General features: G+C 46.3%; 4 protein-coding genes across 6 annotated transcripts; 1 reads left to right on the forward strand and 3 right to left on the reverse strand.

Moving 5' to 3' along the window:
• Window positions 1–504: 504 nt before the first annotated feature.
• TMEM35A (transmembrane protein 35A) lies at window positions 505–9,590 on the reverse strand. The gene is made up of 2 exons (XM_063141680.1): window positions 9,353–9,590; window positions 505–1,895 (listed from the first exon to the last, which is right to left on the reverse strand). The coding sequence occupies exons 1-2, from the start codon at window positions 9,470–9,472 to the stop codon at window positions 1,509–1,511; spliced, it is 507 nt and encodes a 168-aa protein (XP_062997750.1). The 5' UTR covers window positions 9,473–9,590; the 3' UTR covers window positions 505–1,508.
• Window positions 9,591–12,910: 3,320 nt separating this feature from the next.
• On the reverse strand, window positions 12,911–31,094 carry TRMT2B (tRNA methyltransferase 2 homolog B). 3 transcript variants are annotated; one of them, XM_063141579.1, is made up of 13 exons: window positions 30,982–31,094; window positions 29,485–29,773; window positions 27,162–27,216; window positions 25,788–25,919; window positions 24,903–25,002; window positions 24,576–24,646; window positions 24,043–24,189; window positions 21,188–21,282; window positions 20,180–20,394; window positions 19,094–19,195; window positions 16,064–16,183; window positions 14,116–14,215; window positions 12,911–13,202 (listed from the first exon to the last, which is right to left on the reverse strand). In XM_063141579.1, exons 1-13 carry the CDS (start codon window positions 31,088–31,090, stop codon window positions 13,076–13,078), a joined length of 1,662 nt encoding a protein of 553 aa, XP_062997649.1. In that variant the 5' UTR covers window positions 31,091–31,094; the 3' UTR covers window positions 12,911–13,075. The 3 variants fall into 3 exon arrangements, with proteins under 3 accessions (XP_062997649.1, XP_062997650.1, XP_062997651.1); XM_063141580.1 differs by having other exon boundaries at window positions 29,485–29,714; window positions 30,982–31,063; XM_063141581.1 differs by lacking the exons at window positions 27,162–27,216; window positions 29,485–29,773; window positions 30,982–31,094 and adding an exon at window positions 26,518–26,601.
• Window positions 31,095–33,125: 2,031 nt separating this feature from the next.
• On the reverse strand, window positions 33,126–72,907 carry ARL13A (ADP ribosylation factor like GTPase 13A). The gene is made up of 9 exons (XM_063141743.1): window positions 72,849–72,907; window positions 69,593–69,663; window positions 67,721–67,970; window positions 66,741–66,846; window positions 64,708–64,913; window positions 63,063–63,156; window positions 59,386–59,605; window positions 56,932–57,030; window positions 33,126–33,639 (listed from the first exon to the last, which is right to left on the reverse strand). Exons 1-9 carry the CDS (start codon window positions 72,905–72,907, stop codon window positions 33,563–33,565), a joined length of 1,182 nt encoding a protein of 393 aa, XP_062997813.1. The 3' UTR covers window positions 33,126–33,562.
• Window positions 72,908–96,820: 23,913 nt separating this feature from the next.
• XKRX (XK related X-linked) lies at window positions 96,821–121,437 on the forward strand. The gene is made up of 3 exons (XM_063141722.1): window positions 96,821–97,686; window positions 107,014–107,273; window positions 120,054–121,437. Exons 1-3 carry the CDS (start codon window positions 97,313–97,315, stop codon window positions 120,797–120,799), a joined length of 1,380 nt encoding a protein of 459 aa, XP_062997792.1. The 5' UTR covers window positions 96,821–97,312; the 3' UTR covers window positions 120,800–121,437.
• Window positions 121,438–133,054: the final 11,617 nt, after the last annotated feature.

Raw genomic sequence — 133,054 nt, forward strand, 5'->3', positions numbered from 1 at the left:
CCATCCACAATCTTGTGATCATGCAGATACCATGATGTCAACAAATAATTTCCCTCCTCTTTCTCCCTTCCCCCCACCCCTAACCTGATTATTGTATCATCTTGCCTGATGAAGAGAACTGGAGAACTTGAAAGCTTGCACATTTTGGGTGTGTGTGTGTGTGTGTGTGATCTGTTGGTTGACCTAATAAAGTTATTACACTAATATGGATTTTGGAAATTCCATTTAGGAAAATCATCTTTAGGGATGACCCCATCTGTTATTCTGGGATAACATCCCCATAACCCGCTTGTACCTCTTTCCACATCTTCAAGGATGGCATATCTGAGATCAAGGTGAGGTTTTAAAAAATACCTATAGCCCCTTATCATTTCAGGAGACCTGGGCTCATCGCTCTGTCACCAAGGAATTAATACACAGCAATAGGCAGATATAAGGCATTTCAATCATAAGTATGTCTCATGCATAGAAAATCCAACAATTTATCAGGCAATTTTCCTCCAAATTTCAAAAAGTTTATTTTTAATTTTTTTATATAAATTAAGGGGAGAAAAAGAAGTGGGGAAGGAAGAGAATGCAAACTGGACAACACCAAGAAAGGTAACATACCTAAAAAAAAATGTATTTCTCCTGACTGTTGAACCTTTCCTTCTATTCCTTCTCTAAGCTCAGCACACTGACACAACTGAAGCAGCTTCCTAGCAAAGACCTCACTGTGTTTTGGCTCATCAGAACCCCTGTGTGGGATGGAAAACAAATCCCTGTTCTTAGAGTCAAACCCTCAGCCACCCACAGTAACCTGTCACTCCTTCAAGTCAGAGTGAATGGATGGATGGCATAAAAAGCAGGTTTGTGTGTGATCAGTCCCTGATCTTTTCACAGCAGCACAGACAGGCATGGGAGGGGAGGCAATGGCAGGGTTTATTATGGGGTATTCTTTATTCTTGGCTAACTGAGGTGGGTGCAATGCATCACTTGGCTCATCTGAAACATTTGGGGTGGGTGGACCGGGAATGGTTCATCGCTCCACTGCTAGATGCTGGGGAGAAAGGATTGGGTAAGTGAGCAAGCGATTAAGAACTTCCTCCCCATTCCTTTTGCTCCTGAAGAATACAGACTGGTGAAGAGGCAGTTCAAGTGAAGCAGTTCAAGCCATCAATTCTCTCTCTCTCACACACAAGCACATAAATTCACACGCACATGTGTGCACAACATACACTCGACGCAAGGGACATTTATTCCCCTCCAGATCCATTCACTTAAGTCATGTCTACACACATGTTGGGGATATAGCATTGGGCAGCTCTAGCGGTTTTGGAGTGCTCAAGCCCAGGTGTTGGCAAACTTAAGGTTTCCCCCATGCTCCAAAATGTAACCCTTTATGAAAACCCAAAAAGAAAAGAAATGCAAATCGTTTTAGGCGTTTTGGAGAGAGAGAAAGAGAGAGAGAGAGAGAAAGAGAGAGCAAAACTGGTGGGAGGTTCCTTGTGTCCCTCAAAGGTGCCCCACTAGGACACCTTGATTTTGCCCTTTTCTGGGGCTGCTTCTGCAAGAAGCGGCTGCTCTTCTCCATTCACCGACATGGTCCTCTTCTCCAGCAGTTGCTCCTCTGGCTGACGGGCGATGAGAAGTCGGCAGGTTAGCAGGATGCCAAAGACCAGGGCGTGGGCGTAGCGTTTGAGAGGGTCACCCACCAGCTGGTGGAAGAAGAGCACAGCCAGAACGAGCAGCAGCAGCACAAAGTTGGCCACGTCCTTTGGGCGCCCAGGGACCAGCGTCATGACAATGCCGCAGGCCACTTCGAGGGCTCCAATGCTCTTGCGGAGAATGATGGAGCTCACGCCCATCTTCTTGAGCATGGGCAGCGCACGGACGTAGCTCTTGTAGGCCCGCTTCTGTAATCAAGACAGAAAAGGCGTGGCATTCAACACTAGTTGAGATTTGCATATAGCTCATTTCTGGGGGATCCTTTGTCACTCTCACAGACCCTAAACAGAGTGCAGTTTAGAGCTGGAATAAAGCTGTGTGTGGGAATGTCAATCAGGTCCATAAGGACACCTGTCAGATGAGAACTGTCTCTGCAGAGGCCACCAGTGAGGGAGGAAGCAGCAGCCAGGCACCTCTCCACCGTGCCTGGGTCCAGCTCCAGCTGAGAGCCCCCTCCCTCCTGCTACCAACTGTCACTGCAGAGGCCACCAGTGAGGGAGGAAGCAGCAGCCAGGCACCTCTCCACCGTGCCTGGGTCCAGCTCCAGCTGAGAGCCCCCTCCCTCCTGCTACCAACTGTCTCTGGAGAGGCCACCAGTGAGGGAGGAAGCAGCAGCCGGGCACCTCTCCACCGTGCCTGGGTCCAGCTCCAGCTGAGAGCCCCCCTCCCTCCTGCTGTCACCTGTAACTGCTGAACTTCCCAACTAAGATTGTAGTGCCTGAATTTGCTTTCCTTTCCCCCCTCCTCCTCCTCCTCCCTCCCAATCCCCTTTCCTTTTGTGTCATGTCTTTTAGATTGTAAGCCTGTGGGCAGGGACTGTCAAGAAATACTTTCGTAAGCCGCCATGAGAGCCTTTTTTGGCTGAATGGCGGCATAAAAATCCTTAAATAAATAAATAAATAAATAAAAGAAGCTGATAGACAAGAGAGTTATGACATAGGGTTAGAAAGCGCTCCAAAAAAGTCATCTACACCATTCCCAGGGGCAGAGTCTTCCCCCTGACAAAGTGGTGTTATCCCATAGTATTGAACCCTGTCTTCAAAGCACAGAAAACTTCGATCAGACTTAGGAGCTAGTGAGAATTGTTTTGAATATTTAAGGCATGAGTGGATAACTGCTAGAGCTTTGGAGACCATTTTTGCACTCTGGACACCCAATTTTTTTTTTAAAAAAGTGGTAGCAAACTGTTTTATAGTGCCTGGTAGTGCTAAAAGCGTTACATTTAGCTTGTTTGCACTCCTTTGCAGCTAGGGATCTAAATTTGACCCTGTAAGCCAAACAAGCTAAATCTGTTTAGCTAAACAAGCTAAATTGGACCAATTAGCATTCTGTAGTGCTAAAAGTGCCCATTTCCCCCCCTGGAATTTCCCCCCTGCACCCCAATTTAAGGGAAACATATACATACCAGATGGTAGTGATGATGATAATGTATTTAGGATGTCCAATAGCAAAGAATGAGAGACAGTAATCATCATACACAAATACACAATTAACTAAAAACAATTTCAAATAGACAATACATCACCACTGTAAGAATCTCAGTAAAATCAGACAGTACAAAGACCTAAAACTGCACATTAAAACACTGCTGAAATAAAAATGCCTGACAAAAATGCCTCAGAGAGTGACCCAAATTAATCTTGATCAGGGGAATATTCCAGAGCCATGGCATCACCACAGAAAAGCCTCTGTCTCTTGTGGTCATCCAACTGCTGTCATGGGACAACGCTGAGAACAGGAACTTTGGTACTGTTTTTACTATCCAGTCAGGCTTATCCAGGAGTCTCAAGACATGATTGGGCAACTTGTGGTCCACAGATATTTTGGCCCTCAATTCCCATCAGGCCTAGCCAGTATAGGCAATGATGAGGTGTCACGAGAATTGCAGGCGAAACACATGTAGAAGACTACAAGTTGCCCACTCCTACCTTAAGATTACCTGCTCCTAGAACTATTTCTTTATTTAAATGATTTTAACCAGCTTTTCAGGGCACACTGCATACTTATCTAGGGGGCAAGCCCTATGGAACTCACTGAGACTTGCTTCTGAGTAAATATGCAGAAGACTGGCTTCTATTATTAGGTTTACTGAAATGTTTTCCATTTTTTTACAACACCGAACACAACAGAACTCATAGATTGTAAGCAAAGTCTGAGCCATATCATTGATCACAACTAACTTCCACCATTCCTCTGGATCCTGCCTCCATTTTGCCAAGAGCTCACACCAACTCATCTGTTAATGAAACACAACAAACACTACTTCTACCATATTTAGACATGCAGACAAAGGCATTTGCTTTCTGAAGAAATGGGGGAAATGGAACCTGTATAGAACTTCATACCTAAAATTACATTCCAGATTGGAGGGTGCCTGACAAAGGTTGCTTGTAGGGCCAAAACTTCACAGCACAAACTGTAACAACAATATATATATATATATATATATATATATATATATATATATATATATCTTTGAAGCAAGTTCCATTGAAGTTAACGGGGATTATACTCAGGTAAGTGAGTATAGGTTTGTAGCCTTTGTGGATTCAACGGTTAGATGAAACATCAATTAAAATTATTTTGATAGACAAAAAAAAATCATCCCTCCTCAACAGACTGCTTAAAAGATTTTTTTTAAAAAAATAAAATGCAAAGACTTATTAATCAAAAAATGTCAAGCACCATCTTAAGACGCATTCTATTCTGGATGATGTCTCATGTGTTCACTCTCCCCCAAATCTTTGTTTTCTGCTGCTTGCAGCAACAACACAGATCTTCTTGGGAACTACTTCTTGTTGGCTGCCATTTTGTTTCCCCACAAGGCCCTGGGTGTTGTGTCATTCCGAGGCATTCTAGAGTGAAAATAGTGGCCACCCCTCACAAAAATGGCAGCCTACTCCAGGAGCTGCTTCCCCACCCACCTAGAAAGGGAAAATAAGATTGCAGCTGAAACCACAAGCGAGAAAAACCACACTTGTCCTTAATAGAAAACACTTACTGACCGCAACGGAGTTAAGGAAAACAACATAAATGATTACTATGTCGACAAATATGGGTACAAAAATATTTCTTACATTAAAAGGATTAAAAAGCAAATCAAAAGGAGGCCAAACAAGTTTGACGAAGACAGAATTATCAAAACGTGTTTGGCCTCTTGTGATCTGCTTTTTAATTCTTTTAGTGTAATAAATATTTTTGTACACATACTTGTCGACATAGTAATCAAGTTGTAACTGCTGGTGCCATTCACGTTGTTTTCCTTAACTCTGTCACTGCCGGGAAACACCTACTAAGAGGAACATTGCTGTCACCAGAATAGGTGAGATATGGGTAGGCATGCTCTTGGCATTTATTTCGTAATGAAAGAAAATGGAATGAAACGAACCCTGTTCCTTTCAATTTTTCATTTGTTATTAAACCAGTGTGCAACCCTAGTTTAGGTAGCCTCTGATCTTTCACCTGGGAGACAGCTCCCCAAATGCAACACCTCCGAAGAACAGCCAGAAAAGAAGAAGCTCTCTAAGTGCAGAGTTATGCAGCACAGCAGGGCCGGATTAAGGCCAGCTGATGCCCTAAGCACAGCCCAATAATGGTGCCCCCTTAGCTAGTGTGACCAACTGTCAGGATTTCCCCGGATTTGTCCTGGTTTTTGTTCTTTCCATGGTGTCAGGGGGGATTTTCTATAATTTTCAATAATGTCCTGGAATGACACACCTTCCTCTTTAAGGCTGCCATTAGCATGGCAGGAGGGAATGACATGCTTTCTTGAGGCACAGCATTCCCCCACCCCGAGCTCCAATTGATGTCTTAAAGGGGAAAGTGGGCCATTCGTGGACATTATAGAAAAGGCCCCAATTGGAGTGGATGGTGGTGGTGCAGAATGAAATCCTTTCCCCTCCTCCACTCCAATCGGGTTCTTTAAGGTGGCGGGGGAATAACGTACTTTCTGCAGGACTCAGAAAGCTGCTTCCCCACACACACACTAGGTGTCCTCTTTTTTGGTTTCCCAAATATGGTCACCCTACCTTAGCCCTTCCATTGCTTAGCCGGCAAGACATTCAGGCCTTAGCTAGACCTACTGTAAAGTCCAGGGGAGAGGAGGGGAGACCTTGCATTGTGAATAACGCGAGATCTCGCCCCTGTTTACATGTAAGGCGCGACGACCCCTTATACGTGGGGCTGCCTTTGAAAACGGTCTGGAAGCTTCAGCTGGTACAAAACAAGGCAACCCGTTTACTAACAGGGACTGGCTGGTGAGATCGTATTACACCAGTCCTTTTACAACTTCATTGGCTTCCAGTCCAGGTCCGGGCCCGATTCAAAGTGCTGGTATTGACAGTTAAAGCCCTAAACAGTTTGGGGCCAGGTTATTTGAAGGAACGCCTCCTCCCATATGTACCTGCCCGGACCTTAAGATCATCTACAGGGGCCCTTCTCTGTGAGGCCCTGCCAAAGGAAGTGAGGCAGGCGGCTACTAGGAGGAGGGCTTTCTCCGCTGTGGCACCCCGGTTGTGGAATGAGCTCCCTAGAGAGGTCCGCCTGGCGCCTACACTGTACTCCTTTCGTCGCCAGTTGAAGACCTTTTTATTCTCTCAGTGTTTTAACACTTAATTTTAACTTAAATTTAAATTTTACTGTTTTAACTCTGTATTTTAATTTTATATCAGTTTTGCTGCGTGGTTTTTATTCTGGTTGTGCTTTTTATATTGTATTTTGCATTTGTGCTTTTAACCTGTTGGTTGTCTTACTATGGTTTTAATTTTTGTGAACCGCCCAGAGAGCTTCGGCTGTTGGGTGGTATAGAAATGTAATAAATAAATAAATAAATAATAAATAAAGAGAGGCATCGTGCCTGCCATTTTTTTTTAAAGGGGAAGCAATGCAGGAGTGCTCCAGCAATAAACAGTGAGCGTGGTTTTTTTTTTAAAAAAATGTACTTTATTTATTTATTTATTTATTAAACTTATATACCGCTCCCATAGCCAGGGCTCTCTGGGCGGTTTACAGAAATTCTAAAATTGAGGTAAAAACAAGTATACAAAATTTAAAACTCTAAAACACAGAACATACACACATAAAGCATTAAAAACCGATTAAAAACTAAACATGTGGGTAATTTTGATGTGCCGCCATATGCCCGGGCAAAGAGGAAAGTCTTAACCTGGCACCGAAAGGATAGCAGCATTGGCGCCAGGCGAGCCTCATGAGGGAGATCATTCCACAGTCTGGGGGCCACCACCGAAAAGGCCCTATACCTTGTTGCCACACTCCGAGCCTCTCTCAGAGTAGGCACCCGGAGGAGGACCTTAGATGTTGAACGTAGTGACCGGGTATATTCACGTCGGGAGAGGCGTTCCGACGTGAATATTAGGGTGAGGGGAGCGTTCCGCTCCCCTCACCCTAGCCCCGAAAGGGCGCAGTGCTCCTCAGGAGTGCTGGGCCCCATGCACAGAGCCGGGTAAACTCGCGGAAACGGGCCACACGCTCCGCGGTCTTGGGCTCAATCCGGGACCGTGGAAAAAGCGAGGCCAAAGGGTAGGGCTGTATCCCGGAGCCAGGGAGGGATAATTCCTCCCTGATCCCGGGATCCCCTTTGTGTCATCTGGACACACAGGGATGATCCCAGGGTTCGCCCCGGGATAAAGGCTGGTCTAGCTAAGGCCTAAGACTCAATAAGTGCTGAAGGTGAAACAAGGCATTAAAAACTCAGTTTTCTTCAAGGCCATCCCCCACGCCGGAACACACAACTATATTAAATATAAACCGTTTTTGTTATATTTATTTAACACTAAATAGCAGCAAGCAATATAAGCCAATTACTTACTGATAACTAGGGCAACAAAAATTTTCATCACTGTTTTATGCATTTTTTTAAAAAATAAAACTGTTATAAGGGAAAAATGCAAATGAAAACATTTAGATGGCTACAGCTATGGTACCGGTACTCTGTGGTGCTCCCTTCCTTGGTGCCCTAAGCACGTGCTTATATTGCTTAAAGGTTAATCCAGAGCTGCAGCACAGTGATGTTAACAGCCAGCAGACAAAACCTTAACCTATGCTACTGGCCTTACTTGTCCATTCCAAGTTCAAACAGAAAAACAGAGCCATACTGAGGATCCCAAACACCCAATTGTTGGGCATCTCTCCAGTCGGGAAAATAATGAGCACTGTTCCAAGTGTGCATGTGTGTTTTAAAAATCAATGTGGAGGTTGGGGGGGTATATTATGATGAGTAGCCGAGAAAACGAAATATAAAGCAAAACCTGACACAGGTTGCATGCATTTTAAAACAAGCTGTCAACGTCCCTTCCTTTTCATCGAGGCCGCAGCAAGAATAGCTCCTAAAAAGCAAAAGCAACTGTGTTGATGAGGCCCCTGTGCCAGTGAAATAATTAAAATAAATCAAATCGGTTGGGAAAGAGAGGAGGGTCTCAGGAGCGTTGAGATTTACGCTCAGCTTGACACGCTTTAACACTGCTGTGATTGTCCTTTGCTCCTCGCTTCTCCCAAATCCTTCTTGCCAATCCTCCCAGGGGAGACACTTTGACACAATCGGAGCAGCTGAGATTCATTCAGCTGATATCCAGGGCTTTGGCAAGGCAAAGATAGAACGTGCTAGAAAGTTCTGCGCTTGTTTGCGTTTTTCGGGGTGCCGAGAAACTCCAGCCATTTCATTAAAGGAAGAGACCTACCATGGCTGAGCCCAACATGCTAGAGGACTTAAGAACACCTGACATGATGGGCAGCGATGCTTTGGCTTCTTCCATTGCAGGACAGGTGGGGTTTGTCAGCAGATTCCTTATGGGAGACGAAGGAACCAGATTGGCTCCTTGGGAGACAGACACTGAATTACCTCCATTAGCCAGAAATCTCAGGCTGATGAGGGACCCACATTTGCCATTTTCCAGAACCTTCTCTTGGGGAGAAAAGGGGAGGGAACCGCTTTGCCCTTCGCCAGGGGTAACCCAAGACATTTCCGATGCTTGCAGCAGAACACCCCCACGATCCCACTCCCCACACAAGGGTTAATCAACCAGGTAATTGACCAGTTGTGGCCCTTTACTAAGACTGCTCAGAATCTGTGCCCTTGATGCGGGCCGCCTCGTCTTGCCTAGCTGGCACCGTCTTTTGCATGAGACGGGGATCCCTTCTGGATGGTTTTGAGGCAAAGAGAGACATCCAGGGCCCTGCATCAGTTTGCTGCCCACCATCGACACCCTTAGAACACTACCAGCCCTCTATTTGTGGAAATCATGGACGGAAAAGAGATAACAATAATCCTGTAACTGGTCTTTTCTCCTCAGAGCAGAGAAATCTAATTTTCGGTGCAGTGCTCTTCCTACTTTCCTGGTCTTACATCCTATATGGATTTTTCTTTTTTTTCTTATTTACTGTGTAGAGAAACAGCCTTACAAAGAAATGCAAAAAGAACCGAAGGACTAATAGTAGATTTTAGCAGCAATAAGCATGTCATTTGTGTCTGTGTCTGTGTGTGGTACCTATTTCCCTTCTCCTGCCCAGGGCACGTCTACAGCAGAAGCCGGCTTCTTTTTCAGGGCTGACCCTGCTTGCAAAGTGAGAAGCAGCCAGCAGCTGGAATGCCACTAGCTAGCAAGATGTCTCCCACCCTCGTCATACTCACCATCTCATTGTAGGCATCTCTGCTGAGGCGGGGGGTCAGCTTGATGGTCCCCATAAAGACGAAGAAGAGCCCCAAGGCTACGGAGAGGGCCACTATGGTTATAGTCCTGGGAGAGGCCATCGGGGCGGGTGGGGTGCTCACGGCGCTGGTCCTCCCGCGGTCTGGCACCCAGGCTGTGTCAGGAGATGGTCAGTCACCATTGAAGGAGATCAGGGAAGGCTGCAGAGGCAGAGATGACAAAAGCAGAGAGGCATTCTGCCGCTGCTGTTCAGCCACTCCTGGGTCCTAATGTCCCACTGCCACCATGACGGCAAGATGATGTCTGAGGGACAGAAGAGGTTACAGACGAGGGAAAAGAGCCTTGCTCTGGAACTCGCGTGCCAAAGTTATCTGCAAAAGCCTTCACAAAATTCACTCCGGTTCTTGTCGCGCAAATGGAAATCTGCAAAACAGCCTAACTTGTACATGCATGGATGAAATGTCTGAAGAATTACATTTCACAGCAGCAGCTGATCCGCTTTGTCACCATGAGATGGCCAGGGCTAGTGAATTCATCCATGAAGCTATGCCCAAAAGCAGATCTCCACATGACATGAATGCCTTCTGTTCGAAACTCCCCTCATCTTTTATTTTTAAATCTTGGAAGCAGGTGAGCCTTGTGGGCACTTCAGGAGCTATTTGCATCCTGGTACAGTGTAAGAATGAATATGTTATAGGTAGGAGCAGCAGGAGTATTTATTTATTTATTTATTATTTATTTTATTACATTTATATACCGCCCCACAGCCGAAGCTCTCTGGGCGGTTTACAGCAATTAAAAATAGTAAACATTAAAAGTATACAAAATTTTTAAAAAACATAAAAACAGTAGTCAATTGCATTTATTTTGTATTTATTACATTTATGTCCCATCTTTTCCCCTCTTGCAACGAACCCAGTGTGGCTGATGTGCTCCTCCTCCTCTCCATTTTATCCTCACAACAACCCTGTGAGGTAGGTTAGGCAGAGAGTCAGTGATTGACTGAAAATCACCCAATGTGCTTCATGGCAGAGGGAGGGGGGGGGGACTAGAACCCAGATCTCCCAAGTCTCATTCCAACTTTCTCACCACTACACCACACAGGCTCTCTTACTACCTCAAAGCAAACCTGCCAATTCAAAGTTCTGGCTGGTTCTGACTGACACCAAGAATGGATTCACAGCCCACTGGTATCATAGCCACCAGCCTCCACTGACCTAGATGGAACAACTACTAGGTGGATTCATAGTTGGCTACAGAATTGGACTCAAAGAGTACTTATCAATTGTACCTTTTCAAACTGGGGAGATGCAACGAGTGGAGTACCACAGGGCTCAGTCCTGGGCCCAGTGCTCTTCAACATTTTTATTAATGATTGGACGAGGAGGTGCAGGGAACACTGATCAAATTTGCAGATGACACCAAATTGGGTGGGATAGCTAATATCCTGGAAGACAGAAACAAACTTCAAAGGGATCTTGATAGGCTAGAGTGCTGGGCTGAAAACAACAGAATGAAATTTAATAGGGATAAATGTCAAGTTCTACATTTAGGAAATAGAAACCAAATGCACAGTTACAAGATGGGGGATACTTGGCTCAGCAATACTACAAACGAGAAGGATCTTGGAATTGTTGTAGATCGCAAGCTGAATATGAGCCAACAGTGCGATATGGCTGCAAGAAAGGCAAATGCTATTTTGGGCTGCATTAATAGAAGTATAGCTTCCAAATCATGTGAGGTACTGGTTCCTCTCTATTTGGCCCTGGTTAGGCGTCATCTAGAGTATTGCATCCAGTTCTGGGCTCCACAATTCAAGAAGGACGCAGACAAGCTGGAGCGTGTTCAGAGGAGGGCAACCAGGATGATCAGGGGTCTTGAAACAAAGCCCTATGAAGAGAGACTGACACAACTGGCCATGTTTAGCCTGGAGAAGAGAAGATTGAGGGGAGACATGATAGCACTCTTCAAATACTTAAAAGGTTGTCACACAGAGGAGGGCCAGGATCTCTTCTCGATCCTCCTAGAGTGCAGGACACGGAATAACGGGCTCAAGTTAAAGGAAGCCCGATTCCAGCTGGACATCAGGAAAAACTTCCTGACTGTTAGAGCAGTACGACAAGGGAACCAGTTACCATGGGAGGTTGTGGGCTCTCCCACACTAGAGGCCTTCAAGAGGCAGCTGGACAACCATCTGTCAGGGATGCTTTAGGGTGGATTCCTGCATTGAGCAGGGGGTTGGACTCGATGGCCTTGTAGGCCCCTTCCAACTCTGCTATTCTATGATTCTATGACCCCCTTTCCCCCTTGCAAGCAGCAATTCTAGGTTGCATCTGCCCAGGTCCTGCCTCAAATTCTGTGGTTCACAATTCAAGCCAGAGACAAGTTCAACTTGGACATCACTTCACTGTCCAATACACTCTCAGGCATAGGCAGTAATCTCATCCACTCCCCCAATGAAGACTTATTGCTCACATCTTTCATAAATTGGCATGACCCTAATCTGCAACACCAAAATCAGGCAAACAACTGTTCCTGTAGGCCAGGGCTGGATCTACTGGTAGATTTCTGCATGGGTTGTAGTAGACCAGCAAGGATTTCTGACTCTTCTCTAATAATAGCAGCAAGTATAAACCTTTCTCTCACCTAAAAAGAACGCTTGGAGGAATCCAGGAGTTGACTGTTGTGTAAAAGGACTTGCAATCTTGGTTCTGGTAACTGAACAGAAATTCCTGGGCTGAGCATGGGCTCAAAAGCATCCTGTTCTTTAATTCTTAGTGCATGTCCCATCTAGCTGCAGTTGATGGACCTCAGGGTGCTAGCAAAAAAAAATCCAAGTCCATCTTGTAAGCCTGAAGTCTGCCCACTCCTGCTGTCAGCCCTGGATTGTCTCCAAACCATAAACTGAAACTATGGTTTCAATTGGGTTTGCAAACCATGGTTTGGAAAACTCTGGTTAGCCCAAGCCCAAAATAGGGGTGGGTAAGTTAACTGAATGAGGAAGCCCACCCAGCCACAGACCTTCTCCGATACACACACACACACACACATACACTGGTTTGAAGGTTTGGGAAGACAAGACTACACCTGAAGTGACCACCGTAAGAAAGGAGGAGGAGGAGGAAGAAAACTCAATCAGGATAAACGTTTGAAAGCAAGGCATGACAAAAAGTCCATGGCTCAGTGGTAGAACCCCTGCTTCACATGCAGAAGGCTCCAGGTTTGACCCCAGGTAGGGCTAGAATCTTGCTTGAAACCCTGGAGAGCCATTGCTGCCGGTCAGGGTCAACGATACTAGGCAAGATGGGACAATGGTTTGACTCGGTATAAGGCAGCTTCCTACATTCCGAAAAGTGGAAGAAAAGAGCCAGTCCTCTAAATCCCAGCACTGTTTTACATTTTCCCTCTTTCCCAGACCCTAAATGTACAGGACAGGTTATATGGGCAAAGCAGATTTTTTTAAAAAAGGAAAGTGTTTCCTAGCTATCGATCACATGGGAGGTGGTGGTGGGGAAACACACACATAGCTGAGAGAGATATTCCAGTACACATAAAGGCCTTTTATTTTTCGTCTTGTGTTTTCTTTCCTCCCAGAGTTTACATTGCTGTTAAAGGGCCAATTTCGCCAACTCCATCCATTCAGGCTGCATCACCGCCTTGTGCTCTCAAACAGCTCCGAGCGCCATCTTGCAGGAGGAAATGAATCAGCGGGCAAAAAGCAAGACCACTTCGCAGTGGGCTGTGTGAGGAAAGAGATCTACAGGGACAGCCCAAACAGGAGCAAACGGTTCTCCTGTAAGCTTCTTCCTGGTGTCTGGTGGGCAGCAAAACCTATGCAGAAAACAGATGTAAGGGACACTTAGCAAATGCTTTTAGTGTTCTGTTTTTCTTTTGAAAACACACACAACCACCACTCTTGTTCCTCTATACAATGCATGCAATTGATGGATGGCTGTATTCCCTTCACCTACAGCTGTGCTGACAGTATGATCTTAAGTGTAACAAGAGGGGTGTCAAAAAAACCTTTTGAGAGCATTATCTGACGGCTTGAATATGTAAAAATGATATGGTGTTTCACTATTTCTTCTTTAGATAAACCTTGGAGAGTTCCACTCTAAATGTATAGCCATGGCTCCTTTTGTGAACCAGTTGTATCCTACTGACGAAGAATTATCGAAACAGGACTTGTACCGGACTACTGTTTATTAGACGCTTTATTAAATTATTTATTAGACACATATATTATGAGTTTATTGACTCTTGTCATGAATGTTTAATGGATGCCAACTTGTAAGCTTCATTATGAATGTTTGATGAACACCTTGTAAATGTTATCTATATGCCTGTCTTTTGTACATTAGTGATATCTTTTGAACTATTCGTCTATAAATATTTCTTAGTACCTTTGTGGTTGAGTGTTATCACTCTTATTGTACCAAAAAAACCTTTCAGACTGAAGACTGAATTTAAGAAAGAACGTGATTGCAGATTACCACGGCAAGGCGGTTTTTTAAAAAAATATATATATAGAGAAGCCCAAACTCTGGACGTTCCAGGTGGGACTGCAGGTAAAAGGGGCGGGGCAATTAAGGCTTAAGCCAGCAATCTCCCCATCAAAAATCTGTATATAACCTTTTTTTAAAATAATAATATCCAGAGCATATTCTACTTGCGCCAGGGGGGTCTCTGCGGGTGTAAACATTTGTTACTGTAACTGGAGAAAGACAGCATCTGAGAATCTCACTCAAGAAAGTTCCTCATGGCTTCTCCGTCTGGCTTGCAGGAAACATACACCAACCTTCGGATGGCCTCACAGTTACGAATAGCTCTCACCACACGGTAATCTGAAAGATCAGGAAGGGGGGGGGAATAAGTGCCCTAGATGTTGAGAGAGAGGAGTTCCTACAGTAAAACGAAGCATAAGTCGGCCGACATAAATATAAAGCCTGGGAGGTGCAGAAGCATTACCAGTCTGTCCTGATCCTTGAAAGATCAGACAAAGATCACAGTCGTCCAGATCTTCACACTCAGAAATGCTGCCTGAGCAGGTGGCAGGGATGGGAAAAACCTTTTTCTGTCCAATACGAGACACACCATCCAGGGATGATGGGAACTGTAGTCCAACACATCCAGAGGGCACCAGACTGCGGAAGGCTGTTCTAAGTTCTGCACCGTTCTGACTCAGACACGGTGGGCAACTCCTTGTTTGGAAAAGCGGTGGTCCAGTATTTTAGACAAATGAATGTGGACAGATAACAAGTGGGACCCAGCAACAAAATGTTGCCGTATGGAGTCCTCCCTGCTCACGATTCCAGCCACTTCGCTCCAGTGCTGTTTGATGTGCCGTTGGAAGCAAGACTGAGCCGGAGAAGAGAGTCTATAATGAAAGTCATCCCTGTGGACCTCCTTCCCCAGGACAATTGCGCTGCCTTGGCCTAGTGGGGAGCAGCCATGGCTCAGTGGTGAAGCACCTGCCTTGCATGCAGAAGGTCCCAGGTTAAATCCCCAACGTAAGAGCCATGTTGGATCAGACCAAGGGTCCATCTAGTCCAGCACTCTGTTCACACACTGGCCAACCAGCTGTCAATCAGGAATGCACCAGTAGGACACAGAGCAACAGGACCCTCCCACCGATGTTACCCAGCAACTGGTGGATATATAGGCTTACTGCCCTTAATACTGGTGGTAGCACATAGCTATCAGGACGACTACTACTACTACTACTATTATTATTATTATTTACATTTATATACCGTATCATACCTGAAGCTCTCTGGGCGTTTTACAAAATAGCCATTGATAGCCTTCTCTTCCAGGGACAAACCAACCCCCTTTTAACACCGTCCAAATCGGTGGCCATCTTGTGGTAGTGAGTTCCATAACTTAACTCTGCACTATGTGAAGAAGTCCTTCCTTTTATTTGTCCTGGATCTCCCACCAATCAGCTTCATGAGATGACCCCACTGGGTTCAGGTATTTTGAGAGAAGGAGAAAAGTGTCTTTTTATCCACATTCTTCACACCGTGCCTAATTTTGTACACCTCTATCATGTCTCCCTTTATCCTCCTTTTTCCGAAGCTGAATAATCCCAGCTGTTGTAATCTTACCTTATAGGGGAGATGCTCCAGCCCCTGGATCATTTTAGTAGCCCTTTTCTGCAGCTCTTCCAGCTCTTCAATATCTATTTTTTAGGTGCAGTGACCAGAACTATACACCGTATTCTAAGTGTGGTCGCACCATAGATTTGTATAAGGGCAGTATGATACTGGCAGCTTTATTCTCAATTCCTTTTCTAATAATGCCTAACACGGCATCTCCAGGTAGGACTGAAAAAAAATCATGCCTGAAACCCTGAAGATCCATGGCTGCTAGTCAAGTGTCAACAATATTGGGCTAGATGGACCCATGCTCTGACTCGGTGCAAGGCAGCTTCCTATATAATCCTGAGGCTCGCACAGTGGGCCGCATGTGGGCTTCTTCCACTCCCCCAGTATATATGATCCAGGCTGAGATTTTCAGCACCCCCCTAGCTAGAAATCTAGCCTATGCAGATCCGGGGGGATTTCCTCTCTCAAGAATGAATTACAGGAAAATCAAGCGTTATACAAAGCGGCCCAACCGAAGCAATACGTATTTGTGTTTATTTCCTTTGCGGTTTCGCTTCGGTCCGAGGAAAGAAAGCATCGACTTACGAAGTCCAGGTCTAGATGGATTCACCACCGCAGCAAGAGGCTGGCCATCTGGCCACGACGTCAGGAACTGAGGCAGGACAACTTCCGCCTTCCCAGCATGAAATTCACAGTTGGAGATTCCTGTGCAGAGAGATGATCAGCCGGTGAAGGAGTTGCATGGTACGCAAGACACTCAGTTTGGCTAGGTTGGGGGCAAGAACTCTAATGGAGCTATCCAAGGTGCTGAACTCCAGACCTTTGGATACCTCCTTTAGATTTCCGGTCGGCTCTGACTGAATAGATTCACATCCCTACTGAACTCATGGCCACCTGCCTCCCCTGGTTCTGTCTTTGGGGCTGTAGACATCTTGAGATAACATGCATACAGATAGTTTACCTCTATGTGCAGTTTCAGCCTTCCAAATTAAACTTCAAGCTGCTAGGACACAAAAAGGAAACAGAGTTCTTGACACTCTCCACAAGGGAGACAGGGAGGCAGGCTGCAGATTATTATTATTATTATTATTATTATTATTATTATTATTATTATTATTATCATCATACCACCCATAGCCAAAGCTCTCTGGGCGGTTTACAAAAGTTAAGTTAAAAACAAATCTACACAATTTTAAACCATAAAATATAAACAAAAACAGACAATATCCATTTAAAACAACCACTCTGGGGTCAGTTGAAAAACTCAGCATATGCTATTAAATGCCTGGGATAAGAGAAAGGTCTTGACCTGGCACTGCAAAGATAACAATGTTGGTGCCAGGTGAGCCTCGTCAGGGAGATCATTCCAGAATTGAGGGGCCACCACTGAAAAGGCCCTCTCCCTTGTTGCCATCCTCCGAGCTTCCCTCAGAGTAGGCACTCGGAGGAGGACCTTAGATGTTGAGAGTAGTGTATGGGTAGGTTCATTTTGGGAGAGGCGTTGCGTCAGGTATTGTGGTCCCAAGCTGTGTAAGGCTTTATAGGTTAAAACCAGCACCTCGAATTGGGCTCGGAAATGTACAGGCAGCCAATGCAAGCGGGCCAGAATCGGTCTTATATGCTCAAACCTTTTGGTTCTGGTTATCAATCTGAAAACTGTGCTTTGCACAAGTTGCAGCTTCCGAACTGTCTTCAAAAGCAGCCCCACGTATAGCACATTGCAGTAATCTAATTTGGAGGTTACCAGAGCATAGACAATTGTTATCCCTGTCCTGATAGGGGCGTAGCTGGGCCACCAACCAAAGCTGGTAGAAGGCACTCCGTGCCACTGAGGCCACCTGGGCCTCAAGTGACAGAGATGGTTCTAGGAGAACCCCCAAGCTGAGAACCTGCTCCTTCAGGGGGAGTGCAACCCCATCCAGAACCGGTTGTACACACCCCATCTAGTCAGAAGAACCACCCACTAACAGCATCTCATTCCTCGGAAGATCCTTCCTTTGACATTTCCAAGGAATCGTGGGGAGCATTTTTGCTAAAGAATAGTGGGTTGGACTAGATGACCTTGAGAGCTACCCTCCAGCTCGGATGTGCTGCTACAAGGATTTGTATTAAATATACCGATTCAAGATCTGCAATTCAATGCTGTTCGACAGCCAAAGAGTGGGAGGTGAATTCCCAAAAAAGGGACAAGGTGGTCACTTTTTAAGGAAACGACACATGGTCCCAGCCTCTGGAATGCCTGGGGTGAGTAATCACTGAGTATCACACTCCTCTTCACTTTTAGTCTAAGGGGAGAGAGTCCAACCCTATTAAATTTGCAGCTTACATGCAAGTCTTTCGGAGAACATGATGAATCTCCTAATATTTCAGTATGTTTTAAGCTAAAATAAAGATTTCAACTGCCCCCACAAAATGAAACAAAAAACTTCAGTAACCAGATTCAGCAACCAGCAGAACTCAAAAGTTATTACTGGAATAATATATGCAAATAAGATTTGATTTGCACACATTGTTCTAACTGTACAATTTAGCGGCTTGTCTATTTTGGGAGTTTTTTCTCTCCATTCCCCTTTTTGAACTTGGTCTTCTTTTCTTTTTGGTCTTAAATGCAATACAACTGGTACAAAGGGAAGAAAAATAAAAGAGAACGAACTCTGGGGTGGCTGGAATGAACCCTGGTCGGAGACGGATCAGATCAACAAAGCCTAACGTTGGGGATGGGCCAACCTCTTCCAGCTGCATGGCACACAGGTTTCTCCTCCCAACACCTTGCTGCCACCTCTTAAGATCTGCCGCCTGGGTTGACTGCCTCACTCTGCCTAATGGTAGGGCCGGCCCTGGCTTCAACACCCAGAAAACTTTCTGAACTAGACACTTTGAGGTCTACAACAGAGTCCCATGGAAGCCTGACTGAAATGAATGGTGATTGCTAAGTAGGAGTGCTGGGTGGATTATCTTTTTCATTAGTATCTGGTTTGAGAAGACTTACTGGTAGGTACTAAGGACACCTTCTCTAGCATATATTGTATATTTTAGATGGAGGCAACCTTTTTAGGCCAATGGGCACTTTGGCAATTTCAGAAACTGTTGTGGGCACTACCACAAAATGGCTGCTGTACAAGGCTGAACACACTAAAGTCCTTGAAACGACAGGTTCCACCATCTTTCCCCCCTTTTCCTTCTTATTCTTATTCTTATGCGGCAGAGTCTTGCTATTTACTGTTTTACTCTGTACAGCACCATGTACATTGATGGTGCTATATAAATAAATAATAATAATAATAATAATGGTGGCTACCATCTTGGTTTTGTAAGAATGTCTCTGAGCTCCATCATGTAGCCTAGAGGTGTTCATGGGAAATGAAGATGGCAGCTGCTGGAGGTCCTCACTTGGCTTCGAAGTGATCCTAGCTGCCAGTAAGAAAATGTGTTCATTAAAAAAAAACCTGGTTTGGAAGGGTAGGGCACGTTGGGGGGGATGCAAGAAGAGAATCTGGGGGCACATTGGGGCATACAGCCGTCATGTTGCATACCCCTGGTGTGCTTTTTATCCCTCCCATGCCAATGCAATGGCCATCTGAAAGACCTTCTTGTTCAAGCGTATGGAGCTCACACCATTGAACGCGGCATTCCACCTGGCATCTTCTACCGCCTGGTCCACCACCTCAACACCAATGACTTTGGAGACTCGGTCAGCCAGAGAAAGACCAATTGCACCTAGTAGAACAGAGAAAGACAACCTGATAAGTTCGGGAGCCAAGCAAAAAGGTTACAGGAATTCCAAGAGAGATCACATTCTTAATGGGAACATTAGCTAGGCTAATTTGTATTCAATCCAAGTGAAAACCAGCCCATTGACACTGTACTGAATTAGTTATTTTCTTGGGTAACTCAGATGAAGAATTAGGTTCAAAACAAGTAACTGATTTATGCCACCTATTTAATATTAATAATAGTTGTATCCCACCTTTTTTCTGCAAGCAGAGACAAGGTAGGTAACAAAGCAAGATACAAATAAACAAGATACAAATAAATTATTTTTAAAAAACTGAAATGCAATAAAAGTGGTGGTATCAAACAATTTAAAGCAGTCAGATCCAACAAAACAACCAATATAGATGGTTTTAAATCAAAATGCAGTGGGGTGATCTATATGTTCCATAATTTCAATATATTGTTAATAAAACGAACAAAAAAGAATGCACAAGGTATTTCTTAGGAACACAACATGACAAGTTTGAGTGTGGGTTGTGGTTGAACCACGGGTTATGTTGTGTGAACCCAGCCATGCTAACAAACCATGGTTTGTTAATTATGAAAAACCCATGAAGAGAAGTCATGATTCGTTGCTGGGTTGTGATCTGTGGGTTGCTTGTGATTAACGAACCGTGGTCTGTTAGCACGGCTGGGGTCGCACAGCACAACAACCCATGGTTTAATGACAACCCACACTCAACCTTGAGTATGGGTTGTCGTGTTGTGTGAACCCAACTAGAAAGTCAGACTACGGGACAATCTAGCCCAGTGTCATTATTGACACTGACTGGCAACATCTCTCCAGAGTTTTAGGCAGGATTCCTTCCTAGTCCTACCTGGAGATGCCAAGGACTGAACCTGGGACGTTCTGCATGCAAAGCAGGAGCTATACCACACTGAGCGACAGCTCCTCCCCTACATCCCCGCCGCCTTACCACCACGCACCAGTTCCACAGCAGATATCAAGGAGAACAGTGCTCCTGTCCGCACCACTCAGTTCCCCAATGGTCTGGTACAAAACCTCCGCCCCAGCTGTATTGACTTGGAAGAAGGCATCTGGGGAGATTCGGAATTTCAGGCCTCGGATCTCTTCAAAAATATGTGGTTCTCCATGGAGGAGCTGGTAGGGGGACTGCTCATGGGGAGAGCGAGTCATGGTGCTATGGGGAAACAGAGGCAGGAGACCCATTAAGCTAGGGTTGCATTTTACTAATCAAGTGTGGAATTGGCAACAGGTGCAAAATTCAATAGTACAAGGTTCTCAGCTTGCTTTGTTCCTAGTTTGCTATTGCACATTTCCAATCTTTCCTCTGAAACCATAAGGGCTAGAAACTTGCCATGAGAGAGAATGTAAGCAAGGAAAAAAACCAATCAAGGTAGTCAGGGCTGCATCTGAGTGCTGTGTCCAGTCCTGGGTGTCACATTTTAAGAAGGACATTGGTAAACTGAAGGGCGTCCAGAGGAAGGTGACTGCAAAGTGGGTCTGGAAACCAGATTGTCTACGGAACGGATGAAACAACTACGCATATTTCGGTTGGCGAAGTGACGATTTAGGTTGGCCGAAGCATGGTAGCCGAAGGGCAGACATGTTTTCTCTTGTTCCAAAGGGGAAGCCCAGTAAAAATATCACATGGGACGGAGGTGGCCCAGGGATCTTCAGTTGCCAACCTCTAGACATGCTGAGACATTCTCCTAATGTCCTAGTAAGAGAAGGTTCCACCCAGGAGGACCCATTCGGAGCTATCCAGGGTCCTACTTCTACCTGCCTTGATCTGTGTTCTTTCTCTGATCCACATTCCTCCCTTGAACTTATCACCAGCTTACCCTGCGGGTCTGAAGGGACCCTGGAACAGGACATTAGCATGTTTAGGTCCAGGATGTCAAATCCCTTGATTGGCTTAAATCTAAGTAACTGGACGTACTGCACTTCCTCCCAGCATGGAAGCAATTTACCTTTCCTGGAAATACAGGGAGGTCAGAGCACAGACTGCTCCAGGCCCATGAATGAAGAAGTCCTTGACCAATTCTTTCTGAGTGCAAAGTTCCTCCTGTGCAGAGCAAAGACAATGGAGAGAACAAAGGCTCCATCAGCAGATGGTGTTTATTCCAATCCTCATGCCATCACAGCTGCTGTGATACTTTTTGCAAGCTCTTAACCATACAGGTTTATTTTAGTTTATTCCTCACACATCAACTGAAAAGGCTCCCAGAACGGCTTACAGATCAATAAAAACCAGCCAGACAGCTCATCACATTCAGAGTTCATGACATCTATACTATACTACAATAGACTATGAGATGATGTTGAAGCCTCCAACACCGATTGGACGAGCTGCCCTAATGTCACAGAGGGGGTCTGGCTGCCATTGGCTTGAGCAGCTCAGATCCTGGAGAGGGATTGGGCAGACAGAACGGCCTGAGGAGGAGGATGTGGGGGAGGAGTCAAAGCGAAAGATGCCCATGGGCAAAGAGGAAAGATGTCTTTGGCCAAGTACCACAGAGACCAGGAAGATGAGGGTTTACGTACAGATTCAAAATAACCAGCCAATCCTGCAGCCAATGTATATAGTGGAGTAAAAAATAAGTCAAAGGCAAGGACGGAACCAAGGAATCTTCTACAATAATATTATTAGTAAAAGGTTTATTAAAGTGCCAGGCGCCTACGTGTTTCAAACGTGGTTGCGTTCTTCCTCAGGGCTTTATAACGTTAGCGCAGATGTCTGCAGAAGCTGCTAGGGCCCTGAGGAAGAACGCAACCGCATTCGAAACGTGTAGGCACCTGGCACTTTAATAAACCTTTTACTAATAATATTATTGTAGAAGATTCCTTGGTTTCGCCCTTGCCTTTGGCTTAGTTTTTACTCCCCTACGGGTTTTTCCTTCTTTTCGCCAATGTATATAGTCAGAAAAAAAGTTATTTGCCTAATAACAATATTACTAGGCACTTAGTAAGCATTCTCTAAGAGAGAGAGGGAGAATTTCTTTTTAAAAAATCAATCCCCTTATGGAATGATACGGGAACAGCTTCTTTTTTTCCTTAGAAATTTTTATTATTTCAAAACACAACCAACTTACAAACACACAATACAAAAGGGGAAAAAAACATATAGAAAGATAAAAAACACACAACACATAAAAAACATACAAAGTGAAGATGGACTTCCGATTTTCTCCACAGTAAAAATAAGTGACCATATCTTCTCTTACTCCATAATTACAAAAATCAAAATTCCCCTGTTTCTTTTATTTTAAGGTTTTCTTCTTAATCCTGAATCCACAGAGGAACAAATCATTTCCGCCCTAGTCCCTGCAAAAAGTCTATAAGAGGTTTCTATTCAGTTACAAACATAGATGTTGATTTTTCTCTAATTATTGGAACAGCTTCGAATAAATTAAAAGGTCTTGATAGAGCTCTAGGTTTGTGCTACAGCCACCTTCGTTACAGATTTGGTGTAGGCTTATACTTACCAAAACACACGAGGGCTGCAGCTGATAATAATCAAAGATCAGGAATGCCAACAGGCACACAACTGCATAACAATTTTAACAATACAGTCAAACAGTGGTAATACACAGAGTCAAAGTAATGACTTCTATTTTACATAGTGCTCTGAAATAGAACAATTCAAGTATACAAAATTATAAAGATGACAAGACAAGGCAAAACAAAGCAGGACAAGGCAATAGTTGCTTCTTGTAAAACCTTGGCAATAAGGTATAACGATAGACTAATATACCGTATTATTCATTATGACAGGATTCCGGTTTCTATCTTTCCCCGTTTCGTCGGTTCATTTCAGACTTCCTCAGACATGATTCTCCTAGAACCATCTCTGTCACTTGAGGCTCAGGTGGCCTCGGTGGGACGGAGTGCCTTCTACCAGCTCTGGTTGGTGGCCCAGCTACACTCCTATCTGGACAGGGATAACCTAGCTTCAGTGGTCCACACTTGGTAACCTCCAAATTAGATTACTGCAATGCCTTCTATGTGGGGCAGCCTTTGAAGATGGTTCGGAAGCTGCAGCTTGTGCAAAATGCGGAGGCCAGATTTTCCCCCTAGTCCCTGCAAAAGGTTCGAACATATAACATCGACTCTGGCCCGCTTGCATTGGCTACCTATATGCTTCTGAGCCCAATTCAAGGTGCTGGTTTTAACCTATAAAGCCCTACACGGCTTGGGACCACAATACGTGATGGAACGCCTCTCCTGACATGAACCTACCCGTACACTGCGCTCAACATCTAAGGTCCTCCTCCGAGTGCCTACTCCAAGGGAAGCTCGGAGGATGGCAACAAGGCAGAGGGCCTTTTCAGTGGTGTCCCCCCAAATATGGAATGATCTCCCCGATGAGGCTCGCCTGGCGCCAACATTGTTATCTTTCAGGCACCAGGTCAAGACTTTTCTCTTTTCCTAGGCATTTAACAGCATTTAACAATGCTAAGTTTGTTTTTTTTAATGGACCCCAGAACTGATGTTTTTAAATGGATACCGTTGTTTTTATACTGTTTATGTTTTTGATGGTTTTAAAATTTGTATACTTTTTAATGTTCACTGTTTTTAACTTTTGTGAACCGCCCAGAGAGCTTCAGCTATGGGGCGGTATATAAATGTAATAAATCAAGTCAAATCAAATTTGGGCAAGGATCTTTGGGAGTACAGGCAGTAGGCAAATCAGTGTGTGCGTGGGGTGTATGTGGGGTGTTCTCGGGTTACCCATGGGGAGGCTGTGAGTTATACACTCCTGCTGTAGGCAGACTCACTCATATGCCAGACCTTCTGAACTATTCTCAGGCTCAAAGCTACTCACGTGGCTTAGATGCTGTGGGTGGAAAGTAATGATAGCCATGGTGTCTCCTTTCCTGTTGGTTCGCACAATGACCTCTCGCCAGTGGCCACCCGTGTGAAACAGAAGGCAGGGATCCAGGGAGGATTGGCGGAGAAACTCCTCATAGCACTGCATTGAAAAATAAGGTTGGTTCAGTGATGTAATAGCAACATAGGAAGCTGCTTTATAAAGAGTCAGAGCTTTGGTCCATCCAGCCCAGTATTGTCAACACTGACTGGCGGCAACTGCTTTCCAGGGTTTTGGGACAGAATTCCTTCCCAGCCCTATCTGGAGCTGCCTGGGATCGAACCTGGGACCTTCTGCAAGTAAGGCTGGAGTGCTACCACTGTGCTACGGCCCCTCCTGTGTCATCAGAACCCTCTAGTCATGGCTGTCTTCGCTGAATCCAGAAAGGGACCCTTCCCGGTTTCAGAAGGAGGGTGAAAAAAGTGTGTTCTGCCGTAAATGTGAAACCATCATTGGCCTTTCTCCTGACTCGTGCCATCCCTCCTTACCTGGGCTACCTGGAGGTGCGTTGGTGGCATGTTCAACAAGTGGTTGGCCCGCACGCAAACAATATCCCTGCCTGCAGAAATGGGAAAGAAGGATATGAAGAATATTAGAAGAGGCACGCTGAATCGGATGAAAGGCTTACCTAATCCAGCATTCTGCTGCGTTCAGACAACACGATAACCCATGGTTCAACAACAACCCACATTCAACCACCGAGTGTGGGTTAGCCTGTTGTTTGAACCCAGCCAGTAGCTGGGCTAGATGGACAAAACATACTTGGCAGATTTCTATGAAGCAACTTTCAGTCTTGCTGCACACTGTGTACTGACCTTTGCCAGTTCCTACATAAAGCCCCACAGTTTTGGGGTTTCCGTCGGGTCCCCGGTTTACAGAAAATGTAGATTTGTTTCTGTAGCCGTTGACAATGGGCTGGAAAAGAGAAGGGGCAGAGGTGAAGCCAGGAAGAAAGACAGTGACAGGCATCATATGAGTGTGTGTGTGAGAAAACTTCCCGCTTGATCAGGGGTGTTGAACCTCAGGACTACGGGCCAATCTGGCCTGCGTAGGGTCTCAATCTAGGCCTTCGCATTTCCCAGGGATGGAGAGTGGAGGCAAAGAAGCAGTAACCTTTCCAAGAACACCCAACGAAGGCAAGATGTACCTTGCAGCCGTTTCAGATCCAAATCCAGTTGTCTAACTCAGGCCTGGTGCCCGTCGAGGTTGGCTTTTAAGACTCTGGAGGCTTCTCTGGGTAAAATAAGTCACCAACAACTACTGTAAGAGACACCAGGAGCTTAGACCAAGCTGGCTCAAGGTCTGAGGAGGCCCTCAGCAAAGTATCCTCTGGTAGGTCAGTCAGGCCCATGCAATCTCCTCAAGTTTACTTGGCACTGGCAACAGCAGCAACACTCCAGTCAGAATTAGGCTACTGGGGGTGAAAGCCACCAATGTAATGTTTCACCACATCTCTGATGGAAGTGGCATTGCCCCAGGGTATTTTCGTGAACCGCCCAGAGAGCTTCAGCTATTCGGCGGTATAAAAATGCAATAAATAAATAAATAATAAATATTGTGGGAAATGTAAATTTCCCACAATATTTACATTAAAATTTCCCTCAGAGAGGCCTCCAGACCAACCTCGACTGGGTCAGAGCACATCTGTTGGTTGTTTAACCAAAAGGTCTAAAGCAGTAGATTCTTTTCTAAATACTTACTGAGGGAATGACCGGCCGCAGTGGGCAGCACATCACATCCTCGGTCTGGATGACCTTTGTGGGATCTGCGCCAAGCTCCTTAAGGCGAGACTCCAGAGCTTGCAAAACCGCCTTCAGTTTCTCGTATTTCACCTGGCGTACACACACACACACGGGCACCATAAAAAGAACGGCTTTGTCAGGGGAGTCATGTTAAACAGGGTCATGTGACATGTTGTGAAGAAGGGCAAGCACACCAACCCTGAGAGGTGGGCCTGTGAATAGGGGACGAGAGCGATGTTTATTTGACCTTGTTGGGTTGACCTTGTTGGGTTGGCCAGATCTGGGCAGGTATGTGGAAATCAGCGATTTGCACATTTTCAACTGAGATTAATGTTTTAACTTTTTAAAATTATTATTGCGTTTATATGCCGACTTTTTCTCCTCTCACAAGGAACCCAAGGTGGCTCACATGGCCCTCCTCCTCTCCATTTTATCCTCACAACAACCCTGTGAGGTAGGCTAGGCTGAGAGCCAGTGACTGGCCCAAAGTGATGAGGATCATGGCTGAGTGGGGACTAGAACCCGGATCTCCTGAGCCCAGTCCAAAACACTAACTGCTACACCACACTGGGTCTTTAATGAAGTTAAATATAGAATGAAAGCATCCTGTGGGAATGTCCTCTTCCCTTCCTGCTATTCCAACCTTCTCCAACGTTCTGCTTTCCAGATACGTTGGGACTGCAATTACTTGCATTCTTGATCATTGGCTGTACGGCTGGGGCTAATTTTGGAATTGCTGATTTGCTTGTGGGAGTCTGACCTGTGCAGAGGTCCAATGGGGAGGGGGAGTAAACTGCCCCGCCCCCACTGCTCAAACTCCTCCCCCTGCTTTAAAAGGCATGACCACTGTTCCCCCTTCCCCACCTAACCCCAAATATATTCAAGAGCAGGGTTACGGCTGCTCATGGACATCTTTTAGCAACAAATCCAAGAAGAACTCTCAATAAGACATGACTTAAGTTTACTCTGGGGGTTCTATCCAACATCAGCATAACTGGAGTCCCATTCATTTCAAGGAGTCTACTCTAAGCAGGACTAACAGTGGGTATAACCCCAAATCTGTAACCATGAGGCTTCTAAAGCTTTTTCTATTTTTGACTCATACCAGTCTTCTTCTGGGGACATCAGGGCAGAGTAAACCTCAGACACTGCCCTTTTATTCTCACCACAACCCTGCGAGGTAGAACAGGGTGTGTGTGAGAGAGAGTGTCACTGGCCTAAAGTTAATTGAAGGTTCTCAGATGGATTTTTAGGCTTTGAATCCAGGGTCCCCTGGCCTGGGTCTCGTCCCTCTACTCCCCACTGGCTCTGTGCATAGCAAGCACATCTTACCTTCAATTGCTCTTTATACGGGAGTCCGGACAGTGGAGTAGCTGCAATGGACAACCTGGCGAATACAATGCAGCAGTGTGATTTATTTATTTATTACATTTTTATACCGCCCAATAGCCGGAGCTGTCTGGGTGGTTCACAAAAATTAAAAAGCATAAAAAACATAATAAAACAACCAACAGTCAAACACAAATACAAAATACAATATAGAAAAGCACAACCAGGATAAAACCACACAGCAGAAATGAATATAGGTTAAAATTTGGAATTAAAACAGCAGAAATTAAATTTAAGTTAAATTAGGTGTTAAAATACTGAGAAAATAAAAAAGTCTTCAGCTGGCGATGAAAGGAGTACAGTGTAGGCACCAGGCGAACCTCTCTGGGGAGCTTGTTCCACAGCTGGGGTGCCACAGCAGAAAAGGCCCTCCTTCTAGTAGCCACCTGCCTCACTTCCTTTGGTGTTAGAAAAACAGAGACATCTCCTGGCTTCCCAGGTGTGGCAAATCTCTGCCTAGGCCGGGGGTGTCAAACCCCTCCAGCTTGAGAGCCAAATTCCATTTCCCAGAAGCTGGCAGGAGAGCTCGATTGGGACCCAAAGAAGGCCAGATCTGGTTGTCGGGCTTCAAGTTTCAGATCCCTGGCCCAGTCGCTGCATATCTACTGCCACTTCATATGAAGACACCGGCCAACTTGCTGGGTGCACCCTCGAAAAGGTGGCGGGTCTCTTTTTAGTTTCCTATGCAAGAGTGACTCCCGCACAGCCTCTATCGGCAAGGAGCTATATCGAAGGGTTGAGGAATGAGAGCCAGAGTGGTGTAGTGGCTAGAGCATCAGACTGGGAGTCAGGAGAACCGGGTTCTAGCCCCCACTCAGCCATAGAAGCTCTCTGAGTGACTTTGGGCCAGTCACAGACTCTCAGCCCAGCATACCTCGCAGGGTTGTTGTTGTGCAGATAAAATGGAGAGGAGGAGGATTATGTAGGCCACCTTGGGTTCCTTGGAGGAAAAAAGGTGGGATGTAAATTAAATAAATAAATAAAGCGGCAGGCCACAGAGCATCAGCGCCGCCCTCAAAATGGACCGCTGACGCAATCCACAGCCGATGCCACCTTTCCCTCCATGGACTCCGTTTGACTCTGGGGTGGCGACTGGAACCAGCGGTAGGGATTTGCGGGTAGGGAGAAGAGGAGCAAGATAGCGGGCTGAGTTTAACGTGCATCGTCAATCGCTGATGCTTTCCATATAGGAAACATCATCAGATGTTAAGTCATACAAGTGGGGCTTGCAACAAAATGTTGCAGCATGTGGTACCACTGTTTAGGGGCTTTTATACATGAGGCTTTCAACCTGCACTTTTACCGAGGCTTCTGCTTCCAGATTCATTGCAGGATTAAGATGGGCACCTTACATGTGTATTTCCCCCCAGGGTTTTTCTGCCTCTGCCTGTCCATATGTTTCATTACACTACCACTATAGTATAGGGTGACCATATGAAAAGGAGGACAGGGCTCCTGTATCTTTAACAGTTGCATAGAAAAGGGCATTTTAGCAGGTGTCATTTGTTTATATGGAGAACCTGGTGAAATTCCCTCTACATCACCACAGTTAAAGGTGCAGGAGCTATACTAGAGTGACCAGATGCAAAAGAGGGCAGGGCACCTGCAGCTTTAACTGTTGTGATGAAGAGGAAATTTCACCAGGTTCTCCATATAAACAAATGACACCTGCTGAAATGCCCTTTTCTATGCAACTGTTAAAAGATACAGGAGCCCTGTCCTCCTTTTCATATGGTCACCCTACTATAGTATAGCAGAATTGGACAATGCAAGGAAATCTCATTCTGCCGTTTCTAAATAATACCAGACTTTCCTCGATCTAAAAAAAAGCCGGGGAATTGGTTGCAAAGTGCGGGAGAGGCCCTGGAGGATGACGGCAAGGTCATGTCAAGGACCCACGTAAGCAATCCTGAGTGCACAATAAAAGTGATTTGAGCCATCTCGCCCCTCCCAGTTAGTCAGCATTCAGTCCTCACGGGACCTTTTGGGGGATCCCCCCTCTTATGTTTCCTCCCTAAAGATTTGTAGTTACTTCTGGGGTTCCCCTCCCAAGCCTGCCAGTACTTATGTAGCCAAAATGGCAGCATCCACACACAAAAGGGACGGGCACCTCTAGGGTGTGTGTGTGCCATGTTGAATACGTAGGCAGCAGCACTCACAGCTTGCACATTGGAAATAGAGGGAACACCCCTCCACTGAGCACAGAAAACTCCCGTTTCAATTGGCCCACTGAAACTGCATTACCAGCAAATCACGGTCCTCTCACCTCTCCTCCCAGGAAGAATCCTGGCCCCAGGAGCTGTGCCACTGCCTCGGTTTCTTTTGCTTCCATCTCTTTTTTCCGGGTTCCTTCCTTCCATCTACTAGTGGTTTCCAGTCTTCGGGGGCCGTTGACAAAAGCGCCGGTCTCAGATCCGTCGGCTGGCAAAGTCGCACGTGTAACAGCAGTCTCCGTCCACAGTGGATGGCCATTCTTTGGAGGAAGGCGCTGAAATCCTGCAGGTTGTGAAAAGCAGCTTTTAACTCCCTGCCATTACATCCCCTTGTTCGAACTGCTACAAGGTTTCCTTTGGCAACAAAAGCATAACATGGAAACATACAATCAAACAAAAACCAACAGCATTTTGTTTTTAAAGCAGTCTTTCACCAAAGTTACTAGTCCATAATGTTGGTGTTTGGTATTCGTTTGTTTTTTTAAACTAACAATCCAACTTACGTATACAGTTTTTTAGTCATTTGAGGTCTTGAAGAAAAATAAATCCAGTTCAGGGCACAATCCTATGCATGTTTAGATATAAAAAAAGTCCTACAGTTCCTAGCGTTCTCCAGCCAGCCAGGACTGCTTTTCTGCCTAAACAAGCATTGCATTATGCCCTAAACACACTTACACTATTCTGAGCTTTATTCCAGGCGCACCACACCCCTATGCAGTCCAAAGGCCAGGCAGACTGGCAAAGTCGGGCTCTCCGTGGAGTGTTCCTAACCCCCATTGAGCATGCCACCCATCCTTCTGCGCTGAATGCATCCCAGTGACTGTTCTAAAATGAAACAGATTTCTCTGCCTGCTCAAAAGGAAGCTGCACATCTCCAATAGCTGCTTTGCCTCCTTGGTTTTAGCCCTCTCCACTTGCGCCATGTGTGATTTGCAGCGTGATCTCGACCCGCTTCTAACTCCAGAGTACCGGATCTACACTACTGCTTTAAAGCGCTTTATAACAGTTATAAAGCGCTTTAAAGAGCTATAAAACTGTTATAAAGCGCTTTAAAGCAGTTGTGTAGATCCGGCCGGGAGTGCACTCCCAGCTCAGACGCCGTAGCCTAGCCTCCCCTTAACCTGGCGCCCCCTAGGTGAGTCAGACTAGGTGGGAGGGGCTGGCTGGCTGGGGATGATGGACCCTGTGGCCAACCTACCTAGAGGATGCAAGGTTGGAGGAAGGCTGGAGATGATGGACGCTGTGGGCCGATGCACCTAGAAGGTGCCCGGTTGGGGGAAAGCTGGGGATGATGGACCCTGTGGGCCGACGCACCTAGAAGGTTCCCGGTTGGAAGAAGGCTGGGGATGATGGACCCTGTAGTCCGACGCGTTTAGAGGGCGCCAGATCGAGGGAAGGCTGCGCTCCAGGATTGCAGCCCAAGCCTCTTGGAAGGGGACACCGATGAGCGCAGAGGGAGAGGCGCATTGACCCCTGCGCGTTTACGCACGCCGCTGCTTGGCCCAAAACAGGGTTCACTTTCAACCCAGGAAGGGGTTAAAAACCCATACCTGGCTTCTCTCGAGGCTTGCCCTTGGCCGAATCAGCTTTCCAGCAGCGCACGACGCCCGCGCTTCCTACTTCGCAGCCAGGATCAAACCTGAGACAGCCCTTTCCCATGACCATCTCCGGCTCCCTCCTTTTCTTAAAGAGACAGAACCCCCTTTTTAAAAAAGGGCTTTGGAGCAGTATAACTAGGGTGACCCTATGAAAAGGAGGACAGGGCTCCTGTATCTTTAACAGTTGCATAGAAAAGGGCATTTCAGCAGGTGTCATTTGTATATACTGTATGGAGAACCTGGTGAAATTCCCTCTTCATCACAACAGTTAAAGGTGCAGGAGCTATACTAGAGTGACCAGATTTAAAAGAGGGCAGGGCTCCTGCAGCTTTAACTGTTGTGATGAAGAGGGAATTTCAGGAGGTTCTCCATATACACAAATGACACCTGCTGAAATTCCCTTTTCTATGCAACTGTTAAAGATACAGGAGCCCTGTTCTCCTTTTCATATGGTCACCTTAGTCTAACCACTGTTAGCCAGCTAGGTTCCCCGCCCTCCGCCACCCTCCTCTCGTCTTTCTGGTGAGAGGGATCATTTGGTTAATGACCGGCAAATCTGGAGCTCTACCAGAAGGGCTGTCTAGGCCACGTGTCATATAAAAATAATAATGATCCACCAGAAGGGAGTGTAACTAACAGAACCCTTGAAGTTGCCCATCCACAATTAGAAGTTACCTGGGCAGCAGGGGCACAGATCACGTAGGGTAACCATATGAAAAGGAGGACAGGGCTCCTGTATCTTTAACAGTTGCATAGAAAAGGGAATTTCAGCAGGTGTCATTTGTATGCATATCACACCTGGTGAAATTCCCTCTTCATCACCACAGTTAAAGCTGCAGGGGCTATACATTTAAAAGAGGGCACCTGCAGCTTTAACTGTTGTGATGAAGAGGAAATTTCACCAGGTTCTCCATATATACAAATGACACCTGCTGAAATTCCCTTTTCAATACAACTGTTAAAGATACAGGAGCCCTGTCTTCCTTTTCATATGGTCACCCTACCTTCCCCATCTACCCCACTGCGGGGAGATGTACTACGTTTCTATTTAAATTGTAGCCATTGTTTCTAAATGAGTGTTTGTGGGCTGATCTGCATTTCAACAACACAAAGAAAGTTCTTATATGATTTTAATGCTAACAGCCCATAGATACTAAAATACAACCAACCTGGGCTTGGAGTGAGGGTTCCAGAAGTTTCTATTAGTTTCGGAATAAATTGTCAATTTCCCCCACTCATTTCTGGGAAACCTCCTCTCGGATGTATGGCAGCCCCACTGGGAGTGGCCAGGTGCATAAGCGGACAGGACTCAGGCACCTTTAACAGTTGTGTAGAAAAGGAGCTGGTAGAAAGGAGATATCCAGATGTTTCGGACATCAGCTTCCAGCGTTTATGACTGCTAGCCATACTGGCAGGGCTTCCTGGGTGTTGAAGTCCAATACATCTGGAAATCTACCTTGCGTGGAATTTTGGCAGGGATCATCTGTCCTGCTCCGGGTGGTTCCACATAGATCCATCATCCGATTGGAGTCCACCAGGGGAAGAGCCTTCAGTGTGGTGGCCCCCATCCTCTGGAATTCCCTGCCTCTGGAGGTCAGGCAAGTGCCAACTTTGTATTCCTTCAAGCACCGCCTGAAAACGTCATAGTTCCAGGAAGCCTTTCCTTAATGACCACCTGCGGTTTTATTTAAAATGCACCTTTAATGTGTTTTTATTCTTTTATTTAATTTGTCCGTTGCTCCAACATTCTTGAATGGGGAGCGGTATATGAATATTGTAAATAAATAAAATAAAATAAATACACCTGTCCACTTTTGCTTCTGGCCACCCTTACGAATGCAGCAAGAACACAGGATGACAGTGGAGGAACCAATAAGGTGGAGCCAGGGTTATTTGTTTGTAATTTTGTGTTGTTTTAAATTGGTTTTAATGTTTTTATTAATATTTCATATAGTGTTTTCAGTAATTGTGTATTTTAATGCATGTGATTTCCAAGGATCTGAGCCATTAGTCCTTTCTTTCCTTTGCCATCAACATCCCTGCAAACCGCTCTTCTCCATAAGTTGAGGCTGCAAATCTTTGCAGTGGCTCCTAGTTTCACCAAAGTGGAAGTCTCAGAGTCGCCCCATCTTCTTTCTGAGACAAGGCCTTTCACCTCCATTTTGAACATCACCAGGGCTGGCCCTACCATGAGGCGGAGCAAGGCAATTGCTTCAAGCAGCTGATGTGGGGAGGCATCAAGAAAGTGTCTGGGGAGAAAACTGTCAGGGGAGATGCCTTCAGATGCAGCGGAGAAAAGTACTCCATCCACAGTATTGAAGTAAGATTCATCTGCTAGTCCAGTTGGCATTTGTCTTTGGCATGGGAGAGGCCGCCATCTTGTTCTTTGCCTCGGACAGCAAAATGTCTTGGGCCAGCCCTGAATGTCACAGTGCAACACTTTCCAGCATTTCGGAGCAGCAGAGAACTAGGTCCTTGGTCACATTGTTTTCGCCTCTTAGAGTCCTGCTTCGAATCTCCTGCCTCAGCCGGTTCAGGGAGTGTCTGTGGATTGTGGCTTCCGTCCCTCTTGCTGCCTTTTCAAAGCCAACATGGCCCTCCGATACAAATCTGAAGAAAAAGAGACATGGCTGAAACCAGTGGTGTAGTGGAGCCAGGACACACAGGGTCAAAGCGCCTGGATTTTTTGATGAGCAGGGTTGCTGACATCATCTGCCAACCCTCTCAGCCTTCTTCGTTCTCTCTGAGATTAACTGCAGTCATAAGAACAAAACAAAACAAAACAAAAAACCATGCTAGAACTGGCCAAGGGTCCATCTAGTCCAGCCATCTGTTCACACAGTGGACAGCCAGCCACGGGAAACTCACAAACAGGACGTGAGTGCAACAGCACCCTCCCGCCCATGTTCCCCAGCAAGTGGTACACATAGGCATAGTGCCTCTGACACTGGAGGTAACATATAACCATCAGGGCTAGTAGCCATGGACAGCCTTCTCCTCCAAGAACATATAGGCATAGTGCCTCTGACACTGGAGGTAACATATAACCATCAGGGCTAGTAGCCATGGACAGCCTTCTCCTCCAAGAACATATAGGCATAGTGCCTCTGACACTGGAGGTAACATATAACCATCAGGGCTAGTAGCCATGGACAGCCTTCTCCTCCAAGAACATATAGGCATAGTGCCTCTGACACTGGAGGTAACATATAACCATCAGGGCTAGTAGCCATGGACAGCCTTCTCCTCCAAGAACATATAGGCATAGTGCCTCTGACACTGGAGGTAACATATAACCATCAGGGCTAGTAGCCATGGACAGCCTTCTCCTCCAAGAACATATAGGCATAGTGCCTCTGACACTGGAGGTAACATATAACCATCAGGGCTAGTAGCCATGGACAGCTTTCTCCTCCAAGAACATATAGGCATAGTGCCTCTGACACTGGAGGTAACATATAACCATCAGGGCTAGTAGCCATGGACAGCCTTCTCCTCCAAGAACATATAGGCATAGTGCCTCTGACACTGGAGGTAACATATAACCATCAGGGCTAGTAGCCATGGACAGCCTTCTCCTCCAAGAACATATAGGCATAGTGCCTCTGACACTGGAGGTAACATATAACCATCAGGGCTAGTAGCCATGGACAGCCTTCTCCTCCAAGAACATATAGGCATAGTGCCTCTGACACTGGAGGTAACATATAACCATCAGGGCTAGTAGCCATGGACAGCCTTCTCCTCCAAGAACATATAGGCATAGTGCCTCTGACACTGGAGGTAACATATAACCATCAGGGCTAGTAGCCATGGACAGCCTTCTCCTCCAAGAACATATAGGCATAGTGCCTCTGACACTGGAGGTAACGTATAACCATCAGGGCTAGTAGCCATGGACAGCTTTCTCCTCCAAGAACATATAGGCATAGTGCCTCTGACACTGGAGGTAACATATAACCATCAGGGCTAGTAGCCATGGACAGCCTTCTCCTCCAAGAACATATAGGCATAGTGCCTCTGACACTGGAGGTAACATATAACCATCAGGGCTAGTAGCCATGGACAGCCTTCTCCTCCAAGAACATATAGGCATAGTGCCTCTGACACTGGAGGTAACATATAACCATCAGGGCTAGTAGCCATGGACAGCCTTCTCCTCCAAGAACATATAGGCATAGTGCCTCTGACACTGGAGGTAACATATAACCATCAGGGCTAGTAGCCATGGACAGCCTTCTCCTCCAAGAACATATAGGCATAGTGCCTCTGACACTGGAGGTAACATATAACCATCAGGGCTAGTAGCCATGGACAGCCTTCTCCTCCAAGAACATATAGGCATAGTGCCTCTGACACTGGAGGTAACATATAACCATCAGGGCTAGTAGCCATGGACAGCCTTCTCCTCCAAGAACATATAGGCATAGTGCCTCTGACACTGGAGGTAACATATAACCATCAGGGCTAGTAGCCATGGACAGCTTTCTCCTCCAAGAACATATAGGCATAGTGCCTCTGACACTGGAGGTAACATATAACCATCAGGGCTAGTAGCCATGGACAGCTTTCTCCTCCAAGAACATATAGGCATAGTGCCTCTGACACTGGAGGTAACATATAACCATCAGGGCTAGTAGCCATGGACAGCCTTCTCCTCCAAGAACATATAGGCATAGTGCCTCTGACACTGGAGGTAACATATAACCATCAGGGCTAGTAGCCATGGACAGCCTTCTCCTCCAAGAACATATAGGCATAGTGCCTCTGACACTGGAGGTAACATATAACCATCAGGGCTAGTAGCCATGGACAGCTTTCTCCTCCAAGAACATATAGGCATAGTGCCTCTGACACTGGAGGTAACATATAACCATCAGGGCTAGTAGCCATGGACAGCCTTCTCCTCCAAGAACATATAGGCATAGTGCCTCTGACACTGGAGGTAACATATAACCATCAGGGCTAGTAGCCATGGACAGCCTTCTCCTCCAAGAACATATAGGCATAGTGCCTCTGACACTGGAGGTAACATATAACCATCAGGGCTAGTAGCCATGGACAGCCTTCTCCTCCAAGAACATATAGGCATAGTGCCTCTGACACTGGAGGTAACATAACCATCAGGGCTAGTAGCCATGGACAGCCTTCTCCTCCAAGAACATATAGGCATAGTGCCTCTGACACTGGAGGTAACATATAACCATCAGGGCTAGTAGCCATGGACAGCCTTCTCCTCCAAGAACATATAGGCATAGTGCCTCTGACACTGGAGGTAACATATAACCATCAGGGCTAGTAGCCATGGACAGCCTTCTCCTCCAAGAACATATAGGCATAGTGCCTCTGACACTGGAGGTAACATATAACCATCAGGGCTAGTAGCCATGGACAGCTTTCTCCTCCAAGAACATATAGGCATAGTGCCTCTGACACTGGAGGTAACATATAACCATCAGGGCTAGTAGCCATGGACAGCCTTCTCCTCCAAGAACATATAGGCATAGTGCCTCTGACACTGGAGGTAACGTATAACCATCAGGGCTAGTAGCCATGGACAGCCTTCTCCTCCAAGAACATATAGGCATAGTGCCTCTGACACTGGAGGTAACATATAACCATCAGGGCTAGTAGCCATGGACAGCCTTCTCCTCCAAGAACATATAGGCATAGTGCCTCTGACACTGGAGGTAACGTATAACCATCAGGGCTAGTAGCCATGGACAGCTTTCTCCTCCAAGAACATATAGGCATAGTGCCTCTGACACTGGAGGTAACATATAACCATCAGGGCTAGTAGCCATGGACAGCCTTCTCCTCCAAGAACATATAGGCATAGTGCCTCTGACACTGGAGGTAACATATAACCATCAGGGCTAGTAGCCATGGACAGCCTTCTCCTCCAAGAACATATAGGCATAGTGCCTCTGACACTGGAGGTAACATATAACCATCAGGGCTAGTAGCCATGGACAGCCTTCTCCTCCAAGAACATATAGGCATAGTGCCTCTGACACTGGAGGTAACATATAACCATCAGGGCTAGTAGCCATGGACAGCCTTCTCCTCCAAGAACATATAGGCATAGTGCCTCTGACACTGGAGGTAACATATAACCATCAGGGCTAGTAGCCATGGACAGCCTTCTCCTCCAAGAACATATAGGCATAGTGCCTCTGACACTGGAGGTAACATATAACCATCAGGGCTAGTAGCCATGGACAGCTTTCTCCTCCAAGAACATATAGGCATAGTGCCTCTGACACTGGAGGTAACATATAACCATCAGGGCTAGTAGCCATGGACAGCTTTCTCCTCCAAGAACATATAGGCATAGTGCCTCTGACACTGGAGGTAACATATAACCATCAGGGCTAGTAGCCATGGACAGCCTTCTCCTCCAAGAACATATAGGCATAGTGCCTCTGACACTGGAGGTAACATATAACCATCAGGGCTAGTAGCCATGGACAGCCTTCTCCTCCAAGAACATATAGGCATAGTGCCTCTGACACTGGAGGTAACATATAACCATCAGGGCTAGTAGCCATGGACAGCTTTCTCCTCCAAGAACATATAGGCATAGTGCCTCTGACACTGGAGGTAACATATAACCATCAGGGCTAGTAGCCATGGACAGCCTTCTCCTCCAAGAACATATAGGCATAGTGCCTCTGACACTGGAGGTAACATATAACCATCAGGGCTAGTAGCCATGGACAGCCTTCTCCTCCAAGAACATATAGGCATAGTGCCTCTGACACTGGAGGTAACATATAACCATCAGGGCTAGTAGCCATGGACAGCCTTCTCCTCCAAGAACATATAGGCATAGTGCCTCTGACACTGGAGGTAACATAACCATCAGGGCTAGTAGCCATGGACAGCCTTCTCCTCCAAGAACATATAGGCATAGTGCCTCTGACACTGGAGGTAACATATAACCATCAGGGCTAGTAGCCATGGACAGCCTTCTCCTCCAAGAACATATAGGCATAGTGCCTCTGACACTGGAGGTAACATATAACCATCAGGGCTAGTAGCCATGGACAGCCTTCTCCTCCAAGAACATATAGGCATAGTGCCTCTGACACTGGAGGTAACATATAACCATCAGGGCTAGTAGCCATGGACAGCTTTCTCCTCCAAGAACATATAGGCATAGTGCCTCTGACACTGGAGGTAACATATAACCATCAGGGCTAGTAGCCATGGACAGCCTTCTCCTCCAAGAACATATAGGCATAGTGCCTCTGACACTGGAGGTAACGTATAACCATCAGGGCTAGTAGCCATGGACAGCCTTCTCCTCCAAGAACATATAGGCATAGTGCCTCTGACACTGGAGGTAACATATAACCATCAGGGCTAGTAGCCATGGACAGCCTTCTCCTCCAAGAACATATAGGCATAGTGCCTCTGACACTGGAGGTAACATATAACCATCAGGGCTAGTAGCCATGGACAGCCTTCTCCTCCAAGAACATATAGGCATAGTGCCTCTGACACTGGAGGTAACATATAACCATCAGGGCTAGTAGCCATGGACAGCCTTCTCCTCCAAGAACATATAGGCATAGTGCCTCTGACACTGGAGGTAACATAACCATCAGGGCTAGTAGCCATGGACAGCCTTCTCCTCCAAGAACATATAGGCATAGTGCCTCTGACACTGGAGGTAACGTATAACCATCAGGGCTAGTAGCCATGGACAGCCTTCTCCTCCAAGAACATATAGGCATAGTGCCTCTGACACTGGAGGTAACATATAACCATCAGGGCTAGTAGCCATGGACAGCCTTCTCCTCCAAGAACATATAGGCATAGTGCCTCTGACACTGGAGGTAACGTATAACCATCAGGGCTAGTAGCCATGGACAGCCTTCTCCTCCAAGAACATATAGGCATAGTGCCTCTGACACTGGAGGTAACATAACCATCAGGGCTAGTAGCCATGGACAGCCTTCTCCTCCAAGAACATATAGGCATAGTGCCTCTGACACTGGAGGTAACATAACCATCAGGGCTAGTAGCCATGGACAGCCTTCTCCTCCAAGAACATATAGGCATAGTGCCTCTGACACTGGAGGTAACATATAACCATCAGGGCTAGTAGCCATGGACAGCCTTCTCCTCCAAGAACATATAGGCATAGTGCCTCTGACACTGGAGGTAACATATAACCATCAGGGCTAGTAGCCATGGACAGCTTTCTCCTCCAAGAACATATAGGCATAGTGCCTCTGACACTGGAGGTAACGTATAACCATCAGGGCTAGTAGCCATGGACAGCCTTCTCCTCCAAGAACATATAGGCATAGTGCCTCTGACACTGGAGGTAACATAACCATCAGGGCTAGTAGCCATGGACAGCCTTCTCCTCCAAGAACATATAGGCATAGTGCCTCTGACACTGGAGGTAACATAACCATCAGGGCTAGTAGCCATGGACAGCCTTCTCCTCCAAGAACATATAGGCATAGTGCCTCTGACACTGGAGGTAACATATAACCATCAGGGCTAGTAGCCATGGACAGCCTTCTCCTCCAAGAACATATAGGCATAGTGCCTCTGACACTGGAGGTAACATATAACCATCAGGGCTAGTAGCCATGGACAGCCTTCTCCTCCAAGAACATATAGGCATAGTGCCTCTGACACTGGAGGTAACGTATAACCATCAGGGCTAGTAGCCATGGACAGCCTTCTCCTCCAAGAACATATAGGCATAGTGCCTCTGACACTGGAGGTAACATATAACCATCAGGGCTAGTAGCCATGGACAGCCTTCTCCTCCAAGAACATATAGGCATAGTGCCTCTGACACTGGAGGTAACATAACCATCAGGGCTAGTAGCCATGGACAGCCTTCTCCTCCAAGAACATATAGGCATAGTGCCTCTGACACTGGAGGTAACATATAACCATCAGGGCTAGTAGCCATGGACAGCCTTCTCCTCCAAGAACATATAGGCATAGTGCCTCTGACACTGGAGGTAACATATAACCATCAGGGCTAGTAGCCATGGACAGCCTTCTCCTCCAAGAACATATAGGCATAGTGCCTCTGACACTGGAGGTAACATATAACCATCAGGGCTAGTAGCCATGGACAGCCTTCTCCTCCAAGAACATATAGGCATAGTGCCTCTGACACTGGAGGTAACATATAACCATCAGGGCTAGTAGCCATGGACAGCCTTCTCCTCCAAGAACATATAGGCATAGTGCCTCTGACACTGGAGGTAACGTATAACCATCAGGGCTAGTAGCCATGGACAGCCTTCTCCTCCAAGAACATATAGGCATAGTGCCTCTGACACTGGAGGTAACATAACCATCAGGGCTAGTAGCCATGGACAGCCTTCTCCTCCAAGAACATATAGGCATAGTGCCTCTGACACTGGAGGTAACATATAACCATCAGGGCTAGTAGCCATGGACAGCCTTCTCCTCCAAGAACATATAGGCATAGTGCCTCTGACACTGGAGGTAACATATAACCATCAGGGCTAGTAGCCATGGACAGCCTTCTCCTCCAAGAACATATAGGCATAGTGCCTCTGACACTGGAGGTAACGTATAACCATCAGGGCTAGTAGCCATGGACAGCCTTCTCCTCCAAGAACATATAGGCATAGTGCCTCTGACACTGGAGGTAACATAACCATCAGGGCTAGTAGCCATGGACAGCCTTCTCCTCCAAGAACATATAGGCATAGTGCCTCTGACACTGGAGGTAACATAACCATCAGGGCTAGTAGCCATGGACAGCCTTCTCCTCCAAGAACATATAGGCATAGTGCCTCTGACACTGGAGGTAACATAACCATCAGGGCTAGTAGCCATGGACAGCCTTCTCCTCCAAGAACATATAGGCATAGTGCCTCTGACACTGGAGGTAACATATAACCATCAGGGCTAGTAGCCATGGACAGCCTTCTCCTCCAAGAACATATAGGCATAGTGCCTCTGACACTGGAGGTAACATATAACCATCAGGGCTAGTAGCCATGGACAGCTTTCTCCTCCAAGAACATATAGGCATAGTGCCTCTGACACTGGAGGTAACGTATAACCATCAGGGCTAGTAGCCATGGACAGCCTTCTCCTCCAAGAACATATAGGCATAGTGCCTCTGACACTGGAGGTAACATATAACCATCAGGGCTAGTAGCCATGGACAGCCTTCTCCTCCAAGAACATATAGGCATAGTGCCTCTGACACTGGAGGTAACATAACCATCAGGGCTAGTAGCCATGGACAGCCTTCTCCTCCAAGAACATATAGGCATAGTGCCTCTGACACTGGAGGTAACGTATAACCATCAGGGCTAGTAGCCATGGACAGCCTTCTCCTCCAAGAACATATAGGCATAGTGCCTCTGACACTGGAGGTAACATATAACCATCAGGGCTAGTAGCCATGGACAGCCTTCTCCTCCAAGAACATATAGGCATAGTGCCTCTGACACTGGAGGTAACATAACCATCAGGGCTAGTAGCCATGGACAGCCTTCTCCTCCAAGAACATATAGGCATAGTGCCTCTGACACTGGAGGTAACGTATAACCATCAGGGCTAGTAGCCATGGACAGCCTTCTCCTCCAAGAACATATAGGCATAGTGCCTCTGACACTGGAGGTAACATATAACCATCAGGGCTAGTAGCCATGGACAGCCTTCTCCTCCAAGAACATATAGGCATAGTGCCTCTGACACTGGAGGTAACATATAACCATCAGGGCTAGTAGCCATGGACAGCCTTCTCCTCCAAGAACATATAGGCATAGTGCCTCTGACACTGGAGGTAACATATAACCATCAGGGCTAGTAGCCATGGACAGCCTTCTCCTCCAAGAACATATAGGCATAGTGCCTCTGACACTGGAGGTAACGTATAACCATCAGGGCTAGTAGCCATGGACAGCCTTCTCCTCCAAGAACATATAGGCATAGTGCCTCTGACACTGGAGGTAACATATAACCATCAGGGCTAGTAGCCATGGACAGCTTTCTCCTCCAAGAACATATAGGCATAGTGCCTCTGACACTGGAGGTAACGTATAACCATCAGGGCTAGTAGCCATGGACAGCCTTCTCCTCCAAGAACATATAGGCATAGTGCCTCTGACACTGGAGGTAACATATAACCATCAGGGCTAGTAGCCATGGACAGCCTTCTCCTCCAAGAACATATAGGCATAGTGCCTCTGACACTGGAGGTAACATATAACCATCAGGGCTAGTAGCCATGGACAGCCTTCTCCTCCAAGAACATATAGGCATAGTGCCTCTGACACTGGAGGTAACGTATAACCATCAGGGCTAGTAGCCATGGACAGCCTTCTCCTCCAAGAACATATAGGCATAGTGCCTCTGACACTGGAGGTAACATAACCATCAGGGCTAGTAGCCATGGACAGCCTTCTCCTCCAAGAACATATAGGCATAGTGCCTCTGACACTGGAGGTAACATAACCATCAGGGCTAGTAGCCATGGACAGCCTTCTCCTCCAAGAACATATAGGCATAGTGCCTCTGACACTGGAGGTAACATAACCATCAGGGCTAGTAGCCATGGACAGCCTTCTCCTCCAAGAACATATAGGCATAGTGCCTCTGACACTGGAGGTAACATATAACCATCAGGGCTAGTAGCCATGGACAGCCTTCTCCTCCAAGAACATATAGGCATAGTGCCTCTGACACTGGAGGTAACATATAACCATCAGGGCTAGTAGCCATGGACAGCTTTCTCCTCCAAGAACATATAGGCATAGTGCCTCTGACACTGGAGGTAACGTATAACCATCAGGGCTAGTAGCCATGGACAGCCTTCTCCTCCAAGAACATATAGGCATAGTGCCTCTGACACTGGAGGTAACATAACCATCAGGGCTAGTAGCCATGGACAGCCTTCTCCTCCAAGAACATATAGGCATAGTGCCTCTGACACTGGAGGTAACATAACCATCAGGGCTAGTAGCCATGGACAGCCTTCTCCTCCAAGAACATATAGGCATAGTGCCTCTGACACTGGAGGTAACGTATAACCATCAGGGCTAGTAGCCATGGACAGCCTTCTCCTCCAAGAACATATAGGCATAGTGCCTCTGACACTGGAGGTAACATATAACCATCAGGGCTAGTAGCCATGGACAGCCTTCTCCTCCAAGAACATATAGGCATAGTGCCTCTGACACTGGAGGTAACATATAACCATCAGGGCTAGTAGCCATGGACAGCCTTCTCCTCCAAGAACATATAGGCATAGTGCCTCTGACACTGGAGGTAACATATAACCATCAGGGCTAGTAGCCATGGACAGCCTTCTCCTCCAAGAACATATAGGCATAGTGCCTCTGACACTGGAGGTAACGTATAACCATCAGGGCTAGTAGCCATGGACAGCCTTCTCCTCCAAGAACATATAGGCATAGTGCCTCTGACACTGGAGGTAACATATAACCATCAGGGCTAGTAGCCATGGACAGCCTTCTCCTCCAAGAACATATAGGCATAGTGCCTCTGACACTGGAGGTAACATATAACCATCAGGGCTAGTAGCCATGGACAGCCTTCTCCTCCAAGAACATATAGGCATAGTGCCTCTGACACTGGAGGTAACGTATAACCATCAGGGCTAGTAGCCATGGACAGCCTTCTCCTCCAAGAACATATAGGCATAGTGCCTCTGACACTGGAGGTAACATATAACCATCAGGGCTAGTAGCCATGGACAGCCTTCTCCTCCAAGAACATATAGGCATAGTGCCTCTGACACTGGAGGTAACATAACCATCAGGGCTAGTAGCCATGGACAGCCTTCTCCTCCAAGAACATATAGGCATAGTGCCTCTGACACTGGAGGTAACATATAACCATCAGGGCTAGTAGCCATGGACAGCCTTCTCCTCCAAGAACATATAGGCATAGTGCCTCTGACACTGGAGGTAACATATAACCATCAGGGCTAGTAGCCATGGACAGCCTTCTCCTCCAAGAACATATAGGCATAGTGCCTCTGACACTGGAGGTAACATATAACCATCAGGGCTAGTAGCCATGGACAGCCTTCTCCTCCAAGAACATATAGGCATAGTGCCTCTGACACTGGAGGTAACGTATAACCATCAGGGCTAGTAGCCATGGACAGCCTTCTCCTCCAAGAACATATAGGCATAGTGCCTCTGACACTGGAGGTAACATAACCATCAGGGCTAGTAGCCATGGACAGCCTTCTCCTCCAAGAACATATAGGCATAGTGCCTCTGACACTGGAGGTAACATAACCATCAGGGCTAGTAGCCATGGACAGCCTTCTCCTCCAAGAACATATAGGCATAGTGCCTCTGACACTGGAGGTAACATAACCATCAGGGCTAGTAGCCATGGACAGCCTTCTCCTCCAAGAACATATAGGCATAGTGCCTCTGACACTGGAGGTAACATATAACCATCAGGGCTAGTAGCCATGGACAGCCTTCTCCTCCAAGAACATATAGGCATAGTGCCTCTGACACTGGAGGTAACATATAACCATCAGGGCTAGTAGCCATGGACAGCCTTCTCCTCCAAGAACATATAGGCATAGTGCCTCTGACACTGGAGGTAACATATAACCATCAGGGCTAGTAGCCATGGACAGCTTTCTCCTCCAAGAACATATAGGCATAGTGCCTCTGACACTGGAGGTAACGTATAACCATCAGGGCTAGTAGCCATGGACAGCCTTCTCCTCCAAGAACATATAGGCATAGTGCCTCTGACACTGGAGGTAACATAACCATCAGGGCTAGTAGCCATGGACAGCCTTCTCCTCCAAGAACATATAGGCATAGTGCCTCTGACACTGGAGGTAACATAACCATCAGGGCTAGTAGCCATGGACAGCCTTCTCCTCCAAGAACATATAGGCATAGTGCCTCTGACACTGGAGGTAACATATAACCATCAGGGCTAGTAGCCATGGACAGCCTTCTCCTCCAAGAACATATAGGCATAGTGCCTCTGACACTGGAGGTAACATATAACCATCAGGGCTAGTAGCCATGGACAGCCTTCTCCTCCAAGAACATATAGGCATAGTGCCTCTGACACTGGAGGTAACGTATAACCATCAGGGCTAGTAGCCATGGACAGCCTTCTCCTCCAAGAACATATAGGCATAGTGCCTCTGACACTGGAGGTAACATATAACCATCAGGGCTAGTAGCCATGGACAGCCTTCTCCTCCAAGAACATATAGGCATAGTGCCTCTGACACTGGAGGTAACATAACCATCAGGGCTAGTAGCCATGGACAGCCTTCTCCTCCAAGAACATATAGGCATAGTGCCTCTGACACTGGAGGTAACATATAACCATCAGGGCTAGTAGCCATGGACAGCCTTCTCCTCCAAGAACATATAGGCATAGTGCCTCTGACACTGGAGGTAACGTATAACCATCAGGGCTAGTAGCCATGGACAGCCTTCTCCTCCAAGAACATATAGGCATAGTGCCTCTGACACTGGAGGTAACATAACCATCAGGGCTAGTAGCCATGGACACATGGACAGCCTTCTCCTCCAAGAACATATAGGCATAGTGCCTCTGACACTGGAGGTAACATAACCATCAGGGCTAGTAGCCATGGACAGCCTTCTCCTCCAAGAACATATAGGCATAGTGCCTCTGACACTGGAGGTAACATATAACCATCAGGGCTAGTAGCCATGGACAGCCTTCTCCTCCAAGAACATATAGGCATAGTGCCTCTGACACTGGAGGTAACATATAACCATCAGGGCTAGTAGCCATGGACAGCCTTCTCCTCCAAGAACATATAGGCATAGTGCCTCTGACACTGGAGGTAACATATAACCATCAGGGCTAGTAGCCATGGACAGCCTTCTCCTCCAAGAACATATAGGCATAGTGCCTCTGACACTGGAGGTAACGTATAACCATCAGGGCTAGTAGCCATGGACAGCCTTCTCCTCCAAGAACATATAGGCATAGTGCCTCTGACACTGGAGGTAACATATAACCATCAGGGCTAGTAGCCATGGACAGCCTTCTCCTCCAAGAACATATAGGCATAGTGCCTCTGACACTGGAGGTAACATAACCATCAGGGCTAGTAGCCATGGACAGCCTTCTCCTCCAAGAACATATAGGCATAGTGCCTCTGACACTGGAGGTAACATATAACCATCAGGGCTAGTAGCCATGGACAGCCTTCTCCTCCAAGAACATATAGGCATAGTGCCTCTGACACTGGAGGTAACATATAACCATCAGGGCTAGTAGCCATGGACAGCCTTCTCCTCCAAGAACATATAGGCATAGTGCCTCTGACACTGGAGGTAACATATAACCATCAGGGCTAGTAGCCATGGACAGCTTTCTCCTCCAAGAACATATAGGCATAGTGCCTCTGACACTGGAGGTAACGTATAACCATCAGGGCTAGTAGCCATGGACGGCCTTCTCCTCCAAGAACATATAGGCATAGTGCCTCTGACACTGGAGGTAACATAACCATCAGGGCTAGTAGCCATGGACAGCCTTCTCCTCCAAGAACATATAGGCATAGTGCCTCTGACACTGGAGGTAACATATAACCATCAGGGCTAGTAGCCATGGACAGCCTTCTCCTCCAAGAACATATAGGCATAGTGCCTCTGACACTGGAGGTAACATATAACCATCAGGGCTAGTAGCCATGGACAGCCTTCTCCTCCAAGAACATATAGGCATAGTGCCTCTGACACTGGAGGTAACATATAACCATCAGGGCTAGTAGCCATGGACAGCCTTCTCCTCCAAGAACATATAGGCATAGTGCCTCTGACACTGGAGGTAACGTATAACCATCAGGGCTAGTAGCCATGGACAGCCTTCTCCTCCAAGAACATATAGGCATAGTGCCTCTGACACTGGAGGTAACATATAACCATCAGGGCTAGTAGCCATGGACAGCCTTCTCCTCCAAGAACATATAGGCATAGTGCCTCTGACACTGGAGGTAACATAACCATCAGGGCTAGTAGCCATGGACAGCCTTCTCCTCCAAGAACATATAGGCATAGTGCCTCTGACACTGGAGGTAACATATAACCATCAGGGCTAGTAGCCATGGACAGCCTTCTCCTCCAAGAACATATAGGCATAGTGCCTCTGACACTGGAGGTAACATATAACCATCAGGGCTAGTAGCCATGGACAGCCTTCTCCTCCAAGAACATATAGGCATAGTGCCTCTGACACTGGAGGTAACATATAACCATCAGGGCTAGTAGCCATGGACAGCCTTCTCCTCCAAGAACATATAGGCATAGTGCCTCTGACACTGGAGGTAACATATAACCATCAGGGCTAGTAGCCATGGACAGCCTTCTCCTCCAAGAACATATAGGCATAGTGCCTCTGACACTGGAGGTAACATATAACCATCAGGGCTAGTAGCCATGGACAGCCTTCTCCTCCAAGAACATATAGGCATAGTGCCTCTGACACTGGAGGTAACGTATAACCATCAGGGCTAGTAGCCATGGACAGCCTTCTCCTCCAAGAACATATAGGCATAGTGCCTCTGACACTGGAGGTAACGTATAACCATCAGGGCTAGTAGCCATGGACAGCCTTCTCCTCCAAGAACATATAGGCATAGTGCCTCTGACACTGGAGGTAACGTATAACCATCAGGGCTAGTAGCCATGGACAGCTTTCTCCTCCAAGAACATATAGGCATAGTGCCTCTGACACTGGAGGTAACATATAACCATCAGGGCTAGTAGCCATGGACAGCCTTCTCCTCCAAGAACATATAGGCATAGTGCCTCTGACACTGGAGGTAACATATAACCATCAGGGCTAGTAGCCATGGACAGCCTTCTCCTCCAAGAACATATAGGCATAGTGCCTCTGACACTGGAGGTAACATATAACCATCAGGGCTAGTAGCCATGGACAGCCTTCTCCTCCAAGAACATATAGGCATAGTGCCTCTGACACTGGAGGTAACGTATAACCATCAGGGCTAGTAGCCATGGACAGCCTTCTCCTCCAAGAACATATAGGCATAGTGCCTCTGACACTGGAGGTAACATATAACCATCAGGGCTAGTAGCCATGGACAGCCTTCTCCTCCAAGAACATATAGGCATAGTGCCTCTGACACTGGAGGTAACATATAACCATCAGGGCTAGTAGCCATGGACAGCCTTCTCCTCCAAGAACATATAGGCATAGTGCCTCTGACACTGGAGGTAACTTATAACCATCAGGGCTAGTAGCCATGGACAGCCTTCTCCTCCAAGAACATATAGGCATAGTGCCTCTGACACTGGAGGTAACGTATAACCATCAGGGCTAGTAGCCATGGACAGCCTTCTCCTCCAAGAACATATAGGCATAGTGCCTCTGACACTGGAGGTAACATATAACCATCAGGGCTAGTAGCCATGGACAGCCTTCTCCTCCAAGAACATATAGGCATAGTGCCTCTGACACTGGAGGTAACATATAACCATCAGGGCTAGTAGCCATGGACAGCCTTCTCCTCCAAGAACATATAGGCATAGTGCCTCTGACACTGGAGGTAACGTATAACCATCAGGGCTAGTAGCCATGGACAGCCTTCTCCTCCAAGAACATATAGGCATAGTGCCTCTGACACTGGAGGTAACATATAACCATCAGGGCTAGTAGCCATGGACAGCCTTCTCCTCCAAGAACATATAGGCATAGTGCCTCTGACACTGGAGGTAACATATAACCATCAGGGCTAGTAGCCATGGACAGCCTTCTCCTCCAAGAACATATAGGCATAGTGCCTCTGACACTGGAGGTAACGTATAACCATCAGGGCTAGTAGCCATGGACAGCCTTCTCCTCCAAGAACATATAGGCATAGTGCCTCTGACACTGGAGGTAACATATAACCATCAGGGCTAGTAGCCATGGACAGCCTTCTCCTCCAAGAACATATAGGCATAGTGCCTCTGACACTGGAGGTAACATATAACCATCAGGGCTAGTAGCCATGGACAGCCTTCTCCTCCAAGAACATATAGGCATAGTGCCTCTGACACTGGAGGTAACGTATAACCATCAGGGCTAGTAGCCATGGACAGCCTTCTCCTCCAAGAACATATAGGCATAGTGCCTCTGACACTGGAGGTAACATATAACCATCAGGGCTAGTAGCCATGGACAGCCTTCTCCTCCAAGAACATATAGGCATAGTGCCTCTGACACTGGAGGTAACATATAACCATCAGGGCTAGTAGCCATGGACAGCCTTCTCCTCCAAGAACATATAGGCATAGTGCCTCTGACACTGGAGGTAACTTATAACCATCAGGGCTAGTAGCCATGGACAGCCTTCTCCTCCAAGAACATATAGGCATAGTGCCTCTGACACTGGAGGTAACGTATAACCATCAGGGCTAGTAGCCATGGACAGCCTTCTCCTCCAAGAACATATAGGCATAGTGCCTCTGACACTGGAGGTAACGTATAACCATCAGGGCTAGTAGCCATGGACAGCCTTCTCCTCCAAGAACATATAGGCATAGTGCCTCTGACACTGGAGGTAACATATAACCATCAGGGCTAGTAGCCATGGACAGCCTTCTCCTCCAAGAACATATAGGCATAGTGCCTCTGACACTGGAGGTAACATATAACCATCAGGGCTAGTAGCCATGGACAGCCTTCTCCTCCAAGAACATATAGGCATAGTGCCTCTGACACTGGAGGTAACATATAACCATCAGGGCTAGTAGCCATGGACAGCCTTCTCCTCCAAGAACATATAGGCATAGTGCCTCTGACACTGGAGGTAACGTATAACCATCAGGGCTAGTAGCCATGGACAGCCTTCTCCTCCAAGAACATATAGGCATAGTGCCTCTGACACTGGAGGTAACGTATAACCATCAGGGCTAGTAGCCATGGACAGCCTTCTCCTCCAAGAACATATAGGCATAGTGCCTCTGACACTGGAGGTAACATAACCATCAGGGCTAGTAGCCATGGACAGCCTTCTCCTCCAAGAACATATAGGCATAGTGCCTCTGACACTGGAGGTAACATATAACCATCAGGGCTAGTAGCCATGGACAGCCTTCTCCTCCAAGAACATATAGGCATAGTGCCTCTGACACTGGAGGTAACGTATAACCATCAGGGCTAGTAGCCATGGACAGCCTTCTCCTCCAAGAACATATAGGCATAGTGCCTCTGACACTGGAGGTAACATAACCATCAGGGCTAGTAGCCATGGACAGCCTTCTCCTCCAAGAACATATAGGCATAGTGCCTCTGACACTGGTGGTAACATAACCATCAGGGCTAGTAGCCATGGACAGCCTTCTCCTCCAAGAACATATAGGCATAGTGCCTCTGACACTGGAGGTAACATATAACCATCAGGGCTAGTAGCCATGGACAGCCTTCTCCTCCAAGAACATATAGGCATAGTGCCTCTGACACTGGAGGTAACATATAACCATCAGGGCTAGTAGCCATGGACAGCCTTCTCCTCCAAGAACATATAGGCATAGTGCCTCTGACACTGGAGGTAACATATAACCATCAGGGCTAGTAGCCATGGACAGCCTTCTCCTCCAAGAACATATAGGCATAGTGCCTCTGACACTGGAGGTAACATAACCATCAGGGCTAGTAGCCATGGACAGCCTTCTCCTCCAAGAACATATAGGCATAGTGCCTCTGACACTGGAGGTAACATATAACCATCAGGGCTAGTAGCCATGGACAGCCTTCTCCTCCAAGAACATATAGGCATAGTGCCTCTGACACTGGAGGTAACGTATAACCATCAGGGCTAGTAGCCATGGACAGCCTTCTCCTCCAAGAACATATAGGCATAGTGCCTCTGACACTGGAGGTAACATATAACCATCAGGGCTAGTAGCCATGGACAGCCTTCTCCTCCAAGAACATATAGGCATAGTGCCTCTGACACTGGAGGTAACATATAACCATCAGGGCTAGTAGCCATGGACAGCCTTCTCCTCCAAGAACATATAGGCATAGTGCCTCTGACACTGGAGGTAACATATAACCATCAGGGCTAGTAGCCATGGACAGCCTTCTCCTCCAAGAACATATAGGCATAGTGCCTCTGACACTGGAGGTAACATATAACCATCAGGGCTAGTAGCCATGGACAGCCTTCTCCTCCAAGAACATATAGGCATAGTGCCTCTGACACTGGAGGTAACATATAACCATCAGGGCTAGTAGCCATGGACAGCCTTCTCCTCCAAGAACATATAGGCATAGTGCCTCTGACACTGGAGGTAACGTATAACCATCAGGGCTAGTAGCCATGGACAGCCTTCTCCTCCAAGAACATATAGGCATAGTGCCTCTGACACTGGAGGTAACATATAACCATCAGGGCTAGTAGCCATGGACAGCCTTCTCCTCCAAGAACATATAGGCATAGTGCCTCTGACACTGGAGGTAACATAACCATCAGGGCTAGTAGCCATGGACAGCCTTCTCCTCCAAGAACATATAGGCATAGTGCCTCTGACACTGGAGGTAACGTATAACCATCAGGGCTAGTAGCCATGGACAGCCTTCTCCTCCAAGAACATATAGGCATAGTGCCTCTGACACTGGAGGTAACATATAACCATCAGGGCTAGTAGCCATGGACAGCCTTCTCCTCCAAGAACATATAGGCATAGTGCCTCTGACACTGGAGGTAACATATAACCATCAGGGCTAGTAGCCATGGACAGCTTTCTCCTCCAAGAACATATAGGCATAGTGCCTCTGACACTGGAGGTAACATATAACCATCAGGGCTAGTAGCCATGGACAGCCTTCTCCTCCAAGAACATATAGGCATAGTGCCTCTGACACTGGAGGTAACATATAACCATCAGGGCTAGTAGCCATGGACAGCCTTCTCCTCCAAGAACATATAGGCATAGTGCCTCTGACACTGGAGGTAACATATAACCATCAGGGCTAGTAGCCATGGACAGCTTTCTCCTCCAAGAACATATAGGCATAGTGCCTCTGACACTGGAGGTAACATATAACCATCAGGGCTAGTAGCCATGGACAGCCTTCTCCTCCAAGAACATATAGGCATAGTGCCTCTGACACTGGAGGTAACATAACCATCAGGGCTAGTAGCCATGGACAGCCTTCTCCTCCAAGAACATATAGGCATAGTGCCTCTGACACTGGAGGTAACATAACCATCAGGGCTAGTAGCCATGGACAGCCTTCTCCTCCAAGAACATATAGGCATAGTGCCTCTGACACTGGAGGTAACATATAACCATCAGGGCTAGTAGCCATGGACAGCCTTCTCCTCCAAGAACATATAGGCATAGTGCCTCTGACACTGGAGGTAACGTATAACCATCAGGGCTAGTAGCCATGGACAGCTTTCTCCTCCAAGAACATATAGGCATAGTGCCTCTGACACTGGAGGTAACATATAACCATCAGGGCTAGTAGCCATGGACAGCTTTCTCCTCCAAGAACATATAGGCATAGTGCCTCTGACACTGGAGGTAACATATAACCATCAGGGCTAGTAGCCATGGACAGCCTTCTCCTCCAAGAACATATAGGCATAGTGCCTCTGACACTGGAGGTAACATATAACCATCAGGGCTAGTAGCCATGGACAGCCTTCTCCTCCAAGAACATATAGGCATAGTGCCTCTGACACTGGAGGTAACATATAACCATCAGGGCTAGTAGCCATGGACAGCCTTCTCCTCCAAGAACATATAGGCATAGTGCCTCTGACACTGGAGGTAACATATAACCATCAGGGCTAGTAGCCATGGACAGCCTTCTCCTCCAAGAACATATAGGCATAGTGCCTCTGACACTGGAGGTAACATATAACCATCAGGGCTAGTAGCCATGGACAGCTTTCTCCTCCAAGAACATATAGGCATAGTGCCTCTGACACTGGAGGTAACATATAACCATCAGGGCTAGTAGCCATGGACAGCCTTCTCCTCCAAGAACATATAGGCATAGTGCCTCTGACACTGGAGGTAACATAACCATCAGGGCTAGTAGCCATGGACAGCCTTCTCCTCCAAGAACATATAGGCATAGTGCCTCTGACACTGGAGGTAACATAACCATCAGGGCTAGTAGCCATGGACAGCCTTCTCCTCCAAGAACATATAGGCATAGTGCCTCTGACACTGGAGGTAACATATAACCATCAGGGCTAGTAGCCATGGACAGCTTTCTCCTCCAAGAACATATAGGCATAGTGCCTCTGACACTGGAGGTAACGTATAACCATCAGGGCTAGTAGCCATGGACAGCCTTCTCCTCCAAGAACATATAGGCATAGTGCCTCTGACACTGGAGGTAACATAACCATCAGGGCTAGTAGCCATGGACAGCCTTCTCCTCCAAGAACATATAGGCATAGTGCCTCTGACACTGGAGGTAACATAACCATCAGGGCTAGTAGCCATGGACAGCCTTCTCCTCCAAGAACATATAGGCATAGTGCCTCTGACACTGGAGGTAACATATAACCATCAGGGCTAGTAGCCATGGACAGCCTTCTCCTCCAAGAACATATAGGCATAGTGCCTCTGACACTGGAGGTAACGTATAACCATCAGGGCTAGTAGCCATGGACAGCCTTCTCCTCCAAGAACATATAGGCATAGTGCCTCTGACACTGGAGGTAACATATAACCATCAGGGCTAGTAGCCATGGACAGCCTTCTCCTCCAAGAACATATAGGCATAGTGCCTCTGACACTGGAGGTAACATAACCATCAGGGCTAGTAGCCATGGACAGCCTTCTCCTCCAAGAACATATAGGCATAGTGCCTCTGACACTGGAGGTAACATAACCATCAGGGCTAGTAGCCATGGACAGCCTTCTCCTCCAAGAACATATAGGCATAGTGCCTCTGACACTGGAGGTAACATATAACCATCAGGGCTAGTAGCCATGGACAGCCTTCTCCTCCAAGAACATATAGGCATAGTGCCTCTGACACTGGAGGTAACGTATAACCATCAGGGCTAGTAGCCATGGACAGCCTTCTCCTCCAAGAACATATAGGCATAGTGCCTCTGACACTGGAGGTAACATATAACCATCAGGGCTAGTAGCCATGGACAGCCTTCTCCTCCAAGAACATATAGGCATAGTGCCTCTGACACTGGAGGTAACATAACCATCAGGGCTAGTAGCCATGGACAGCCTTCTCCTCCAAGAACATATAGGCATAGTGCCTCTGACACTGGAGGTAACATAACCATCAGGGCTAGTAGCCATGGACAGCCTTCTCCTCCAAGAACATATAGGCATAGTGCCTCTGACACTGGAGGTAACGTATAACCATCAGGGCTAGTAGCCATGGACAGCCTTCTCCTCCAAGAACATATAGGCATAGTGCCTCTGACACTGGAGGTAACATATAACCATCAGGGCTAGTAGCCATGGACAGCCTTCTCCTCCAAGAACATATAGGCATAGTGCCTCTGACACTGGAGGTAACATATAACCATCAGGGCTAGTAGCCATGGACAGCCTTCTCCTCCAAGAACATATAGGCATAGTGCCTCTGACACTGGAGGTAACATATAACCATCAGGGCTAGTAGCCATGGACAGCCTTCTCCTCCAAGAACATATAGGCATAGTGCCTCTGACACTGGAGGTAACATATAACCATCAGGGCTAGTAGCCATGGACAGCCTTCTCCTCCAAGAACATATAGGCATAGTGCCTCTGACACTGGAGGTAACATAACCATCAGGGCTAGTAGCCATGGACAGCCTTCTCCTCCAAGAACATATAGGCATAGTGCCTCTGACACTGGAGGTAACATAACCATCAGGGCTAGTAGCCATGGACAGCCTTCTCCTCCAAGAACATATAGGCATAGTGCCTCTGACACTGGAGGTAACATATAACCATCAGGGCTAGTAGCCATGGACAGCCTTCTCCTCCAAGAACATATAGGCATAGTGCCTCTGACACTGGAGGTAACATATAACCATCAGGGCTAGTAGCCATGGACAGCCTTCTCCTCCAAGAACATATAGGCATAGTGCCTCTGACACTGGAGGTAACATATAACCATCAGGGCTAGTAGCCATGGACAGCTTTCTCCTCCAAGAACATATAGGCATAGTGCCTCTGACACTGGAGGTAACATAACCATCAGGGCTAGTAGCCATGGACAGCCTTCTCCTCCAAGAACATATAGGCATAGTGCCTCTGACACTGGAGGTAACATAACCATCAGGGCTAGTAGCCATGGACAGCCTTCTCCTCCAAGAACATATAGGCATAGTGCCTCTGACACTGGAGGTAACATAACCATCAGGGCTAGTAGCCATGGACAGCCTTCTCCTCCAAGAACATATAGGCATAGTGCCTCTGACACTGGAGGTAACATATAACCATCAGGGCTAGTAGCCATGGACAGCCTTCTCCTCCAAGAACATATAGGCATAGTGCCTCTGACACTGGAGGTAACGTATAACCATCAGGGCTAGTAGCCATGGACAGCCTTCTCCTCCAAGAACATATAGGCATAGTGCCTCTGACACTGGAGGTAACATATAACCATCAGGGCTAGTAGCCATGGACAGCCTTCTCCTCCAAGAACATATAGGCATAGTGCCTCTGACACTGGAGGTAACATAACCATCAGGGCTAGTAGCCATGGACAGCCTTCTCCTCCAAGAACATATAGGCATAGTGCCTCTGACACGGGAGGTAACATATAACCATCAGGGCTAGTAGCCATGGACAGCCTTCTCCTCCAAGAACATATAGGCATAGTGCCTCTGACACGGGAGGTAACATATAACCATCAGGGCTAGTAGCCATGGACAGCCTTCTCCTCCAAGAACATATAGGCATAGTGCCTCTGACACTGGAGGTAACATATAACCATCAGGGCTAGTAGCCATGGACAGCCTTCTCCTCCAAGAACATATAGGCATAGTGCCTCTGACACTGGAGGTAACATATAACCATCAGGGCTAGTAGCCATGGACAGCCTTCTCCTCCAAGAACATATAGGCATAGTGCCTCTGACACTGGAGGTAACATATAACCATCAGGGCTAGTAGCCATGGACAGCCTTCTCCTCCAAGAACATATAGGCATAGTGCCTCTGACACTGGAGGTAACATATAACCATCAGGGCTAGTAGCCATGGACAGCCTTCTCCTCCAAGAACATATAGGCATAGTGCCTCTGACACTGGAGGTAACATATAACCATCAGGGCTAGTAGCCATGGACAGCCTTCTCCTCCAAGAACATATAGGCATAGTGCCTCTGACACTGGAGGTAACATATAACCATCAGGGCTAGTAGCCATGGACAGCCTTCTCCTCCAAGAACATATAGGCATAGTGCCTCTGACACTGGAGGTAACATAACCATCAGGGCTAGTAGCCATGGACAGCCTTCTCCTCCAAGAACATATAGGCATAGTGCCTCTGACACGGGAGGTAACATATAACCATCAGGGCTAGTAGCCATGGACAGCCTTCTCCTCCAAGAACATATAGGCATAGTGCCTCTGACACGGGAGGTAACATATAACCATCAGGGCTAGTAGCCATGGACAGCCTTCTCCTCCAAGAACATATAGGCATAGTGCCTCTGACACTGGAGGTAACATATAACCATCAGGGCTAGTAGCCATGGACAGCCTTCTCCTCCAAGAACATATCCAACCCCCTTTTAAAGCCATCCAAATTGGTGATCATCACTATGTCTTGTGGAAGTGACTTCCTTTTTATTTATTATTGGTGTCATAACTCTCATCAACATATTCCAGCCCTTCCCCCCCCCCCCCCCAAAAAAAACCCTGTTTCTGCATTGAGAAATACATACCAAAAGTACTTGATAGGTTCTCATTTGGCTGGCTCTGTGATGATTCCTGAGTTTTTATTTTATTCTTTAATATCTTATTTTTCTTCTTTGGTCGCTGTCCTGGAAAAAGAGGAAGTGCACAAGTCAGAATGAACATCTTGGCAAAGACATGATGCAACAGTATCAGCCAATTAAAGAACTTTTTAAAAATCAATTTACTATTTTTTAAATAAATTGATCTGCAGCGCAACCTTATACATTCATTATTCTTAATATTAGCTGAAGCTCCCTGAGAGGTTCACAACAATTTATGTATTATTTGTACCCCATCTTTCCACAAAACATGCACAAGGCTGCTAACTAGTGTAAAATCTACAATAAAAAAGTAACATAACAAACAATATAACAACATCTTAAAGAAGGAAAGCAGGGCCAAATTAGTCCTCCTGAGAAGCAAGTTTCTTCTTGATTTCCCTCTCCTGCAACCATCAGCCATCAGGCTGCAGCAGAGGGAGAGGCAGGTAACAGGTTTTTATTGTAATATTGGGCTCCTCCAAACTTTGAATCGCTTCCATTCCAGCTATTCATAATAAGAAGTCCAACAATCTTAATGTAATACAACTGGCCATTATAAGAACTTTTTAACTTTATGTTTTGTTGCCTGAATTTTCTTCCCCCCCCCCCTTTGCCCTCCCCATTCTTTTTCCTTTTGTGTCATGTCTTTTTAAATTGTAAACCTGAGAGCTCTCTTGGTCTTTTATTTTTAATTTCTGGGAGCTTTTCCTTCTGAAGAACAGGGTATAATTGCTTTAAACAAATAAACACATCGAAGAATGTTAGCCATTCAAAAAGATATTTAATAAACATACTAAACACAGAACAGTAGAGAAAACAAATCGACTCTAAAGGACAAATGCCTGTTTAAATAAAAAGGGTTTTGCCTGTTAGCCCAAGGCCAGCAATGATGGGGCTAGGGGATCTACTCTCGGTAGGAAGCTCCAAAATCTGCTTGCACATGTCTACTCAGAAGTCATCTCCAATGGATTTATTTATTTATTTGTTTATTTAGAATATTTATATACCGCTCCCCATTGAAAAATTTCAGAGCAGTGTACAAGGTAAAATGAAAATAAAAACAGAATAAAACAGTTAAAACAAAATTTAAAAAGAAGCAAAAACAGAAATCCAAGGCTGCATGTTAAAGAAAGGCTTCTTGGAATAAAGACGTTTTCAGGAGGTGCCGAAAGGAGTACAAGGTTGATGCCTGCCTGACCTCCAGAGGCAGGGAATTCCACAGGAGGGGGCCACCACGCTGAAGGCTCTTCCCCTGGTGGATTCCAATCGGAGGATGGATCTACGTGGAACCACCAGGAGCAGGCCCTCGGATGACCTCAGTGACCGGGCAGGTTGGTAAGGGAGAAGGCGCTCTCTCAGGTATCCTGGTCTCAAGTTGTTTAGGGTTTTGTACACAAGTAGAAGAACCTTAAACCTGGACCAGATTCAGATAAACATGCACAGGATTGCAGCCTTACTAGACGAATGTGATGCAAATTGCCTACTGGGTCCTGTTACGGATATATTGAGTTTATAGTATTGATTATTTACATTTTTTTTAATTGATTGATCAAACACTGCCGAATGCCTGCGAAAGTGATGTTTCGGAAGATTCCAATGGAAACAAACCATTTTTCTGACGCGTGCGATAACTGGCAGGCAGTCGTGCAAGGAGACAAAACAGATGGCAGAGATGAATGTTCACATCCTTGCAAAATACAGATAGGAGAGGAAGACGAGGAAAGAGCTGCTGAAATATGATGGTCCTTGCAACAGGGGGCGCTACGGGGACAGGTAAGTCCACAAGGAGGAGAAGTCATCGTTGCTAGGAGAAGGTCTGATAAGACCTGCTGGCATGTTGATAACTGTGGTCACATCAGCAATCACTAGTGTAGTTTCTTTTCTTGCCAGTATAATTGCAGGTGATTGATTTGGTTAGCAGTTTATGGGAACTTTACTTGGGAAGATGAGAGCTTTGCATGATGACAGCATTTGGGATGCGCTGCAAAATTCTCATAGCTGCAGCAAACCAGTGCTCAGTCTCTTGGCAAATATTTGATTACTACCGGTACAGTGGATTTAATTAGCAAAGCATGTTTTTCCATCCCTATCATGCTGTTGTCACAACAGTCTTCTAAAGTAAACGATTGCTTTCTGTTTTTTAGATATAGCCTGGAAGCTGAGAAACTGGGAATTTGCCCAAGCCCAGGTGAATGGATGGCAGAGGTGGGATTTGAACGCAGAGCCCTGACGTTTCGACACTCTGTGGCACATCCCGCTGCTTCGACTTTCCCTAAAATTGCTGTGTGTTGCAAAACTGCTTGTTGCAAAGCTGCGACACAATTAGAAAAGTAGTGCAAAAGTACGACGTACGTCAGCATTGCCACTGCTGAGTTTATTTTGCTAGAAATCCACGCTTACCTGGTGGGGGTGGGGAGGTTTCCGAGCCCCTGGGATTCTCTTGAGCTACCTTGTTGCTGTGGAGGAGACCGGCGATCGCTCCCACTTTGCTCCCACTCATTGCCAATTTTCCACTATCGTCTTCAGCTAAGGTATCCTCAGACTGCACCAAACTTTTCTTTTTCACCTTCAGCTTGACTTTCCCCTTCCTTTTCTTGGATGCAAGTGCTTTTTCCTCTTTCTGTGCAAAACACACACACACAAAAACCAACCCGCAAATAAAAAAACAAACTAACAAAACCAACCACATGATGGAAAGCTCTGGGACTGTTCACACAACACGCTAACCTACGCTCAGTGGTTGAATGTGGGTTGTTTTGAATTGTGGGTTGTTTATTGCACCCTGGGTTAGCTTGTTGTCGGAACCCAGGATGTTGTTAACTATGCAGGGTGGCTTATTTTCTTGAAAAATCCACCTTGAGAACCCGTGGTTTGTTGTTGAGTTGTTCAGGGTGGTTGTCGAGGAAATCAAGCCGGGTGGTTCTTTTACCCATGCCCACAGTTATAAGAAAATGGCTCTATAAATCATTAGCTCTATAAATTTTAAAGTTCATGGCTTCCTGCTTAATGAAAACATGTTTTTAATGCTGGAATTGCTTTCACGATTAAGCTGATGCTGAAACTATATCACAAGACAGGCGGTGTCCACTCCGGCAGTTGGAGAGTGGAGTAAGATGTCTGCAAGGCAAGATAACTGATAAAAGAAACAGATGGAGATGTATTTCCTGTAGCTGTTGCAGTACCCATATATGTAGTGTATTCTAGTCAGAGTAGTACTTAAACTTTGTACATGCCTAAATGCTTTGCTTCTCATTAGTTATCGTATTGCAGAGCTGTATTATGATTGGTGGGAAGGTTCTGCCATTGTATCTAAGGGGAACGGACCCTATAAATATGTTAGCCTTTCCTGAAATTATTGGGCAGTTCCTCAGGTCTTCTGAGACTGTCACCCTGCAGCGCTGCTTGTAATAAATCTTCTAAAGAGAGGGAAATTGTGTCTTGAGAGTCTGTGACCGCCACTCAGCGAACCACGGGGACCCGCCCTTTAGGGTCCCACCACAGTGCTTAACAAGACACAATGCATGGTTAATAAGCCACCCAGGCACGAGAACTCACCCCGTGGAAAACATGCCGCATTCAGACAACATGCTAACCTATTGTTCAACAAATAATTCACAGTTTGAAACAACCCACACTCAACCACTGAATGTGGGTTAGCGTGTTGTGTAAACAGCCTCTCTATCTTTAGGGGCAGTTTTAGAAATTTGTCATTCAAAATGTCCTTGCCCGCAAATGGATTGCCTGTATTAAAAACAACAACATTGGCTACCAGTCTGATTCTGGCTCAGTTCAAGCTGTTGGCATGGACATTTAAATCCCTCTGTGGCATGGGTCCTGAGGATCCCAGGAAGCACGTCCTATATCAGCAACTGGAATATTAAGATTCAGCACCAGCTCTGTGTTCCATGTATTAGGGCTTGGCTAGGGAACCTTCCGACTGTAGGTGTAATCTGAACAATAGAGCTTTCCCATCTGGCCTGTGAATGCTTAGGCTTTATCTGTGGGGGCCCTTTCCTTCTCAAGCCCACACCAATAGCCTGGAAGCTACTGGGGGGCTTGGGGAAAGGGTAGGAAGAGGAATCCCTTTGTTATCTCCAATCTATAATTGGAAATAACAAGGAGATTCCCCTGTGTGTGCTCCTCCTCCCCCACCCCAAACAGGAGGGCAAGCAGTGTGAAGGAGAATCCCCTTGTTTTTCTGCCTAAACATTGCTCTCTGAGTCACTTTGAAAACGTCAAAATAAAAATTTCGAGCTGAGAAAAGCTGTCTCCTGCAACCTGCACAAAATGTGCAAATACATCTGCTAATTTTGCAAAATCTGTTCTGCTTCTGCGAGTAATATGGAAGTGCAATGAGCTAAGCAAAGCCTTGAAATTCAGACCATCTGCTCCCTGGAAACCTTGCTCAGAGATCCTCCTGTTTCTGGGTAGATTTCATTAGGCAATGCCTCCATATTTGCCATCCTACCTTCACACGCTTGAGTGTTAGAAACTTACATGTTTCTTTTTAGAAAGTTGATTATTCTCAGGATGCTGAGTTTTGCATCCAGTCTGAGTCCCTGCGTGTACAGTGTGATCATGGAAGACACACAGATTGGTCTGTAGGATGTGCCCTAAATAAAATGTGCTATTTTCAGATGCTTTATGTATAGAAACTGGTCATATTCCAGAGACATTTTTGCTCCACTGTTTTTGTGCATTGCATAAAAGCACCTGTTTTACTCTCCCTGGTTCAGGTTCGGATGGAGTTTCTATCAGGATCTGCCCAAAAGATATTTCCTATCCTTCCACAACTTCCACCGCCTGCTGTAAGGGCAGTTTGATCTAACAAAGAGCTCAGTATCTAGGTTTTAGGTCCTGGTTATAGGGGCGAAATGCCAAAAGACAGGACTTCAGCAAAAGGGGCACGTTATCTGCAGCGCAGTCATGTGAGTTTCCCAAAATAATCTGAACTGGAAAATTTCCCCGAAATAGTCATTATCCTAAATCAATTGTTGACTGATTTAGCATGTTTATTTAAAGTTTATTTTCAAGTAAACCACATTAATTTTACATACAGTATAAATATCTCAAATGTCCCCCCCCCCCCCCGTGGCCAAAAGTTGTTGAATTGAAATATTTGATTAGGAAAGGAGACAAAAATCAATATAGTGCATTTAAGCTGCAAGTCTATACTCACCTGTAAATAAGTCCCACTGAACTCAATGGGGCTTACTTCTGAGTAGACATGTATAGGATTACATTATTAGTGTAGCTGAAATGTTATATTTCAAAACTTGCCTTATAAATTATTTTTATTGGAATACTTATAAATATTTTAAGACATGGTAACTCAATCACATACGTTTCTCTTGCACTGCTTAGATTACTGGGAAAACGGTAATCTATTTGTTTTAGCATGCCTAATGAGCTGTGCACATAAATATAGTGTGTGTGGGGGTTACAGCACAGATCCGTTGTTTGACACTGGACATGGGAAGCTGCCTTATACTGGCTGGTTCACACAACACAACAAGCTGGAGTACGGGTGAGTGTGGCTTGTCATTGAGGCCTTAGCTAGACCTAAGGTTTATCCCGGGATCATCCTGGGGTCATTCCTGCCTGCTCCTGGGATCCCCTGTGTGTCATTTACATGAACAGGAACGACCCTGGGACGATCCCAGGATAAACCTTAGGTCTAGCTAAGGCCTGAGTCATGGGTTTTTGTTGAATTGTAGGTTGTTGCTGAACTGTTGGCTGTTGTGTCTTATGAACCCAGCCACACTAACAAACCATGATTTGTTAATCACAAACAACTCACAGTTCATGGCCCAACAACAAACCATGGTTTGTCTTCATGGGTTGATCATGGTTGAAACATGGTTTGTTAGCATGGTTGGGTTCAGACAACACAATAACCTATGTTTCAACAACAACCCACGGTTCAACGACAATTCACACTTGTCCCATTCTCAACTCTTGAGTGTGGGTTATTGTGTTGTCTGAACCCAGTCATTATGTCTCTAATTAACTAAACAAAACTGAGTTTCTGAAGAGGAGCTTTTTCTGCCAAGGAATATAGCGACATCACTGGTTACCTGTGAGAGGATGTTCTCGGACAGCTTTGTGGTTTTGCTTTCATCCGTCTTGGCATTTTCTTCTGGGCAGCCCTTTCTTCTTGCCCGTGACTCTCTAAAAGTAGACATAAACAGATTACCCCCCAAATACAAAACAACCAATACACCTGTTCTTCTCTTCCTTCATCACTAACCAAAGGTGCCAATAAAAGCTCTGCCACCTTATAAGATTCCTGGGCAGCGGTGAAGGTATGATGAAGGTTTGAGACCAAGTTCTACATCCAACGGGTAGAGCGTTGGATATAGAACTCGGTCTCAAACCCTACTCAGCTATGGACACGCTGATGGCCCCTTGAGCAAATCACTCTTTTCCAGGCTCAGTTCACAGTTGGTTAAATGGGAATAATTTGTCTCACAGGAGTGTGAGTGACTCAGATCTGAACTGTGAGACCCAATGCCGGCTCCAGGTTTTTGAGGGCCCTTCGACCCCCTCCTTTAGTAAATCCACCTTCTCACTGCCATTATAACCAGTTGCTGTTGCTCTTCCCCTCTTTTCTTGCCTCCACTTGATGGGTAGAAAACTAGTGAGCAATTAATAACACCAGGAGATCCCTGCTGGATCAGACCGACGGTCCCTCTATTCCAGCATTCTGTTCACACAGTCAGCAACCAGCTCTTGACCAGGAACCCACAAGTAGGACACGGGTGTAACAGCCCCCCCCTCCCAATGTCCCTCAGCAACTGGTGTACCTGGGCTTACTGCCTCTGCTACTTGATGGAGCACATAGCTATCAGGACTAGTAGCCATTGATAACTTTCTCCTCCAGGAATTGATCTAACCTCTTCTACTGCTCCTCCTTCTCACTACCACCACTGTCTGGGCCAGAGTGAGAGGCACACAAACAAGCAGATTGTAATGGGGAAGAGAAAGAGAGAGTGCAATTTCATGGAGTTCTTGTCAGTGGGCCCCTCCTGGGGTGTGGACCCATGACAGGTGCCCCACCATGTCTACCCTTGGCCCCAGCACTGATTGTGATACAAAGCCCTAAACAACTTGGGACCAGGATACCTGAGAGAGCGCCTTCTCCCTTACCAACCTGCCCGGTCACTGAGGTCATCTGAGGGCCTGCTCCTGGTGGTTCCACCTAGATCCATCTTCCGATTGGAATCCACCAGGGGAAGAGCCTTCAGCGTGGTGGCCCCCCTCCTGTGGAATTCCCTGCCTCTGGAGGTCAGGCAGGTGCCAACCTTGTACTCCTTTCGGCGCCTCCTGAAAACATCTTTATTCCAAGAAGCCTTTCTTTAACATGCTTCTTTTAAATTTTTATAATTTTAAATTATTGCTTCTTTTAAATTTTGTTTTAGCTGTTTTTATTCTGGTTCCCCCCCCCCCATTTTACCTTGTACTCCGCTCCAAAATTTTTCAATGGGGAGCGGTATATAAATATTCTAAATAAATAAATAAATAAATAAATAAATAAATAATACAATAAGAAAGCATGGCTAGGATTTTAGCTTTCATCTCTGCTCAGTTCCACCTCAAACTCAAGCTGATGCTGTTTTTCGGCCATGCTAGTGATGCCATTCCAAAGACCTGGCGTGGCCCACTCCTTCAACTGTCCACATAGTTGGGTGGAGTGGAGGTGGGTGGGTGGGTGAGCCATACCTGTTTTCCCGCATCCTGATCCCGGATCTCTGTGCTTTCTTCGAAATCTCCCGCTCTGGTGACGCTTGTCGTTCAGGGCCGTCTTCGTAGATGCGGGCGCAGAGAACACCGTAGTTGATGGCAATGGTGTGTAAGAGCCAATGAAGTCCTTGAACAATGGTCCAGCACTGGATTCTGGGAAGTTTTTTGGTAGCTGAGCAGGGTTCCTGTGAGATGAAGACAGAAGACAGCGTCTGGTCAAAGAATAGTGAAGAACTGGAAAGAAACTACAGATCTATCAATAATTGTGTGGTATAACTATCTTTGGAATATTGTGTTGAACATCTTTAGAACATTGTGTTGGCTGAAAAACTAACTAAACAGATATGGGCACAAAGGCAACAAAAGGAATCTGACACCTTCCATACAATTTGGTATAAATTAATAGACTTTACTAACAAACAAGGTTCCGAGAGAAAACCACCAGCATGTCATGGACAGATTTTCCTCCATTGAACAGGGGGTTGGACTTGATGGCCTTATAGGCCCTTCCAACTCGACTATTCTATGATTCTATGGAAATATACATTTAGATAATTACAACTAAATCTTAAATTCATGATGAACTTCTGTGGAAAAAAATATAAGGCTATTCATATATTGAAACTCCTGTGATTCCTGTTTACTGTAATTGGAATTCCTATGTAATGTACGTGTTTTGTTAGTTGAAAAAGTTGTAATATTTTATATACTCATTCATTACATTGAAAATATGTGATTAAAAGTCAATGAAAATAATTATATAAGGCAGAAGACAGCTTGAACACCCAGGTCCATTGAAGGCAAAATAAAATAAAGAAATCCACAAGTTGAGTTAGCAGGTGGAAAGGAAATTCGATAAGTGTGCAGCCAATGGGATTACACCGTCAAGCAAGGTTTTCCTCCCTCCCATTCCCCCCTCCATTTTTTTAACCTCTTGCCTGATGAAGAGGTCTGGAGATCTCACAGAATCGTAAAATCATAGAATAGTAGAGTTGAAAGGGGCCTACAAGGCCATCGAGTCCATCCCCCTGCTCAATGCAGGAATCCACCCTAAAGCATACCCGACAGATGGTTGTCCAGCTGCCTCTTGAATACGTCCAGTGTGGGAGATCCCACAACCTCCCTAGGTAACTGGTTCCATTGTTGTACTGCTCTAACAGTGAGCAAGTTTTTCCTGATGTCCAGCTGGAATCTGGCTTTCTGTAACTTGAGCCCGTTATTCCGTGACCTGCACTCTGGGAGGATCGAGAAGAGATCCTGGCCCTCCTCTGTGTGACAACCTTTCAAGTATTTGAAGAGTGCTATCATGTCTCCCCTCAATCTTCTCTTCTCCAGGCTAAACATGCCCAGTTCTTTCAGTCTCTCTTCATAGGGCTTTGTTTCCAGACCCATTGTTTGGTTCCATTGTTGTACTGCTCTAACAGTGAGGAAGTTTTTCCTGATGTCCAGCCAGAATCAGGCTTCCTGTAACTTGAGCCCATTAAAAATCTTGCAGATTTTTTGTGATCTTTTGTTTGGCCTCCCCTCCCCCAATAGCTATAGAAGTTTAAAGTGTATGTACCCATGTGTGTGTGTGTGTGTGTGTGTGTGTGCTAAGAATGGCAGGTTCCCTCTAGTGACATGTTGTGACCTGATGCCATGCTCCCGCTGGAAGAACCCTCCTCAGAGGAGGAATTGGAGCTCCCACCGACAGACAACATTGAGGAGCAGTCTATGTTAGGATATGTGAAGGACCCTGGTTCCTTGGAGGAGATGGCCATGCATCCATCCTCACAAGAGGAGGGGAACTCGGTCTCTGAGATAGAGGCTGAGCAACCACCTAGCTTCCCTCAAAGCATCATCATCTCCAGAGTAGACCAGTGTGGGACCCTTAAGAGGAGGAATGCTTGCTTGCAAAGGAGGACTGCTCGTGAGTCAAGGACTTCTTGTGAGGTTTCCTTCATTCTTTCTGGAGAAGAACGCTGCAGGCTGTTGCCAATGTGAGCGAAGAGGGTTGCCTGCCTCGTACTTACGATTCGACACAGGGACTTGCTTTCATTCGCCAGCTTCTCCAGAGACAGGCGCTCAATGATTTCACAGGGCAAAAGGGCGTCCATCTTGTCCTGTTTGTTTGCCAGCCTTGAACCGTCCGTGCAGAAATCCAAAGATAGCACAGACAGGTGGGGGGGGGAAAGACGAGATCCCGTTAAAACAAACAAATGCTCATTTTGTAGTTCAAATTTTGTTCTAAGGGGGCTGGTCAAAGTATGAGGAAAAGCAACAGATGTTCAAGGAACAGCTTAAATTTTATAATAATAATAATAATAATAATAATATCAGTCACTGGCATCACATCAAAAAACTATACAGAAAATCCTCAGAAACTGGCCCTACCAAAATACATCCGCACCAACATCCAGAAAGCAGCCATACTTAAAACAGGTTCAATAGTCAGGAAATTTCTGAATCTCTAAAAGACAGCAGGACTTGGCAAAGCCCGTCCTGTCCATCTAGAAAAACTGACACGAGTGAGAAAAGAGAGATTAATAATAATAATAATAATAATAATAATAATAATAATAATAATATCATCAATATCAGTCACAGGCATCACATAAAAAAACTATACAGAAAACCTTCAGAAACTGGGCCTACCAAAATACATCCACACCAACATCCAGAAAACAGTCATGTTGAAAACACGTTCAATAGTCGGAGAATTTCTCAATCAGTAAAAGACAGCATGAGCTTGTCATGTCTGTCTAGAAAAACTGCCATAAGCAAGAAAAGAGAAATAATAATAACTATTACTATTTATTAACTGTACTTTTATCCCACCAAGAAGCCTCCAGCCACTTTCCTTCCTAAGGAAAGTGTGATATTGACAATATATTGTTTTTCGGTGGGTCTGACCAGAACTGAAAGGTGGGTACAAATTCCAACTTTTATCCCCACCCATTCATCACAGAGGACAAAGGAATGAAAGAAAGTGTAAGCAGGAGGAGTGTCTCACAGTAACAGAGGCTTTCCGGAAACCGTGGGGTGTCCCAGGACACGGGAGAGGGTCTTTTTGGCCTCATCCACCCGTGCTACATCGCTGGAGTCGAGCACGAAGATAATCCCATGAGCCGTGCTGAAATGGTCCTTCCAGGTTCCCCACGACCGCTGCCCCCCGGCCAGGTCCACGAGGGACACCTCAAACCTGTCCACTCGGAGCTCCATCTGGTTTGGCTTTGTGGTGGGCAGCAACTCACAGGACAGGACTACAACGCCGGCGAGGCAAGAGCAGGAAACACACAAGCAAACACCAAGGATCAGTTAATAGCCTCAATAAATTACACAGAGAAGTTTGCATATTGCAGTCAACTCCCTCTGTTTTGCAGTAGAATCATAGAAGAATAGTAGAGTTGGAAGGGGCCTCTAAGGCCATGGAGTCCAACCCCCTGCTCAATGCAGGAATCCACCCTAAAGCATCCCTGACAGATGGTCGTCCAGCTGCCTCTTGAAGGCCTCCAGTGTGGGAGAGCCCACAACCTCCCAAGGTAATTGGTTCCATTGTCGTACTGCTCTAACAGGGCATGTCTACACCTATGGGTGAAGACGGCCGGAGAGGGGGCGATCCCGGACTTACCTACTTCTGGGATCGTCACCCTGTGTCTACACGCAGCACGCAATGTCCCGGGAAGAAGAGGGCATCACGCCTGCCATTTTTTTTTTTAAATAGAAAAAGAGCACAGGAGCACTCAAACATAAAAGATATGGTTTTAAAAAAAACCCCACCTCGCTCCCACTGCCCCCACCTTACCCCTGTTGATGCCCTGTGTCTGGTTCCTGGCTCCTCGCATTTCCTTGTGAGGAGCCGGGACAAACCAGGATGGCAGTTCACACCTCCCACGGTCTCGGGATCATCCCGAGACCGCTGGAATAACCAGGATTAAAGTGTAGGGCCATATCCTAGGGAATGGGAGAGATCATCCCTCCCTGCTCCTGGGATCCCCTGTGCGTCATGTGGATACACAGTGGCAATCCCGGGATGACCCATGGAATATCGCCCTGTCTAGACATGCCCACAGTCAGGAAGTTTTTCCTGATGTCCAGCTGGAATCTGGCTTCATGTAACTTGAGCCCCTTATTCCATGTCCTGCACTCTGGGAGGATCGAGAAGTACATTTTATAGAGAGTAATCATGCTTAAAGAATCGAGAGTTCATTGTAGTGAATCCTATGTCAGAACAGGTGGCGCGATTTGGGCTCAGTAGCAATTGAAATCCACTACAAGGGTTGTAAACGAATGCGGGCCCTCCGTTTTACTTAGGGTGGCCACTTACGCATCGCTGCAAAGGAGGAAATGCATCCCCAAAAAGAGGGCAGAAGAGGACACAGATTTGGATAGCATTTGCAATTTAGAAATGATGTCTATAATTTGAATAGCAATACAGCACTTTTCACCATAGTCGGAAACACTCTGGACAGGTGAACAATATACCTGCTAAGTCTGCTGTTTACCCTTAAAGGTGATCTGATTTTTATTTTTTTTGGTGGGGGGAAATAAAATTAATATCAATCATTAACTCTTGGCAGGCAGTTTCAAGCCCCTTGCTGTCCATGCTTAGGTTTCTTGATCTTTAAACCAGACTTAGATTGTCCCCTGAAAAGTAGGACAGTTGGCCAGTCCTAGCGCTACCTGTCAGCCAGTTTGTGTCCTTGTCCCATCTGTGTAAGGCTGGCTGGGATAATTAGCATAAAAGAAAGGCACTCTGCACAGGCTCAGAGGCACTCTCATCCCTTACTACTTTACAGTAAACCCTTCTGTGCATTGAAATGGGATTGTGGGGTGGAACTTCTGGCAAACCTTAGCTCAAAATGAGTTCTGCTCAGCAACTCACCTCTCTGGATTTCTCTTACTAGGGAACTTTTCCCCGCTCCGTCTAGGCCGAGGACAAGGAGAGTCATTTTCCTGGTGGCAAAGAAAGGGGGACAGGGTTATTCTGCAACCTAATAGCACAGGTGTGGGCAGACTTCAGGCTTGTGGGATCTACAGACTGTAGAGAGGGAGATGAGAGGGGAAATGGGGCCATTCCACCAGCCCTGCTGAAAGACTACTTTTTAATTTCCTTTCCCCTCCTCAGCGCTTTATCCTTGTGTGTCGTGTCTCTCTAGATTGTAAACCTCTGGGAAGGAACTGTTTTATATGCAAGCCATTCCAGGAGCAGGATAAAAATGACTATGAATGAATGAATGTTCTGTTTTCTATAGCACTCTAAATTCTCCCAACTGGAGCCCGGTGGGGCAAAATTGTAGCTCACCGGTGCCAGTTTCTTACCATACCGCATGATTTACTACAGATCAAGGATACTAAAAGCCAAATTTGAAGGGTGGGGATTAGAGAAGATTTTTTGTTTGCTACGGCTGTGATGACACATTGGAAATGATTGCTGATCTGCAAATGAGCCAGAGTTCTACCCAATAGATGTTGACCTACCATCTGGCCACCACTGTAGTAGCACTTTGGGGACAAAATAAATCCCCCCTTTTGAGAGGGGGGATTTTCAACAGAAAATGACACAGGGAAAAGAGTTTATTCAAACCTCTCCCTGTGCTGCGATCCCAAACCAAATCTCAGGACACCCCCCCACCCCATCCCACACCCCCACCAGTGGCTGCATCTTGTAAAGAAAAAGGCATGAAATGTCATGAGCACACCACTTTAAAAAAAAAGCCGACGTAATTAATGTAATTTGTCATTGGCCTCAAAGTTCTCTTCTAGGGAAGCAAGGGGCCTCTTGTAAAACGGTTTAGCAGCCACTGTTTGGGGGAGAAGGATGACTAGAAGTGAGACAAGTGATGTCTTTTTCCTAACGGGCAGAAGGTTTCGTCCTTTGAATGGCAGTGCGGGCAGCCCAGAATTCATCAGACGCATCTTTTCCACATCGCTGCGCGCATTCCCATTCCGCTGGAGAACGTGACACAGAACAACCTCGCTTCATCCCAAAGTGGCAAGAACAGAGTTGGCCTTCTGTGTTGCTATGGTGATTTTTGTGGGGTTCAGGCCTGGCTGAAAGGACAAAATATACTTGAAACTGAATTGGATAGAGGGAGGGGGGACATTTTGGAGAGCCGTAGATTGCTTGGCAACCAGCAGGCTTTCAGTTTATTGCCTTAGTAACCTTTCTTCTGCACTACACAAATAAACTCCAAGCTCCGTGGTCATATAAAATTGGGAAAGATTCATGGCGAGCCTCTTATTACCCAAAATGCTCTGGTTTGTTATGCTGTAAAAGCAGCTAATAATAATAATAATAATAATAATAATAATAATAATGGTCTAGGGGACCTTTTCTTCTGTCGCCCCCAGATTGTGGAATGGCCTGCCGGAGGAGATTCGTAAAATTAATTCTCTCTGTGATTTTAAGGCAGCTTTAAAGAGTAGCCTTTTCTGGCAGGCCTATCCAGATCAATGTTAAATTAAGAATTTTTAAGATGTATTGATTCCTGTTCTAATGTAGTTCCCTGCCTCGATCCAAATGGAGAGGCGGGTAAGAAATAAATATTATTATTATTATTATTATTATTATTATTATTATTATTATTATTATTATTGATGATGATAATGTACTGAGGTTAAACCTGACAATCCCTCATTTTATTTATTTATTATTTTTCTAATCTGCCCAATATCTAATGTTCTCTGGGCAGATTGCAAACAGTTAAAAAAATTTAAATGCCACAGAACAGTTAAAAATATGAAATAAAATACAAATATTTAAAAAGAATAGAATAACATTCAGTAAGTTAAATCTCATTCTTGACTTGGAAACTCTAATATGTGATATCTCATATTGCTGGAGGTTGCCTGTTGAGAGGAGAGAGAGAGAATAAAAAATGCTCTGCACATGGCCAGAGTCCATATCATTTTTCGTATGATTTGTCACGCTCCAGTGTTGATGTTTGTGCTAATAAATATTTCAGAGAAATGCCCCTTTAAGAGCCTATGCGGCAGGGTCTTGCTATTTACTGTGTAATCTGTACAGCACCATGTACATTGATGGTGCTATATAAATAAATAAATAATAATAATAATAATAATAATAATAACAGTTTTATAAATTACACAGAAAGTTTAAAAATGGTTTGAGGGGGTGAGTTTTCTCCCAAAAAGAGCCCAGAAAACAGACATTAATGACCATTACTCTTGTGTATAGTGCCATCAATGTGTGTAGTACTTTAAAGAATAATAAAAATACAGGTCCCTTCTCAAAGCTCACAGTTTAAAATTTGACACAGGGGAGGCAATGGTATTTATTTATTTTATTGCATTTTTTTACCCCCCAATAGCTGAATAATAGGAAGGGAAGAAGATGGGGCCAAGGAAAAGCAGGAGATTGAACGAACACTGGGTTAAATAAGAAATGATAATAAAATAATTATTTTATTTATTATTTATTATTTATTTATTTACAATATTTATATACCGCTCCCCATTGAAAATTTTGGAGCGGTGTACAAAATAGAATGAAAATAAAAACAGAATAAAACACTTAAAACAGATTTTAAAAGAAGCAAAAACAGTGACTCATGGCTGGACATTAAGGAAAGGCTTCTTGGAATAATGATGTTTTCAGGAGGCGCCGAAAGGAGTACAAAGTTGGCGCCTGCTTGACCTCCAGAGGCAGGGAATTCCACAGGAGGGGGGCCACCACGCTGAAGGCTCTGCCCCTGGTGGACTCCAATCGGAGGATGGATCTATGTGGGACCACCAGGAGCAGACCCTCAGATGACCTCAGTGACCAGGCAGGTTGGTAGGGGAGAAGGCGCTCTCTCAGGTATCCTGGTCCCAAGTTGTTTAGGGCTTTGTACACAAGTACAAGAACCGTAAACCTGGCCCGGTAGCGAATAGGTAGCCAGTGCAGTTCCCTCAGCAGAGGAGTTACATACTGGAAAGGGGCAGCTCCAGACAACAGCCGTGCTGCAGTATTCTGCACTAGCTCCAGCTTCCGGAGCAGCTTCAAGGGCAGCCCCACATAGAGCACATTGCAGTAATCCAATCTTGAGGTTACCAATGCCTGTACCACCGTGGCCAAACTATCCCTGTCCAGGAGAGGCCATAGTTGGCGAAACAGCTGAAGCATTCCTGGAATTTACCTCATAGGCTCTTGGATTGCCTGCAGCCAAGACCAGCAGTAAGAGAAGAGGTGAAACATGCTCTGGGAAACCAGCAGAGTTTAGCGGAGGTGGAGTTTCTGGTGTGTGTGTTTTCCCCCTGTCCATGAGAAAAAAAATAACACAGCAATAAGAATTCCATCAGATTTCCATTTTTTAAAAAATGCTTAAAAGGTTGGCCATTATTGCTCCAACTGATTTTAATTCATACAGCCACAATAACTATGCATCCCCCCTCCCCAACTGCACAGGTTATTAGTATTGCCAGGTGTCAACCCAAAGATATCATCTGTTGTTCTAATGGCCCTGGAAGCATTAAGAATTAACCCAAGAACAAGTGGGAGGTGCAACTAAATGTTGCAGTATGGTGTGCTTCTATTCAGGGTTCCGCCATATTCTTTGGCTTTGATCTCCCCCTCAGGCTCAGAGGAAGACACATGGGGGGGGGGAGTTGGAGAGGAAGGGTGCTTCATCCAGGAATCCACCATCTGCTACTTTGGGGCCTTCCAGGCCAGAGGAAGGGATTTCACCAGATTCAGTGGGCACCCCTCACTGTTTCCATGCTGAAAAAGCCAGTGGCTGCAGAAGCAAGCAATGGCCCTTTAAGAAGAAACCACTCCTCGGAGGGGATGGGGTTAACACCAGATCCAGACCTGCCAGCGACCATAAGGCCTCTGCATGTTGTTGAGACAACTGCTAGTCTTGATTGAGTTGCAGCCAATACTTGCCACAATGATCTGCCCAGGGTCCTGACAGGCTTTGCCTTTCAGATGAGGCCTTGCTTCATTGTACTTGATCTTTCTTTATCAGAGGTGATTCAGCACTTCCAGTACCACAGCTGCAACCCAGTCTCCCCTCAGAGCCCTAAGCCGAGTCAGGACAGGTGCCAGCCAGCTAGCAAACAATGTCCTTCTCTGGGAATACTCCATTCCATTTCCCCTGGTTTTCTATTTTCCTTCTCCCTACAGCCTGCCAGCATTTCATGGCCATGAGTTCTCATTGGGCTGTTTTAGGGATTCCCTCCCCTAGGTTTTATTTTTTATTCTAATTTTTTTGGGTGGGAAGGACTTCTGCAAACTTTGGGGTTCCCCCCCAAATACAGATACCTCCCTCTTGTGCAAGGATGAAGCTATTTTGGCTACACTATGGATCCACTCACAGATAACAAATTCACTACTAGGGCAGGATCTTTAAAACGGTTTATAACAGTAGTGACAAGTGTAGGGGCCCAGGACACGCTACATCTACAGTTTTAAAAACGTTTTCAAAGTGCCATATCCTGATTGGTGTAGATCTGGCCTAGTTCTCTATGGGATGATGACTTAAGAGGTAGCTGATTTGCTAGAAAGAAATGTGAAAAGGTGCTATCTTAAACCAAAACCAAACCTGAAAACAAAGTAAGTTTAAGAAAACTGATACAAACAATATATCAAATTTAGGTATAACTATACTTATTACAATAAAATCATATTAGTAGAAAATATTTTAATTTTAAAGCAAATACATACATTTAAAATTTAAACAGAATAATCCACATACATCAAACTTCAAACGAAAATCCCCAAACGTGTTTCAACCATACAGGTCTTCATCAGTGGGAAAAGGATATGTGGATTTAAATTTTTTTTAATACAAATATTAAAAACAACTTTTTATGCCCCAGATATAGGGAGTTTCTATCGGACCCAAAGTTGGCTCTTGTAAATCTCCAAACTTGTAACAAGGAAGACAGGGGACTAGATACTCCCTCCTGTCTTCAAGAGCTTGGCTCCCAAGTAATATCTAGTTGCATAAGTGATGTCTCAAATGAACAGGTATATGCAATATACCTGTCTCAAATGAATATGTCTCAAATGAACAGGTATGGGCAGCTGGTTGTCCACTGCATAAACAGAATGCTGGACTAGATGAGGTGGATATTATTATTATTATTATTATTATTATTATTATTATTATTATTATTATTTGTGTCCCGCCTTTTGCCCAATGCTGGGCCTCAAGGCAGTCTTACAAAGTTTAAAATATACATGGGGTGGGGGAGGGAAACAAAACTATAAACAATTAAAAATACACAACAAAATTATAAGACATTAACATAGATGGAGGGCTGGATTATTCTCCAAAGGCCTGCTTGAACAAATTTTTTTAGCCTGCTTCCGAAAGCCCATCAAGGAGGGAGCCAGCCTAGCTTCCCCGGGAAGAGAGTTCCAGAGCACCGGAGCAGCCACCGAGAAGGCCCTCTCCCATGTTCCCACCAAGCGTGCCTGTGAAGAAGGTGGGACTGAAAGAAGGGCTTCTCCAGAAGATCTCAAAGCACGGGCAGGCTCATAAGGGAGAATACGGTCTTTCAAATAACCTGGACCCGAACCATATAGAGCTTTATAGGTCATAACCAGCACTTTGAATTGTGCCCGGAAACAGACTGGAAGCCAGTGGAGCTGTTTTAATAGGGGAGTTGTCTGCTCCCTGTAACCAGCCCCGGTCAACAATCTGGCTGCAGCTCTTTGAACCAGCTGGAGTTTCCGAACACTCTTCGAAGGCAGCCCCACGTAGAGTGCGTTACAGAAATCCAATCGGGATGTGACTAAGGCATGTGTCACCGTGGCCAGGCCCGACATCTCTAGGAACGGGCGCAGCTGGCGCACTAGCTTTAACTGTGCAAATGAACTCCTGGCCACCGCCGAAACCTGGGCATCCAGGCTCAGGGCTGAATCCAGAAGTACACCCAAGCTGCGGACCTGCGTCTTCAGGGGAAGTGAAACCCCAATCCAGCACAAGCTGAATCCCTATTCCCTGATCTGCCTTTCGACTGACCAGGAGCAGCATGGCTCTTCTTGTTCTCTTAGGTCCACCTCTGTTGCCTGCTATGAAGCAGTTTATCTTCTGGCCCATTCAATGGTGGTTGTGAGAAGGAGGAGCAGTAGATGCCCCTGCCTACTTACACTCTGGATTTCTGTCTGTCAAGAAGCAAGTGGTAGCAGCAATGATACAGGAGAGGAGCAAGAGTTACTGCTGACAATGGTGGTGAGAAAGCAGACTCACTGAGGAAGGGGGCCCATGGAAGATGAGTTGCCCAAGAACCCCCCAAAACCTGGAGCCAACAATGGTTGGAGCATACACAAATGCTGTCTCCAGGTCATAGAATCCTAGAATCATAGATTAGTAGAGTTGGAAGGAGCCTATAAGGCCATCGAGTCCAACCCCCTGCTCAATGAAGGAATCCACCCTAAAGCATCCCTGACAGATGGTTGTCCAGCTGCCTCTTGAAGGCCTTTAGTGTGGGAGAGCCCACGACCTCCCTAGGTAAATGGTTCCATTGTCATACTGCTCTAACAGTCAGGAGGTTTTTCCTGATGTCCAGCCAGAATCTGGCTTCCTGTAACTTGAGCCCGTTATTCCATGTCCTTCACCCTGGGATGATCGAGAAGAGATCCTGGCCCTGCTCTGTGTGACAACCTTTTAAGTATTTGAAGAGTGCTCTCATGTCTCCCCTCCATCTTCTCTTCTCCAGGCTAAACATGCCCAGTTCTTTCAATCTCTCTTCACAGGGCTTTGTTTCCAGACCCCTGATCATCCTGGTTGCCCTTCTCTGAACACGCTCCAGCTTGTCTGCATCCTTCTTGAAGTGTGGAGCCCAGAACTGGACGCAATATTCAAGATGAGGCCTAACCAGGGCCAAACAGAGAGGAATCAGTACCTCACGTGATTTGGAAGCCATACTTCTATTAATGCAGCCCAAAATAGCATTTGCTTTTTTTGCAGCCACATCACACTGTTGGCTCATATTCAGCTTGTGATCTACAACAATTCCAAGGTCCTTCTTGTTTGTAATATTGCTGAGCCAAGTATCCCAGTTACATCTTGTAACTGTGCATTTGGTTTCTATCTCCTAGATGTAGAACTTGGCATTTATCCCTGTTAAATTTCATTCTGTTGTTTTCAGCCCAGCACTCCAGCCTATCACAATCACTTTGATGGGACTACTCTATTCTTATACCATTCCTGCTGGACCTTTGGAAGTGTCCAAGATTCAGCTCTAGAAAGAACAGATGGTTCCTTGGCTCAGATCCCCGTACGGTCTCTTTCCCCAGGATTGGCCTTTTCCTCTTGAGGCAATGAAGGCCATCTCCCAATAGACTATTAGGCCTAATAGGAAGCTGTGGACTCTGACATCCCACATAACAGTTCTGAAACTAGTCAGCATGCAACGGAACTTGTCTGTCTATCAGGGCACTGAAGCAAACACAAGTCTTGCTTTTTGAGTGAGAAGGGTATAATTAAAATAGAAACTCTCACCTGTTTCTTGCTTTCATACTCTCCTCTTCCCCATCTGTGTTTCTCCTGTGATCAGCTAAACCTAATCTGGATTTAATGTATTCACCATGAAGAGTTTTCCTTAATCCCAAAGTAGGTCCAAGCCAGGAGTGCAGCGAATTCTAAGAACGGTCATTTTGAAGAACCTGCGTCTAAGTGACCATGAGAGAAAGAGAGAGAAGGAGACCCACTTTTCGAAAGTGCCATGCCCTGGGCGTCTGAGGAAAGTAGCAATCAGATCTGTCACGGGTTTAAAACGGCTTGAGAAAATGGAACTCGCCAATTGGCTGGTTTCGCAAATCTCTTGTAATGGATCACCTCACAGTTCAGTCATGTGTTGGCTAAATCCTAGGATTGACTGACGTGCAGCTGCTGAAATGCACAGAGATTCCCCAGTCATTCTGAAACTGTTTTTGTTGAAAATGGAGACTGAGGCCTTAGCTAGACCTAAGGTTTATCCCGGGATCATCCCAGGGTTATCCCTGTTCATGTAAATGACACACAGTATATCCCGGGAGCAGGGACGACCCTGGGACGATCCCGGGATAAACCTTAGGTCTAGCTAAGGCCTGGGTGTCCTGGAAAGAGTGCTGGAGTTAAGAGTCCTGGGTTCAAATCCCCCTATAGCCTTGGTCCATTCAGATCTTTCAACCCAATGTTCCACATAGAATTGTTGTTAGAATAAAATGAGACAACATCTATCATTCTTCTCCTACTCCTTCCCAGATCAAGTCTTTAAAGGATGCTTGATATGAAGCACAGTGGATTACAGTTTATTGTGGACTGTTGCAAGATTTATTATAGTACATGTGACAATAGCATGAGAGCTATCAGTTATTATAAAAACTTAACTGCAGTGGAATAAAAAATACACAAGACATTATCTCAGTTTAGCCCAGATGGGATTGTACTGAACTTCTTGATAAATTCTAATGCAGCAATTTCACACTAGATTCTCCCTTTGAAGTTCCACTTGAAGTTCCATGTGGTTGCCCCTCTCTGTCTGTATTTTCTATATGTCAATTTTTCCTCACCTCACTGCTTACATATAATTCCCCTCTACAATCACATTTGGCCCAAATGGAGAAAATAGGTTATCTTCCCACTATGACAGATTTTAAGTAACTTACCAACGCCAGGATGTTCGTATTATCAACACTGCTTTGTGAATGGTCTCTTTAACAAATTTACAAACATTTAAGCTTTAAGGTAATTGTCACAGTCGCTTTTTTTGCCTCTCATTTTTCTCTGACCTCACTGCTTACAATACCGCCCTGCACGTACCATCTGTCTGTGTATATACCTGCTAACTACAGATAATGGTTCATGAACTTCAAGTGGACTCTAATTCATGACAGCTGGTGCCATAATAAATGTCTGTCTTTAAGGAGCCGCAAGACTCTTTCTAGAATATGAAACAGTGATTCCTTATTCAGCAACCAATTATCTGCCCTCATTTCCCCTGTTATCATCCAAACCACAGGCTTCCTGTTCCTAATCCTATTATTGTTATCCCTAAATACAAATCGCCCTAGGCGACTCTCCAGGGCCTGCCCTCAAATTAAGGCAATCAGAGCCTCTCAGTTTACTTCTAAAGTTGCATCTGGTTGTGCCATTTCAAACTACAGGTGAAAGAAAGCTGACCTGACCCATGAAAAAATAATTCCGACTCATAGAAAGCTAACATGTCATTGGGCTCCTCTAAACAAGTGATTTATTGCACTCTCGGGAATGGCCACTCACAGAAGTTTGCAGGTCCATTAGATGATGTTGTCAAAGTGCAGGATGTCTTCTGTAGTATCCCCTGGAAATCCCGCTGTGAAAAGAAGCACTTTTAATGCGGTAATGTCCTGAAAAAGCAGGATCTTCCACCACTATATGGTGTGGTCTCAACTGAAGTGAACGGAGTGGAAGTATTCAATTCAAATCACGTGGTTGCCCCTCTCTGCCTGTGTAATGCAACCCATAACAATTGCACCAAAGAAACAGGTAAGCAATGTGATTTCCTCTTGATGTAGAGGCACTCGTTGAAAAGGCTAGAGTAACACCCCTTCTTCCTGCCATGTAGTTTTCCATTTGCAGCACTTTGGGTCCACTTTATTTCAGTAGTTATGTCCATCCTTTCATTTAAGTGTGCTGAAAATGCAAAGCTGCACTTGCGTCTTTAGAACATGAATAACCAGGGTTAGCAAAAGGGTTTTTCGCTCTAACATATCAGGAATGTAGGACCAGTTGCGAAGCATGGGATGGGAGAGAGAGGAGAAGATAAATGTTAGATATATGCTTCACATTGGAAGTAATACGCAAAGCCATCTAAACTGGGAGGCATAAGACCATTAAGTCTAGAATTATCTGGATGCACCACTGACTCTATGTCTCTAAGAATGAGAGTCTGGGCTGCGTGATTTCCCACTTTGAAGGCAGGTGTTGGGAAAAGATGGCCAAATCAAAGACACAGACACTGAGGATGCTACAGAACAAGCTGTGAGGGATTTGCACAGATTAAGGCTACTGTCCTAGATAAGAGCTCCTGTGGTGAAGGATGAGAGCAGCAAGAATCAAAGGAAAACAAAACAACAAGAATGTGTAAGACTCATTGGCAAGGCAACAGGAACAAAGGTGGTATACAGCAGGAGTGGACAGGCTGCAAGCTGGTTAGATCTACTTGGCTTTTTAAAACTAGACTCCAAAGATCCACCAACCAGAGACAGGTACAAAACTCTGGGCTCAATCATAGGCATGACAGATAGTCTCTCTAAACATGCATAGAATTGCATGGCTGGCTGGGGGATGTTGTGAGTAGTAGGACTTTTTTTCTGTCTAACATGCATGGAATTTCACTCTCAGGTCCAGTTCACTACGGCCCAGCATGGCTTAAATTAGCCACGATGGGTCATGGCACCTGTTGATCAGCATTGTGAATATTTAAGCCAGCACAGGTGATCACCATGGCTTATTGTGAGGTGTAAACCCAGGTCACTTGTTGGCATAGTTAACACACCACCCATGGCGTTCTACGTAGATTGTTACCCATGGCAACAAGCCACCCTGCCGAGGTTCACATGTTACAATATGCCATGGCACCCGCTTGCCACATCTTGTATATTCACAATGGCGACTACCACACGCTGGAACAAATCGTGGCTTATTTAAGCCACAGTGGATGCTGCTGAACATGCAAACCGGGTCTTAGACCTTAGGATACAAGGCCTCTGAGCTCATGGAATGAAAGAGGTTCAACGCCCTTGGGTTAGAGTGTTGGACTATAACTTAGGGACAAATGCCTGCTTACTGTCATGACCAGGCCTGTTCCCGTTAGGGTGGGGGAAGGAGTTTCAGGCAATCAATTGGAATTAGATTCTGAAGCAGAAGAGACACCGCTAGAAATGTACCAGCCTACACGGGAAGTCGGGGAGGTGATTCTCATGAGCTTTTCACCAGCTGGGGATGAACCTTCGCCAGACCTTATCACTGAAAACGTTAACAACACAGTCTGTGAGAAATCGGTATTCTTTAGACCGGGGGGGGGGCACTTCAAGGCTAGTTGATCTTAGAGTCTGCTGCAGACAGAAATGGGCGGAGCTAAAGGAAGGCGAGAGAAGGTCAGGCGGGCTAGCTTCTCGCCAAAGGCTTCTTCAGAAACAGCCTCCTTGAAGTCAAAGCATTCTGTGAAAAGGCTTTCTCTTTTTCTTGAAAGGACAACAGTCTTGCTTAGTTTTGCCTAGAGGAAAGTTCCTAGAGGTTAGACTCTCTTCAGGTGGGAAGAGATGTTTATTGCCTGAATAAAGCTTTGTGGATTAGTGGCAGACCTGTTTATTGTCTCCCAATAAGGTTTTGGGAAACACAACAGTTACCCACAGAGCTCAGTGGATGACCTTGGTGGGAGAATCGCCTTCTCTTAGCCTTATTTTAAAAAAATCTCGCAGTGTTGTTGTATGGTGACGTTATGGGATGGGGTGGGGGGAAGCTGCACACCCCGCCCTTGCTGGGAAACAACCAAGATGCGTAAATAAAACCATTCTGCTGGGGAATCGGTCCTGCATTAGGTAGCAAGAAGAGACTTTGCCACCACTCACACTTTGGCTACACTCCAGACCAAAATTGGGTGCTGATAAGGTTATCCGTACACACTGTGATACACTCTGCTAAGCAAGAAGTAGTAGTCAGCACTTAAAACAAGAGAGTGATAACATATCTATTAATGCTGGCTACTGCAGAGACTCAGGCCTTAGCTAGACTTAAAATTTATCCCGGGATCGTCCCGGGGTCGTCCCTGCCTGCTCCTGGGATATCCTGTGTGTCATTTACATGAACAGGGATGATCCCGGGATAAACCTTAGGTCTAGCTAAGGCCTCAGTGTGTAATGAATTCCTTTTAAAACTATGGAGTTTTCTTCAATTTTTTTTTAACATTTGTATTGCAAGTTGTCTTGTGAGGGCTTGCCCTAAAAGGCTGGATAGAAATCTAATCAAGACATTGATTAACTAACTCTTAAATCAGTACTTCTCCTGAGTGTTCTGGGACTTCCTAAAACTCCCATGCATTAGAATACATGCATGCATCAGGTGGACTTCAGAGAACTGCTATTTGCTTTTTGTTTAAATGAAAACTTTCCAGTCCTCATGGACACAGTGACAATCAGGAAGGAAATACGTTCTAAAGGCGCAAGGGCTAAAGCTAAATTTTAAGCACACATTTAACTGTTTTTTTTAAAAAATAAAAATAAAAATTAAGGGTTTAATTCTATGCAAGTTTAGGTAGGGTGTCCATATTTGGGAAACCAAAAAAGAGGACACCTGGTGTGTGTGTGGGGAAGCAGCTTTCTGAGTCCTGCAGAAAGTATGTTATTCCCCCGCCACCTTAAAGAACCCGATTGGAGTGGAGGAGGGGAAAGGATTTCATTTTGCACCACCACCATCCACTCCAATTGGGGCCTTTTCTATAATGTTCACGAATGACCCACTTTCCCCTTTAAGACCTCAATTAGAGCTTGGGGTGGGGGAATGATGTGCCTCAAGAACGCATGTCATTCCCTCCTGCCATGCTAATGGCAGCCTTAAAGAGGAAGGTGTGCCATTCCAGGACATTATTGAAAATTATAGAAAATCCCCCCTGACACCATGGAAAGAACAAAAACCAGGACAAATCCGGGGAAATCCTGACAGTTGGTCACCCTAGTTTAGGCAGGAAAAGGGTCCTGAGGCCATGCTGGGAATTGTAGGACTTTTTTCCCCTTCCTAAACATGCAAAGACTTGCACCCTAAGGGAACATACATCCAAGTATTTGCATGCAATTTAAAGAATATTTTATGTATTATTTAGTTGAGAATCCCTCTTCTTAATCCCAGTTCTTCAGTTTAGTGCTAGTTAGTTCATCCAACATGAATCTTTAGCAGTGGTTTAGTGGTAAATTTTGAAATTGCATACACTCATCATGACCGTCCCCACAGCCACACCCTCAAGGAGAGTCCAAAAATGTAGGCAGCTGTGTTGATCCACATCACCCAACCAGTTCTAGCCATTTTCATGACCACCACAAGTGGGTCATGGGTCCTCATTGTCCATTCCAGTCCAAGCCACAGCAAAATCCTTTGTATTACAATGAAGAACAATATATTGCTGCTGGGAAAATTCGTTTCCCCCCCCTGTGATGTCACATGTATATATAATCTGTGGTTATATCTGTATATTAATATTACAAGTCTATATTTTACGGTGAGTAGATCTAGAGTGAGAGTGGTATGAGGGCCAGGAGGTATGAGGTATTTGCATATGTGAGATGATTGGCTGAGCGAGTGGGGGGATGAAATGGCGTTTGATATATAAAACAGGGATCTGTGCTTGTAGGGAACAGAGAGGTTTAGATAGGGAACAGATAGGGGAAGAGTTTAGATAGGGATTGTGAAGAGACAGAGAGTGAGGAGATAGATTGTGACTAGGATTGTGAGTAGAGGAGTATAGTGGTAATCTAGGGTGACCATATGAAAAGGAGGACAGGGCTCCTGTATCTTTAACAGTTGTATTGAAAAGGGAATTTCAGCAGGTGTCGTTTGTATATATGGAGAACCTGGTGAAATTTCCTCTTCATCACAACAGTTAAAGCTGCAGGTGCCCTGCCCTCTTTTAAATCTGGTCACTCTAGTATAGCTCCTGCAGCTTTAACTGTTGTGATGAAGAGGAAATTTCACCAAGTTCTTTATATATACAAATGACACCTGCTGAAATTCCCTTTTCTATGCAAGTGTTAAAGATACAGGAGCCCTGTCCTCCTTTTCATATGGTCACTGTAGGTAATCGAGTGTGTATGTATGAGAGGAGACACACACACACACACACACACACAGAGAGAGAGAGAGAGAGAGAGAGAGAAGCTTTTAAAGTGACTTATTTATTGTTTAACATCTTAATGCTGTAAATAATAAATATTTCTATGTTTTATAAAATCATACACCTATGGCTCGTGGCTACCAAAAGGGTCAAGTGATAAGAGAGAACGTGGGCTGGAATAAAAGCAATGTGTCCTCACCTCTCAGGACGTAAAGGTGTTGGACCTGAGGTAAAGGGCCTGGTGGCAGTGTTACTGTGTGTGTGTGTGTGTGTGGTGGGAGGCATTGCCTTATTGAAAAAGTATTCTCAGTGGTAAATAGGCAGGAATGCCACACGAACAACCCTCCCCACCAGATTCTGTGAGGATTGCAGCTAAGCTCAGAGGAAACAGGGATGTCTGAGGGGGGTAGCAGATGACCTCGGCATCCCTGGGAATCCAAAAGTGCTGGTGCTGCACCCCTGTCAGCAACCTCTCCGCTACACCACTGATCTTTAGGCCTGATTCTGGGAGGAACAGCCAGCTCAGAATATATATTTTTCTGTGCTGAGTTGAATGATGTCATGGATAATTTGGTAGCTCTTCTCACAGGAACCTGAAACATGGCAAGAAATGATTGACATGTGGGGTGGTTCGGGTTTTGTGGAGCGCACTGCAAAGACGGGCACGCCGTCCCTAGCCCACTAAGCTGATCAATTGATAGGAATTCGAATATTCAAGGCATCCCACATTGATGGTAGGTGCAAGACGTACAGCTGAATCAGAGATGCAGGTGGGTCAGGAAGGGACCCTCCCGTCGCAAAGAGTACATTTTTCTTTTATACAGAACACTGGGGTGGGGGTGGGGAGTTTGGATAGGACTTATCAAGCCTCCATACGCCCAATTTAATAAAAACAATCTTTCCAAGGGAGACATTCTTGAATAAACTTATCTAGAGAGCCTAGAGTGGGGTGGGGGATTCCCTCCAGGGTTTCCCAGAAGGTTACGCCCCACTCTTTGGGATGACAACACCCATCATCCCTGATTATTGGGCAGGCTGGCTGGGGCTGATAGGTGCTGTAGTCCAAAACATCAGGAAGGATCCAGGTTGGGGTAGGCTGCCGTAGAAGTCAACTCACAGCAATGAGCCAATGCGACTACACCTACCCTCCACTTAAATGGAAATACTTTTAATTTTTTTTTTTAGAAACCTCCCATTTCATTTATCGGTAGCAGCTTCTGAAGACTGTTTTGTTCGTTTGAGAAAACGGGACCAAGCCCCTGTGCTACAATATATTGATTGGTGTTTAAGACGCGACCCAATGATGACTCTTGGTTGGTTTGGTTGCAATCAAGACTATCCAGTACTTAGCAAATTAAATATGCTCTCTGTATGACTGGTAAATGTGGCACCAGCTTTGCTCGTGGCCCTAATTTGGACGGCAAGCTGAGCGCGCATCAGTTTACACAGCTGACGCTTTTTAGCCGGGATCGAGGAGATAAGTATCTCGGTTCAGCTCTAGTTTCCGCAAATGCACAGCTATAATAATCCGCTCTTGGCTTTAGGCAAAGCGAATGTCTGGAGTAGCCCTGTGAAAGTCCGCGCCGTTGTTTTCTGTTTTCGCTCTTACTAAGTCCATCGCGGATCTGGTCCATGGCACCTCCTGGGAAATGTCATCTGGCCCTTCCGACTTGCCTGGTGATGCAGGACCAGTTCCAGGTTTCCATAGGAACTGTTGCCCAGGGAGACCCTCTGTGGTAGAATTTATTCCCTTCCTTGAGAACAGAAGCTCCCTGTTAACAAGCCTGGATGAGAAAAAGAGTGTTTATCTATGTCCTCTTGGGTGTTTCTTGGAGGCTGAGATGGATCAGTAGAACAGAGAAGTCACATTTGGGGGCTCTGGAGTGTAACGAGGCCGCCTGCAGCAACGATCATTTTGAGACGTTGCACATTGTTTTTAAATAATTTCAACGCACCCTTGAGCATCTGCTGGAGCTTTGTCTTCCAGTCTCAGTTAGTGGGGACAGAAGGTTGAAATGGACTGTCGTTGATTGTCAAGGCCTGACAATTCCTTCTGCCCAGCAAAAATGAAATAGAAGAGCTGCACGAGTGTCTTTGGTGTGAAGCAGAACATGATCACTTAAAAGGTAGCCCCATCCCGATCTTGGATTTGTAGCAATGATCTGGGCACAACCCACCTTACCCCCGCCCCAGTTAGGATTAATTTGGATGGGTAGCTGTCTAGCATTGCCAAAGATTTTACAGGCCCTGCTGCTGTGCTGCTAACAGTAGCCCAACAAGCAGCAATTCAACAGGGGAAGCTTCTCCTATCACGTCATCTGCATCATGCAGGGGGGAAAAACGTAATCTGCTTAGGGTGCAATCCTATGCGTGTTTAGACAGAAAAAAGTGTTAGAATTCTCAGCATGCCCCAGCCAGCCATGCAAAACAATCCCAGCCGATGTAACCTTCCCTCATAAGAGAGATGCTCCAACCCCTTGATCATTTTAGTTGCCCTTTTTCTAAAGAACTTTTGGACTTCAACTCCCAGAAGCCCTTGCCAACATAGCCAATAGTCTGGAAAGCAGGGGGTTGGAGTCCAATACATCTGGAAATCTATTTTCTGCCCACCCCTGATATAGGCCTTTGTCTTCTGACAGTTCTTCAAATAGAGGACTATCCTCTATAAAATAGGCCATGTGTCTACTCTCAAACTAGGATTGTATTTTTTTAAAAAATGTGTGGATTCTGGTGCATTTTTAAACAGCTAGATAAGAAGGAGACACCCAACAGGTGAAGTTCCCCCCCTCCTAAAGTGGCACCTGTTGGATTTCAGCTAGTTGCACAGTGTGAAGGACCACAAGGGTTTAGTAGTGCTGTCCCTTTAAATGCTCTTTCCCTCCGTTGCTGCCTCTCTGTCTCTCCACTTCCAGCTCTGGTCATTCATGATAACTTGGATAATGCAGCATTTACAGTCAGAGAATTAATTGCACGCAAACAGGATTGGACTGGCATCAAAAGATAAGTGCTGCCTCTCTCTGGAAGAGGAAACCCAGCTGGTTGGGAAAAGACGTTTCTGATAAGAGCTCCGTTTTTGAAAGGAGGGATCTGCCACCAGCCTTCTCTAGGCAGGAGGGAACAGCATCAGTTAAAGGGACTTGGTTAAAGTTTAGCTTGGGCTTTCCCATATGTAAGCAAGCAAACACCAGATCCTGGTTCCTGTTGGCACCAGATCCAGTGGGAAGATATAATGGTGTTTTCAGCGGTAGAGGCTGGTGGCTGTGATGCATCTGCTCTGGGTTTCAGTTGGAACCAGTCAGAACTCTAAAGGAGCTCCTCAAGGTGCAGCGTTCAACTGGTGAAGCTTTTCATGGTATTGAACTCAACGTGGCCATCTCCAGATCAAAGGCGGTTATGAAAGGAAAAACGACAAAGAGTCCTGTGTGCCTTAATGATTAACCTATTTATTCTGGCACAGGCTGTTTTGGACACTGTCTGCTGTCGCTTTGTTGTTTTTTTCTGCAACAGACGCCAAGCGGGTGCCTTTCTGGATATTGTTAAAGCGATGGTGTGAAAGGGCAGTTCAAGAGTTGGCAATCCTATACCCTAGCAAAGGTGTGGCAAAGTCATTGTAGACTCTGGATTTAATGGTTTTCATCTATCCCGCTCCCGCTTTAGATGGTAATGTATACTACCCCACTTCAACATGTGGGAAGCCAGTTGTGTGGTGCTCGGGGCCCTCCTGCTCATCCTGATGTGTGGGACCCTAGACTTTTGCCCCCCTAGTCCTACCCTGTTGGCACCATTGTACAGAAGGCCTCATAGATGCTTCTCCTTTAGCCAGTGGAGCCAGTGGAAGCTGGTGGCTCCGGTGGCTATCCAGATGTTGTTGGACTCCAGCTCCTATCAGCCCCAGCCAGCATAGCCAATAATCAGAGATGATGGGAGTTGCAGCCCAAGACCACACATGGCTCACCACTGCTTTGCAAATACATAAGCAGAGCATCAGTGGAGGCAAAACAGAAAAACACTCCTGTAGGGAAGGGCCATAACTCAGTAGCAGAGGACCAGCTTTGCATGCAGAGAGTCTCAGGTTCAATCCCCGTCATCTCCAGGTAGGGGTAGATGTTGCCAGTCATTGTTGATAATAATGGGATAGATAAACCCATGGTCTGACTCAGTGACTGGTTCAAACAACACGGTAAGCCAGAGTATGGGATGAATGTGGATTTACTTATTTATTTATTACATTTATGTACCGCCCCACAGCCAAAGGTCTCTTGGATTGTCTTTGAATTGTGGGTTGTTGCATGAACCCAGCTGTGCTAACAAACCGTGGTTTGTTAACCACAAGCAACCCACAGTTCACAGCCCAACAACAAACCGTGGCTTCTCTTCGTGGTTTGTTCGGGGTTAACAAACCATGGTTTGTTAGTGTAGTTGGGTTCATAGAACCCAACAACCCAGGGTTCAACGACAGCCCACACTCAACCTATACTTTGGCTTGTTGCATTGTGTGAACCAGCCAGTGTAAGGCAGATTCCTACATCCAGTGTCAAGCAGTGGAGCTGTGCTGCAACCCCCACTTTGGGTCCCCAGCTAAGAGGCACTCTGCTCCTGACCATCAACTAACTCTCGGATCTCTGAGCTCCCATCTCCCTTTCTGTTTCTATCTCACTCCCCCAAAATCTTGTTTGATTTCTGTGTATGCCGGCACACACAAATACACACATGGATCAGCCCCCTCCCTTTGGCTGGGAAGGCGTGGGGAATGCCACCCTTCCAACCTCTGAAACACACATTCCAGAGAGATCCCCTATCACAAAAAAGAAAAGTCTTCTAGCTAGCAATTAGCTTCTGTACAGACTCATTCCCTGGCAATCCTGGGCCATCCACATAACATTCACATTCTTTTGTCAGATCCCAGACTGAGTATTGGGGAGGGCCAAAGACAGCAGTAGGCGGGGCCACCCTTTCACCAGTTGAGGCTGGTGGCTCTGAAGTCAGTGGGGCAGTGAATCTGCTCTGGGTGTCAGAACCAGAGCTATCCAAGGAGCTATCCAAGGTTCTGACCAAATCCTGGAACAGATCCAGTGCCCCACTCACATCAAAGTTACCAGCCTCCACTGTCGTTCATCCTTGCTTCCTCCCTTCCTCCACTCATGGGGCTGCTGTGAGAGGGACAAATCCACTCTCTCCAGATGTCTGACACACACACACACACACACACACACACACACACACACACACACACACATATATATATATATATATATATATATATATATATATATATATATCATACATGCAGAGGGCCACATGAAATTTGACCATGGGCGACATGCAGCCCATGGGCAGCCAGTTGCATACCCTGCTTTAAGGCACAACCCTAGACTTATTCACAGTAATCTCAGTGAGCTCACAACGGCAGCTCTTGGGTCTATAAGAACTTAAGAAAATCAGAAGAGCCCTGCTGGATCAGACCAAGGGTCCATCTAGTCCAGCACTCTGTTCACACAGTGGCCAACCAGCCATCGGCCAGGGATGAACAAGCAGGACATGGTGCAACAGCACCCTCCCACACATGTACCCCAGCAACTGGTACACAGGCTTATTGCCTCTGACACTTGAGATAGCACACAACCATCAGGGCTAGTAGCCATTGATAGCCTTTGCCTCCAGGAATTTATCCAACCTGCTTTTGAAGCCATCCAGATTGGTGGCCGTCACTACATCTTGTGGTAGTGAGTTCCATAAATTAACTATGCGCTGTGTGAAGAAGTCCTTCCTTTTATTTGCCCTGGATCTCCCACCAATCAGTTTCATGGGATGACCCCGGGTTCTAGTATTTTGAGAGAGGGAGAAAAATGTCTCCCTGTCCACATTCTCTATACCATGCATCATTTTGTACATCCTTCTCACGTCTTCCCTTAGTCTCCTTTTTTCCAAGCTAAACAATCCCAATTGATGTAACCTTCCCTTGTAGGGGAGATGCTCCGGCTCCTTAATCCTTTTAGTAGCCCTTTTCTGCACTTTCTCCAGCTCTATAATATCCTTTTTTCAGGTGTGGTGACCAGAACTGTACACAGTCTTCTAAGTGTGGCTGCACCATTGATTTGTATAAGGGCAGTACGATACTGGCCATTTTATTCTCAATTCCTTTTCTTATAATGCCTAACATGGAGTTTACCTTCTTTACAGCGGCCACACACTGGGTGGACATTTCCACCGAGGTGTCCACCATAACCCCAAGATCTCTTTCTTGTTCAGTCACCATCTATGGTAGCAGCAACTTGTGAGCCTAGGTTGGAGGTGAGGGACCTGGGGACCTCCAGGTGCTGCTGGACTACAACTCCCATAATCCCTGGCCATGAGCCATGCTGGCTGGGGCTATTGGGAGACAGAGTGTGACAACATCTGGAGGGCTGGGAGGACCCTCCATGCCTTGTTGTGCTTCCGACATGGCTGGCATCCATCACTAAATGTGTAGGCATAGACGAAAGTCATCCCAGGTTCAGCCATTGATAGAGGAGGATGCTGGAATACATTCTGGGCCCGATCACAGGTTGCAAAGGATGCTATGCTGAGCTGGCCAGGCCAGAAGCAGTACACGTTGCGCACTAGCATGAATAGAGAACTGGAGGAAGCCGCCAAAGATGCCTGCCAAGGCTGCTTGCTCTCTGCCTGGCAGGTAAGCCAGTTACAGCAGTGACGCTTCAGATCCGTTCTCTTGCCCGGAACCCATGCGTTCCACGGCACAAGGAGCCTGACTCACTGTACCCATTCGTTGGCAGGCGCTGGTTGCTGTTCAGAATGCGGGTGAGCAAGAGGCAGCGGTGGACTTAAGGTCGCCAACTTTTAGAGCCTTTTGCTCCTTGGGACACCTGCTTGACGTGCAGGCGGTCCTGCTGCCCTTCGTGCCACAAAAAGGTGCTTATTAACTACCCTGAACAACCCAGCAACAACCCACAGGTTCTCAGGGTAGCTTGTTCAAAAACAATTATGGTACAGTGCATGCTTAACAAGCCACCCTGCAGAAAATGTCCCGGGTTCAGACAGCACACTCCCCCACAAACAACCCATGGTTCAGCAACAACCCACTCTTAACCACTGAGGCTGGGTTAGCGTGTTGTGTGAACCCAGTCTTCATTTTATCGATCTCTACCATGTCCCCTAGTTGCATTTTTCTTTTTCCTAATTAATAGCACCAATCTTTTTTTGGGATGTGTGTGTGTGGCACTTCCTGCTGCCCTTGAGAAATCTCCTTTCCCAGGATCTAGACCTTGTCAGGTCAAGAATGACCAAGCTGGCTTAGCACAAAAGCTGTCTGCAAACCGGTTTGAGAGGGGTGGCTTGCATTGCTTTCCCTCGGGCATTCGGCTGCCTCCAGACCTGGTTCATGACTATATTTGGGAAGGGGATCATTACATCGCTTGGCATGTTGTACTTGACGGATTTCCTTCCAGAGCAATGCTTTCCCCGGGGTCCTAGAGCATCCATATTCTGGCCGCAAGGGAGGGAGAACTGCCCTGGACCATATTCAGGGGTGCTTGGGCCTTTAAGAGGGTTTTTGGTAACCTTCACTTCCCTTGCAGAGAAAGTATCTCTGACAAAAAGAAAAGAAAAACCAAACTCAAAACAGTGATTTGCATGCAAAGGAATATTTAAACAAATGGTTGCTTTCTTCTTTGGGAATTGCAAAGTGCTTATGTCCCACACCCAGCTCAAACTGCCCTGTGCAGATGGAAACCTGCTCTTTACTTCAGAGAGATATAGCAACACCGAAAATGAGAGGCTATTTATATCTGGGGCAAACAACATGAGTAAACCTGTTGGGTTAGATCCAGACTTCGTCATGCTTCAGTCAATGAGAATTTATTATAGATTCACAGAGCCGTTCGAGTCAGACTTAGAGGAGAGCCACGAAATCCACAGGGCGTACGTTAGTTGTGACTATCTTAAGTCCCACTGATTTCAATAGGTCTGTTCTAAGTAGGACTAAACCTAGACCTGATCCATTGTAAATGGCCCTGTTTTTTTTTTTAAATGGACGTTCCCTGTGTGCATTTTTTTTAATGTTTAAAAACATAGAATAGCAGAGTTGGAAGGGGCCTACAAGGCCATCGAGTCCAACCCCCTGCTCAATGCAGGAATCCACCCTAAAGCATACCCGACAGATGGTTGTCCAGCTGCCTCTTGAATACCTACAGTGTGGGAGATCCCACAACCTCCCTAGGTAACTGGTTCCATTGTTGTACTGCTCTAACAGTGAGCAAGTTTTTCCTAATGTTCAGCTGGAATCTGGTTTTCTGTAACTTGAGCCCGTTATTCCATGTCCTGCACTGTGGGAGGATTGAGAAGAGATCCTGGCCCTGCTCTGTGTGACAACCTTTCAAGTATTTGAAGAGTGCTATCATGTCTCCCCTCAATCTTCTCTTCTCCAGGCTAAACATGCCCAGTTCTTTCAGTCTCTCTTCATAGGACTTTGTTTCCAGACCCCTGATCATCCTGGTTGCCCTCCTCAGAACATGCTTCAGCTTGTCTGGGTCCTTCTTGAATTGTGGAGCCCAGAACTGGACACAATACTCTAGATGAGGCCTGACCAGGACTGAATAGAGAGGAACTAGTACCTCACGTAATTTGGAAGCTATACTTCTATTAATGCAGCCCAAAATAGCATTTGCCGTTCTTGCAGCCATATCGCACTGTTGGCTCATATTCAGCTTGTGATCAACAACAATTCCAAGTCCTAAAGACATCAAAATCAGAGAACCATCACCTTCCTTCATCCTGTAATTTTCACGGCATCTAGCACCCAGGGCAGATGCTCTTTCCATCAGCACCCTTCTCTCTTATTTATTTTTTCTTATGGTCAGAGGGTGGGCTCTCCAGGCATGTACATGGTTGCAGATTACTTTAAATATATATTATCCTTTTCTACAAGAAAATGGTGTTCATTCCCAAATAGGTGTGCTTAGCAACAGAGCAGCAGAAGTGAACTCCATTTTATTCCTGTGGTCATGAGGGTAGTATGATTTAAGAAAGATTAAACTGTGAACTGAGTAAGGAATCCTGGGAATTGTAGGATTGCATCTTGTGTGTTCCACGCTAAAAGGTTTAAAAGCACACGGCCTTTTAAAAGCGGTTTCTATACTGTAAGACCGCTCCACAGGGGTCAGTCTTGTCCCCCCATGCTGTTCAACATGTACATGAAACCGCTTGGTGTGGTTATCCAGATATTTGGAGTGTGTTGTCATCAGTATGCTGATGACACACAGCTCTACTTCTCCTTCTCATCTTCATCAGGTGAGGCTGTGGATGTGCTGAACCTGTACTTGGCTGCGACAATGGACTGGATGAGGGCTAATAAAATGAAACTCAATCCAGACAAGCCTGAGATGCTGTTAGTGGGTGGTTCTTCTGACTGAATAGAGGGTGTTCAATGTGTTCTAGATGGAGTTGCACTCCTCCGGAAGGAGCAAGTTCTTAGCTTGGGGGTTCTCTAAAAACCATCTCTGTCACTTGAGGCTCAGGTAGCCTCAGTAGCACAGAGTGCCTTCTACCAATTTTGGTTGGTGGCCCAGCTACGCCCAGGGATAACCTAGCTTCAGTTGTCTATACTCTGGTAACCTCCAAGTTAGATTACTACAATGCGCTCTATGTGGGGGCTGCCTTTGAAGATGGTTCAGAAGCTGCAGCTTGTGCAAAATGCAGGGGCTAGATTGATAACAGGAACCAGAAGGTTTGAACATATAAGACCGACTCTGGACCACTTCCATTGGCTTCTCGTACATTTCTGAGCCCGAGTCAAGGTGCTGGTTTTAACCTATAAAGCCTTACACGGCTTGGAACCACAATACTTTACAGAACGCGTCTCTCAACGTGAACCTACCCATACACTATGCTCAACTTCTAAGGTCCTTCTCTGGGTGCCTACTCTGAGGGAAGCTCGGAGGATGGCAACAAGGGAGAGGGCCCTTTCAGTGGTGGCCCCCCAATTATGGAATTATCTTCCTGAAGAGGCTCACCTGGTGCCAAAATTGTTGTCTTTTTTCGGTGCCAGGTTAAGACTTTTCTCTTCTCCCAGGCGTTTAACAACATATGTTGAATTGGTATATAACCTGTTTTTATGCTTTTTATGGTTTTAATTTTTGTATTTGTTTTTAATGTTCAATGGTTTAAATCTTTGTAAACTGTCCAGAGAGCTTCAGCTATGGGGCAGTATATAAATAATAATAATAATAATAATAATAATAATAATAATAATAATAATAATAAATAATCCCAAGTCTAAGAGCTTCTCTACATGAGAGATTTGTTGCATTCTTGTGACTGGCCACTCATGGAAGTTTGTGGGTCCTTTACATGATGCCATCAACCTCCAGGACGTCTTCCACGCTTTCCCTGGTAAGCTCGCTTTTTTTTTAAAAAAAATAGAGATAATGCAGTAATTAATGCAGCATTTAAATCGTAGCGCTATCATGACTATTGGAATAAAATGAGTTTGCTTCTGCAGTCCTTATTCTACATGGATTTACTTGAGAATAAGCCCAATTTGTTTGTAGAAAAAGAAAATAATTTAAAAAGTGACTTTTTTTTTTTTAAAAAAAAGAACATCTTTTGTGAACCGCTCAGGGAGCTTCGGCTGTGGGGCGGTATATAAATGTAATCAATCAATCAATCAATAAACCAAGTACATGCCACAATTGGCTACTTCCTTTGCTTTAAAAATGTTTAAACTAAGAGGAAAGAAAGGATACTGTAGCAAGTAGAGTTGGTTCGGTGGGCCCTGGCATAAGTGCTTACCACTAACTTAAGTCCCATTCATTTCAATGGGTCTACTCTACATAGGACTAACATTGGATACTACCCTTTGTGTGATATGTCCCGTCATACAAGATGATACATGTGGACAAATGGCTCTGATCACAACCTCTCACAGTCATTCACACGAATGTTGATGGTGTAAATTTTCCAAAATAATAATGAAACTAAATTAATGCAATGCTGGCTATGCAGGGCAGCATTCATTCCCAGCTTTACAAAAACATATAAACTGTCTGTATGATTTGTTTTAGCTGTTGAATGAGCAGATAACTGTGTCAATCTATGCCCCCCCCCCCAAAGTTCCTAATGCCGGCCCTGCACTAACTGACATGTATTTTTCTGTGTTATCAAATAAATGTATTTTATTAATATTGAATCCCTTTAAAAATATTCAGATGGATTTAGGTCTCAGTAGCTGTGCATTAAACACCCTCTCCCCCTGCTCCACTTGCACGCAGTAAACCCCGCCCAACAGAACATTTCTGCAAGCCAGATAACTTGACAACAACTGTGTGCAAGGGTTATACGGTTAGGTCATGAGAGCAGAGTGCGAGAGAGAGGGATTTCGTTCTCAGGCTCAGTTTGGTAATGGAAAAACCAACAACCCCTGGGATGAATACTTTCCTGTTTCACAAGGCAATTGTAAAAAAACAAAAACACAACCACTTTGATGTCTTCTTCTTCTTCTTCTTCTTCTTCTTCTTCTTCTTCTTCTTCTTCTTCTTCTTCTACTTCTTCTTCTCTCCCCTCCCTTCTACTTGTGCAAACACTTCTCCTTCTTCTTCTTCTGTTTCCAAACCTTGTTTACTTCTAAGTAAGTCCCACTGACTTATTCAATGAAGATTTACTCCCTTGTCCAAGCATGTTTACGCTTGCCTGGGGCTAGCCCACGTGAGGAACCAGCCATTGAACTCACAAACCCACTGGCTTCTGCAGCATGAACTGTGTGGGTCTCATCACATGGTTGTGGTGGTCTGAAAAAGTAGTTGTGGAAATTTAGGTTGCAAAGGATGCTATATTGGCAAAACTGCTCTAATTTAAATACTTGGGAATTCCCATTCATTTCAATAGGACAATTAAGCAAGTTTTACCAGCTTCTCCCACTGAAAGCAGTAGGTTAACTGTGCAATCCTAGGCATGTGTATGCAGAACAAACGCCCCCTGTTGAATTCAATGGGACTTACTCCCAGGTAAGTGCATATAGAAGGGTGCTGGCTTGTGCATTTTAATAATAAATAACCATACAGACATTCCATTTTACCAGATGCAGGAAAAAAGGGGGGATATTCATAAGTGAGGCTGAAATTGCATTTCTTAGGTCTATCATGGGAATGTGAAATTATTTAATGTTTATTTTAAACCGGGTCTTCTTCTTTCTGACCAGCATTAACAATATTCACTGATGATTTTTGATGGATTAGATGGATTAGATTTGATTTATACCCTGCCTTTCTAACCCCCCCAAAATGGCACTCAGGGTGGCCAAGTGTCAGGTTATGTTTGAAAGGGCTAGGAGCGCTGCGGTTGCCAGCTTACCCACCCAGCCCCCTGTGCTTTGAACCTAGGACAGTGAAGTTCAACAGGTGAAACTCTCCATCAAACATGCTGCCTGAGGGAGTTCGTTGCGCCCGTCGAATTTCTGCCTGTGCCCTGTTGCTCTTAAAGGCACAGGAGATGGCTGTCAAGGTGATGGTGACTGGGTCAAGCCGTGTGTGTGTGTGTCCATCAGTCTTGCACAGTGGAGGCTGGTGGCTCCAACGTCAGTGGGGCTTTGAACCCGCTCTGGATGTCAGTCACAACTCTCAAGGAAGCTCTCCAAGGTGTCGAACCGAATCCCCCAAGCTGCTCCCTCAGAGTCCTGACTGAAACCAGAGCCCCGCTGATCTCGGAGCCGTCGGCTTGCACCGCTCGTGGAAAAGCCGTGCTCTAGGACCCAGGGCCGCCGCCACCGCCGCCGCCGAGAGCCAGGGCAGACACACCTGTTTTCCCAGCTCAACCGCGAAGAGACGAGGCAGGCAGGCGAGCGAGCCGGCGGGGAGGCAGGGCAGGGCAGGGCAGGGCAGGGCAGGGCAGGGCAGGGAAGGGATCGCACGTCCGGGCCCCGATCCGGCTTTTGGGGCGGCGCACACGAGGCTCGCTCGGCGGCGGAGCAAGCGGACCCCTCCCGCCGCCCGTCTTCGTGGCATCTGGGCGGCTGCTGCTGCTGCTGACTCCGCTCCGTTCCTTTCCTTCTCCTCTTTCAGCGTCGTCGATCCCCCGCGCCTCCCTTGCTTGCCCGGAGACCAGGAGGGGGCGGCGGCCTTCCCGGCGCCGAGGGCTCGCTCTGGCGGAGTGACCGCGGACCCCGCTGTCCTGTTCTCCGCGCCGATCGCCGGCGGACACGCCTCCCCCAGCACCGCGCCGCGGCCGGCGGGCTTCGTAGCCGGATAGAGGCGACCGCCCGACCGCCCGGCGGGCTGCTGGGACTCCCCACGTGGACCTGGGAGGAGTCGCCAGGCGAGGCCGGCGAGGGGGCGCTGCTTTCCCAAACGCCCCCAGCCGCCGGACGTCAGTCACGCCCCGACGCCGCCGGCCCTTCTCCCCGGAGCTCCAAGCCGGATCGGTGCCGGACAAGCCACGTCGCTCCTGCCCTTCTCTGTCTGGACACGCTCGACCCCCCCCCCTCCGGCCGAGGCCTGAGCCCACCCTCTCCGTGTTCTCCGGCTGGATCGACAGGGCTCCTCGGAAGTTTTCTGCAGTTGCCCTCGAAACGTGAGGCTGCGGCCTCGACTTTGCTCTCCTGGCTTCTGTGAAATGGGCGCGCTTGGAAAAACACCGCGCTCCTGGCTCCAGAGGCACTGCTGCCCCTGGCGGCTTCGTTGATGTTCCCGGGTCCTTTTGCAGGGAGAGCGAAAGTGGATCTGGCGCCTGTCTCCCTAAAAGGGAGGGCTGAGGCGACTTGCCATCATCGGCTGCTGCCGGAGGAGGAGCTGGTCGGTTTGGGACTGCGGGGCCGAGGATGGACGCCATGGGGGAAGCTTCCATCGGGGAATGCGAGGAGCACCCGGGCCACTTCCCTCCCAGGGGGACCAGGAGCCGGCCTCGCCACTTTGTGCGCGAAGTGGCCTCCTCCGAAAGCATCACCAGGACGAAGCCCCCCGTGGGCATTGTCTTCATCACCCTCCTGTACTGTGGGGAGTTTGCGTCCGCCTGCGTCGTGAGCTTCACCTACAGCCGCTCCAACGACGTCTTCTGGCTCTCCCTGACCCTTCTCCTGATGCTGATCCCCTCCGTCATGGACCAGCTCACCCTCATCTTCGTCCACCGGGACTTGACCAGCGACAAGCCGTTCATCCTCTTCATGCATCTTCTGCTGATGGGGCCGATCATCAGGTGAGCAGCGCTTAGGGTCAGTGTGAACCTCCTCGACGCCCACCCAGCGGTGGTGTAGCGGAGCTGAGGCTCGCAGGGACGTGGGCCTGGCACTTTTTTGTTAGCAGGGATCGATGTCATCGGCCACCCGCAGTGGAGGCTGGTGGCTTCGATGTCTGTGGGGTGTTGAATCTGCTCTGGGTTTCAGTCAGAACCAGCCAGAAGTCTAGAGGAGTACTGACTGGTTCTGACTGAAACCTGAAATGGATTTGCTGCCCCACCGACATTGGAGCCACCAGCCTCCACTGAAGGACACCATAGTTTATTTTTCAGGCAGGCTTCCTGTTCTTGCAAGAGCTGTAAAAACTGGCAGGACTGAAAGGGGGCAAAAGTCAACCTAAGTCAACACAACCCTCCTTCCCAAAACAATCACCTCTTTGAAAGCCTGCCTGTCCCGCACCTGTTGATTGGGGGTTGACGTCAGCACCTTGGAGAGCTCCTTTAGACTTCTGACTGAAACCCGGAGCGGATTTATCGCCCCACTGGCATCAGAGCCACCAGCCTCTACTGGCTCTCAAGGATGCAGCACCAGCACTTTTAGATTATTATTATCAGGGACACTGATCTCATCCTTTCGTTCCCAGCAACTGTATGTTGTTCTTTGTTCAAATGCAAAGTATTTGGGTGTGTATGGCTTCTTTTTGAATGGGCAATTAAGTTCCATTAGCTTTGCAAACCACCAGATCGGGATAGAGATGAAAAGTGCTAGAACTGGTTTGTTGATATGGATCGACCCAGCATTTTGGAGCATTCCTGGTGGGCGTGGTCCTTGATTGGCAGGTGGTTGGCCATTGTGTGAACAGAGTGTTGGACTAGATGGACCCTTGGTCTGATCCAGCATCAGGGCTCTTCTGATGTTCTTCTTTTCTTTTCTTAAAAAGGAAAGTTAAATTGTTTGCCAAGGTATCCCGTATATTTTATACCACGAAAGCAGGGCCACACCCACCTCTACAGATGATACAAAGTCAAATAATTTGCATTATCTTATTATGCTTCATAAAATGGGATTATTGAAGTATTCATCTGCTGCATCTAATTTTGGTTCCGTTGCAGAATTGAGTTCTGAGTGCCACACTGATGAGCATTTCCCTTCCTGCTTTTTGGCTACATAACCTCTAGGTGGCACTGTGGTATAGCAGAATAGCGCAAATACACGCATGAAATGAGTGTCGTCCCCCCCGCCCAGTTTTACAATTCAATACCGCATTTTCCTTGCTCTAAAAAACTGGCTGAAAGTGCTCTTTCGACGCAGAACTGAAACTGGAGGGTCACAAGAACCCATAAACAATCATGAGTAGGGAATGCCAAGCACACGATAAATGTCTTGTGTAGAAACGCCCTTTCTGGGGTGGGTGGGGGTGGGTCCAGATGTCACCACTCGCAACCCTCCCATGTTTTCCCATCACTTCTGCCACCTTTTTTCTTACTACGGAAAATCAGTTAAGGAGAAAAAGATGGAGTAACTGTAGTAGTAGGAGCCTATCCCAGAGAGTCACAAAAGATGCTGCACTTCTGTGTTGTGATCTCAGAAACATGCACACTCACAGCCCTGGTTGTCCCACATCTCACTGCTGCATGACAAGTGATGCGGGAGATCTGTGAATGGATCCCCCAATTAAAACATTTTTAAAAAGCCCCGAGCTTAAGCATCCAAGGGGAGGGATCTGGAAATCTAATAAGAGATCTCCTGTTTCATATGTCCTTTGGCCTTCAATTCATTCCATCTCTGTAGGACTTCAGAGACAGGTGTGTGGGAGAGGCTAGAGAGTGAGAGATGAATAGGGCAGGTGGGTGAATCAAGTGGCACTACGGAACGGGTAAAGTAAGACAGTTTGCCAGTATTCATCCATGCTGGGGGACTCACCCAGGGATTTTCAGTCTGGACCCTAGCTGTGGTGCGGTGGAAGATTTTGAAGTGCAGGCACTCAGCATGACAGTCCCCATAGCCACGCCCCCCAAGGAGGATCCAAAAATGCAGGCAGCTGTCTTGATCCATGTCTGTACATGTATTATCGGCAGAGGTAGGTGGCACTGGTATCAGTGGGATGTTGAATCTGCTCTGAGGACCTTGGAGAGCTCCTTTCGACTTGTGACTGGTGCTGACCGAAACCTGGAATGGATCTATCGCCCTGCTGACATCGGAGTCATCAGCCTCCACTGCATCCGAGCTGCTTTCTGGGATGCATTTAGTCTCTGTGACGTTGGGAACGCACCGTTTCTCCTGTTTGCCTTTCCTGCAAGGCAGAAGGTTGTTTGCTGCCAAGCAATTGCAAAGGTCCAAGGAGATTGGATTGATACTATGAGTCAACCCTTGGGTCGCAGCAGGGAGGAAGCAGGGGCTATAATTTTCTAACCTTGCCTCTGCCTGTCCAAACACTTCCCCCTCTCTCATCCATTCTGTGGCTTCTTGAAAACCCTTGTTTATAGCAGAAGGTATCTCTAAGTGGCTGTTCAGGCCCCTTTAAGAGTGTGTGTTGATACTAAAAGTCATACTGAAGCCTCTCTGTCTTGCCAGTGGTGTCAAGTTGTGAATGTTTTCATTGTGGAGCAGAAGACCAATAGAATGAATCTTGCAGCAGGCGTAGATTTTCCATTCGCATTATGGACTGGTTGAACCTTGCATCTAAAAATGTCCCCAAATTAAGAACATAGGAAGCTACCTCATATTGATTCAGACCCTCAGTCCATCTAAAGAACATTAGAACAGCCATGCTGGATCAGACCAAGGGTCCATCTAGTCCAGCACTCTGTTCACACAGTAGCCAACCAGCCGTTGGCCAGGGACCCACAAGCAGGACACAGTGCAACAGCACCCTCCCACCCATGTTCCCCAGCAACTAGTGGATACAGGCTCACTGTCTCTGATGGCTAAGGTTGCACTTAGCCATCAGGACTAGTAGCCACTGATAGCCTTCTCCAGGAATTTAACCAACCTCCTTTTAAAGCCATCCAAATTGGTGGCCAACACCACATCTTGGGGTAGTGAATTCCATAGCTTAACTATGCTCTGTGTGAAGAACTCCTTCCTTTTAACTGTCCTGAATCTCCCACCAATGGCCATGCATGTTTGAACCGCTTTCGTTTCTCTGTCCTGAATCATGTTGCAAATTGCAAATGCTATTTTGGGCATTAATAGAAGGATAGCTTCCAAATCACGTGAGGTACTGGTTCCTCTCTATTCGGCCCTGGTTAGGCCTCATCTAGAGTATTGCGTCCAGTTCTGGGCTCCACAATTCAAGGAGGACGCAGACAAGCTGGAGCGTGTTCAGAGGAGGGCAACCAGGATGATCAGGGGTCTAGAAACAAAGCCCTATGAAGAGAGACTGAAAGAACTGGGCATGTTTAGCCTGGAGAAGAAAAGATTGAGGGGAGACATGATAGCACTCTTCAAATACTTAAAAGGTTGTCACACAGAGAAGGGCCAGGATCTCTTCTCTATCCTCCCAGAGTGCAGGACACAGAATAACGGGCTCAAGTTACAGGAAGCCAGATTCCGGCTGGACATCAGGAAAAACTTCCTGACTGTTAGAGCAGTGCGACGGTGGAATCAGCTACCTAGGGAGGTTGTGGGCTCTCCCACACTAGAGGCCTTCAAGAGGCAGCTGGACAACCATCTGTCAGGGATGCTTTAGGGTGGATTCCTGCATTGAGCTGGGGGTTGGACTCGATGGCCTTGTAGGCCCCTTCCAACTCTGCTATTCTATGATTCTATGATTCTATGTTGGGTTGTTCTTTTTTAAAGTTCTCCTGTGCAAGCCTCACTGTCATGACCTGCAGCTGCTCCTTAAATGAACTTCCTTCTCATGCTCTTGGACAGGTCCTGTTGGTTTCAGCAGGGCGTGTGTGCAAGAGAGTTTCCATTAGTGTCCATTTGTGTCCCACTCCGCTGATCTTAGTGGCATCTTAAGAGTCCTGCTTGTGGGTCCCTGACCGACAGCTGGTTGGCCACTGTGTGAACAGAGTGCTGGACTAGATGGACCCTTGGTCTGATCCAGCACGGCTCTTCTGATGTTCTTATTCATTTATGAAATTTTTCGCTAGAGGATGTGGTCGTAGCTGCTAGTTCAGATGTCTTTGTACAGATAAATTCGTGGCAATCTAAGCAGCTGGCTTGTTGCCACGATAACTCAACAGAACCTCCCAGGTTGCTGGGATGGACCGTTGCCTTCATGTCCTGCTTGTAGGTTGTTGTGGTGGTGGTAATTACTATTATTTTATTTATTAAATGTATGTATTGCTTCCCACTGCAAAAAAGCATTCTCAAAGTAATACACCCCCCCCCCAATGCAGAAATTCGTAATTAATATAACAGGAAAAACACCCCCAAATCACGCTAGTTATCCAGAAGTTTCTACCGGAAACAGTGTTCCAAACTAGGTGGACCTTTGGTCTGAACCAGCAGGCAATTCTTATGTTAACTTCCCGGCACATAGTCAGTTGAGGAGTGGTACTTTTATTTCCCAACTTGGACACGAAAACGTTGGTCTGCTTGCAAGCAGGAACAAAGAAGTCAAGTCAGAGCCTCCTACTCATTCACCCCCCAGCTGTCCACATGTTGACCAGCCCATGATCATCCTTCTGATTGGACCAAGAAGGGGTGTTCCTGTTTTGTCCACTCCCTCATTCTGTCCTTTTTAAAGCTCTTTTCTGCTTCCCCTTTCTCTTTCTCCTTGCAATTGGTGAGAGGACGGAATGACGGTTTCTTCCGTTCCATTCTCAGCATCTGGAACTCCACAAAGACCCTTCTCTGTGTGTGCCATTTGCGGACTGCACCTCCCTTTCCTTCCAAAGCTGCATGAAACCTTTATATATAAACAGAAGGCAGTTCATTGATCACAGTCCTGTAAGGCCTTGATTTGAGCCAAAACCTCGTCCTGGAAACTGGTTTCAGTGCCAAAACTCAGGTTTGGAATAGGTGAAGTGTAAGCCAGAGGAAAGGCTCCTGAGCATCAACAGAGTTTCCCCCCACTCTATCACTGTTCCTTCCACATCTAGAATTAGGGTTTCTGGGCAGGCTTGTGGCCCGTCCTGCTCTGCTTAGAAAGTAAAACCATTGCCTCTTCTTGATGGGAGATTTAGGCCTTAGCTAGACCTAAGGATTATCCCAAGTAAATGGAGGGGTTGTACCTGCCTGCTCCCGGGATCCCCTGAGTGTCATTTGGATGCACAGGGATGATCCCGGGACAATCCTGGGATATAGGCCGAGTCTAGTCATGGCCTTAGAGTGGGGTTTCACTATTTCCACCATGGGGCTGTCTGTACGCAGGGAAAGCCCCATGGTGGCTGCACATCTGTGTGGCATCAGTTATACGACATAGGCATAGCTTCGCAGCCATCACAGGGCTTTCCCGTGAAGCTGCGGATTGAAAAAGTCAGGGACTTACCCTGACTTTTTCAATCAGAGCAACATCAGTATGGCTCTTCCACCGTCTGACATTGCTCCAGAGCCAATCCAGGGGTGGTCCTGGTGGGAGGCGACTGGTAATTGGTCACCTTCCACCAGGAAGAAGGCGGGTGTGTGCATGGTGGCTCTGGTACCTGGAAGGCTGCAGGAAGCACTGTGCTCCCTTCTCGGCATCGGGATTACCCAATGGTTGCTCAGAGACACATCTCTAAAAAGAGTCTTGGGGCACCTTCAATAGGGTGACCCTATGAAAAGGAGGACAGGGCTCCTGTATCTTTAACAGTTGCATAGAAAAGGGGATTTCAGCAGGTGTCACTTGTATATATGGAGAACCTGGTGAAGTTCCCTCTTCATCACAACAGTTAAAGCTGCAGGAGCGATACTAGAGCGACCAGATTTAAAAGAGGGCAGGGCTCCTGCAGCTTTTAACTGTTGTGATGAAGAGGGAATTTCACCAGGTTCTCCATATATACAAATGACACCTGCTGAAATTTCCTTTTCAATACAACTGTTAAAGAGACAGGAGCCCTGTCCTCCTTTTCATAGGGTCACCTTACCTTCAAGACTAATATTTTTTGTGGCATAAACTTTCATGGACTAGAGCCCACTCCCTGAGATGCGTGATGTGCAGACTTTATTCATATAGGAGAACAATGGCAAACAGTGGGGTCAGGCCCTGAAAGGCATGTCTTGGACTTCTCTGCACAAAACTCAACTGTGTCCAAAAGAAGCGTTGTGATCTCTCACACCTCCGATGAAGCAGGCCTTCGTCCCCTAAAGCTTGTGTCATATAGACGCTACAATCCTATGCATGTTTACTTGGGAATAAGCCCCACTGAACGCAAAGGGATTTACTTCTGAGAAAAGGTGCCTAGAGTCACGGTGTAAACCCATTTTTCTTTAAGGCCCCGTGAGAGTCTTTGTTTTTCCGTCATGGTCTAGCATGCGCAGCCCTCTAGAATTTCTCACTCACACCCCAAGCCTCCGTAACTTTTGAGTCTGGGTGGGAAGAGGAGGAGGGCGCTGTGATGGCTAAGAGAGGTGGTCTGGTTCTTAGGGAATAGCATCATGGGTCTAGGGTGTCCATATGAAAAGGAGGACAGGGCTCCTGTATCTTTAACAGTTACATAGATTTCAGCAGGTATCATTTGTAGGCATGTAGCACCTGGTGAAGTTCCTTTGTCATCACAACAGTTAAAGATGCAGGAGCTGTACTAGAGTGACCAGATACAAGAGGGCAGAGTTCCTGCAGCTTTAACTGGTGCGATGAAAAGGCAACATCACCAGCTGCTGCATGCAAACAAATGATCCCTGCTGAAATTCCCTTTTCTATGCAGCTGTTAAAGATACAGGAGCCTGCTCCTCCTTTCCATATGGTCACCCTACACGGGTCCCTTGGGACAGCACAGCCCTCCTGGCCTCCCTCCTCCCATCTCAACTGGCTCTGCCAATCCGGCAGTGCACGTGAATTTACGTGCTCGTGTTGCACAACTATGAGAATGACAATCAGAAAACGCTGCCAGGTTGAGGAACCGAAAACAATCTCACCCTACTTTCAGTCTGAGTCAAGCAGGGGAGAAGCCCAATTGTGTCTCAGGGGGGTTTGGGGGGTGGGTGGGTGGGGAGAGGGCGTGTGCTCTGCTCGCTCCTGTTTTGCCTTGGGAGAGGGTTGTGGGTGTGTCTCCTTGTTTACGACTGTGGGAAAATCTTGGGCAGAGGCTGCATTAGGAAGCTGGATGTTTGTAACAAGTAGCCTGCTTGCAGCGAAAGGTCTGTTATGGTTACCACTCCTGCAGCAAGAGATAATAGATAGGAAGGAAGTCTAGAGAAAACCACAAAGCCCGTACCACTCCCCCAAATTCTGCTGCAATAAAAAAAGAAAAAAGAGAGGGTTTTTAAAATGAACACAAAAAGGCACCTTTAGTACTACGGAGTGCCCAAAGGGTCAAATTTAGCTGGTTTGCCAGTGATGTTTGACTGTTTTAGTGCTCTGCAATGCTTTGGATGCATTTTTCAATTGAATTTATTTTCAGGTTGGCCCAGGACTCTGTGGTGCCCCATGGCCTACGGAGGAGGGCCCTGTGGGTCCCTCAGTTGCACACGCCTGCACTAGACAGCTCAAAGAAAGTGGCCTTCCAGTGCCCTAATTAGTCATGACCATGTTCTGGAGGGGCTCCCATTTCTGGGTCTGGGTTCACATGTCATGCTAACCCATGGTGGGTTGCAAGCTATGCTGGGTAGGTGGATATGCAAACAACCTACTCTGCTCTTATCAGACGATCAAGCAAACAAGCTACACAAAGTAGTTTTTATTTCACTCGCCCCTCTCTTCCTGTAGTTCTTCTGCTCAGCCGGGCCGGTATCTGAGCTTCCTTTGTGGTGGGAATAGAGATTGCGGGAGAGGAGCACAGTGGCAGCAGTGTTTCTGGACACTCTCGCTGAGCAGGTCTGCTAGCAATCTCTGTAACCCAACACTGCGCAACAGACAAAATGCTAACCCACCATAGGGAAAATAACCCTTACTCAGGGCCGGTGCTACCATAGAGGCCACTCAGGCGGCCGCCTAGAGCGCCAAGGTAAGGGGGGCGCCGCACACCGCACCTGGAAGCCACTCTCCCACAGTGGCTCTGAGAGGGCAGCTTCTGGGCGCGCCGTTCCGAAGCTGCCCGCCCGCCCCAGCGTCCTGGCTTTGCTTCGGCTGGGCACCCACTCAGCCGAAGCGAAGCCACGCCCCCCCCACCCCGCCCAGCATCCTGGCTTTGCTTCGGCTGGGCGCCCACTCAGCCGAAGCGAAGCCACGCCCCCCCCAGCGTCCTGGCTTCGTTTCGGCTGGGCGCCCACTCAGCCGAAGCGAAGCCACGCCCCCCCCACCCCAGTGTCCTGGCTTCGCTTCGGCTGGGCGCCCAGCCAAAGCGAAGCCAGGACGCTGGGATGGGTGGCTTCGGAATGGCGCGCCCGGAAGTCACTCTCCCAGAGCGGCTTCTGGCCAGGCGCGCCGTTCAAAAGCTGCCACCCCCACCCCAGCATCCTGGCTTTGCTTCGGCTGGGCGCCCGCTCAGCCGAAGCGAAGCCACGCCCCCCCAGCGTCCTGGCTTCGTTTCGGCTGGGCGCCCACTCAGCCGAAGCGAAGCCACGCCCCCCCCACCCCACCCCAGCGTCCTGGCTTCGCTTCGGCTGGGCGCCCAGCCAAAGCGAAGCCAGGACGCTGGGGCGGGTGGCTTCAGAATGGCGCGCCCGGAAGTCACTCTCCCAGAGCGGCTTCTGGCCAGGCGCGCCGTTCAAAAGCCGCCACCCCCCACCCCAGCATCCTGGCTTTGCTTCAGCTGGGCGAGCGCGATGGCACCCAGGTACGCTGGGGTGGGGTTAGGGTGGGTGGGGGAAAGCAGCTCACCTGCCTAGGGCGCAAAATAGTCTAGCACCAGCCCTGCCCTTACTGCATTCTGTGGGTTCTCAGGGTGGCTTATTTGGGGGAAATAACCCACCGTGAGCAGGGAGGGAAACATCCCCAGACAACACAGTAACTCATCACGGGTTGTTCCAGAAAATAAATCATCATGGTTTAGTGTGTTGTGTGAACCCAGTGTTCACACAACACTCTAACCTACCCAGTGTGGGTTGTTCTTGAACTGTGGGTTATTGTCTATTCTCTGTGCAGTGTGTTTTCTGCAGGGTGGGTTATCGTGTTGCCTGAACACAGTGCTTTCTCTGTGGTCTGGACCCCTGTAAAATTCCATGAATGAGGCAGTCATTTAATTTTTCTTTATGCTTCATGAACATTCACGTGTCCGTCTGGTTTTTTTCCTCCCATTTGCAAGAGTCATACGAGAAAGGTTAGAGGTTTCTGTGCTGATTCAGAGTTCTCTCTCTCTCTCTCTCACATACAGATGTTTAGAGGCCATCGTGATATTCTACAGGATAGGGCACGAGGAAGAGCCCTACGTCACCATTACTCGCAAGAAGCACATCCACAAACACTCTGAGGTTGAGCTGGAGCAGGAAGTGGGGCATTCGGTACGCAGGCTGGCCACCCACCGCAACGCCTTCAAGCGCATGGCTGTCATCCAGGCCTTCCTGGGCTCCACTCCGCAGCTCACTCTGCAGCTCTATGTCAGCATCGTGGAGCAGTACATCCCCACCAGCAGAGGTAAAGGCCGAGCAGAGCGAGTCCGAATCAGAAGGAGCTGGGTGAGCTCATGCTGGAGGGGGTTCAGAGGAGGGCAACGAGGATGATCAGGGGTCTGGAAACAAAGCCCTAGGAGGGGAGACTCAAAAAACTGGGCATGTTTAGCCTGGACGAGAGGTGGTGGAGGGGAGACATGATAGCACTCTTCAAATACTTGAAAGGTTGTCACACAGAGGAGGGCCAGGATCTCTTCTCCATCCTCCCAGAATGCAGGACGTGGAATAATGGGCTCAAGTTACAGGGAGCCAGGTTCTGGATAGACATCAGGAAAAACTTCCTGACTGTTAGAGCAGTACGACAATGGAACCAGTTACCTAGGGAGGTTGTGGGCTCTCCTACACTAGAGGCATTCCAGAGGCAGCTGGACAACCATCTGTCAGGGATGCTTTAGGGTGGATTCCTGCATTGAGCAGGGGGTTATTATTATTATTAATATTTATTTATATAGTGCTATTTATAAGACTCGATGGCCTTATAGGTCCCTTCCAACTCTGCTATTCTATGATTTCTCAAACAGAAAACCAGTTTGTTTGCCTGGGGCAAACCGTCACAGGCTGGGGTGCTAGTCCGACGGAGCAATTCCCTCTTTCGCAATCCTTCTCTGTCATCCCCCTAGGCTCAGGCAGAGTCTAGACATGCGGCAGAATGAATCGGCTGCGTGGTCGTCAGCAGCATTTCAGAACATGGGGTGGAGACGCTGCTTTGAATATTTCCTTGAAGATAAACCTCCCTCCCCCTCCATCCTGCTAATAGTAAATTGGGGCATAATAAGTTAGGAGTTCAGATTGAGAATGCAGTGAGCATGGCCACAGCCATTGAGATCACTGCCTTTCTCCACGCCGGCTGAGTCCCTGGCTTTGCACAACACCTGCAGTCCCTCGAAACGCTGCAGCTTGGTGGGTGCAGGAAGAATGGGTGCCCCCCCTCTCTTTTTGTAACTTTCTACAAAAACGAAACTAAAAGCAACTACAAAATAAATAAATAAGAACAACCACAACCCTCCAATCGAAAAAAGAAAGAAAGAAAAATCTAAAGTATACATACATGCCTTTAAAGTCTCAGCTCCAATTATTACAGCATTTTTTTTAAAGTTGATTCTGGATAAAATTCAGTAAAAGCAGCTGCTCTTTGCACTGCCAAGGGAGTCTCATGGCCTGGGGTCCCCATGTGGGCGCAGCTGTGTGGACAGTGCCAGGAAGAGAGGTGGGTCTTCCCAGCACTGGCAGAGTCCCCTGCGGTTTGCATCTGTTCTATGTTGTTTCTGATGACACGGGAGGGAGAGCAGCATGTAGAGGATCCCTGCAGTTATCTTCAAACTGACATTGGAAAATACAGTGGGGATTCCTTCAGGGGATCCCTTTGGGCGAATCCCCTGGAGGAAGCCTAGGAGGCCCTGGTTAGGCCTCATCTTGTGTATTGCGTCCAGTTCTGGGCACCACATTTCCAGAAGGATGCAGACAAGCTGGAGCGTGTTCAGAGGAGGGCAACGAGGATGGTCAGGGGCCTGGAAACAAAGCCCTATGAGGAGAGACTGAAAGAACTGGGCATGTTCAGCCTGGACAAGAGAAGATTGAGGGGAGACATGATGGCACTCTTCAAATACTTAAAAGGTTGTCACACAGAGGAGGGGCCAGGATCTCTTCTCGATCCTACCAGAGTGCAGGACACGGAATAACGGGCTCAAGTTTCAGGAAGCCAGATTCCAGCTGGACATCAGGAAAAACGACCTGACTATTAGATCAGTATGACAATGGAACTAGTTACCTCGGGAGGTTGTGGGCTCTCCCACACTAGAGGCCTTCAAGAGGCAGCTGGACAACTATGTGTCAGGTATGCTTTAAGGTGGATTCCTGCATTGAGCAGGGGGTTGGACTCGATGGCCTTATAGGCCCTACTCTATTATTGTATGATTATATGATTCTAAGCTCCATGGACAAATTTAGGGACCTGGCAAGCCAGATTAGGTTTATGGTTGGGGGTTCTGGACTCCTGTAATAAGGTATCAAGGTACTAGTTCAGCTCTTTGCCTGCCTGGTTGGTTTTTCTGTTTGTTGTGAGGTCATGGGCCATTTTTGCAATGTGGTCACTGGTACGCATCTGGGCATTCCCAGTTCAATGCGATCTCCCTGTTGCAGCCTGCAAGCAGCACGGTCCATTAGATCATTGTTCTGGCATCACCAGTTATATTACTCAGTGGAGGCCGGTGGCTCCGATTTCGGTGGAGCTGTGAATCTATTCTGGGTCTCATTCAGAACCATCCGTCCAAGGTGCTCAATCTATTTTGGAGATACAGCTCAGCACCTTGGACTACTGTAGCTGAGGTGACTCTCAGGCTGTCCACCAGCTAGGGATGAACCTTCGCCAGACCTTATCACTGAAAACATTAACAACACACAGTCTGTGGGAAATCAGTATTCTTCAGGGGGTGGGGGGCACTTCAGTGCTGGCTGATCCTAGAGTCTGTCGCAGACTCAAACAGGCAGAACTAAAGGAAGGTGAGAGAAGGTCAGGCCGGCTAGCTTCTCGCCAAAGGCTTCTTCAGAAACAGCCTCTTTGAAGTTAAAGCGTTCTGGGAAAAGGTGGCCCATTTTTCTTGAAAAGACAATTGTCTTGCTTAGTTCGCCTAGTTTCGCCTAGAGGAAAGTTCCTAGAGGTCAGACATCCTTCAGGTGGGAAGAGATGTTTATTGCCGGAATAATGCTTTGTGGATTATGTGGTAGACCTCTTTATTGTCTCCCAATAAGGCGGGATGTTTTGGGAAACAGGACAGCCAGGCTCTTCTTTCTGTTTGCAGCCCAGCTTGAAGTTATGCAGAAATCTGAGTAACAAATATGATTATACACATTTTTAGGGATCCGTAGAGGAGAAACCCCCACCCCCATTGACTTTCATCCACAGAGACCAATTTGGGCCATTGATATATCGTGTGTAAATTAAAGCCATTTGTCCATCTAACTGATTAATATAATAATAACACCAATAATCAATAATAATAATAATTGCATGCTGGTAATAATAACAATAACAGTAACAATGATGTGCAATTGCTGTTGTTGTTGTTGTTGTTGTTGTTGTTGTTGTTGTTATTATTATTATTATTATTATTATTATTATTATTATTATTATCCAGCATTCCTATAGGCCTTTCCCAGACGCCTTCTTTGGTTGCCTTATTTTGCCAAATCACGATATAACCCTGATGATGTCAGTTTATCTTGGAGGTAAAACGAAAATGGGTCTTTGACTGCCAACTTTCTTTCTTTCTTTCTTTTTCAAAACAAGAGTTGAAGGCATGTCCTCGCAGAGAGGCTGCTGTAGCAACTGCAGCATTACGGCGGCTTGCAGTTGCATCAGAAACCCAGTGAAATCCAGGGCTTATCTTCTGATTGTGGCTTGTGGAATTAGGTAGCTATGCAGGAATCTAACCGTCTTTTGTAATTCCAGAAAAACCTGTCCTGGCAACCTAAGATCACAGAGTCCCAAAACTAGAGGGGGAAAAAAAAATTGAAAACAAACCGTTAACTCCTATTATTTTCCCTCACAATTTGACGACACGACCATCGTGGCTGAGACGGAATTGTTGCTTTGGTCTTTCTGAGTCCAAATCGCTCTCTGCCCTGCCACCCTGGGTCTAGCACAGCCTTCTCCAAACTGGTGTCCTCACACCCATCATCCCCAACCAGCATGCCCATTGGCCTTTGGGCACTTAAAAGTGCAAGGAAGTTGGGTTAGCAACAAATGCTCAGCAGAGATGCAACGCTGGTTGTTTGGTGTCAGATGCTGTCCCCAAGTGCAAATGGCTGTTTAGCTTTCCCCTTGGTTTCGTAGCAATTTATGCAGTCCCAAGGTTGTTACAGCTGATGGACCAGAATGCTTGTGGCTTGACGTTATTCCTCCATAAGCACTTTCAGTAGGTTTTCTGTCACGGAAGCCTCTAAATCATAAAATAAAAATAATCACTGCCTTTCCTGGGCCGAGGTGTTAAATTACCTGTCGTTGGAAATAAGGGCAGACCTACGTGTTTGTTCTCTCTTCCCCCAAAGAGCAGGTGAAATAGTGACGCTGTTTCTGAGTTGCACCACCGTGAAAGATGTTCCCTGCATCTAGAAAGCTGGCGTATCAGGGAGGACTAGATTAAAACTCTTCCCCTGGATATCTAGTTTTGTTTTTTGATTATTACTTTTAATGTGCAGAGTCAAAAATAGATATGGAGGAAAATTCAGTCATCTGACCTTCAGTGGAACAATCCACAACCATTTATTTCCACAACTGCTCTTTGTGCGAACTATGTTGTGGTGGATGTGAAATGCTCATGCAAAGAGTCTTACTGCTAGATTGTTGCATTCCCATCATCCCCAGTCAGCATGGCTGATAGAAAGGGATAATGGGAGTTGTAGTCCAATATGTGCAAGGCCACAGTTTTCCCATTTCTGATCTAATCCAACCTTTTCCCCTGATGCGTGATGCTTTACATCAGTTATTTACATCAGCTTGGACTACAACTCCCAACATGTGGCTGGGGAAGATGGGAGAGGAAGTCCAAAACACCCGGACAGCACCAGGTTGGGGAAGTGTGCTTTATGTATTGAATTGTACCCATGCTCCGTATCGTTTCTCCGACCAACACGTGTATTTCAATTCCAATTGAAAAGTACCATGCGAGCTTTTAAATAGGGTGACCATATGAAAAGGAGGACAGGGCTCCTGTATCTTTAACAGTTGCATAGAAAAGGAAATTTCAGCAGGTGTCATTTGTATGCATGCAGCACCTGGTGAAATTCCCTCTTCATCACAACAGTTAAAGCTGCAGGAGCGATACTAGAGTGACCAGATTTAAAAGAGGGCAGGGCTCCTGCAGCTTTAACTGTTGTGAGGAAGAGGGAATTTCACCAGGTTCCCCATATATACAAATGACACCTGCTGAAATTCCCTTTTCAATACAACTGTTAAAGGTACAGGAGCCCTGTCCTCCTTTTCATGTGGTTACCCTATTTTAAAGCAAGAGTGTGGAACCCAGCCCTGCGAGCCAAATCCACCCGGACTCCCAGATGGCCACACTGTCTTCTAGTGGTGCGACCCTTTCCCCCTGACCACCAAATGCTTTGTGGTTTCTTGGGTTTTTTGTACATTCCCTCCTCCCATTTGAAAAGGTGCCTCCCCCAAGGTTTAGAGACTGGCAGGAAGAGTGTTACGCTAAAACATGCAAGTATTTTTGGGCCCTCCCCTTCTGTTCTTGGTTCCACCCACCACTGGAAGACGCCCCCCCCCCAAGAGCTCCTCCAAGATTGAATTCGCCCCTGTGGTAAAGGCGATCATGGAGTTCTAGTTGACACCAAAGGAACATCTCAATTAGAGGTTTGGATTAGTGGGAGTGAACCAGAGCGTGCCGGTGGCGTGGGTGGTGAGTCTCTGGATTGTGAGTCAGCAGCTTCTGCTGCCTCGTAACCCAGAACAAGCTCTCTGGGTGCGACTCAGTTTGGGCACCTGTGAAATATGGGCTTCTGCCCAACTCCCAGAGAGGCGTGGGTGCAGCAATGAATACCTATAAAGCAGCAGGAGGTAAGTTTGCTAATTGCGAAGTTTGAGGCACTCTTTCCACGCTGGAAGTCAGGTTCTCGGAACAGGCAAACATGAACACACCCACAACACTGAGGCAGTGTGGCGTAATGGTTAGAGAATCAGCCCCCACTCTGCTACAAAGCTCACTGGGGGACCTTGGGTCAATCATTATCTCATCACCTCGCTTTACACCTCTAAGACCTGGCTTTACACGCACCTCTTCCCCCCTCTCTGAAATAATAATAATAATAATAATAATAATAATAATAATAATAATAATAATAATTTATATACCACCCCATAGCTGAAGGTCTCTGGGCAGTTTAAAAAGGTTAAAAACATTGGACGCTTAAAAACTAATATACAAAATTAAAAAGCACAAAAGCAGACTACCTACCAACTATCCAGGGGTCAGTTAAAAAACTCAACATATGCTGTTAAATGCCTGGGAGAAAAGAAAAGTCTTGACCTGGTGCCAAAAGGATAACAACGTTGGTGCCAGGCGAGCTTCGTCGGGGAGATCGTTCCACAGTTGGGGGGCCACCACCGAAAAGGACCTCTCCCTTGTTGCCATCCTCTGAGTTTTCCCGGCCCCCGGTGGGGGGACACCCGTGGTGAAGTTCTTTCTGGGAGGAGGTAGGGGAGGGGGCGAGGGGGCGGGTCTTTGACTCCCCCTTCTGAGGTTGGAGCACTGTCTCCAATATCAGAGGGGGAATCCCCACATTCCTATGCCCCCCCAGACAATGTCTATGAGGCAAAGGATTTCTCCCTAATGGATGTTAGCGTATTTCTTCGATTCTAAGACACACTTTTTTCCCCTTATAAACATCTCTAAAAACAGAGTGCATCTTAGAATCGTGGGTTGTTTATTATTTCTTAGAATCAAAGCTTTGTTTCTGTTTGTGGTACTGAAATTAGTGTGCGTCTTACAGTCGATGGCGTTTTAGAATCAAAGAAATACGGTAATGGTTTAACCGGTGTATTTCCTCCTTCCTTGCCTGAAAGGAGGTCTGACTGGCTCCCATCCACCTCCGTCTCTCTGCTGCTGATCTTCCTGTAGATCAACCACCAAAGTTCCAACGCTTGTGGTCACGCCTGCACCTGGGGTTTCCACCACATCTTTTGAGGCTCGGATATTTGCATGCTCTGGATTTGCGTGATCTATTTTGAGAAGGGAGTGATATTCCCTTCGGGCGTTGTTTATAGCTGGGAGGCAGCGGCTGGTTGGCTACATCCCTATGCAAAGTCTCTGCCTTTGACGTTTGAAGAGATTCCAGGACACTTAAAAGGAAACGTTTCTTTGCACAGCACATAGTTAAATGATGGAACCCATGACGTCATGAGGGCTACCGATTTGGATGGCTTTAAAAGGGGGTTGCACAAATTCCTGGAGGAGAAGGCTATCAATGGCCACTAGTCCAGATGTAAGCTTCCTCCCGTGTCAAAGTTAGTATGCTTGTGTCCTCCATGGGCGGGACTCCTGTTGCACTCCTGTCCTGCTTGTGGGTTTTCTGTGGGCAGCCGGTTGGCCGCTGTGTGAACAGAATGCCAGACAAGATGGATCCTCAGTCTGATCCAACATGGCTGTTCTTATGTTCTTAATTTTGCTGACTGGCTAGGTTTGGGTGATTGATTTATGCCAGGGTAGGCAATCTTTTGGGGCCCATGGGTATGTTTGTCAGTTTGAGAGACTGTCCTGAGCACCCTCACAAAATGGTGGTGAAAGCATCGGCCCAATGTGTGGCCCGGAGGGGTTTATGGGGAAGGAAGATGGGAGCAGCTAAAGTATGAGCAGGTACCAGTGTGTTCCCAGATGCCTTTCTTGACACCCACTGAGATGCCCTGCTCCTAATTGTGTTTAAAAACAAAACAACAAACCTTATAAATTCCTTCTTGGCAGCTGGGATGGCTTCAAAGCAAAATGGGAGCCTCTAACTGCTGCCATCTTAATTTCACATGAATGACTCTGGGCAGGTTACTTGCCCATTGTGATTAGCCGTACGTACCCATGGCAGCCATTTTGTGGTTGCACCCAGGGTAGTCTCAAATTTTCAGGTGTGTCCATGGGCCCAAAATGTTGCCTACAACTGAGCTAGAACCCCTCACTTTGTTTTGAAACAATCCCACCTGCCGGTAAGAAAATGTGCTAATTAAAAATAAATAAAAGTAGAGACAGATCCCTTCACAAGGTGTCCAGGGGTGTGCCAGCTCCTGTGGGTGCCACATTGTCTACTCCTGATTCAGACCTTCCCCCCTTTTGTTACTGTCCAGATCTACCTTTAAAAAGACCCAGTTCGTTGTTAATGCTTGACAAGTTTAATTCTTTGCCTGCATGTTTTCATCTACGTGTGCAGGAAAGCCTCCTGCTTCTCCATCAGGAAACAGCTTGACCACCTTTTAAACAAAGGCCGGCTGTGTGTGAAGAACAAAGATCACTTTGGGCACACCTGTAGAGCAACCTCTGGCTTTGTCTCAGTGGTTGTGGCATAGGGTGACCAACTCTCAGGATTTCCCCGGATTTGTCCTGGTTTTTGTTCTTTCCATGGTGTCAGGGGGGATTTTCTATAATTTTCAATAACGTCCTGGAATGACACACCTTCCCCTTTAAGGCTGCCATTAGCATGGCAGGAGGGAATGACATGCTTTCTTGAGGCACATCATTCCCCCACCCCGAGCTCCAATTGAGGTCTTAAAGGGGAAAGTGGGTCATTCGTGGACATTATAGAAAAGGCCCCAATTGGAGGGGATGGTGGTGGTGCAGAATGAAATCCTTTCCCCTCCTCCACTCCAATCGGGTTCTTTAAGGTGGCGGGGGAATAACGTACTTTCTCCTTCCTATCTCTCCTCTCTCATCTCACACTATTGCCCCGCTCGTGCTCTTCGCTCCTCTGATGCCATGTTTCTCGCCTGCCCAAGGGCCTCTACTTCCCTTGCTCGGCTCCGTCCATTTTCTTCTGCTGCCCCTTACGCCTGGAACGCTCTTCCAGAACATTTGAGAAGTACAAGTTCAATCGCAGCTTTTAAAGCTCAACTAAAAACTTTTCTTTTTCCTAAAGCTTTTAAAACTTGATGTTGCGCAGACTTTATACTGTTAGTTTTACCCTACCCTGTGCATGCTTACCCTACCCTGTGCCTGTTTGCATTCTCTTCCCCTCCTTATTGTTTTACTAGGATTTTATTAGATTGTAAGCCTATGCGGCAGAGTCTTGCTATTTACTGTTTTACTCTGTACAGCACCATGTACATTGATGGTGCTATATAAATAAATAAATAAATAAATAAATAATAATAATAATAATAATAATAATAATAATAATAATAATGCAGGACTCAGAAAGCTGCTTCCCCCCCCACACACACTAGGTGTCCTCTTTTTTGGTTTCCCAAATATGGTCACCCTATTGTGGCATAACTAGGGATGTGCGAATCAGCAAAATGTGAGCCCGTCCAGGTTCTCTGATTTCCACTTGAAGTTCCTTTCGACTCGTGTCCTTTATACCAGATTGCTGGCTTTGCTTTTTTTTGCGCGCGCGTTTCAACCCCAAACGCGTGCACTGGTTCCTCACGTCTTTAAAATGACCCCCTTTTCCTCCTGTTGATGAAAACGGGTTTGTGCGCAGTTTTGGAAACGGGTGGATTTTTTTCGTGGGCGTTTCCCAAATGGACGCGTTCTTTCAACGCTATTTATCGGGGCTGTATGGGAAAGTCATTTCAATTTGTTTGTGGCCAGAACGGTTGTTTTTGGCAGTGTGAATCGTGCCGCAAGTGTGCACAGAAGGTGACTGCAGATTGCGTTTAGACGGCAGTTTGCGTTTGGATCCACGAATTGGGTCAATGCTAGCCCCAAACAAATTGAAATGAATTTCTCATACATCCCCAATAAATACTCAGCGCAGCTACACCCATCAGAGACGTTGGAGTGAACTGGTGATGAAAAGTAGTTCTTTAGCCCCAGCTATGACACCTGATGAAAATGTCCACCCAGTGTGTGGCCGCTGTAAAGAAGGCAAACTCCAGGTTAGGCATGATCAGAAAAGAAATTGAGAATAAAACTGCCAGTATCGTACTGCCTTTATACAAATCTACGGTGCGACCACACCTAGACTACTGTGTACAGTTCTGGTCACCAAACCTAAAAAAAAAGAGATATTATAGAGCTTGGAAAAGGGCAGCTAAAATGATTAAGGGGCTGGAGTATCTCCCCTATGAGGGAAGGTTACAACAGCTGGGATTGTTTAGCTTGGAAAAAAGGAGGCTAAGGGGAGACATGATAGAGGTATACAAAATGATGCATATATGGAGAATGTGGATAGGGAGACATTTTACTCCCTCTCTCAAAAGACTAGAACCCAAGGGGATCATCCCATGAAGCTGAATGGTGGGAGATTCAGGACAGATAAAAGGAAGAACTTCTTCCCGTACAATCCGCCCCGCACACTCAGGTCCTCTGGGAAGAATTTATTCCAGCCAACAAAAACAAGGCTGACAACTATTACCCAGAAGACCTTTTCTTCTGCCGCTTCCAGTTTGTGGAATGGCTTGCTGGGAGAGATTCATCAACTTAATAGTCTTCTGGAATTTAAGAAAGCCATAAAGACTGATCTCTTCCGGCAGGCCTACCCACTTGAATTTTAAATTTGCCTTTTAATAATGTGCTGCTTTTAATAGTGTATTAGTTGTAAATGTTTTAATTAGTTATATGATGTTAGCATTTGTGTTGTACCCCGCCTCGATCCAGAGGGAGAGGCAGGTAACAAATAATTTATTATTATTATTATTATTATTATTATTATTATTATTATTCACACAGCACATAGTTACATTGTGGAACTCACTACCACAAGATATAGTGATGGGCACCAATTTGGATGGCTTTAAAAGGGGGTTAGATAAATTCCTGGAGGTGAAGGCTATCAGTGGCTACTAGCCCTGATGGTTGTGTGCTACTTCCAGTATTTGAGGCAGTAAGCCTGTGTGCACCAGCTGCTGGGGAACATGGGTGGGAGGGTGCTGTTGCACCTTGTCCTGCTTGTTCATCCCTGGCCGATGGCTGGTTGGCCACTGTGAGAACAGAGTGCTGGACTAGATGGACCCTTGGTCTGATCCAGCATCAGGGTACTTCTTACGTTCTTACTCATTAGAACAGTACAGTTTCCTGGGCCAGCTAGTGAATGTCTAGATGCAGGCCTGCTTTGGCCTTGGGGGGGGTGGCCACTGGCCAACCACAGCTACGTGTGTCATCTGGCAAGAGGCTGAATATGCATTTTCCAGCTGTATTCAGCAGGTGTAGGAATCAGATGACAGGAGAGACATGACTGCTGTCGTAGGACAAGCTGAAACCTCTGCATCAGGACATTCTTTTCCCGTTGGAACACTGCTCCTACCTAGGCTATTTCAGGCCTGACTATCAAGCGTTCTTTGGCAGTAGCGATGGTGACACCTGCCCTGAGCGATCTCTGGCTAGCATCTCTTCTGCACCATCCATCATCGCATGCTTTTTGCCCCCGTCAGCACCGTGAACTCTTTGTTGAGCGGCATCCATTTCAGCAGAGGGCAGAGAAATTATTATTATTATTTATTTATTTATATAGCACCATCAGTGTACATGGTGCTGTACAGAGTAAAACAATAAATAGCAAGACCCTGCCGCATAGGCTTACATTCTAATAAAATCATAATTATTATTATTTATTATTATTATTATTTATATAGCACCATCAATGTACATTAATAAATAATAAAACAAATAAATAATAAATAATAAACAAATAAATAATAAAACAATAAGAAGGGGAAGAGAATGCATCAAACAGGCACAGGGGTAGAGTAAAACTAACAGTATACAAGTCAGATCAAAATCAAGTTTTAAAAGCTTTAGAAAAAAGAAAAGTTTTTAGCTGAGTTTTAAAAACTGCGATTGAACTTGTAGTTCGCAAATGTTCTGGAAGGCTGAGAAACCAGTTAGCCCCCCGTTATTGTTCATATGACTGTGAATTAGACCCGTGTTATTGTTGTTGCTGTGACATGCGGGGCCACTACTTTCTCAGCCCCCCGTGGTTGTAGCCTTGATGTCATTTGAAATGGGATGTTCAACAATATCTTAGGAATGCCCCCTAGACACCAGGGGGCGGAAACACGTCTTGGAGTGTTGTTGGAGTACAAGTCCCATCAGCCCTAGCCAGCAGTGGTCAGAGATTATGGGACTTGAAGTCCAACGTTCTTCATCCTTGCTATACACATTTACCTTTATAGGAAGTCTCATTAAACCTAATAGGATGTACTTAGAATTATAGAATCATAGAATAGCAGAGTTGGAAGGGCCTACAAGGCCATCGAGTCCAACCCCCTGCTCAATGCAGGAATCCACCTTAAAGCATCCGTGACAGATGGTTGTCCAGCTGCCTCTTGAAGGCCTCTAGTGTGGGAGAGCCCACAACCTCCCTAGGTCATGGGTTCCATTGTCGTACTGTTCTAACAGTCAGGGAGATTTTCCTGATGTCTAGCCGGAACCTGGCTTCCTGTAACTTGAGCCCGTTATTCCGTGTCCTGCACTCCTGGAGGATCGAGAAGAGAACCTGGCCCTCCTCTGTGTGACAACCTTTTAAGTATTTGAAGAGTGCTCTCATGTCTCCCCTCAATCTTCTCTTCTCCTATACTTCTGAATAGGACATAAGGGGCGCCTAGTACAGGACTGCAGAATCCAAATGTGGTGTTCTAGAGCTGGAAAAAGTGTAGAAAAGGGCAACTAAAATGATCCAGGTTACAACAGCTGGGATTATTTAGTTTGGGAAGAGAAGGAGTCTCTTTCCAAACTTCCCCTTCCCCTTCTTTTTTCCAAGTGAGACATTCCCTGCTGTTGTAATCTTCCCTCCTAGGGGAGATGCCCCTGGATCATTTTAGTGTCCCCTTTCTGCCCTTTTTCCAGCTCTACAATGTCTTTCTTTAGGTGCGATGACCAGAACTGTACGCGGTATTCTAAGTGTGGTCGCACCAAATATTTGAGTAAAGGTGGCATGATGCTGGCAGTTCTATTCTCAATTCCTTTTCTAATAATGCCTAATCATGGCATGTGCTGCTAAGCCACAGCGGTGTCCCTGGCACCATGTTGATTCCACATCACACGAATCCCCCCATCTTGTGCCCTGTGCAGTCCACGCTCACCCTCTGCTTCTCCCCTTTTAGCCGTCTTGATGTGTATCTGCTTGCTGTCCATCACCTACGGAGCCTTGGTCTGCAACGTCCTGGCCATCCAGATCAAGTACGACGACTACAAGATCCGCCTGCACCCGCTGGCCTTCCTCTGCATCATCCTGTGGCGCAGCTTGGAGATCTCCACCCGTATCACCATCCTGGTCCTTTTCGGGAGTGTCTTCAAGCACTACGCCATGGCCGTCGGCGCGGCCAACCTCCTGGCGTTCTTCTTCTTTCCGTGGATACAGTTCTGGAGGACGGGCATCCAGCTGCCGGACCACGTGGAGAAGAACTTCAGCCGGGTGGGCACGGTTTGCGTCCTGTGCTCCATCACTTTGCTCTACGCCGGCATCAACATCTTCTGCTGGTCAGCTGTGCAGCTCCGATTGGCTGACCGGGATTTGATCAGCAAGTCCCACAACTGGGGGTCCTTAGCTTTCTTCTATGTGTTCCGAGGGATGGAGAACAGCGTGCTGGTCCTTGCCTGGTACTTCTTCAAGACGGATGTCTACGAGTACTTCTGCAGCCCCATGCTGGTCCTGCAGCTGATCGTGGCCTACTGCATGGGCATCGCTTTCATGCTCTTCTTCATGCAGTACCTTCACCCGTGCCGCAGCCTCTTCACGCACAACATCTCCGACTTCTTGCAGTGCGTTTGCTGCCAGCAGGCAGGGGAAGCCAAAACTTTGCAGCTGGAGCCCCCCTGGGAACCTGGCGTGAGGCATAGCATAGTCTGATGGGATAGAACCAAACACATCATAAGTTAAGCCGCTGACGGGGGCAGTATGGACCTCAGCACCCATTTACCCTTGATGAGATAGGCCTTAATTGTATGGTGCTATAACTTATAAACAGGGCTGGTACTGGCTAGACCGGGCTTTCCGGAGCATCCTGTGGACCGATGGGTCAACTCCTGATGGGCAATTAGGGTTCAGTTTTCCTTTTCCAATCTTCCTGCAGAGCCAGAGTTGACCACGTCATACGCCTAGGCACCGTGTGATCAGAAATGAGCCACTTCGGTTCAGAGGACTGAGTTGCAATTTCCAGATGATGGCCACTCACTGACAAGGGTGTGTTCTTGGGCGTGTCCCTTTGCAAAACACCAAGCTGAACGAAACTCAGCCTGGTAGAAGGGCAGGGTCAGCTTACCAAATAAGGAAAAAAGAGGAGGCCCTTTTGAAGAGCGGCCAATGGGTCTCCCTGGTGTACGTTCAACTGTGAATGCAGCATCTTTGCGACAACACAACCTTGCTAAGGTTGGATAGGATTGTGGCCTAGCATTTTCAAGGTGCCCGGACATGCCTGGCCAGCTGCAATTTGGGGTGTGACCCCTTTGTTCATCCCTATCATATTTATTTCTTTGTTGACCTGAGAATGGACCTTTTTTGGGGGGGGTGTACTATCAAAGTTAACTGCATTTTAAAAGAATTTGGCCTTGTTTTGCACTCTTGTTTCTAGTGTGCTGTTCGGGGCAACGTGACACATGTTCAGGTTGGGAGCTCAGCAAGTCTTGGGGAAGGGGCAGAGTCTGGGGCAGGGAGAAAATGTGCCTTCCACTGCTTGCCTCCAGGTAATTCTGGAACACCCGGGCAGTTCACTACCTGTATCTGGGCACGTATTCCTTTCTTTCACAGGAACAGGTAATCTTTCTTAGCACCCTTCTATATGTATGATGGCACCTTTGGTGTGGTGGCATCTGGGCTGAGGTCAGCCCCAGTTGCTTCTGAGCATGGCATACTAGGGAGAAGTAGTTCACCCAGTGTGCAAATTGTGAGGAAGAAACTAGGACATCTCATTACAGTCTGGGCGGTGTTCTAGACAGACGGAGAGCCACCCAGGTAATTGGTCCCTACATGCAAATACAAAGGTGTTGATTAAAACAAACACCTCGTCATGTTCAAATGGTTGTATATCTTGGGCCCCAATAATCCTCACTGCATAATACCAGCGACAAGGCACCCTGTTCTTAGAATTGGAAAGTCTTTGTGCATAGCCAGAGGCCTGCAAGACCAGGTCTTGCCCACTGCATTCAAGTATCCAGTCCCTAAAGTTCTTATGTCCAAGGGACTTAGTTTTTGTGTGGGCCCTCTATCAGGCTAATAGACAGGGGCTGACTCCAGGTTTGAGGGGACCCTCAGCATAGGGCTGGTATGTCCCCCTACCCACGTGCCAGTGGGGGGGGGGAATACTGGTGGATGGACAGCTGGTCCAGCTCTTCTCATATTTATTTCTGCAAGGGGCAGGCATGGCCTGTTGGTGGCAGTGACTGACGAAGAAGAGGAAGAGGAAGAGGAGGAGGAAGCAGTGACAGTAGCCAACAAGAGGGTAGCAGTAACTCGTTGAAGAGCCTTGGTAGTGGCCTTTCGAATAGCCCACGTGACTTGCAGGGCATTGTGAGTTTACAAATATGGCCACCCAACACTCCTTGGAGTTCTGGAAAAGCAGGGCCATGCTGACGCCACGGCTGTAAATAAAGACCCATCCGGCACCGGCTTGGGCCCTGCATTCAGGCTGGCCTCCTGCGTGCACAAGAGTGTTACGTCAAAATGGGCTCCCCTGGGACACTTTCCTTGTTTACTGAAGAGCCTCCAGATGCAGCCTTCCTCAATCCGCCACCTTCCAGACGGGTTGGACTACAATTCCCACCAACCCCAAGAGATCTGAAAGGCACCGAGTTTGAGAAGGCTGCCCATGACTATCAGAGACCATAAACATGATTGGGTCTCCCTCAGATCTTCTGGATTCTTGCTGCAGCTTGCCTGATCTTAGCAGCTCCTTTCCATTGGAGACTGGGGGTGGGGGGATTTTTCATTTTTAAACCTTTCTGTCTTGCTCAGTATCTCGTTGGGTTTTCAGGGAATCCTCTTAAGGCACAATCCTTTGCATGTTTAGACAGAAAAAACTCCAAAACTCTCAGCAAGCTGAGAATCGTAGGACCTTTTTTTCCGTCTGGAGCTGCATTGGATTGAGCCTTTAATGACCTCGATATCGTCTCTTCCACATCCCAAGTAATGTATAAGTAATTTTATTAACTACACACTCTACGAACAAATGCTGTTTGGAGAAAAGAGTTCCTGGCAGCTTGCCAGCCTTGAACGGCAGTTTCCCTCTCTCGCGCAAGATGCATCACCGTTGAGAGGTTTATTTTATTAAATACAGTAAGTGGTACGTAAGTCCATTCAACGAGTGAGAGACATCACAAAGTAGCACACCGCAAGCAAGCCGAGTCAGTCAAAATGGCAAAAGGGTTATATAGAAATGCGCACACGGCGTTTTATCATCTTCTGCTTGGCTTTCACTGAGAATGCTACCGGGGTGGGTGACGGGCAACACGCAGGGCTGCTTTTGCACCCTCCTTCTGCAAACCCCCCCCCCCAGTGCTTTTCATTGCTTTTCAAGGCATGGGTTACGGGAAGGCCCAAGCACAGCTAGAGTGAAACCTTTATCTCTAGAGTGAAACCTTTATCTCGGTTTGCATCTTGCTCACAGACCAGGCCTTTGAGATTAGAGAACTCAAAGGTGTCACAATTGATTTCCTCCAGTTCTAGATCTTTAGCAACAAAACAAAAAACCCAGTGGCACAGGTCACACACGGTTTCTCATAGATTTGCTATTTAGCAAGGTTTTTTTTAAAGTATAGTATTGGTAGGGTGACCCTATGGAAAGGAGGGCAGGGCTCCTGTATCTTTAACAGTTGTATAGAAAAGGGAATTTCAGCAGGTATCATTTGTATACATGCAGCACCTGGTGAAATTCCCTCTTCATCACAACAGAGCCCTGCCCTCTTTTGTATCTGATCAAGAGGGCAGGTCCTCTACAGCTTTAACTGCTGTGATGACGAGGGAATTTCACCAGGTACTGCATGCATACAAATGGTACCTGCTGAAATTCCCTTTTTCTATACAACTGTTAAAGATACAGGAGCCCTGTCCTCCTCTTCATAGGGTCACCCTAGATATTGGAGACATCCAGAGTTTGGGAGGTTGCTGACAGAGACATAAGTGTAGGAAGGGACAATGTAGCCACAGTCTTGGAACAAAAAAACAAGTTACACCACCTCCACTTTTTAGCCAGCCACAAGATGAGGTGACATAAGCGGCTCACAAAGTATGCTTTAAGTGTCTCTCTCTCTCTACTTGAGTTTTAAAATATGGATATCCTGGGTGTTTCATTGTTTTGGAGCAAGAACTTACCTTACAGCAGAATTACAGAGTTTAGCCAGATTCAAGGTGGAAGATTTTATGTTGGGATACTCTCCATTAAAACAAGCAAATTCCTTGCACTTAGAAAACTAGCATGTCAGGGAGAAGGCTAGCTTAGGCCATTGTTCTAGCTGAAGGCATTGTTCAGAGATGGTTGCAAGCAAATACTCCTGATTTAATTTATAATTATTATTACTCATGATTTGTTTTCTGTTTTGTTTTGTTAAATTCACTTTAAAAGGGGGAAAGATTAATAAAAAGAATATTTTAAGTGTACAATCCTATGCATGTTTAGACAGAAAAACGCATGGCTGGCTGGGGAATTCTGGGAGTTGTGGCACTTTATTTTTTTGTCTAAACATGCATGAGATTGCACCCTAAAAATGAATGGGCAGTCATTCCCTCCATTTCTGATATTCAGGCATGAGTGTATGAAGGCAAAACTGCTCTGCCTATGCACAAAAATGAGGTTTGGAGGAACTCCAAGACTAGGGTGAGCATTTGGAAAGGAGGACAGGGCTCCTGTATCTTTAACAGTTGCATAGAAAAGGGAATTTCAGCAGGTGTCATTTGTATATATGGAGAACCTGGTGAAATTCCCTCTTCATCACCACAGTTAAAGGTGCAGGAGCTATACTAGAGTGACCAGATTTAAAAGAGGGCGGCACACCTGCAGCTTTAACTGGTGTGATGAAGAGGGAATTTCACCAGGTTCTCCATATATACAAATGACGCCTGCTGAAATTCCCTCTTCAATACAACTATTAAAGATACAGGAGCCCTGTCCTCCGTTTCATAGGGTCACCCTACCCAAGACAGCAGCCCCCAAAAGTCTATAATTGGCATACCATGTTCTCTCTAAATTTGAAAGAAACAAAGGGTGCAATCCTAGGCATGTTTAGACAAATAATAATAATAATAATATCCTACAACTCCTACCATGCACTTACCTTTTCAATGATTGGTCCATAGGGCATGTTACATAGTAAGGGCAGAAAAAGATTCGAGGAATGGTTGCCCTGGTCATCAGCTATGGTGACCATATGAAAAGGAGGACAGGGCTCCTGTACCTTTAACAGTTGTATTGAAAAGGGAATTTCAGCAGGTGTCATTTGTATATATGGAGAACCTGGTGAAATTTACTCTTCATCACACCAGTTAAAGCTGCAGGTGCCCTGCCCTCTTTTAAATATGGCCACTCTAGTATAGCTCCTGCAGCTTTAACTGTGGTGATGAAGAGGGAATTTCCTCAGGTTCCCCATATATCCAAATGACACCTGCTGAACTTCCCGTTTCTATGCAACTGTTAAAGATCCAGGAGCCCTGTCCTCCTTTTCATATGGTCACCTAATTTACTGCTCCTCCTCCTCACTGCCACCGTTGTCTGGGCCAGAACGAGAGGCAGGTAAACAAGCAGATTGCAATGGTGAAGAGGAGGAGGCGTAACTCCAGGGGGATCTTGTCAGTGGGCCCCTTCTGAGATATGGGCCCTTAGCAGGGGTCCCACCTTGACTACTCTTGACGCTGGCCTTGGTTTGTTTTAATAGAATCTCAGTTCAACATGGCTTCAGTTAGCATTTCAATCCTAATTAAAGAGACGTGTACCAACAATCAGAAAGTTACCACTGGGTGGCAGGCTTGATTGCATGATGGCACACAGGAGATCTAGCCAGAAAGTAGAGCTGAGATGAAAATCTACCTATGTTTGAAACAGGCCAAGATTTCCAATTTTGCACTCATCGTTCTCATGTGAAAACTTAGGGTAGAATCCAACTAAAGTCCAACTTAGAGCAGACCCATTGAAATGGATGGAACTAAGATAGTGATCGCTAACTTAAGATCCACTCATTTCAATGGGTTTTACTCAAGGACTTTAGTCGGATTCTCCCCTCGAATTCAAAATCGAAATTCGCATTTTGGATGTGAAACTTTTACCTCAGTGTTCAAGTGCTTTAGACTGGTTGGTGTCTTTCAGGATGTTTTGGCAAGAATCAAATAAGAAATTTTATAAACCGTCAAATTATGCCATTGCATGTCGTCTTATCAAATGCTGTCAAGTGCCAAATATTATTCCGTGTGAACTGTAATATGCCGTCAACTACTAAACGCTGTTGCATGCCAACCGTCAAACATTGTTAAGTCTGAAATACAATGACATGACAACTATCAAATACTGTGAAATGTCGGCTACTAAAATAAAATGTTGTAGGATGTGAAATACAGATGTCAAATACTTGGGGAATATCTGACATGAGAATGATCCAGGGAAGATGTGATATTGTCTTTTGCAGAACCGGGGTGGTGGTGGGGAGGGAATTCTGAGAACGGTTTCTCAGAGACAGTTTTGTTTTAGCTGTTCCGGAGACACGTTTTTGTCCTGGGTTTACCCCAGCTACAGAAGACATATTGCAATAATGCTAACTTGCCTAACCTGTTCTTCTGTGCAAGAAAGGCCACAGGAAAAAGAAGATTGAGTAAGGTGCAATGTTTTGTGGCTGGGTGTAAATTGTTTCAACTTAGCTGTCTCAACCGCACAGACTTGGGAAGGGCTAATGCTCAACGCTGTGCCAACATTAAGGGCTCCCCAAATCAGATCATCATCATCATCATCATATCTCTCTCTCTCTCTCTCTTTTAGGGTGACCATATGAAAAGGAGGACAGGACTCCTGTATCTTTAACAGTAATATAGAAAAGGGAATTTCAGCAGGTGTCAATTGAAGAGGGCGAAATTCCCTCTTCATCACAACAGTTAAAGCTGCAGAAGCCCTGCCCTCTTTTGTATCTGGCCATTCTACTATAGCTAGTGTAGCTTTAACCGCTGTGATGAAGAGGGAATTTCACCCTCTTCAATTGACACCTGCTGAAATTCCCTTTTCCACTTTACTGTTAAAGATACAGGAGCCCTGTCCTCCTTTTCATATGGTCACCCTACTCTCTTTGTCTCTATAATCTAGGGTGACCATATGAAAAGGAGGACAGGGCTCTTGTATCTTTAACAGTTGTATTGAAAAGGAAATTTCAGCAGGTGTCATTTGTATATATGGAGAACCTGGGGAAATTCCCTCTTCATCACACCAGTTAAAGCTGCAGGTGCCCTGCCCTCTTTTAAATCTGGTCACTCTAGTATAGCTCCTGCACCTTCAACTGCTGTGATGAAGAGGGAATTTCCTCAGGTTCCTCATATATACAAATGACACCTGCTGAAATTCTCTTTTCTATGCAACTGTTAAAGATACAGGAGCCCTGTCCTCCTTTTCATATGGTCACCCTATATAATCCCACCATTCCACAAAAGGCATTATTGTGGCATAAATGGGTTACATCCTCACGACAATCCCGTTAGTTATTTTAGGCTGAGGTAGTGATAGGCCCAAGGTGTACAGTGTACATGTTTTCCAGTCTCCCCCCCCCCCCCGCAATTTTACCCTTACAGCAACCCTGTGATGTAGGTTATGCTTTGTGATAGTAACCGGCCCAGAGAGGTTCATGGGTGAACCTGGGTCGCCTCAGCCTATGCTCAACACTCCCAGCAACCCTCAGGCCTAGGCATCAATTTCTGGGGTTCCTCAAATGGCCACACAACCCAACCGCTGATCATTTGGTGGTTTTCTGGCTTTTGTGCCATTTCCTCCTCTATTCTAAAAGGTTGGAATGCATCTCTGAAGTAGGGTGACCATATGAAAACGAGGACTGGGCTCCTGTATCTTTAACAGTTGCATAGAAAAGGGAATTTCAGCAGGTGTCATTTGTATATATGGAGAACCTGGTGAGATTCCCTCTTCATCACAACAGTTAAAGCTGCAGGAGCTATACTAGAATGACCAGATTTAAAAGAGGGCAGGCCACCTGCAGCTTTAACAGTTGTGATGAAGAGGGAATTTCATCAGGTTCTCCATATATACAAATGACACCTGCTGAAATTCCCTTTTCAATACAACTGTTAAAGATACAGGAGCCCTGTCCTCCTTTTCATATGGTCACCCTACTCCTAAGTTACTGTCAGCAAGACCTTTAAGCTACAATATAGTGGTATTTTTTTGGAATTTTAGTCCTGCCTACTACTGGAATACAGCCCCTAGGAGACTATCAGAAAGTGAATTTGGCCCTCAGGCTGAGACTCCCCACCCCTGCTTTAACCACTACACCACACAGTGAGGAGGCTGCTTCTCCTCCTATCCGCTTTCCCAGTGAAATGCAATGTGTTTCCAAACAGGTAAATGAGCACTGTGTTTAGAACATCAGGCTCCAGAAAACAAGGGTAGGAGGTCTACAGAAGAACCATGACATACACTGCTAAAAAGAAAGAAAGGAAGAAAAAGAAAGGAAGGAAGGTATTGCTCGTACACTCTTCAGTATAACTTTGCAGCCATAAGGGCTAGAAACTTTGTGTCTTTAAAAGGAAAATCAAGGTTTTCAGAATGCTGAACCCAACACCAAATGTCATAATATCTAGGTCCTCATAGACTTGTCCATCTATGAACAGCTCCTGTGCAGCACATGCTGATTCTGTGGGAAAGCCCTACATGGGTGGGTCATTTAAATTTTCTCCCAACTACATGGGAGTTGATCGTGGTTAAATGGCTCCCATGTGGTTGGAGAATGTCTACAGTGCCTTGATAGGTCATTTCCCTTACTGGGGAAAACGTCAAAGGCAAACAAATTATTCACTGTTCCTCGCCCTCTAGCTCAACAAGGAGTGGGTTCTAACTAAAGTCTTATTTAGACTAGAGCCATTGAAATCAACGGGTCTTATGTTATCCATGAGAGATAAGTTGGAACTCCTGCCATGAAATTTGAGGGCATGTCTACACTAGTCCTTATCCCAGGGATCATCCCTGTGCATCCACATGACACACAGGGGATCCCTGGGGCAGGGCGGGATGATGCCTCTATTTCCCAGGGATAAATGGGATGGTTTTTAGCCCGATTCTTCTTGCGGTCTCAGGATCATCCCGAGACTGTGGGAGGTGTGGGCTTCATCCCGGCTTCGTCCCTTCTCCTTGTGAGTAAATGCGAGGAGGCAGGAACTAGGCACAGGACATGGAGCTTTTCAGGCGCTCTATGCCAACGGGGGTGGGGGTGGGAGCGTGTTTTTTAAATATATAACTCACTTTTCATTGGAGTATACGTGTGCTCATCCGTCTGTAAAATAAAAAATGGTGGGTGCGACATCCATCCTTCCTCCCAGGATGTCGTGTGCACGTTTGAGCAAAGGGGAGGATCTCACGATCACAATATCGTGAGAGCCTCCCCCTCCCTCCCCTAGTCTAGACATGCCCTGAGGTGGCCAAGGAACCAAAGTATCTAATGGTGGGGCTTAGATGGTATAAGTCCATCAGCCATGGTGGGAACCATTCCAAGAGCAGGCCCTCTTAACTGCACAAAACAAGAGTTTGTATACATTTTAAACGAAGTCTTTTGACCTCGTGGTTATCATAACTACAATTCAGAAATAGGAAGACAATTCTCAAGAATCGGGAGTTCCTGCCTGAAAACAAAGGGTTGATCACTGAGCTGTCACTGAAATACTTGCCATGGAACCTGAGCTCAAAGTATCGACTGGTGAGGAGTTAGATGGGATAAGTCGTGGTCAGAACCGATCCAAGAACGGGCACCTTAACTGCACAAAACTCTAGGTTTGTGTACATTTTAAACAAAGTGTTTGATATTGTGTTTCTCAAGACTAAAGCACACAAGTAGCAAGAGATTTCTCAAGAGTTGCAGTTCCTGCCTGAAACACAAAGGGTGTGATCTCCTTTCTCCGAAAGCCATCAGTGAAATACAAAACAAAGGTACTTTAGGTAAGCGGATGTTCACTACTTATTTACACCCTGAGGGCGCTTCCTTCTAGTGAGGAAGGGAGAAACTACTTCAGGGCTGGTTCCATGCATATGCGATCAATTTTACATCCTGATTACCTTGAGACCCTTGATATTGATGCAGTTTTGACTGATAAGTGTGATGTCAATTCTCACGTTGCAACCATGACCCAAAGTGGGGAGCAATCCCTTTGCTACCATTTCAGGATAACCGTTCATAAAGGCACCATGCATATGGCCACCAATCTCAGGGTGTGTGTTTGCAGGGCCTCAATAGCCATCCGTTTGCTAAGAGGATATCGTTCTGATTCTTTGGCCATATGTGTGTTTTTTAACAAGTAACTGCCCGCCCCCCCAGCCTGTTTGGGACTGCGGTCCCAATCCATTACGCTTCCTACATCAGTTGATTGTTTCCGAACAGGCATGCAAGGCCAATCACCGTGAACAATATCACATCTAGTTTGCTCCTAAGAGAATGAGAAGTAATAAAAAAAATGTAGTCCAGAGAGCTCTTTTTCGATGCCCCCGTTACAAATCTGAAGCTGCTGGTTAAATTTGGTTACATCTAGCCTGGAGCTATAGATAGATTGATCTCTGGACTTCCTGGTTTTTTTTAAAAAAGATTGTGCCCATATCTGCCTTCCGTATTACCCGCCCATCATGAGCAAAGATTAGTCAGGTTCTCACTTTTGAGCAAACTCTCTATAGTTAGATAGGCAGGGTTATTACAAATCTATCGCTATGTGGTATTAGCATACAGATTAGCATACAGATTTTAATAAATCACATGATCTCTGTCAGGAGGGACGGGAAGACTGCTGAAAACCTGCCACCACCACATTTTTAATTTTTGCTTCTTCCTCCCCCACACCCCTGTTTTGGTCCTACTTCTTCAAACTTACCTGTCCCTACTCTGGAAGAAGAGTACTAGAACCCAATGGGGTCATCCCGTCAGTCACATTGGTCACAAACATCACATCAAAAAACTAGACAGAAAACCTTCGGAAACTCGGCCTACCAAAATACATCCACACCAACATCCAGAAAGCAGCCATACTGAAAACATGCTCAATTGTCAGGAAATTCCTGAATCAGTAAAAGACAGCATGACCTGGGAAAGCCTGTAATGTCCATCTAGAAAAACGGCCAGGAGCAAGGAAAGAGACAACAATGATAATGTGTTACGGCTTCAAGGTGCCACAAGACTCTGTTGTTTTGGATTGATTTTGCTTCAACAGGCTAACACAACAACTAGCGATGAGGTATGTGAAGGACTAAAACATAAGAACATAGGAAGAGTTCTGCTGGATCAGAAGGAAGGTTCCTTTTAGTTCTGCATCTTGTGCTCCACTATGAGCAGATAGACGCGTCTAGGAAACCCACAAGCAGTGAGTAGAAGGCAATACCCTTGCCCTGCTGCTGACACCTCCCCCCACCAAAACAAAAAGACACCCACCAAGTGGTATTCAGGAACATATTGCAACCAAACATGGAGGTTTTATTTAGTTGTCAAGGCCAGTGGCTGATAATACTATAGGGTGACCCCATGAAAAGGAGGACGAGGCAGTAGCTAAATCCTGTCGTTTCTTCCTGTATAATATTGCCAGGATTCGACCATTTTTGTCTGTCTCTTCTGCCAAGACTCTCATTAACGCACTGGTTATCTCTCGGTTGGACTACTGCAACCTTCTTCTCTCGGGCCTTCCCTCGTCTCACATCAGTCCGCTGGTCTCTGTCCACCACTCTGCCGCTAAGATCATCTTCTTGGCCCGCCGCTCTGACCATGTCACTCCACTTCTGAAATCTCTTCATTGGCTTCCAATTCACTCCAGAATCCAATATAAACTTCTCCTGTTGACCTTCAAAGCTTTTCACGGTCTAGCTCCTGTCTATCTCTCCTCTCTCATCTCACACTATTGCCCCGCTCGTGCTCTCCGCTCCTCTGATGCCATGCTTCTCGCCTGCCCAAGGACCTCCACTTCCCTTACTCGGCTTCGTCCTTTTTCTTCTGCTGCCCCTTACGCCTGGAACGCTCTTCCAGAACACTTGAGAACTACCAACTCAATCACAGCTTTTAAAACTCAGCTAAAAACTTTTCTTTTCCCTATAGCTTTTAAATGTTGAGTTTGTTCTGACTCTATACTGTTAGCCTCACCCTACCCGGTGCCTGTTTACACTTCCCTGTGCCTGTTTGCATTCTCTTTCCCTCCTTATTGTTTACTACAACTTTATTAGATTGTAAGCCTATGCGGCAGGGTCTTGCTATTTACTGTGTAATCTGTACAGCACCATGTACATTGATGGTGCTATATAAATAATAATAATAATAATAATAATAATAATAATAATAATAATAATAATAATAATAATAGTTGCATAGAAAAGGGAATTTCAGCAGGTGTCATTTGTATGCATGCAGCACCTGGTGAAATTTCCTCTCCATCACAACAGTTGAAGCTGCAGGAGCTATACTGCAGCTATACTGTGACCAGATTTAAAAGAGGGCAGCTTTAACTGTTGTGATGAAGAGGGAATTTCACCAGGTTCCCCATATATACAAATGACACCTGCTGAAATTCCCTTTTCAATACAACTGTTAAAGGTACAGGAGCCCTGTCCTCCTTTTCATATAGTCACCCTAGATAATACTACATATCTTTCCTCCATGTTTTTTTTCTTTCTAATCCTGATTTAATGCCACCTGAAAGTGCAATCCTATGCATGTTTAGACAGAAAAAAGTCCTACAACTCCCAGCATGGGAATTGTAGAACTCCCCCCCCCCCCCGGTCCAAACATGCATAGGATTGCTCCCTGACACATCTGGAAGGCAGACCAAAACATCTGGTGATCATCAGGTTGGGGAAGGATGAAGAAGGATATATATTCATTGCATGAAATAAATGCATACAGAGTTTTCAAGTACTCCAGTATTTGAAAAAAAAAATCCCTGTGATGACTGAGCCGTTCT

The sequence above is a fragment of the Elgaria multicarinata genome, chromosome 15 (genome assembly GCF_023053635.1).
Source record: "Elgaria multicarinata webbii isolate HBS135686 ecotype San Diego chromosome 15, rElgMul1.1.pri, whole genome shotgun sequence".
In the NCBI taxonomy this organism is placed as follows: domain Eukaryota; kingdom Metazoa; phylum Chordata; class Lepidosauria; order Squamata; family Anguidae; genus Elgaria; species Elgaria multicarinata.

Coding starts and splice junctions, on each gene's coding strand:
- ARL13A (XM_063141743.1), bottom strand. CDS start 72,907: ATGTTTCACCTCTTCTCTTACTGCTGGTCTTGGCTGCAGGCAATCCAA. Junction 69,664..72,848: donor GCAATCCAAGAGCCTATGAG/GTAAATTCCAGG, acceptor CTTTGCCACCAG/GAAAATGACTCTCCTTGTCC. Junction 63,157..64,707: donor ATCAGGATGCGGGAAAACAG/GTATGGCTCACC, acceptor GTCTACTTTTAG/AGAGTCACGGGCAAGAAGAA.
- XKRX (XM_063141722.1), top strand. CDS start 97,313: ATGGACGCCATGGGGGAAGCTTCCATCGGGGAATGCGAGGAGCACCCG. Junction 97,687..107,013: donor CTGATGGGGCCGATCATCAG/GTGAGCAGCGCT, acceptor TCTCACATACAG/ATGTTTAGAGGCCATCGTGA. Junction 107,274..120,053: donor GTACATCCCCACCAGCAGAG/GTAAAGGCCGAG, acceptor CTCCCCTTTTAG/CCGTCTTGATGTGTATCTGC.
- TRMT2B (XM_063141579.1), bottom strand. CDS start 31,090: ATGGGAAAGGGCTGTCTCAGGTTTGATCCTGGCTGCGAAGTAGGAAGC. Junction 27,217..29,484: donor GATTCTTCCTGGGAGGAGAG/GTGAGAGGACCG, acceptor TGTATTCGCCAG/GTTGTCCATTGCAGCTACTC. Junction 14,216..16,063: donor TCCATCTAGACCTGGACTTC/GTAAGTCGATGC, acceptor CTGATCTTTCAG/ATTACCGTGTGGTGAGAGCT.
- TMEM35A (XM_063141680.1), bottom strand. CDS start 9,472: ATGGCCTCTCCCAGGACTATAACCATAGTGGCCCTCTCCGTAGCCTTG. Junction 1,896..9,352: donor GAGATGCCTACAATGAGATG/GTGAGTATGACG, acceptor TCTTGATTACAG/AAGCGGGCCTACAAGAGCTA.